Genomic DNA, 144,179 nt, shown 5'->3' on the forward strand with positions numbered 1-144,179 from the left:
GGGACTTGATCTCACAACCCTGAGATCCAGGACTTGAACTGAAATCAAGAGTCGGATGCTTAACCAACTGAGCCACCCGGGCACCCCCCAGTTAGGGTATATTTTAATGGCTCTTTAAATAAGTACCCAGTTCATTCCCTCGTTTTTCTATTTAAGAAACATATTTCGAAAGCATATAATATTCCTATCCTAAAAAATTACTTACTTAAATTTTCTGCCATTTTCTTTCTAGCTAGTTTTCTTTGCTTAACTAATATATGTAATGTCACCATTAAAATATTGTGCTTTTATTTCCTTAATGTCCACTATCTTTAGATGAAGTCACTAAGTGAATTAAACTCCTTTTGTACTTCTTGTTTTCTTTCTTTATAGAAAATAAAATGTAGAAGTAGTTTTATGTGGTTATTAACAAAAGAAGTTAATTTAATCTGTAGTGATACTGATTTTACAGTTTTTCTTCTCTATAAATTGCTGTAGCTTGTTTTAATGAAACAACTTGTGAAATTTCCTGAAGTAATGTTATTTTCTCTTTTCTTCCTTTTTCTCACATACTTTCAAATTTAACTTAGGAGCTCAAAACATCTCTATTTCTGTGTCTAACTGTTAAGTTTCTTATCCTTAAAAAAGCATTCTTCCACAGAAATTAAAAATCCAGAATGAATTTATGACTTTAGTCTTGTGTCGAAGTTAGGAGACAATGACTTGCTGGTGGGTAGAAAGAGGATCTTCATAAGGCAGCTCTCTTTGGTCTTTTCTTGGAAAGTGACCTCTTCCTATTAAATAGCAATTATTAGAGAATCCTAAGAAGAGATGGGAAGACACTGTGTGGGATTTATTAATGATGCTGTCTCCTTGATATGAAGTCTAAGAAATACATCAGCACTCCAGATGTCAATGTCCTATACAAAGTCTTGTTTTGAGAGTATGATCAGAGGTCGACATAATTGCAGTCTGGGACCCTATAGCTCTCTCTCACTGGTGCTGTGAGTTTTTGGCAGTCGAGGTGGGTTCACTTTCTGGACTGTTACACTTTAATTTCGGTGAAGTTGCAAGCTGTTTTGCATAGGTGTATAATAGCACCTATGTATTAAAAGCCATGTCTTATAAACATATGATGTCACACGAGCAAACTGAAAAGTGACAGCCTTGCCAATGTTTTAACCTATATTATAACACTTTTTACTTTAAATATTTTAAAAAATGTTCTTGCTATTTTTGACCTCTGGTTAATCCACAAAGTAAACTATGCAAATATTAATTCAGATAGAACTTCTGTGCATGTTAAATTTCCATTCTTGGGACAGTTAAAATATCCAGTGTTGTTGGTCAGTCTTTTTCTTTTGTTTGGTTTTATAATTCTTTCTTTAAATTCGCTTTGATGACCACAAAATCATAGTTTGGCATTTGAACAATAGTAGCACATTTGCTATTTTAAAGATGGAGGATGGAGGAACAGCGAAATGAAAACCTTGGGAATTTGGATTTTCTGATCAGTCACCAGAGAATGGATTTTTTTTCCATTTGGCATGGTGACAATGAGAACATTTATTTAGAAGACATGGTCAGAGGGGTGCCTGGCTGGCTCAGTCAGTAGAGCATGGGACTCTTGATCTCAGGGTTGTGAGTTCAAGCCCCATGTTGGGTGTAGAGGTAAGTTTAAGAAAAAAAACAAAAACAAAACAAAACTCATGATCAGAGAATCTTGAAATTTCTGAGCTATAGAGAATCTTAAATTCTAATACAATTTTATACAAACAACTCTCTTATTTTTATAGAGATGCAAGCAGAAGAGAAGAGAAGAGAAGTGATTTGTCCAAAGGCACTTAGCTGTTAGTGGTAGAGACAACTAGACCTGAATTCTCCAGTGTCCAAATTCAATACTCTGTTTACTATACAACAAATTATGAAAGTTGAGATATGGAGAATGAATACAGGGAATTGGGGCGGGATTTTGAAAACAATTATCATGGGGTTCCCTTTCCTAAACTAGCTTTGTTTGGAACCTGTGTCTCAACTAGATGCAGCTAACCAAAGTAGTGTCAAGGGGAAAAGGAGTTGAGATTTGCATTGATGTGTTTCACGCCTTTGAAGGCTGCAAGAGATTTGGAATCCAATTCTAATTTTGACACTAACAATTTTAGGCTTAGATGCCTCAATTATAAAATAAGTGGCTTGGACTGAATCTGTGGTTATCAAACTTTAGCCTGGATGAGAATTGCTGGAGCGCTTGGTAAAACTAATTGTCTGGGCTCAATCCTCGTTTCTGGTTCAATAGATCCAGGTGGGGCCTGAGAATTTGCATTTCTAATAAATTTGCAGGTTGTCTGAGGATCACATTTGGAGAGCTCACAGCCTAGAGATCATCTTAAAGGTCTTTTACTGCACAAAAAAATTCTTAACTTTCTTATCTTAACCTTCTCAACAAACGAACGTTAACACTTTGTATTTCAATGGCTCTTGGAAGGGATGGGGCAGGGAGGTGTTGTATTAACAAAACGAAGTTTTGTGAGATCTTCAGATGAAAGATACATTTCCAGAATGATTTTAATATAGTATTATGTTGAAAGTCACAAATGTTGGAACAAGAATGTGAGATACTTTGAGAAAAAGAAACTGTGGAAGAACTCTGCTATACTGAATGCATTATAGACGTCTCAGCAGTGCCTTCCCATGGAAGCCAATCTCAAAACAAACAGTATTTATTTAAATTGGAGTCAGTGGGAGTTCCTAATGAGAAAAAAATAGTAGATCAAAGCAGTAAGTGAAAAACTGTGAAACAAGAATTTTATAAAACTACTATCTAAAGAATTCTTCAGGTAAGAACTTTTCAGTTACATCTTATTCATGTTCTTTCATAGTTAAAATGGCATGAAGCCATGGTTTTACTCCTTTCTTAACCTTTAATACAAATATGCTTGGTTGTTTTAATCGAGGTAAAGGCAGTTCTTTAATCATAACAAAGAAAAATGGGGAAGTCCAAATGTATAGTGGATTCCTTGTTCCTAGGGCAGATCCACAGTTTTGCCTGTAGCAATGTTTAGGAATGGATATTGGCTGAGGTGGCTCTGCTGGGGTTTGTTTACTGCAGTTACATTTTGTACTGTATGTAACCTGATTGCTACATGGATGCACCACTTACTTTTTACACCATTTCTTTGTTTTAGGCCACGTTTTAAAAGAAATATTCCTAAGATTTGGAACATGTCTTTCAAAAAGTAAAAATTGCATTTAAGATGTAAAAATATATCCCCAATATAAAAAAATATTATTTTACATTTGTTTAATTTAAAAATGACCCCCCAATCGATTTAAGTCACTTAAGGAGAAGTAATTTTTGTTTTTCTTTCCTGGTAAAGATCTAATGCTCTGGTGACTTACTTTTGTCTTAATGAGATATGACCCTTGTAAGGTGTAAATTTGGAGAAAAGAAAGAAAATAAACACATACCTCTCAGTTGGCTTTCTGTTGACTGCATAACAGTTAGTGTTTTACCTGTTTTTTCACGGACACAGCAGGGAGGAAGGTATGTGTCTTGCAATGAAAAGTAGCCTGACTGATCATTGAAAGACCATCTGGGAAACTTCCTCCAAATAGCTGGAGGGTGTCCTGGACACTGAGGGCCTGGGCAGCCAGTGTCCCCACAGAGCCACAGAGGAGTTCTGCTGCTGGAGTCAAGATTAATCGGGGCTTTCTTTCTTTTTCTTTCTTTCTTTTTCTTTCTTTCTTTCTTTCTTTCTTTCTTTCTTTCTTTCTTTCTTTCTTTCTTTCTTTCTTTCTTTCTTTTATTTATTTGAGAGAGAGAGAGAGTGCGCACAAGTGTTGGGGAGGGGAGCGTGCAGGGAGCCAGACGTGGGGCTCTAACCCAGAAACCTGGGATCATGACCTGAGTGAGCCAAAGGCAGATGCTTAACCGACTGAGCCACCCAGGCGCCCCCTGTTTTTTCTTCATCTGTTTGATTTGTGACATCATCCAATAGTTGTTTTTTAGAAGTTAATTAGGGCAGAAATAGAAAAAGAGGCTCATCGTGGCTATAATAAAAACAAAAGTCAGATAGTAACAATTGTTGTGGAGGATGCAGAGAAATTGGAGCCCACATACTTTGTTGGTAGATTGCAGAATGGTACAGCTGCTTTGGGAAACAGTGGCACTTCCTTAAACAGTTACACCTAGAGTTACCAAGTGAGCAGGCATTCCACTCGTCTTTTTCTTTCTCCTTCTCTCCCTACCCCTTCTCCACATATACTTTCAGACTTGCCGCAGTGGAATGTAAGCCCTGTGAGAGCCCAGGCCTGGTCTGTCTGGTTGCTGTTGTCTCTCTGACATCTGGAATGGAGTTTGGCACCCAGCAGGTGCTCAACATATTTTTAATTGAACAAACCACTAAGATGCAGGCATATAGTGAAGTCATTAAGAGCACAGGCTCTGGAATTACCCTGCCTCTGTGTGAATTCTGGCTCAGCTCTTACGATGGGATCTTGTATTAGTTAGCCTCTTTGAGCCTGTTTCCTGATCTGTGAAATGGGATAGTGATATGAAATCACAGAAGATTTTTGAATGATTTTTCTTATTAAAAATAAAGAAAATTCATTTAGCAAAGTTTTTTTTTTTAAGAATTGTGTAACACTTTGCACCATGTAATATGGGCATCATCTCTGTAGATGCATAAGATGTGGCCCCTGGCCTCCAGATCATAAGGAAATTTTTCCCCTATCAGGGAAGAGATCTGTCCGGAAGAACACACCAAGGTGAATGTACCACATTAGCTAAACCTAGTAGGAGTCCTGGATTAGCCAAACTTTATTGCCAGTTCTTAGTATTAAGGAGACACAGTAATTTTGAAATGAATTGATTACTCTAAAATATTGTGTTATGTGTGAAAACATTAATTTTTATATATTTCAAGTGAACAACATTTAGTCATCATGAGAAAATTGTATTCCATGTCTGGCCCACAATGAAAATTAGTACATTGAACACAGAATATATTAAAAATACCACTTTATTTTTGTCTCCCACTCTTCTTTTAAAATGTATTTTCAGTGGGAGCGGTTTTCCCCTGCCCCTGGATCTTAGCTTAGGCAGGTCCCGTGACTATGGGGCTCACTCTTAGATCATTGTAGTTCTGTTAGGTTTTGATCACACTAGCAGGTTGTGCTTCTTTTGACCTAAAGTTCATCCTAGACCTAAGTTCCAGAAAATACTGGAGTAAAGAATTCACAGTTAAGAAACTTAATGTCTTATAGGAAAACAAAATAGATTTGGGAGACTGGGACCATGCTTTGATATATTCTGTCGTTAGAACCCTACATCCCATGAATTCTAGCTAGTGACGATCAAATTTGAAGGTTTAATCAGCACAAAAACAGCACAGACTTCTGCAAGTGTTGTAAGGTCACTATAGTTGGATAACTACAGTTGGGACAGTTGGCAAAGTTTCTCAGGAGATTGTGATGTTTTCCAATGTGGTGGCAAATTGAATCATCACACGATCTGCTAGTTTGGGTGCTCCCGAGCTGGCTGACAAACAACACAAGTGTATCACCAACATCCTTAAAAGAGAGGAGATTCCCTTGGGAAGAAAGAGGGGCAGCATGGGAGGTGGTATATTCTACTTCTTACAAGAGTGATATTAGGAGCTTTTGTGAGGAGCCATGACTTCCTCACATATATATTTATATATTTTATATATATATAAAATTTATATATATTATATATTTATTTTATATATATAAATATGTTTGTATATTTATATATAAACATATTTATATATTTTAATGTGTAGTAGGAAAAAGGTAAAACAAAAGTTGGCTTTTGTTAAGAAGATCACTGTAACTATAGAATGTTTAGATAATGGTTTCCTGTATGTGTGTGTATCTTTTTATAATCTTAATACTAGTAAAGAAGCCAAGTATCTTTTTTTTTTAAAGATTTTATTTATTTATTCATGAGAGACAGAGGAGGAGAGAAAGAGAGGGAGAGAGAGAAGCAGAGGGAGAAGCAGGCTCCCAAGGAGCAGGGAGCCTGATGCGGGACTCGATCCCAGGACCCTGGGATCATGACCTGAGCCGAAGGCAGACGCTTAACCATCTGAGCCACCCAGGTGCCCAAGAAGCCAAGTATCAACATTCTGCTTTCAACTTAGGTAGTGGACACATTGTCACCACTGTCTGTTAAAACTGGAATATCTGTGCTTGCCATCTTTATAGGAGAGGCCCGAAGTGGCTTTTCTGGATAAAGCAAGACTAATTCTGTACAAAGTAGGTCCAATTAAGTAACAACCTTTGTGTGACAAAAAAAAAAAAAATGTATTTAGCCTTGACAAAGTCCTTTATGCATATTTTACATTGAATAAATAAAAGAGTTTACTAGATAAAAATGTTTTCGGTGGCATCTTATACATGTTAAACTAATGAGTAATAAACCATTCCTTGGCAAATACTGTAGCCAGAGACTATGTTTCCTCCTTTTCTAGGTTAAATAAATTCATGTTACTTTGTAACAAAAGAGATCCCAAGGGTGTTTTTTTCCCCTCTCTGTTTCTTCATCCACATGTTCAGTGCCTCTCTGGCTCATCAACCAGAGCTGTTGACACTAGGTTCCAGCATGGCCCTACCAGGTGCAGGCCTCAATGCTCACAATGGGCAAGTTCAGAGAAACCTTCATTTAAGATGTTTGATGGAGGGATGCCTGGGTGGCTCATTCGGTTACGAATCTGCCTTTGGTTCAGGACGTGACCCCAGGGACCTGGGATTGAGTCCCACATTGGGCTCCTTGCTCAACAGGAAGCCTACTTCTCTTTCTGCCTACCCTGCTTGTGCTCTGTCTCTCTCTCTCTCTCTGAAAAATAGATAAGATCTTTTAAAAATTTTTTTAAAAGATGTTTTGATAGAATCAAGCACATCTCAGTTTCCCAAACCCCAACCTCACTGCTACCAGGACACAACATTGCATAGTCTCAGCTCTGCCTGGAGTAACTACTTGCCAGTGTATCTGACTCTCCATGGCCCTCCCAACATGCAGCAGTTGTGAGTATCAGTCTGCATTCCCAAATGCTGTCACGTTTCTTTCATGATCAGCACAAAGCTTTATTACAAAAACCTCAGCTGCTGCTTCACCTATTTTTTTTTCTTATTCCTAACTCACAGTATCTACTTTTCTAATTATTTCCAAAAGAATGTTCTATAATTCACGTGTACTGTGCCGATTTATTGCTGTCATCTAAATGTCATTAAAAGTAAATCCATTGTACCAGAAAATGGCATCAGGAAACTTATGGCTGAGAAAAGAATGTAGTATTTAAAAACTAAAACCACATTAGCAAATAAATGCACACAATGAAACAAAAACTCTTGTTTCACAGATTAGCTTTTTTTTAAAATTTTATTATGTTATGTTAATCACCATACATTACATCATTAGTTTTTGATGTAACAGATGAGCTTTTTAATATAGGATTTGCTCCTTAAAAAATGATCATTGGTTATTGCTAACTCTGTTCAGTAAATTTTGATAACATAGTGTAAAATAAGCATGTCTTGCCCTCCTTTTCTGTTTTTTAACCTAAAGCCCTAATGAAAATGCAAAAAGCACTACAACATAGGACAAGGGTCAGGCAGCCGTAGGTACTGTGATGTGACATAAGGAGATGTATGGCCTTTGCCTATGTAACAATGCACTAGGAGAAGCTCCTAGTGCTTTTAAAATCAGGACTGGATTTTATTTATTTTTGTATTTCCCCCTGGCTCTTAACTTGTCACATAAATTATTAGGGGGAAAAATCTTTCTCATCACTGATTTTTTTTTTTTCCTGTTAGATGATTTACAAAAAGCAGTAAGGTCATTGTCAGAATGTACCCTCCAAAAAGAGATAAAGCTAAACTTGTGCCAATTAGTCATTTACTTCAATAGCATGAAAGATTGGGAAAAAAGTAAGATATAGTATCAGGACGGCCTCTCTAGATTCCTTTTTAGCTAAAAATCACACAAGGACCTTTTTGTTTGAATGTTTTAGTTTGCTGCTGCCATTAAAATAACTCTTAAATCACGACTTTAGACGCAGTTACTGTGGGCACGTATTCAAGACTCGCCCGCCTTTGCCCTTCTTTAAAACGAAGCAGGTCAATAAAAGGGAGAGATAGAAGACGCAGAGAAGGTGGACGCACGCACGCACGTACGAACGTACGCGCGCACGCGCACAAGTTAAAAGCGGGGGGGGGGGAATGCGTCTGTGGCCGCTCTGCAGGCTCAGCTGGTGTTTTACGGCTTTTGTGGGTCTTGCTCGGGACAGGGAACTGATGACCTGGCTTCATGGTAACCCTGAACACCCAGGTGCAGCTGTGTGCTGTATTGTCAAAGAGAACAATAAAGGTGAGCTCCCACAGCTAGCAATGTAAACAGTTGTCACAGAGGTGCATGGTCATTAAGCATAAATGTTTAGCAAGTTACATAAATTGCTTTAATTACTATTATATTTTTACAGAAAGGCTTTTGATTTCTTGCTTCAGTGTATTTGTAATCGTCCAGAATGTTCCCTGTAAAGCCTATCATTCCTTTCTATCATCATCATTACCAAATCTAACTGCATTTACTCACAGAGTTTTTGGGATTCCTTTGCCTTCTATGGCATTCCCTTATATCCTCAAGCCAAAGTCTTGCTTATGTGTTTGGACTCACACCCTGTCTCCTCCATCCTTCCCCACGTGCTCCAGCCCTCAGAACCAAGGGAACAAGCATGAGGTTGGAGGGCTGTGGATCCCAACGGAGGGTGGGTAAGAAATAATGTTGTAAAAGGGAAGGGAGGCCAAAGTTCAGGGATGGTCATATAAGAATAAGAGGATCCATTGAAATTCAGGGTTGGTTCCCCTTAATCTTGAGTTATGATCAGGGGTGTTGAAGGAGAGGTAGTAGGAAGAAAGGAGAGCACCGTATTAATCCACCCGCTGACCCGAAGCTATAGACTTCTAATGTGGCTCACTTTCAGGACATGCAGGGTATCAGGGCCATCTCTAACACCCCCATCTAGTCTGTGGAATGCCTACTATGAATATTCTACACTGATGGGAATATTAGGGGTTTAATAATAATATGCCAATTTTGTTTGGAGCTGTATAATTTATGAAGAGGGTTATGACTGAGAACTCTGTGTGCTAGGCATTATCATCATCCCCATTTTTAAACAAATAGTTTTTTAAAAATTTCAGCTTTACTGGGGTGTAATCGACATCTAAGATAGTAAGATAGCTAAAGTGCACATCATGGTAATTTGATATATGTGTACTTTATGAAAGGATGTAGTGAATTCACACATCCATCACTTCATTTATGTATCCTTTTTCTCCTCGATGAGAACATTTAAGTTCTACTCTCTTAGCACATTTTAATTATACTCATTTTTAACCTGGTAAATTGAGGCTCAGAGAGGAGATGCCCCATATCTCCCTGATGGTCGAGCCAGAGCCCTGACTCATGTCAAGAAAGCCGAGAACACTGAGAGATAAAGCAGTGAAGTGAACTCTGGATAGAAATGGAAAGAAAAGGGGGAGGAAGGTTGTGAAGGTGGAGGAAAAGAGAGGGGAAGATGGGAGCCCGAGAAGACAAACTTGCATCCTCCCCATTTTGTGGTGCCGGCCTCAGTTTATCTTTGTTTCGTGCAGTCAGTTAAGATCTGTTCACTAATTGGTTCACCAATCCGGCCTTTTGAGGGTATACTTCATCTCAGCAAGAATTAATAGCTGCAGTTTTGAAAACCTGAAACAAAAATCCATCCTATTTTTGGAAATTGTTTCCTAAAGTTTTCAGTCTAATCATATTATCAAATTCTGTTTATAATGAATTTGAGGAGACTGTAAAAATCCTTCTGCTGTGCTGACATCTGGCATCAAATGTTGCTTTTCTGAGAAATCTTAGGAGGCTTTCTCTCCTTGGGATAGCTGGGTTCTGTGGTTTTACCTCTATGTCACCTATAAAATATTTTACCATAGATTATTAAATATTGAACTGCTTCCCTGCTAATCCTGCTCCTCTCTAATTTTAAAATAAGAAAAAAAAGTTCATTTAGTTTTTAAGTGGCTTTAAAAATCTATTTTTAGATGACAATATATTCTTGGTCCACTCTTAGCAGTTAGGGGACCATTCTTCCTCTTATGACTTCTCTCTTGCTTCTTACTCTTGCCTTGTAACTTCCACCTTCAGATCATTTTTCTATAAGTAGAGTCAGGTTTATATGTTATTTATAAGATAATAAGCAGGTCTCTAAATTACCAAATCAGTGGGTCTTAAACTTAGGGTCTCTTTATATTCTTAAAAATTCTTATGTGGGTTTATGTTTGGTGTATATACCAGTATTTGCCCCAAATAGAAATTAAAACTAAGAAACTTGTGAAATATTTACTTATAATTCATTAAAAGTAGCAATAATGTTAACTGAAATAACGTTCTTTAATAAAAAACAACTACACCAAACAAAAAGAATTTATGCGAAGAATGGCATTGTTTTACGTTTTTGCAAATGTCTTCAGTATCTGGTTTAACAGAGGACAGCTGAGTTCTCATATCTACTTCTGCATTCAGTGTGTTGCAATATCACACATCTTGCAGCCTCCGGAAAACTCCAATGCAGAAAAGACAAATAACATCTAAGTTTTATTATGAACATAATTTTGACCTTGTAGAGTGCCTGAGAAAGTCTTAGGGACCATAATGGGTCCCCCAACCACACTTCGATAATTACTGCACTAAATCATCTTGATAAGGCTTAAAGGAACCAAAGAGATTATTGTTAACTATCATGGTCATACTTAAACCATTCCAAAATGTTGGTTATCTTGTAGATTCCCTTTTCTTGACAATGTTCTTTATATGTGATTTTTTTTGGGGGGGGAGGGGGGTAAATTCATTCATCTACCTATCATCAGAAGAACTTAACATTTGGTAATAAACAATATAGTGTAGTGGTTAAGAAAAATAGCTTTATGAGGTGCAGAATTTCTGGTAGCATTCTGAAATAAAAAGAGTGAGCAAGAGTTGCTTTATGGACTTTCTAGAAGAATATATAAAAAACCGGTAATAGTGGTTCTCTTTGAAGTGAGGACTAGGGAAAAGAACCCATTTATAGCTCATGAGTTGTTTTTTATAGGTATATGTATTAGTTTCTCAAAATATGTAGTTAATGACAAAAGGAGAAAACAACAAACCTTTAGAGTCAGAAAGATTTAGGTTAGAACCTTTGTCTGCTACTTATTACCTACAGAACCTTGGCCTAATTACTTGACCTGTTTAATACCCATTTTTTTTTTACCTGTAAACTGAAGTTATTGATAGTTCCTACCTTATAAGATTAGTGTGAGGGCTAAATGAGAAAATAAAATAATGTCTTCTTCCTGAAGAAGGATATGTTTTACTTATTATTATTACTAGTCATAATTAACATCACTTTATAAATCAAAGTCTTATTTTGAAAGTCAATCTTTCTTTAATTTTTCTGATTCTGAAGCTTCCTTAGATGAATATGGTAATGCAATTACAATCATGATCTGCTTATTAGGTGTCCTTTAAAAGTCTGGATTATTTGATCATTTTTGACTGCATCTTCTTATCTTTCTGCTTAAAATCATTTGTGCTAGACTTCCATGATCACATTTCTCTGCCTCACACCTGTGCTTGGCAACCTTAACAGGAGCCTGGTGCCTAAGTCCATGGTTCCTTACCCCAAGCTGGAATCCCTGGCTCTAGACCAGCCAGTCTGAATTGGCATCTTGCTCTTTTTATTCTTGAATGTGCTTCATTATGCCCTGTCATTTCTATATTGGATTTGGAATCATCTATTTTTAGTACCTTTTAATTTCTTGGTTATTCAGCTCAGCTAGGATAAATTTGTAAGTTCCAACTCCTCTGGTTTTGCTTCTGTGTATGTTCCTGTACCGAATGCATTACTCATTTCCTACTTGACTTAATATCCATATGATTATTTCCTGCATGCTTTTCACCCCATCCTGTTGGGGTCTGATCCTTTTTGGTCACTTTACAAGTGTTTGTCTGAGCTTCAACTGCTAATTCTTGGTGCCTAATAAATCTAAAGACTCCTATATCAATAATGTATAGGTTGATATGAGAAGCAAATTACTTGGCTTGATGAATGGTGGAGAACATAGAAATATCATTCTCTGATACCTATGAAATACATAGTGTACTCTAGCAGAGATGGGGCTGGGTGAGACAGCATTCTATAAGGGGTGCTGTTTATTAGATTTTGCCAGAATCTTGAGAGCAATTGTCATGAATTCACCTAGACCAGATATTGGTACAAAATAATGGTTACAAAATTATCTATTAGGAAGACAGAAGGTTTTATTGAGTATGAAATGAGAAATACATGCATTTTTTTCTATAGGGCTATCATAAATTTTATGGATTTACAGTGGGTTCAGATATCAGTCCTCAGCAGGTCCTTTTTAGCAAAGAATTGGTGATAAATTTAAGGAGCATAGCTAAGAAAATAGCCTCTGTTTTAGTCTAGTTCAGTTTCTCAGCCTGGATGCTGTTGACATTTTGAGTGGGTAATTCTGTGGTCAGGGCTGTCCTGTGCATTGTAGGATGTTTAGCGGCATGCCCGGCTCAGGCTGTTAGGTGCCTGTAGCATCCCCTTAGTCATGACCATCACAAATGTCTCCTGACTTTGCCAAATGCCCTCTGGGGGTGGGGAGGTGGTGGTCGAAATCACCCTCTGTTGGTCTAGTCTTTATAAATTTATACCAGTGTGTCTAACTTTTGATTTATTAGTAAAAACAAGTGGAAGAATATTGGACTTTGCTTCATTTTGGTGAAAATATTTTGTTATTGTAACATTTTGTTTTCATTCTTTATTGTTTTGTTCCCCTTAACCAGAATATTAAATTATTACATTTTCTACATATTCTTGTGAAGTTGTTTTATTATCATTACCACTACTATTATTAGTAGTCATTATCTGTTTTCCCTAGTAGAGTCTAAGCACCCATGAGGGAAAAACACTTTTTCTGGAGCACTGTATTTCCTTGTCTCTATTAATGACTGCCATTTGGTACACGTTTGATAAATATTTGTGGAGTAAGTGATTGAATGAATTCTCATGCTTGAATTGAGAAGCAGTATATTCATGGAGAACTATGAAAAGAATCAAAAGATCTGCCTTTTGGTCTTGGTTGCTCTGAGGTATCTTCGGCAAATCTTTTTATTTCACTAGCTTTTGGTTTCCTCGTAGGGAAAATGATAACCCATGTGAAAGATCTTGTACTACTTTCCAAGGGCTGCCGTCACAAAGTACCAAGCACTGGCTGGCTTAACACAGAAATTTATTGACTTACTTTGATCTTAGCCTGGAAATCTGAAATCAAAATGTCTGCAAAATGTCTGCAGGGCTATGCTGTCTCTGAAACCTGTAGGGTTTCCTGTCCTCTTCTAAATTCTGATGTTTGCTGGCAATCCTTGTGGTTCCTTAGCTTCTGGATGCATCCATCACTCCAGTCTCTGCCTCTGTTGTCACATGGTCTTCTTCTCCATATGCGTCTCTGCCTCTGTGTCTCTTCTTGTCTTATAAGGATACTAGTCATTTTGGATTAGGATCCAACTAATGACCTCATCTTAACTTGATTTCAGCTGTAGAGACCCTATTCCCAAATAAGGTCACATTCACAAGTAGCAGTGGGGAGGGTGGTTAGGACTTCAATGTATCTTTTGGGGGGATACAATTGAACCCAAAATGGATTCCATTTAATACAGATTAAATAATACAACATAAATAAATGTTGCTATTATGATTTCTGACTTTGCCTGTTGCTCTTAAGTTATAGATCACAATCGAGATTGAGAACAGAATTATAATTTGAATCCAATTTAGAATTTAGACCCTTTCAAAAGAAAGGGCTGAAATCTAACAGTGCTAGAGGAATCTCTGGGGATTGATTTTGTTTAACTGTAACCTACACTATAATGCTGAGCCCATCACCCTGCTTTGCCTCTGTGTTTGCTCAACACCAAACCATGACCATCAATAAAACCGCATCTAACAGTGACAATGGCCAATGGTAATTCTATGCTCGTTGCCTGACTGCACTATAGTCTGCAACAAGTTCACCTAAAAATTAATTATAGAAAAGTATATATTTAAAAATCCCCAGAAAAGTATATAATAGAACATGGTTAAGAACTGTAAAGTTAAAGATAGACGTATTTTTGTTAATGAGGAACTATCATGGTGATTAAGAGGTCAAACTTGTAAGCAGATTGCCTGGATATGAATTCCAACTCCATCATTTACCTAGTGGCCCTGGGCAAATTATTTAACTGCACTAAATGCACTTGTAAAATAGGGATAATAAATATTATCTACATCATAGAATTGCTTTGAGGATTAAATGACATGGACATGATGTCAAAAGGACTCACTGAGCCAATTTGAAATTTTCGCTGATCAAAGGTAGAAAAATTTGAGCTTCAATGAGGATAAGCATTGAAATGGATTGAAACTTATCAAATAGATTTAAATCTATGATTTTGAAAATGGATATGATTAAAATAAATAAATCAGTCATCTTCTAAAGTTGACCAAAACAAAACAAAATAGCAACTTAACTATCTTGGAAACTGCTTAGGGAGGAAAAAAATCCAGCATTTATCCTGCCTTACCCATACGAACTATACCACTAGGTAACTGAATAATAAATGAGAGGAAGAATTATCTTATAAATTATTTCATTTAATAAGTAAAAGAAAAATAATAACATAATAAAAAGTAAAACCACTATTTTGTAATTCCAATTATTGAATAGATCTAGGCATTGAGGCATCAGTAGCTGCTAACATAAAAGAGAATGAAAACCAGATAGTCTTCCTGATGAAAAAACACAAGAACACTTACTAGACTTTCCAAAAATGTCACACCTGAATCTGAGTTTAACAAAGTTTCTGGATCCAGTTGCCAATTTGTAGGAAATGCAGAGGACAGAGGAATGTGTTAAACTGTAGCATGAAAATGTAACCACCAACGTTGAGACTAGAATGTTGAACAGATACATTGTGAGGAAAAGGAATAGAAGGGAAAACTAGATTATAGATTAAAAGATTTGTCTGGTTAAAAAAATAGAGTATCTAGCGATGACCGCTTGGGTGATAAAACCAGCAAAGGAAATGATTATTCTACAAGTCAAGATACTGTTTACTTCGGGGGGTGGGCAGGGTTAGGGTAGGGGCTTCTGGGACAGCTGACAAAGTTCTGTTTCTCGGGTAGTTTCAAAGTTTTTGTCTTATAAAAATTCGCTGTCCTCGTTTAGAGTGGTTTCCAGTTGCTGTTTTATTGTAAAAGGTTAAATCCCTCTCCAACGCTGAAATATCATTCTAACAACCTGGGGGACCAGGTTTGGATGTAGAAGTCCTTGGCTCCTCAGATTTCCACTCTGGCACGGAGGGGTCTTGGAGAGTTTGCTCACTTCTGTCCCACTCCCAGTCCCATCTCATACTTGGAGGGATTTCGTGCAAACATGTGTGCACGCAAGCTTCATCTACACCTCCCTACAAATTGCTACACCTTAGAACTAGGGAGGGCACTCTGGTGGCCCATACACACATGGATAGATGGACTCTAGAGAGAGCCCTGCACAGACACTGACCAAGACTTGGGGCTATGTGGGCAGAGTACTCGTTTCCCAAACTAAGGGCTACCATAATAAAGTACCACAACTGGGTGGCTTAAACAACACAAATTTATTGCCTTAGTTCTGGTGGCTAGAAGTCCAACTCAGGATGTCAACGGGGTCGTTCCTTCTGAGGAAACTGAGGCCTCTCCTTTTGGCTTATAGCTATCTCCTTATATCTCTTTACATCATCTTCCTTCCACCTGTGTCTGCCTCTGGGTCCAGATTTTCCTTTTTATAAAGATACTAGTCAGAGTGGAGTAGGGCCCACTCTAATGATCTCATTTCAACTTGGTTATCTATATAAAGACCTACTTCCTAAATAAGGTCACATTCTGAGTTACTGGGGATTAGGACTCCAGTGTATTTTTAGTTGGGGGACACAGTTCTACTCTTATTAGGCAGGAATTCTGGGATTCCATGGAGCGTGGTCTAGAAGGGGTTCCATGGTTTCCAAATGGCCGTGTCCTCTTAGCTCCATGGACACCTTCCTCTGTAGGGAGGTCCATAGCCAGAGAAGAGCTATAGGGACCCAGTTGGAAGAGTGCCTGTTAGGAATGTATCCTGTAATGTAGGATATATAATTATAAACTGTAGCAAACTCAGCTCCACCCTTTTCTCTCAGCCTTACCATTTCAGAGCAAGCTGGACCTATGACCTACTACCAGCATCTACATCCCTTTGCCTGAAGGTTTTCTCTGGCCTGAGGAGCCTGCTCTGTGCCAAGAAATTAACACTCCCCTGGGAGCAGCCCTTAACCCATGACTGAAAAGAGTTGGGATATGATCCAGCTCCCTGGCTCCTTGGGAAGGATAAATCTGAGGAAAGGGTAGATATCAATGTCAAAGATTTTCCCCATCATTAGAAAATTTCATGAAAAAATATTAACATTGAATTGTCATATATATGTATTTTTTTCCCTTGTGTATTTTGTTTGTTGTTTGCTTCCTCCGCATTAAAGAGCAAACTCCAAGAAGATGGGGATTTTTTTCTCTTTGGTTGGCTGCTGTTTGCACAAGCCAACACAGGCCCTGATGCACATGCGTGTGGGCAATGCTGCTGGGGGTGTGGATTCTAGGAGAGTGGAGAATGGCAGCACTCATGGGGTGGGGAAGGGCGATCAGGAGGCAAAGTTTAGAGTACTTACGATGCTGCATTTCATCATCTTGTTTTATTTTTACCGTGATTTTCCTCCCCCTTCCCCAATATTATGATTATTTGAGAGCTATTTGTACTGGGCTCATGATGTTTATCTATATTTAAATTTCCAAAATAATTGATCAAAGGAGAAATGTGGTTGTTGCCTGAGTGGGCCCATCACAGTAAACCAGTCTGCCCACAAATACAGCCCTCAGTCTCCTCCCTGATGTTTCCTCTTCCAAACATTTCTTTCATTTTTTTTTTTTAATGGAGGTACACTTAGCTTCAGGTATACAAAATAATAATTCAGTATTTGTATATATTGCAAAATGATCTCCAAAATGTTTAGTGAACATCTGTCACCATACATAATTACAAAACTTTTTTTCTTGTGATGAGAGCTTTTTAAAATTTACTCTCAGCAACTTTCTAATATGCAATACAGTATTGTTAGCTATGGTCACCATGCTCAGGCTGTATGTTATATCCTCAGTCCTTATTTATTTTCTAACTGGAAATGTATACCTTTTGTGTATCTTCTGATCCCCTTATTCCCTTTTGCCCACCCCTCCCTCCCACCTCTGGCAATCACCAGTCTGTTCTTTGTATCTATGAGCTTTTTTTTTTTTTTTTAATTCCACATATAAGTGAGATCACATAGTATTTGTCTTTCTCTGTTTGACTTACTTAGCTTAGCATAATGCCTTCAGGGTCCATTCGTGTTCCTGCAAATGGCAAGAGTTCATTCTTTTTTTTAAAAGATTTATTTATTTCTTGGTGAGAAAGAGGGGGAGGGGCAGAGGGAGAGGAGAGGGAGGATCCCAAGCAAATTAAATGCTGAGCATGGAGCTCGACACTAGGCTCAGTCCCACAACCTGAGCTGACCTGAGCTGAAATCAAGAGTCAATTGCTTAACTGAGTGAGCCACCCAGGCGCCCTAAGATTTCATTCCTTTTTTTTTCTTTTTAAGATTTTATTTATTTGAGAGAGCGAATGAACAGGAGTGTGGGGAGGAGGTTGGACAGGTAGAGGGAGAGGGAGAAGCAGACTCCCTGCTGAGCAGGGAGCCCTACGCAGGCTGATCTCAGGACCCAGAGATCGCGACCTGAGCTGAAGACCGATGCTTTACTAAGCCATTCAGATGCCCTAAGATTTCATTCTTTTTAATGGCTGAATAATATTCTTCTGTGTGTGTGTGTGTGTGTGAGATTTCCTTTATCCATTCATCCACTGATAGACACTTAGGTTGTGTTTCCATATCTTGGCTATTATAAATGCTACAATGAACACGAGGGTGCATATATCTTTTTGAGTTAGTGTTTAAATTTTTTTGGGTAAATGCCAAGAAGTGGAATTGCTCGATCATATGGTAGTTCTATTTTCAATTTTTTGAGGAACCTCCATCCTGTTTCCCATAGTGGCTGCATCAATTTACATTCCTACCAACAGTGCACAAAGGTTCCCTTTTCTCTATATTCTTGCTCATACTTGTTTTTTTCTTGTCTTTTTGATAATAGCCATTTTAACAGGTGTGAGGAGATACTTCGTTGTGGTTTTGATTTGCATTTCCCTGATGATTAGTGATGTTGAGCATCTTTTCATGTATACATTGGCCATTTGTATGTTTTCTTTGCAAAAATGTCTGTTTAGCTCTTCTGCCCTTTTTAAAATCAGATTGTTTTTTGCTATTGAGTTGTATGAGTTCTTTATGTATTTTGGATATTAACCCCTTATGAGATATATGATTTGCAAATGTTTTTTTTCCTATTCAGTAGGTTGCTCTCGATTTGCTGATGGTTTCCTTTGCTGTGCAGAAGCTTTTTAGTTTGATGTAGTTCTACTTATTTTGCTTTTGTTGCCTTTGCTTTTGGTATCAGATCCAAAAAATCACTGTCAAGACTGATACCAAGGAGCTTACTGCCTATGTTTTCTTCTAGTTCTACCATTTCACATTTTATATTCAAGTCTTTAATCCATTTTGAATTAATTTTTGTGTATGATGTAAAGGTAGTGGCCCGGCTTCATTGTACTGCATGTGGCTGCCCAGTTTTGCAAACATCATTTATTGAAGAGGCTGTTCTTTCCCCACCATGTATTCTTGGCTCCTTGGTCATAATAGACCTATATGCATTGGTTTATTTCTGGCTCTTTATTCTGTTCCATTGATTACTGCATTTGTTTTCATGCCACTACCATACATACTGTTTTGATTACTGTAGCTTTGTAGTATAGTTTGAAATCAGGGAGCCTGATGCCTCCAGCTTTGTTCTTTTCTCTTCTGATTGCTTTGATGATCTTTCAGTAATTCTAATTCTTTCCCAGGGCACCAATAACTCATAAAGAATCAGTTGTTATTTTTCTATGGAAGGCAGAACTCCATTATTAAGTCAGGTTTTATGTCTCTGGTTTATTTAGGCATTATCACTTTTTTCTGTTCATTCTTTTTCTCTGTTTATTTTTAGGGTTGTTTGCTTCAGGACAGATGTAAGCCAATTTGGCTGTAGCTCACACAACCCATACAAGAACTTTTCTCCTTCTGAAATGTTTACCTATTTCTGATTTCACTGACCTTGCATAGCTTCTGTCTCTGTGATGGAACTCAGTTAGGAGGTTGAATTATTATATCATTCCTTCAGTTCACACAAGACTAGTGTGGTGATCTTGTCTACTGCTGTAACATTTTTGGGGGGTGGATTATATTATCTTTTAGAAAACATTATCTAATTTTTAAAAACATTATTTTATTTATAGACCTAGAACAGTAGGAGCTGGTGGTAGATACTCAATTCCTTCTTGACTTGATAACAAGGTAATCATAGACTTTTTAAAGTTGTCTTAGATCTGAATGGTTAAAATGCAGCATAGTTACTCTTTCTCTTATGTCCAGTAAGTACAAAGAAAGTAGAATGACACAATGACTGACAGGGAAGAGCACAGAGGAATTGTATAACTTGAATGAAGGGTCAATTTAGTAGAGAAGGATTTAGTTGGACACAAGGGGAAGATAACCAGAATGAATAGATGGGTCTTTAGATGCAAATAGGAAAGCTGCTGAAAACAAAACCAACAGTCCTATCTGGCTCTGTAGTATACACAGGAAAGCAACAGCTTAGTAAGTGTTGAAAATCAACACTGTATTATTTATTTTGACTCTTGGAAGACTGACCACATTGTACTCATGTTACAGTCTCTCAGCATTTTCAAGTTATCAATAGAGTTCATCACATCCATTCTCGCACACTAGATTCAGGGGTGGGGTGTGTGTGTGTGTGTGTGTGTGTTTGGTTATTGTTTTGATTTTTGTTTTTCTTTCTTTCTTTCTTTCTTTCTTTCTTTCTTTCTTTCTTTCTTTCTTTTTGCTTGTTTTTCTATAGAACTCTTTCTTCTCATACTTGTTCGTTTGTTAGCACTATGTGGAGAGGTTATAGAATTTTATCTCCAGTTCAGTCTTTTCCTTTTGTCAACAAATAGTTTCACAGATACTCTATGTTATAAAATTATCTTAACATTAGAAAAGTTATCCCACCTTTACTATAAATATTATTACCATTTAGCCACTTTGCTGAAGTTTAGTTTACTACTGATGAAATACTTCAAAAAGTTTTTTTTAATCCTCCACTCTTTATCTGATAGAGATTATGACGAATACATCACATGATTCATACATTCAAGAAATATTTATTGAGCACCTACTCTGTGCCATGCATTGTTTTTCACTGTAAGTGCACAGCACTACACAAGAAAAGGGAAATTTTTTGCTTTCAGGCAGTGTACATTCTAAAGAGATGGGACTAACAATGGAGACATCGATAATGTTTGAGATAGTAACATACTATCTGTGTGATAGAAATCTTAAGGTAGAAATGGTTCAGATATTCTATATTAGTTATCCATTGTTGCATAACTTACTGCAAAACTTGGCAGCATAAAGCAATAAATGTTCATTGTCTCACTCACTTTCCATGAATCAGAGATCCCGAGTTGGCTTAGCTAGGGGTTCAGCTTAGGGCTTCTCAGTCAAGATCTTGACCAAGGCTGCAGATATTTGAAGGCTCAACTGGCATTGAAGGATTACTTCCGAAGTAGCTGACTCCCACAGCTGGCAAGTTAATGCTGGTCATTGGCAGGAAGCCTTAGTTTTGTGCCACATGGACCTCTCTGCAGGGCTTCTTAGGGGTCCTCACAGCATGGAAGCTGGCTTCTCTCACAGTGACTGATCCAACAGACTGATAGGCAGAAGCCACATGTTCTTTAAGACATAGTCTCCAAGTCACTGTCTTCACTTCTGCCATATTGTATGGGAAGCAAGTCACTTACCCAAGAGGAAGGGAATTAACCTCTACTTCTTGAAGGGGAGATATCAAATAATTTGCAGATGTGTTTTAAAACCTCCAGAATTACTCTGATACATTTAAGAAGAAATTAAATGGTATTTCAAAATTAATTTTGCCTTATTTTATATACAGTATAAAGTATGTTAGTATATTATACCTTATTTTATAGCTTTTTTTATTATCTATTATTAATTTTGGACAAAGCATCATTGAGCTTGAGCTTTTTTTCTTACTGTTTTGGTTGTTTTGCTACTACATGTCAACACTGTTTAGGGTTCCATTATTGAAAATATTAGAGATTTTTTTTTTCAACTGTGGGATTAGCTGATGGATTTAAGGTCACTTATTATCACTTCACGTTTGTATGGAACGTGATTATATAAATGACTGGAGACTGGACTTTCATGGCCCAGGGTTCAAATAAAATCCCCTCTGGTTCTCAAATAATTTACTTTTGATGGGACTTCCTTTGTCTACAGAAACAAAGCTCCTGTGTAGAACCCTTAGGCTTGTCTACACATAAATGCTGTACCAGGGGATGAATATTTAAAATTGTGGTCAGCTACCCTTTAGTTCAAGAAACCTGGTGAGAGATTGTGTATCCTTATTCAGAGGATATAAATAGCATATAGAGAAATGAAGGCAAAAGAATAAATCTTGGGTCATTTGTCTATAATATCTGCATGTTCGGTTGGAACAGATGAGAGGCTCCCCTTTGTGGCCCGTGTTTGATGACAGTTCCTCTTAAGGACGGAAATGTCAAATTTGGAATTCATCAAGCTCAACTTTTCTCCATGACTGGCCTTCCCCTTTGAGCAGTCTTCCATGGGAAGCCTTTAGGGAGTCTTTAAAAGTATGGCAGCTCTACTGGAGATCGACAGTGATTTAGCCTCTGCACTTTTGAACATAAAGGGCTCTTGTCAACTATATAAGATCCCCTTTTCCCAGAAGGGAATGCTTTTAAGTTTCTTAGTGGATTAATTAGTAACTGCAGATAACACCATTCTTTGAATTCCCCCCCCCCTTTTTTTTTTACAACAAATAATCACAGAGACGAGTGCTATCAGAAGAAGAAATAAGAAAAAAATCATATAAAAGATAATCAGTCAGATTTCAGACCTTGTCAGTTATGTGAAGATTTCATTTCTATTCCTAGATCCTGCTCTAAATAGAAGAAGCTGGTGACGGAGTCAGATGTTAAGGAGGAAAGGGGGAGTAGGAGAGGCACTTTTTCTCTCATCGCATTGGTGGGGGAGTTTAGTGTCTTGAATATCTCAGACATTTCTAGTTGTCCAGAGACACGGCCTGAGGAGGATGGAAGCTCATTGTCTCAGAAAGATATGATATTTTACACAATGAATGTGAAATGAAAAAAAAAATCAAGTGCTGATAAAAGCCATACTTGTATCTGGGAATTCCTTTGGGTAGGAGGGGGAAAAACTCAGATGTATTTATGTGGATTTTTAAGCAGTGGTAGGGAGTGCAGCTATGATTAAATATATGATGATGTATCTATACATACATCTATAAATTTATAAATCTATGGAGCTGAGAGAGACTTTATAGATGGTTTGATTCTCTCTGGTCTCTGACTCCAGAGAGATCAGAGAGATGAAATAATTTGGTGAATCATGACTTGGTGAAAGGATATGGGTACAGCTAGTGTTAGAACATTCCGGTACATGGTTTTGTTTTGTTTTGTTTTGTTTTCCCAGAAAAACAAAACTGCTGAATTTAGGTTTTCATCTTTATAAAATAGTAATTTAATTAGAGATCATTTTGTGGATATGTTTTCATCCGAGGGGGAAAAAAAGGAAAAAGCCACAGAACTAAATAAAATTTAAATTGTTAAAAAATAAATCTAGTGAAATTAAAACCTAAACAGTGTTTGCCCATAAGACCTCCTGAATAGGGGCAATCCAAGGTGAAGGGGACTGGAAATGAGAAAGCGGTTTGGGTCCTAAATGAAATTGGGGCACCTCACTTCACACCAGGTTAACATTTCTTTCCTGGGCAACCAGACTGTGAGGCAGGAGCCAGAGTTGGCATCCGATGCCAAGTAATAGTAATAAGTGCTTCTCTGTGCATTGAGGATTTTTACTTATTTTATTTTAATACTGGCAGAAGCGAAACCCTTGGTTTGACTACCAAAGTATGCTTTGCTCTGATGACATTATTGATAGCTTCTGGCAAACCGTGTAACTTCATTCTGACAAATTGCTCATGTTCATTCTATGGTAAAATCTATAAATAACATACAGAAGCCAGAGCCGCCTCCTTTTTCTCCCCTTATCAGTATTCTATTTCCTATTTTCTTTTTTTTTTAAAGATTTTATTTATTTGACAGAGAGAGACACAGCGAGAGAGGGAACACAAGCAGGGGGAGGGGCAGAGGGAGAAGCCAGGGAGCCCGATGTGGGGCTCGATCCCAGGACCCTGGGACCATGACCTGAGCAGAAGGCAGACGCTTAACGCCTGAGCCACCCAGGCGCCCCTCTATTTCCTATTTTCAAAGCCAGTGTCACCGAGTGATTTTACACAGCCATGGCGAGCCCTGCGGACTCACAGCAGACAGGAAGGAATCGGTCAGGTCTCTTATGCCAAACTGCCGTCCCCTCATCCACCCCCAACAGCTGATACCTCATTATTTAAAAAAGAGAAATTTGAAGCTAGAAGGATTCTTAAAGTCCCTGTAGACCCAAATCCTCCATATATAGGCCCAAAGAGGCTGGCTTGCTCAAGGTTACATGGCTGCTTACAGACTCATTAAGAGACTGAGATAATAAAGTTAGTTGGGACGTCAAAGAGTTTCCCTTCAAAAAGGTTAATTCTCTGAGAAAAGGACATTCTTCTTAGGTCAGTGCTGCAGCGGAGATGAAGTTACTGAATCACAAAACATGGGCACAGAGCAGGAAGGGTTGGCTCTTGGAAGAGGAGGAGATACGGAAGCCAAACCTTGCCTCTTGGGGTTGCCTGGGGCCCAACTAGTGAGGCCAGCATCAGAATTATTCTGAGACCCTGCTGCCCCTGGCCAGCAACTGTGTGGTATCCAGAGGGGACAGTCTATGGAGCAGGACAGAAGTGAGGCCTGCCAGTTACCTCTGTGGGGTTATGCAGGTGCTCCCTTGGTTTGGTTCCACCCAGCAGCAGGGGGTTTCCTGGGACTTGGATACCTGGAGTTTAACCACCAAAGTGCTTTCTGTGGGCCTCTAAATGGAGGTCCACCAGCTCTTGGAGTCTCTTCTACCCCCACCCACGGCTGTTTCCCAGCGAGAAAGCTCAGGAGAAGGAGGAAAAAGTAGAAAAGGAATGAATTTAACCCCATTCCTCTGTAACTAAAAGCAAAACTTCAGGGGAGCTCAGATGGAAAACAGAGATTTGATTGGGGAATTTTTTTCAGAGTGCACTGCATACTCTAAAACAATTACTGTTGCTATCACTTGTGAGCTGGTTGTGGGTTTCAACAATCATTTTGCTGACTTTTTGGCAGCAAGTGTGAGTTTTCCTGTTCAATTAGACCTTGGGGAGTGTTCTTAAAAGCCTATGGAATCATTTGACTCTCTACAGGAAAACACTGATTGGTATTAATTTTCATCCTTTTCTTTTTGATGTTGAAGTAGACCGAAGCACTTCCTGCTTTTCTGCTGTGTTCTTTTTCTTTCCACCTTTCCCCCATCCCAAATGATTATAGTATTTCCAAATATGACGGGCTAGTTGTAGAAAATGAAGGAATAGGGTCCTGTTCCAGGCTCAAATGACTAAGGAACCAAATAGGAGGAATAAAGGTGCTGTTAGTGAAAATCTGGTTGTGTTGTTTAGCAGTGGCTGCAGAATTTACATACCTTTGGTAGGTCAAAACTTAAAGAAATGGCCCTCCTCCAAAAGCAATTGGAACTACATAATAAAAGCAAACATCTTGGAGACTGAACTCCAAGTTGCTTAATTGCAGTCTGGAGGATTTGCATATATATTTCAATTTGATTTGAAATGTCATTATAAATATTTTTGTTAGGCAAAACTCACATTAGAAAAATGGAAAATACAAAATAAACAATCATTTTTATGTTCTTGTTGACACCGTAAAGAATTTTGTAAAATTTTGGGTTAGTGTGTTTATGAAACTCAAACCTGTGTTTTCTTTCTAATGTTAAAAGCTTACTTGGCCCATTTTAATTATAGTTTTATTTTTAGGTTTAGAATGACTTAAAAAAATCAGTCTATTTTTTTTTTTACCCCAAGTTTTTGTCATTATCAACATGGAGTTTATATTTGAAATACAAATCATTGAGTGTGAAACTCTTGGTAGTATATGTACTTGCTTGGAGATTATGAGTCCCACAAAGTTAAAATGAAACTATAAGAACAACTGGTGCAAATGGCATTCTGTTCTTTTTGGACACTCTGCAACTTGATAGCTGGAATGAAAAGGAGCATCAATCTGTGGGGAAAATGCAGGGTTGATGGTTCCTTCTTTGTCTATAGCATACTGCTTTGTTAGATGCCTTAGCATTTGTGGGTCAGGAAGCTCAACTCTTCTGTGGGTATTGCTTCATATAACAACTTCAAAACTACAACTATAAATCCTGGAAAATAAGATTTAATGGTGTCACTGTTCCTCTTTTGTGTTAGAAAAGTCTAATCAGCATCTCCAAGTCTGATTTAAAATAGGTGAGGTTTTTGAACATTTATCTAATTGACATGGATCTCGGAGTTACAGATAGGGCTCAGGAAAGAAAGCCAAATATCGGCTTTCCTACTGTAGGATGACTTAATTAATGTAACTGAATGATCAAAAGAATTTGAATAAGTAGGGCAGCACTTGTGAGACTTAAGGAAAAAAAAAACACAGAAAAAAGTTTGAGGGCTTGACTACCTGAATTTTCTGATGGGGAACCTGGGTATTTAGGAAGATATATTACCATGGTGTGAAGAATTCAGACCAAATGGAATTGAATGAAAGACAAGATCAGCAGCCTGGATAATTTAGTTAACTGATGGTTTTGCAGTGAGGAAATGTCATAGATAAGAATGTGTCGCTCTAACTGCAGGATGTTTCACCGGCAGCATTTTGCAGAATTGTGTGGGATTGCTCAAGATAAAAGATAACTCAAGAGACAAACAAGAGACAATTATATGTGAAGAAAACATTAAATAGTTTGGAATGTTCTGAAAATAGGAAAGGCAATGTGATGGGAAGAAAAGGATAATTAAGAGGACCTCAGATTGTAAGATAAAGCTGAATTTTTGGAGTAGCTTGCATTATTTATTTTTTTCTTTTATTCTAAGAAAAACCAAAACTAAAAACCAAAAACCAGTGCTTTGGATTAGGGAAGGAGACCAGGTCTTTACAGATTAATAATCTGTTTAAAACCTTCCTTATTTTGCTACTCCCGTGTTTCAAATAAATTATAGTAATGGCCTCTTATCCAAAATGATCCATCCATAGTTCTCAGATTAAAAAATTAATAAAATATGGACTGGTTCAAAATGTTAATATCATATCGACCCTTAAAACTTTCTTGTCTGGGTCTACCAGGGTACTTTCCTCTGATAAAGACTGCTGATGAAACTCCCTCCTCAGAAAATCACATGATGCCTTTGACCTATAAATATTACTGGCATTAAGGGCACCTGGGTGGCTCAGTCGGTTAAGTGTCCTACTCTTGAGCTCAGAGTCATGAGTTCAAGCCCTGTTTGGGCTACACACTGGGGGTGTGGAGGCTACTTAAAAAATATATATATATAATATATATATAACTATATATTATATAATTATATATAATATATAACTCTCTCTATATTATATATATATATAAATAACTGGCATTTGTTTCTGAATCTTCCTTGGGCCCAGTTTAATGCCCTACAAGTACTGAATGAATATTTCGTTGGTTGAATAAATGACCTCTATGTGCAAGGAGACCCAAAGTCAGAAAAATGGAGGAGCTGGAAGAGAAATCTAGGAGATGTGGGTTCTAGTATCAGTTCTACAAATTTAGTTCAATTTAGAAGAGGATTTATGCAGCTTCTTGCTATGTATCATGAATTGTGGTAAACATCAAGGTCCAAAGGAGTAATTCCGCCTCTGAAGAAGAGTGTAGCGGCAATTGGGTTCTGCGCATGCGTACATGCACAGTGTAATAAAGCTATAGGTTAACAGCTAGCAGAGAAGAAAACTTAGCAAATTTACAAATGGTCTTTTTGTATACACTTTATTTATTTTTTTAAGATTTTATTTATTTGACAGGGAGACACAGCGAGAGAGGGAACACAAGCAGGGGGAGTGGGAGAGGGAGAAGCAGGCTTCCCGCCTAGCGGGGAGCCCGATGCAGGGCTCGATCCCAGGACCCTGGGATCATGACCTGAGCCGAAGTCAGACGCTTAAGGACTGAGCCACCCAGGCGCCCCTGTATACACTTTAATTTCCAAAGCTATTCACCTAAGATTCTGCCTTTATTATGTGCCATTAGTGACTTTGGATGTCTTCAAGTTTGCATTTCAGACGGGGGAAGGGAGGCCTCCCTAAAACTTTCACATGCTAACAGCTGTAATTAAAGTAGAAGGCCTTATTTAAATAGTAATTAGCCTTCAGGACTTGAAGTGTAAACAGAACGCTAATTCATTTGGATAGTTAATTGGTCTTCTGGGTTAGAGATCTTAGCTTGGCCTTCCTCTTTAGCTGTGATGTATTTCTGTACTGAGTACAGACAGTGTGTTGACTCAGTGGGATGAAATTTTGCAAAATCTTGCTTGACTCTCAGAATTTTAGCTTTTAACTCCCCAGTAAAGGCTAATGCAAATGAATTTGAAAACATTGTGAAAAACGTCAAGTAAAATTCTGTGGCAAAATTATTAACACTTGACTTTTCTTCATAATCACAGGGACCATATGGCCCAATTTATTCAGGTTTTTCCAGGCAGTTGTTATTAGCTCCCCTTTAGCATTAGCTATTCAGGAATATCTTGGTTTGGAGATAAATTATGTGGTCATCCTAATCACAATTAAAGATGACAACATACAGTGATTGCTGTAACAAAAGGTGTGGATCAGATTCGTTATGTTTTCGAGTGAACCCAATGACAAATGTCAAAGTCCTTTCCCTATTTTCTGCCATAAAGACGGTTAACAAGTGATATTACTAAGTATTTTTTTAAAGATTTTATTTATTTTTTTGACAGAGAGACAGCGAGAGAGGGAACACAGGCAGGGGGAGTGGGAGAGGGAGAAGCAGGCTTCCTGCGGAGCAGGGAGCCCGATGCGGGGCTCAATCCCAGGACCCTGGGATCATGACCTGAGCCGAAGGCAGACGCTTAACGACTGAGCCACCCAGGTGCCCCACAAGTGATATTACTAAGCTTAAAAGGTCATCTTTTTTGAAGGTCATTTACTCTACCAGGAAGTTTGTCATTGCCTTTGTCAAGTTTGCTAGTCTGCCAATAACTCTTGCTCAAAAAAAAAAAAAAAAAAATCATTGTATTTGATAACTGCGTATCTGTGTTATTGTGTTTCCTCAGTCCTAGAGGTAAGTTGCATGGAAGGTGGTCTGATGTTTCACTTTTTAAAGTGTTTTTTTCTTCTTACTCCAGCTCATGAGAGTGTACAACAGATGCTTAGGCCTGCTGCTAGCCATCTTTTCAACATAAACATCCCAACAGACTTGTATAAATAGTACCTATCACAGTAATTCAACAAATATTTAGTGAATGCAGTGGCTAGCACATAGGAGGAATTCACAGATATTAATTGAATGAATAAATACTAACCACACCTTTGACTTGGTGTGAGGTGCTACCAGCTAGGTGGTAGGAAGAGGGAGAGGAGAGAAAGCTCTGCATAATATCAGGTATGTTCTGCCTTTAAGTCTCCAAGGGGAAGGTGTGACTAAATAATCATAATTGAAGGTAAGACTTGTTAAGTGCCAAAAGAATCTCTATGAGTGGGTGGTAGAGCTCACTCCAGCTCGGGAGGGTGTTCAGGAGAGGCTTTGAAGGAGGAGAGGTAAATATTCAAATTTAGAACTGTCCCTCTGTTCAGGGTTCATTTTGGCCCCAGATTGAGTCCCATGAAATGTGGAAGGGCCCTTCTGACAGTCTCTGCAATTGTGCACTTGATTTTTGTTGTTTTGTTGATGTTTTTTTGTTTTGGCTGGCTAGCAGCTTTTCCTTCAAGATTGATGACTAATCCAAATGAGCATCAGCTCACTTTGCAAATATGACTATTACAATACAGCCATAAATAATGCTAAAAGCTACCAATTTATTATGATTCACTTTACTACCAAGTTGAAATATCATTGCAGTAGCATGACTAAAACAAGGGAGTTGAGCCTTGCAGGGTAACCATTACCACCACCAACTCCAGCCTGCCAAGCACCTCAGGCTCAGTAACAGGACTGCAGCCTTTCCTATGGCATGTCAGAAAGTGATTGCTTTCCATTAATGCAGGGGTGGAGTGGGAGCTGGTCTTCAACCCCTGGGTGCTAGCTTTGAGTGACAGCCCTGACTGCCACCCAAGACCTAAGTAGGAAAACAGAAGGGGATGGAATGGATACACAGGGGGCCAAAGTTTTTCATTTCAGATGAGAGTGGGATAAAGCTGAGAATAAAGTAACTGGCTCCATTTCCCCTTGCCCCAGAAGTGAGGCCATTTCCTTCCCAACTCCTCTGGCTTTGCCTACCTGCCAACATTCTGGGTTGGGCACCTTCGGATGCTTTGGGCCTTTTGTTGCCAAGGTCCATCTTAAAGGCAAGATTCATGGGACTTTGTGGCCCAACCCATCCCAGAGTCCAGAGAACTTGGCCCATATCCAGAGTTAAAATGAGAGATAATTGCTCTTAGACACTGGCCTTGAAGATCCAACAGGGAAGGCTTAGTTTGAAAATGAGTAAAAAATGAAAATATATACATGGAGGGCAAGTTTTTCACTGCAGATTAGAATGGATGAAGCCGAGAATGAAGTGACTAGCACAATCTCCTGGTAGACTCGCTGTCTTTGGAGAAAATAACATCGGGCTGGTGTTTAGGGCATTAAAAAAAAAAAAAAAGTTACATTGTCACAATGTTACCTAAAATACGAAGCAAAATAATTTTGCCTTGAGATTTTTAAAACGAGGAAGGTTTAATCGCAGAGCAATACTGATGCAAATCATTGAAAATGAACAGAACATGCAGATCCTACTTTTTTTTCTTTTTTAAGTGTATTGTTGCTCACACCGAGACAGACTGTTCTGCTACCAATAGGACCCAGGCCTCACCCAAGCCAAAGGGCTCTCCAGGATGCACGCACGCTCTACAACCCGCTTCTTGAAAAGGAAGGTAGGGCCCGGGACACTCCGACTGTTTGTGCGAAGGTCCTAGAGAGGGAAAGTAACCGGAGTCGGCCTTTTCGGGCGGAACCACCCCCTCCCACGAGTTTCACTGGGTCCTCGGCCCCGCCCCTCTTTTATTCCGCGAGCAGCGACCCGAGCTGAAACTTTGTAACCCGAGCGCGCTCGGCCCGCGCTCCTCCCTGCCCAAGTCCAGCCCCGGAGGGAGGTGCAGGAGGTGGGACCTGCGGCCGGGAAGGCTCGGGGACGCCAGCGCACGCGGAGCGGAGACCCAGGGAGAGCACGCCGCGAAGAGGAGGAGCTGAAGCGGGAGCGGAGCGCGCGGCGGGAGAGCCGGAGGAAGTGGTGCGGGCCATCGGCTCAGTCGAGCGGCGGGGAGCAGCTGGGCCCAAGAGTCCCGAGCCGAGCCGAGGCCAGGGGGCCTGGGTCACGGTCCCGCGTCCCCGCAGCTGCCGTCGCCCAGGAGCGGCAGCTGTGCCCGGGCTCCCCGCGGCGGCGGGAAGGGGGTAGGAGGAGCTGCAGCTGGACGGTGGCAGCTGGAGGAGGAGCCGCGCGGCTGTCCCGTGCGCCCGGGAGGGGGCCGCGCTGGGATGACCCGCTGACCGCGGCCATGCAGCCTTGACGGGACGCTCCGGCGCACGGGGACCAGCTGCGGGGCGCGCCCTCTCGGGAAGGGGCAGCGGGCCCTGGTAGCAAGACTTAAACCGTCGACTTTAGCCTCGCTGGGAGCAAAACCGTTTACCATGGAACCCGTGACCAAGTGGAGCCCCAAGCAAGTGGTGGACTGGACTAGAGGTGAGCGGGTCTGGGGGTGGGGGCGGCGTGTCCAGCCCAGGGATGGGGCGGGCGGGGAGCTGGGGTAGGGGGGTTGCCCAGCCGCTCCTTCAGGCGAGACGCGTTGAGAGCGTTGCGCGGTGACAATGCAAACTTCTTCGGAGCGGCTTGTGCACACCTAATCCTTGTGCCTGCTTTTGGGGGTGCGGGTTGTGGCAAGCCGCGGGGAGCCCCATCATGAAGCCGTGGAGTGGAGATGGCCTCTCTATGGAGAGTGAGGCTTGGGGGTGCCGATCTCGGGACTTGCCGGGGAGGACTCTGCGGGACCGGGAGGACTGGGTGCGGTGCCCGGCTCCTAGGCTGCCCGTCCGGGAGCGGAGAGGCACAAGGCGCCTTTGTGTGGGTGGCTCCCCTCGGACCTCGTAAATGCCGCCTGCCCAGAGTAGTTCTCAAGCATGACGGGGCGGTTGGACAGGTAAAGGGAGACTCCGGCGGCTCGCCGAGCCTCTGTTTTTGTTGGAGGAGGCGAGAGGGCAGCACAAGAGAACATTGAGGCGTTCGCGCCGGCGAGAAGCCTTGAGCCAGACTCCCCGGACTCGGTGACTTGCTCGGGAAGGTGCCAGTACCCCCTGTGGCGCTGCATTTTTAGGCCACGTTTAGACCCTGGGAAGAAGAGATCTGTTTAGAATAACTGTCCTGAGTTGTACAGTATTTGGGGTGAGGGAAAAAAAGCGGGGAGGGGATGGAGCAGGGATAGAAGGTCGTACTCCCGAGTGGTCTGGCTTGCTTTTTATGACTCCCAGGACTTCCAGGGAAGAGTGCTACAGCTTCCTCAGCCTCTTTGTACTCTTCCAAAGAAAAAGCCCAGAAAACCAACCGCTGTTTTCATGGGTTCCTCATCCCCCTCTCAGCTTATCATCTCTTTGTTTCAAGTTACTATTTTTTTTTTCTTTTTTCTATCTGCTCTTGCAGGTGAGGAATGGTGTCCTTTCCCAATAATAATAACTAGAATTGTATAGCGCTTTACAGTTTGCTAAGAACTCTCTCTCTCTTGTTGCCTTTGGTCATCACAGTAAGCCTGTGAGGTAGGTAATACTGGTAAGATCAGGTCATCTTTCCAACTGTCTCACCCATGGCTGGGGCGTAACGGAAACTGGTCATCTCTACATCTCATTTCTCATGCCTGCATAGTACACACGGACCACGTGGAATGGGATGTTCTAGATATATGGGACATTATGGGATGTGTCAGTGGGGAATGCCTGATCATTTCCACCGGGAGCAGGAGAGGGATACACTGCTGAGAAGAACTTTGTCCAGGGACCTAAATTTCCTCGGTTCTTATTTAAAATGAGGATGAAAACAACACAAATGTGTGCGTTGGTGACTAGGTTTGCTCAGGTAAAGAGTCAATAGCATTGCCAGTGCTTGGCGCAAAACATTAACTTAAAAGCTGAAAGTTCCCAGGCCCTATTTTGCAATGGGGTGTGTTTCCCTGTTCAAGATACCACCAGATTCCCCATCGAGTGACTTGGCGAAGACTGAGTTGGTTGATTATTTTACCTGTGTGTCTGTCATAGAAGCAACTCAAGAAACGGATGATTTTCAGCCATTTTTGACCTCCAGAGCTGTTCTGTCCAGTGGGGTAGCTACTAGCATGTGGCTCTTTAGCCCTTGAGGTGGGCTGGTCAGAATTGTAATGTGTTGTAAGATATACACATGTGAAGACTTAGTGCAAAAAAGAAACCTGAATGTATATTATCTCAATTTTTCATATTTACTACATGTTGAGGTGACTTTTTTGGGTATATTGGCTTACATGCAGTTTAAGATTAAAATTAACTTCACCTGTTTATTTTTATATTCTTAATTGTGGCTCCTAAAAAGTGGAAAATTACACACATGAGTCACATTTGTGGCATGCAGTATATTTCTGCTGGAGTCAAGAAAGGGTTACAGTTTATCACTCTTTGGTTTTCCTGAGCCCCTGCCAGCCTACTTGATAATGTACAACTAGAAAAATGGTAACAGGCACACAGGAAGATTATGGAGTGAGATCTTCCCACCCTCAAGATGCATGTCTTTTTTTTTTTTTTTTTTTGGTCCCTTTTGGGATTGGGAGAAGAGAAGTGTAAATTCACATCCTGTTATGTTTGTTTAGCATCTAAAAGGAAGAGCAGATTCAGAGGTTTGACATGAGATTGCTTTCATCTAGGAAAAGTTTCCTACTGACGTAAAAGAGCAATTACAAGTGGGTTCAATATCTTGGTATCAGGAGCACTGGACACTGATTAGGTTACATACCTGTGGTTAGCATGTGGCAACTTGATACAGAATACTTGTGCCCTTTTGGACCCTTAAGTACAGCCTCATAGAATGATCTGGATACTTTCTGTGTTAGAACCTAGAAAAGATAACAGGAGTAAGTGTGGCAGACTCTGAGACGGGAGGTTACATTCTCCCAAATTGCATGACACATTACTTGAATATTTCTCATAGTAATGATGTGAAAATACTGACTTTTCAATCAACTGTTGATTTATGCAAACTTGCTTGCTTATACAGCTATTTTTAGTTATCTTTGCTAAGCTCTCTAGGCAACCCCCACTTTATAAATACATCCTCCTGATAAGAAGTTCTTCATGTAGACTTTGCTACGCTCTGTGTTGCATGAATATGGTATGGTGATTGTGAGCACCATAGAAAGCCTTGGGTTTAAAACTGTCTAAACCTGACCACGGCTTACAGCTTGCCCTTTCTCTCGATCTGATGTTAGGAGGCAGGTGCATGCATTAGGAAAAAGAGTCTGTGTCTACAGAATGAATGAATTCATGTGGATTTTATTATTATTTTATTATTATAATTTTTGTGTGTATGAGTCTTTAGCTGTACTGTCACCAATTTCTTCATAATATTAGGAGATCCTCAGTAAATCTTAGCCGTGTGTCAGGCTCAGGTCTCCTGAGCGAGGAGACCTGAGTATTCACTCAGGTTCACTCTCATTTAACGCGCGTAACCACGTTTTGAGGTAGGAACTGATATTTCCATTCTGTAGTTGCATTCTGAGCACAGAAGGGTGCAGTACCCTAATCAGTGTCACACAGAGGGGGAGGGGCAGCAGCATTTGAGCCCAGGTGCCTCAGCTTTACTCCATCTTCTCAGGAGGTTCTCACTCTTAGAGCAGACCTTCAGGATTCCCATGATGTGTATTATTAATATCCTGTAGGTGGAGGAGAGTTGTCTGGTGTATGTGTGTCTTATCCTACCGATTTGGGAGGATTATTTGTAAGTCAGATTAATTCATAGTTCGTGACACCCTGCCTTTAAGTAATTCTAAAAGCTTTTGCAAAGCAAATGATCTTCAGATGAGAATAGGGTCAGGGGCCCATAAGTGAAAATCCAATTTATAGGAGTTTAACCAAATGGAACTGTTGATTTTCTCTCGTAAAAGAAGTCTGGAGATGGGGAATTCGGAAGTGGCTGGGGGCTCCGTGGTGCCGTCAGGGGCCCAGGCTCCTTCTGCCATCCTGTTGAGCCATTCTTAGCATGCGTTGCAGCAAATGGTGTTCATCTTCATACTTACTGCCACAGTGCAAGATGGCTCTTCCACCTCCAGTATCCCGTCTTTAGGAGGAAGGAGACTGGTGGTAGCCAAGTCTTCTCCTAGAAGCTCCGTCAGGTGACTTGGCTTACGTCTCAGTTGCCAGAACTATCACATAGCCTCATGCTGAAAGGGAGGTTAGTCACTGTAAGGGTTTTTGTGTTTTTGTGTTTTTTTTTTTTTTTTTAATTTGGGTCCATTGTGGCCCTGAAAAAATTGGAGTTTGTTCAGTGAGGAAGGGGGGGTGGAGAATAGATATTGGTAAGCAGCCAAGTAGTGTCTGACACACGGTAATTTATACGTACTGATCTTTATAGGTTAGTTCTCAAAGTAGGATACATGTCGTAATTTCCCACTTAAATCAAGCCCGTAGGCCCGCCCTGTTTTAGAAATGGCGTTCTGTTGTCATTCCTGTTCAGCTTTCTCAGGTCAAAAACCGTAAGTTGTGTGATGTCTTTGTCTCTAAGTTTGATTTAAATATTAGATGTTGCCTTGTAAAATGCAGTCACCCACGTTGTGTTTCTGTTTTCAGACCCCTGGGGGGTGTCTTTGACAAGGAGGAAGGACCACTGATTTGTCCCAGAAGTGCCATTGGTCATTGATTGGCCTGGCGTGGACAGTCTCTCAATAAGTGTGTTGTCAAGTGAGCACATCTCTAATGCCCAGCGTTAGTGCCAGAACAGAAGCCTTTCTGGCCAGCTTCTTGCTCCTAGCATGGGTACCATTTCGCGATCACGAACCAAGAGTGAAGGGGTTTCTTGCTTCAGGTGTGAGCCTGTGGGATTCGGGGCATTTGCTCATTCTCTGTAATCTGGCCACAGGCGCTGTTCTTCCCTGTGATGTCTGTTAGTATGTGGGACATCAGCAGTCTTAAAGTGCCTCGTTGTTTGGTCCTGAGGGGCTGGAATTTCAGTGTTACCTGTAGAGATCTGGTGCACTGTAGGTCGACTCCAGGCTTAGACCCGTAGGTCCCTCTTGCTGCCGTCCACACGGAGGCCAGCTCTTCCTGCAGTCCTGATTCCGGTTAGTTTTTCTGTTCCCTGTAGCCTCTTTGGCCAGTGAAAAAGGAGGTCCTTTGCTTTTGACAGTTGTACATCTCCCTCGTGGGTCAGAAACTCTTTTTATTCCACTCTCTTCATGGTTCTCCTCTATTTCCTGGGCTCTCGCCGTAGAGTTATCATAATCCTAATAATAGAAAAACAGTTATTGAAGCATTTATTGTGTGTCAGCCACTGTGCTAAGTGCTTTATTTTGACTCATATAATTCTCAGAAAACCCATTCAGCTGTACAAACCATTACTAACCCATATTAAAGATGGAGACACTGAAGCGGAGAGAGAGGGAGAGAGAGAGAGAGAGAGAACTTGCTCAGGGTTCCGTATTTATAAGTGGTGGTGCTCGTAAACACCCTCCCCTCCCCCATGACTTCATCAGTTCTGTGGTCTGTGCCAGGATAGTGGAGCTCCGTGGTGAGGGTGGGCTCTGCAGTCAAACTCGGGAGCTGTATCCCCGTTCTACCCCGGATTGTGTGGTCTTACGAAAGTTCTCAATAAATTACCGCTCCTTGTTTTTATTGCTTCCTCTCTTTTATTCTGTAGCTCCAGGTCACACATTTTCCTCTCTGAGCCCTCAGGTCTGTCATAAGGCTGACTCCTCCATTCATCGTCACCAGTCAGTACCCAGGAGACTTCCCTGCCATTTGACAACCACTCAGAGGACCCAGGGCAGGGTTTGCAGCTGATCAGGAAGATTCTTGGTTAGCTGAGTGATAGACATCTTTTGCCAGTATCATGAACCTTCTTTGGGTAAATAAATCCAAACCATATTATCTCAACCTTTTTTTTTTTTTTAATAGTAACTGGACTTCCAGTGGACCCAGCCTTAGGGCTGGCTCATGCAGTCACACGTCGGCTGCTATCTGGCACCCAGTCCATGACCAGCAGTCCACATTACCTGGGAGCTTGTTGGAGATGCAGAAGCCACTGAATCAGAATCCGCATTTTCACAAGATCCCCTGGTGATTTGTGTGCTCATTACAGTCTGAGAAGCACTGCTGTGGCGCATAACTGCAAACCCATTTTTATACTCTGTTGGTATGTTCTGTGGTCTGATCTGACATGGGCTCAATCTGTTTTATTTAAGCCCTTAAATGATGACACTTAATTTGAGGATGCTTGACTAGGCCACTAATTAAAGCAAAAAGGCAATCTTAGTGTGTGTACTTATATTTATAAGCACCACCTAGCAACAGCATCAGGTAATTCTCTGCACGCTAACGAGACATTTCCCTTGAGATTTCTTACCTATGTTTTGGGACTTGAAGAGTTCTCCTAACAGTCTTTTTTTTTTTTTTTTGGTGTGTTGTGTTGTTTTGTTTTTTAAAACAGGTAGTAAGAAGGGAGTTGTGGGGTGGTCCGTGGGCACGGTGGTTGAAGTGTGTTGTCGGGATCATCAGGTGGACATGGGAGGATGAGGTGGGCATTTGTGACTGACTGCACAGAGTTTACCATGATGAGCAGATTTTGCAGAAAGACTTCACTGTTGGTGGAAAATGACACAGAATGTTATTTTGGGAATAAACAGAGTAGTTCTCAAAATTGAAAAGTGTGTGCCGTGCCAAGGCCAGGTGTCTTGGTTCTGTCTCCCTAGAGACTGGGAATGACCTCCTCATGCTCGAGCCTCCCCTGGAAGCCTCCCTTTCTGTGTTCACACCATTGCATGGAGCTGTGGGGGCCTCTCTTCTCTGTCTCACACTCTGTGTCGCCACCTCCAGTTCTGACCCTTCCTAGCCTGTTGGGTTCTAGCTCTGGGACATTCTTGTTCTCACTTTGATTTCCCATTTTGCTCTCCTTTCGTGGTATTCCTAGAGTTTTCACCCCAGGCTTAGCCATTATGTAAGCTTCTGATAAATAAAGGAAGTTTTATTCACATGAACTCTGCAGAGTTCTTCCATGTTTGTTCCTTTCTGAGTCTTCACAAGCCCCAGAGATGTGCAGGGAAGGCATCTCTCTGTGGCCGATGAGGACATTTTGGCTTATGGATGTTAAATGAGTTGGCCAAGGTCAAAGGCCAGGAATTGGGACCGGACTCCCCAGGCTTCTGTTCTCTTGTTCCGTTCACTCCAGACCTGGTTCCTCCTCTGGCCAAGGTGGGTGTTTTCTGTTTTTCCTAATTGGCAAATGTGGGAAGGGGCAGCTGCAAAGAACTTCTGACTTTTGTGTTTCCTGATTATCCCCTTAGGACTTATATTCATGGGACATAGGCCTTTTCTTTCTTGTTTCTTTCTTTTTTCAATTATACAGCCTAAGCAGGACCCTGTGTATTTTAAACCTGGCCCTTTAGCCTTTGAGACACTTAACCTCTAGTTATTTATTTTATTGTAGTTTGTTGATTGTGTTGTATTGTTTCAGAATGCAGCTCAGTGGTGGAATGCATCATTTCTTTTTCTGACACTCCTAATCTAATTTTTATTTTGAGTGTCATGTTGTAGTTTTTTGTCTATAATGCAATTAGTATTTCTCTTTGGTAGAATCATACACAGAGACATACACACACACACATATAAACACATTTCCTGCTTGCCTTTGATTATTCACCGTGGCTTCATTTTAAATGCTTTAAAAAAAAGATTTTATTTATTTATTTGTCAGAGAAAGAGGGAGAGAGAGCGAGCACAAGCGGGGAGTGGCAGGGGCAGAGGCAGAAGCAGGCTCCCCACTGCTCAAGGAGCTGGATGCAGGACTCAATCCCAGGACCCAGGGATCACAATCCGAACTGAAGGCAGATGCTTAACCAACTGAGCCACCCAGGCGTCCCTTATTTTATTTTATTTTTTTATTATTTTTTTAAAGATTTTATTTATTTGACAGAGAGAGACAGCAAGAGACGGAACACAAGCTGGGGGAGTGGGAGAGGGAGAAGCAGGCTCCGCCGTGCAGGCAGCCCGATGCGGGGCTCGATCCCAGGACCCTGGGACCATGACCTGAGCCCAAGGCAGACGCTAAACGACTGAGCCACCCAGGCGCCCCGCATCCCTCATTTTAAATGCTTTGAGAGACAAGGTCAAGCAGCTGCAGTGAACGACATACAGGCTTTGGAATAAAATAAAACTGGATTCACGTTCTGTGTTTAACACTTAACTGGTTTGAAAGGTTGAGTAAATAGCTTCTGGTCTTCAAAACTTCCTTAGTTTTTTCATCTGTAAAATAGGACTGAAAATAACCAATACACAGGTTTTAGTTACAGTTAAAAGAGGCAGTATAAGGAATGTACAGGGAATGTACAGCATATAAATGTTCATACACTTATTAATGATTAATTCATAATAGCTCCAAGTTAATATGTAGTACAGTTGGATTTTATTTTTGTTTGAATATTTAACACTGTTGTGATTGATAGTCACCTTTCACATGTTTACTAATAACATAACAATTCCATCCTCCCTTTTTATTGGTATATCGGTATGTTAAATCAACTCCATTTTCTGTTTTTACCTCGTGTTTCCTGGGACACTTTTCCTTCATTTCCTTTGAGGACCTTAGAGGAATGTGGTATTATAGAACAGTTGTGGAGTAGCTTTCTTGGAAAGAGCTTAGGAGCAGGAGTTTAGGAGGAAGACTCATGTTGATGACAATTCCACCCCGCAGTAAAAAGAGTTTCTTAATTACTTAGGACCTACTAAGTTCCACATAACTGTTCTAGGTGCTAAAAATCCAGCTCTGTTCCAGGTACAGGCATCCAGCTGGGGTCCCTGCTTTAATATGGGGTTGACAAACAACAATAACAACGACCACAGCAAAATAGACCAACAGCCAGTGCTAAGGACCTGAGGTGTAAATGAATTTGGAGTGTTTGAGAAAATTGGAAGTGTGGTGGAGTCCTGAGGAGCAGGGATGGTGGTGGTGGTGGGGAAGGGGGGTGGGGTGGGTAGAGATGGCGTGAGAGAGATGCACAGAGGCCGGATCCTTAGGGTCTTACAAATCAGGTCAGGTGTTGGCAGTTTCTTCTAGTTGTTGTGGAAAGCGGGGGAGTGACAAATTTGATTTGGATTCTGGGGCAGAAGTGAATTTAGGGAGTCCAGCAGGCATGCATTATGCTCTTCTGGAGATGATGGGATTTTGGACTAAGGTTTTGGTGGCTCCAGCATTTGAGAAGCCAAGTTCTAGATAGAGTCGGTTCATTGATAGATCATTTTGAAATTTTATATTTGAAATTGTGATGTATGTATATTCCTGTTTTTTTGTTTTTTCCTTCCTAGAGTTAGGAGGGCTCCCACCCTCCCCTCATTCTGATTACTCTCTTGTCATTTAAATAGAGAGCGGGATCTGTCTTTTTGCCTTCACATGCTTTGTTCCCAGTATTGTTCTTTCCTGGCACATTTTGCTGGGAGCTACAGTTTCTGAAGCTGTTTATTCATCTATGAATAGGGGTTTTGTGAAAGTGGACATAGCCTAGTTTGTTTTCTTTGACATCAGATGGCTGATTGAACAGTTTTTAACCTGGGATCAGAAGGGCAAATGCAGTTGTGTTTATTAGAGCAAAACAGTTCCTTAGAATGCAGATCAGTAGGTTGTAAAAGCTAGAAAGCTTTCTGTAGGAACCCTTAAAGAGTGTTTGAGTCAAAGGAACCCATGGATAGATCTGATTTAAAATATTTTTGCTCCATTGAAAGACTATCCTACTTGTGTTTTAGAAAAGAGAGCCACCATGCTTTTGGTTGAATAGATGTGTATTGAGGAATTTTCAACAGGTTTAGAGTTGAACACATTTTTAAGCACTTAATGCATTACTTATCAACAGGGTAGAGTGGGAGAGAAACGAAGGTAGGTGGGCTTATAGGAGAATAACCTGAAGCTTACTACACACACCTATTCTCCCTTCCCCTCAAGAAGAAAATCTGTCAGCCCTTTTAGAGGACAAACCCCCATGTGTTATCTATCAGAAAAGGCAGTGATTATGATAATCTGAATCATGCTTTCCTGAGGAAAACCTTTTAGTGAAAGGAAACATTCTATTTCCTATTTTCAGAGATTTGCAGCAGAGGGGAAATTCAGTGCTTTTGGATTTAGTAGTAGTAGTAGTGTGTGTGTGTGTGTGTGTGTGTGTGTGTGTGTGTGTGTGTTTCTAACTTGAACCTGTGTTAACTGAATAGTCTTTCATGTTCCCAGAGTAATTTTAAATTACAGTGTTTTAAAGGGAGTCAAGTCAAACTACCTGGAATATGATCTTTGAGATAGGAAAGCTGGCTTCCTATGTAGAGTAGACCAGACTTCATATAATACCTGTTGAAGTTGTGAGCACATTCTTAACATGGATTCCAGCTGGAGTCCCACACGAACCACATACAGGTAACATGGCTGTGAGAAGTGACTCTACGCTAAAACCAAAACTGTTAGTAATAATATGGAAAAATACCACAAATACTCCCTGTTAGAATATGTCTAGAGACCTGTAGTATGAAGTGGTTTGGTTATAAGTACCCCTGAGCCAAGTTGGAGAATCTTACAGAATGCTGATTCGTGAAGAAAAACCCATTTTGGATGTGGGGAGATTCTTCATTCTTACCTGGTATCATCTAATCTGCACACACAATGAGCACCTATAAATATATGAATATTGGGCCTGACTCCTGGCATTTTTAAGCTGGTATTTTCTTGAGACCCTTTCCCAGTCTCATACATGTGGCACCCCCCCGCCCTGAAACATCTCATCATTGTTGTTCTTGAACTTAATTTTTCAGCATCAGCATCAGCTGGGAGCTTAAACATGTAAATTCCAGGGCCCCATCCCAGACCCACAGAATCAGAAGTTCTGGGGGTGCGACCCAGGAAACTGCATTGGATCAAGTCTTTCAGGAGATCCTGCTGCTGGCTAAAATTTGAGGACCTTTGGTTTATACCGCTCATGTAGAACATTCAAAAATCAATGATTTAAGGAAGACTATCCCCCGTAGTTCCTATCTACAGTTGGTTTTTAACTAATACATAATGATCACTTAGAAAGGAGAGCTTTTTCCAGTAGGAACGGTTGTTACGGATTTCAGTGGATGAGTTAATGTACCTCTGTCTGTGAGTGTCCTTTCCACAGAGCGGGCAGGGGAGGGTCAAAGCTGTTACCCTGTGGGCTCCTAACCCGTTGCTCTACCCCAGACCCAGGGGATTCTTTTGCTGTGAGTGCTCAGCCCCCGGAAAACACAGAAGAGGAATGTTTCATGGTCCGAGGGGACCTGTTTAGGTTTCGAGTGGAATTTCCAGACTTTGCTCTAATAGAGGAGCAGAATGTAACACCCCTTCCTCCATTCCATTTTGAGAGAGGGTGGATCCTTGTCTCTCACTTAGCACTCAGGTTTTGCCTTTGAACTGGGCAGGCAGATGCAAAGAGAAGTGAGGGAAGGAAAAAGCAGAGAAGAGAATTCCTCAGAGCAGCTCAAGGTGAAAAGCTCTTTTGTCTGAGTACATGGACACCGAGTCAGTGCAGGTGGAGTTTGGGGAGCCCCTCGCACCCCGGCAGTTGTCCAAGGCCAAGAGAGTCCCAAATAGAAAAGGTACTACAGAAATGAACACGAAGACCAGGATTGGTACTGGGACTTGCAGTGAGAGTTGCAAACTCAGAGGCCTAAGGGGGCCAGGCAGGCAGTGTCAGAAGTGGAAATGTAGGCGTATGTGAGTCAGTAGGAAGTGGCCAAGAGTGTGGCGAACCCAAAGACACATTCGTTGGCTTAGTTTCTGATGACTAGATCTGCAGTTTCCAGATCTTCTGATTTTTGTTGTTTTGTTGTTTTCACAATGAAGCTGGAAATCTGGCATTGCACGTGACATTTCCCAGTTTTTAGAAAACCGTTTACGGTTTTTGTGTGCCATCGGACACACAAAATACATCTGGGGGTCAGCTTGTAATTCCCTCTGTGGGCAGTCATGGTCAGGTGTTAATTGCCCAAGTGAGAAACTTACCTATAAGTTGTGAATACAATGAGCTCTGCAGTAATTCATCAATTACGTAGCAAATCCGTGTGTTACCTATAATTTCATTTTGCAATTTAACTAGTTCCATTATTCCTGACATTGCAATATGTAACTCCATGCAGGTATTGTTAGGTCAAAAATACCAATGCTTTAATGGACGTAGCAGACCATTAGGTAGTTACTCTTCAGTGAGAAAACAGGGACTTGGCTTCTCTTGATTGAGCTTACTTTGCCATTGGCTGTGTGGGATTGGCCCCTGACAGGCACTGTTCCTGTACAGAAAGATTTCATTCATACATAAGTTCATTCCTTTGTACAGAAAGATTTTAAAGTAGGGTATATGTTGCAAATTTTTGTGCTAGTTTGTGGGGTCCTGTTTGATTTAGTAAGTTAACAGTTGACTTAAGATCTATCTTCTTATTCTTTTTCTTTTTTTTTTTTAAGAATTTATTTATTTATTCGACAGCTAGATAGAGAGCACAAGTAGGCAGAGTGGCAGGCAGAGGGAGAGGGAGAAGCAGGCTCTCCCCTGAGCAGGGAGCCGGACATGGGGCTCAATCCCAGGACCCCAGGATCATGACCTGAGCCGAAGGCAGCCGCTTAACCGACTGAGCCACCCAGGCACCCCCTATCTCCTTTTTCATGCTAGGGACAAAAAGATGAGTCAGTTATAAATGAAGCCTGTTGTCAAGAAGCTCATGGCTTAGTAAGGAGGTAGCAGTTAGCAGGTGACACTGAGTTTCTGTATGTGCTAGGCCCTTGCTAGGACTTTTGTGAATTAATCTTGTTTAGTCTTCAAAATGCCCATTTGACAGTGGCACTTTCATTGTCTTCATTCTAGAGTTAAAGAAACCAGGCCCTGAGCTCTCTCAGGTTGTGTAATAAGTAAATGGGGTTCGAATCAAGACACATTTGATTCTAGAACCTGACCTGTCACCCAGCTTCTCTTTGGTAGGTACCGATATAAGTTGGATGGTAATAAGTTTTGAGGGCAAGGGAAAAACATTTATGTTATTAACGGTATGATTTGAATTGACCTGTGTAAATTTAACCTGTAATTTCACAACCCAATTAAAAAAAATTCTGGAGAGAACGATATCTGTTTCTTTTATTACGATTATTATTTTTAGAGACAGAGTGTGTGTGTGCAGGTGTGCAGGGCAGTGGGGGGAGGGGCAGAGGGTGAGGGAGAGAGAATCTTAAGCAGGCTCCACGCCCAGTGTGGATCCTGACGTGGGGCTCGATCTTGCAAGCCTGAGATCATGCCCCGAGCTGAAATCAAGGGTCGGTCGCTTAACTGACTGAGACACCCAGGCCCCCCCTGTTCTGTTTCTTTTTAAAAATACTTGATTTGGGCTGTTGTAAATGGGGAAAGATGGATTTTCAAATATATTTAATAGGGATGAAATAACCTTTGGGTAGTCAATGATTTTAGGTTCTGGTTTTCTCATAAGCTACAATTCTGAGATTGTGTGAATATACATTAAAAAAAAGAGACTGAAAGGAAGTACATTACAGTGCCAGCATGGGTTATCTCTGGATGATAGAATTAAAGGTGGCTTTTATTCTCTTTTACCGATGAAGAGAAATGATTTTTCTCTTGTATTCAGAGCCATGGCTACTCTCTACTTGGCCTCTTGTCTTCAGGATGTTTGGGAATCAGAAAAGGTGCAAAGAGCAACATGCGGAAGAAGGTTAGATGGGTTTTCTTGCCTTTTCAGGATCTTGACACCGCGAGTTTTGGCTGCCTTAGCAGTTCTCTGTTAGCATCAAACAGCTAGCCAGTCTTTTTTAGTTTAGTTTTTTTTTTTTTTTTTGTCTTGTGTAGGCTGGTTTGTCCAGCACAGCCAAGTATGTCCAGCCGTGTTATATGAATGCAAGACTTTAGGAGCACTCAGATTTTAGTGGGCATAAGAGTCACTAGTACGGACCAAATGGTCGGTGGCCCTAACTGCCAGAGTCTGCTAATGTCGTAGGTGGGGGAGCCACATATTTAGAAGGCAGCCCTGTATGTCTTTTGCTGGTGGTCTGTGAACCACAGTTTGAGAGCCGCTGACCTTTAGGAGCTTTGCTCTTAATTCACTGGGGAAATAATAGAAGGGTTTGAACGGAGGCATGGTGCTGCTAGAACTGTGGAAGGTGGGGAGGACTCTGAGGGGGAGTGGTTAGGAGACCTACTCTAAGGGGTGTTTGGGGTCCTCAGTGAGAGCCGAGGAGGCCTGAACTAGACCAGAAGCCTTGAGAACAAAAGCAGAGAAAAGAATGGTGAAAGAGGTACCACCCAAGAGTGGACGGGGAGCCCCAGCAGGGTCTGATGTGTGAGTGGTAGAAGGGACTTTCATGTCCAGGTTTGGTGGCGCAGTGACTTCACATGGCAGTGCCAGTCATCTGTGTTGAATTCTGGGAGGAGCTGTTCTGCAGGTTTAAGGGTGAACACACCTTATAGATACCAACTTCAAAAGCTCTTCCCATTTGTAGAAGATGCATCTTGCATGATGTACCAATGTCTTGCATGATTCAAACCCTTAAGAAAACACAGTGCCCTCTCTTATTACAGCACTATGATTGTCTCATGTTTTAATGAGGTGTAAATATCATGCAGCTTGGCACATGAAACGTGTAAAAATAGGATAGTGTTAGCTAAAATTTAGGTCCTCATACTTGAGTGTGAAATGATGCAATATACATGAATATGATACCTCGAATTATTTCTGTATGGTGCATTAAAGGGTATGTGATGCAAAATAAAATGGGAAAGTTTAAGAGTCCTATAGGACAGCATGTAAATGGAGATTCAAAATCAGTGCTGATAAATGCACAATTCACCCTGGAGTCGTCCCTGAAGTTTTGTCCAGTGCTTAGTGAGATAAGCAGTTTTGGTTAACATGCTTGGTCGAAATTGCTGTGTGGATGGGGGAGCTCATTCCTGAGATTAGTGCCTTTTTTGGGCTGCCAAAGCAAGTGGGTGAGTGGAAGGACCAACCTGGAGACAGCCAAGGGTGTGTAGGGCTCTTTAAGGGCCTGGCACCAAAGGTAAGGGGTGACAGGTCCTCCCGCAGCAGGTATGATACGGCCCGTTTTCTTATTCATCGTTGGCCCATCGAACCCTTAGAAGTAGGCATGATTTCTTCTGTGATTTCCTTCAGGTAAAATTAATGAGTTCTTTACTTAATAGGATCAGCTGTAAAATCATAGGTTATTTTTCTTAGAACATCTTTACCAGTGTTCTGAATGGCTAACATTTCTATTAAAACTTGTTAATTTCCCATCTGTGGTTTTTATATTAGTACTGACTCCATTTACCTGGTATTCTGTAATGAAGCTACTTGTCTTTCACATGCATTTTAGTTCTGGAAGGGAAATTTTTGATGAAGTACTGTGTCACTGGGCCACATCAGGAGAAATAGAACTCTAACTCTTTGCCTTTAACTAACTCTTTGTTAACTAGAGTGCCCTGTTCACTGGTACTTCCACAAAGTCCGGTGAGGGTTCGTAGTCACCATGCATTCATTCAAAAAATATTTATTGAATGCCTACATTGTGCCAGGCAGTGTTCCAAGAGCTGAGGATACAACAGTGAATAAAATATACAATAGTTCCTATCTTCCTGGAGCTGCTATTCTAGTAGGGGTAGATGGAATATAAGTAAAATTTGGCATATACTGTGGGGAGGAGATGCATAGTGGATGCAGGGAGTGAGGATACAATGTGTGGTAACTACGGTGACCAGGGAGGGATTTCAGTGAGCAATGAGCCAACAGGTGGAGGAATGTTTCGGCAGAGGAAACAGCAGTTGCAAATGCCCTGAGACAGGAGAGTGCCTGACGTGTTGGATAAGCAAGGTGCCTAGTGTGGCTGGAACAGAGTGAGCAAAGGGAAGAGCAGCAGGAAGTGAGATCAGAGATTGAGATTGGAGACCAGATGGTGCAGATCTTAGAGATCGTTATACACATATGGCTTTAATTTGATGTTTGGGGAGCCATTGGAGGATTTTGAGCCAAGGAGTGCTATCAGACTTACATTTTAAGGTTACAGTGGTTGCTGCGTTGAGAAGACAGAAGTGAGCAAGAGTAGAATCAGGGAATAGGATGCTAGGACAGCAGTTGTGTGAACGACGACACTTGCACCCAGTGGGAGCTGTGGCCACCACGAGAGGTGTTCATGATCTGGGTGTTCTAAAAGGCCAGTAGCATTTATTGGGATATTGGATATTAGTGTAAGAGGTTACGCATCAAGTGTTTGGTCTGGGGGATGTGGGAGGAGATGGTTAAGGGAATAGTCAGATTTTAAAATTGCGGTGTGTGTTAGTTCCCCAAGTGAGGCAGGTGGTCGGGTGGATGTGTCTGGATTAATGGGGCAGGTGGGGACTGGCTCGAGACCAGACGGGTCACCAGATGAGTGAGCAAAAGACAAGTGAAGAGATAAGGAAACCTGGGGAATCCAATCTTCAGCAGTCTGGAAGATGAGCAACCAGGAAGATTGCTGTGAAGCCCTTGCCTCTAGCAGAAGACAAGCTAGAAGAGTTGCCTATAGCAGAAGGAAAGCTAGAAGAGGGTGGTCCCAGGGGCCAGTGCAGAAAGGATGCCCAGAAGGAAGGAGCAGCCAACTGGGCCGAGTATCACATGCGGGCAGAGAAGGGGACACAGAATTGACCAGTGTATTGAGCCGTGTGGAGGGCTGGACAAGTTAGTTTCAGTGGGTGGATGGCAGCGCGAGTCTGAGTAAATCCAAGAGCAAATGGGAGAAGAGGAGTTGATGTCTGGAGAGACCACCCCGTGTTAAAGCCTCTTCCTGAATGAATACAGCACCCGTTTATTCTCAGTCTGACTGAGAATACTGAATGCACGTTTCTTTTAATTCTTTAAAATCTGTACTCACGCTTTGAAATAGGTAACTGGTTACTATTTGATCAATATCTGTTATGCCAACTGGGTAACAGTACACTGTAGATGATGCAATCTCTTATTTTAATACTAACAAAGCCATTCATTTAGTGAATGACTGTGTACTGTGGCGTCCATAGAGAAGGGTTATTCAGGAGCAATTCTCTCTACCCCATTTCCCCCCATATTTTTCAGAAATGAAAACTTGGAAATTTGAGTAAATAGCTTTCTACCTGACTTCTGTGATATTCCATAGCTAACCCATTTAGGTAGGAAATGTTTGTTATAGGTAGATCTAAAACCTTGGGAGAATTCCTTGTTGCTGATGATTTACCTTCATATATTGTAAGATTTATCTGAAATACTCAGAATGCCATGAAATAATATACAAGTAGTGTCGGTTACAGCCTGTACATGGAGGCCATTTGTTAACAGGAATATTAGTGCAAATAGATAAAACAGTCAACTTTACATATAAGTTACCAAATACTTATTGAGTACCTGTCATAGGTAATGTCTCCTCTAGGTGCAATGAACAAGATGGGGTCTCTCGTATCTTTGGCACTTTCTATTGAGGAGAACACACAGACAGGTCCATAGGCATTTAAGCTACAGGATGTCCTAAGAGTGCAGAGGAGGAGTATTTCACTCAGATTTGAATGGCTGATGCATGAATGGCTTCTCAGAGGAAGCCATTTTCAAATCGAGATCTGTAGTATGAGCAAGAGGTAAGCTGGCCTAGATTAGGGAGGGGAAAGAAAATATTTGGCAGAGAAATGAAAGGCAAGAGAGAGCCAGGCATTTAAGTACTAGCTACTGAAAGAACTTGATTGTGCTAGATCTATCAGGAGGTGGAGTGAAGAGAAATGAGGCTGGAGAGGTGGTGTTTGGGGAGCAGGGCAGATCACCAGGGCCCTGTTTATGCCTTTGACCAGGTGGAATCCAATAAAGGAATTTATATCTTCGAGTGGCTTTCCTTTCTGGAGGAGGAAGTGTGTGCACTTGTATACATATGTAGTACACACATATGTATACTCACACACACATACATAAAACTCTACATATATGTGTTTATATTTTTTAAGGCTCTTATGTGTTACTTGATTCGGGATCCTGCTAGGGAGGCACTTACTTGATTGACTCTTAAGGAACATAGCATGATACTGGGTTTATGACCCAGAATGAACCTGAATCTCAAGAACTATCAGTTAAAGGCTCTGTGTGAAATTTACTTGACTTCCTGGGTATTTATTTCCCTTGATCTGTGAAATGTGAAACTGACTTTTAGCACAAGGAAACAAAAACTCATTAAAACAAGAAGACACTGCTAAAATCTTGATTTGAGTTAAAAATGCTGAAGTCTGGTGGTGGGAAAGAAAAGGGAAGGCAGTGAGGAACGGAGAGGAACAGAGCCTGCGGGTTGGGTGGGGCAGTTGGGAGCACAGAGGAAGTTAAGTGCTTGGGGGGGTATGGCCTGGAGGTCACACCTTGAGCTGTGGGTGTTATCACCTCCAAGCTGCTGCCCATGGCTGATTAATGATTAATGATTGTTTCTAGCTCAGCATATAATGTAGTCTTTATATGGTGAGCCAAAGCATAGCATAGCATTTGTAGGAATTTATTATCCAGAAGGGGTCAGAAATATTAGCCCAACGTTAGGAAAGCTCCTCCTCCCCAACCCCGGAAGGATGTCCCACCATTAAGATACACTGATCAAACGCCCTTTTCACTTTTAGCTTAGTGCAGGTTATTCCTAAATCTTGAAAGTATATGCTCTGAACAGTTCAGACCCAGACCCAGATGAATCACACTTGCTATACCAGATCCAGAAGCCACCACGTGGGTGTTCATCTCTGAGGTCCTGAACTCTGGAAGAACATAAAGATTGTACTTAAAACTAATGGGGCTTGATTATGGTAGGATGAAAAAAACCAAAGTAAGAACCCACCTCTGAAGGGTGTGGTGGCCCTTTCTCTTGCTTTGCATTGTTTCCCAGATTGTTGTGGGTGGTTGACGTTGCCACATCATTCCCATGGTTAAACATATACTCAGTTCTGGGAAAGTTTCCGTCCTCAACAGTCCACAATTATAATTCAGTGGAATGTGGTTTTAAAAATAATTGAACAAGGTAAAATTTTAGTTCTTAATAGTTACCATTTAAAAAACCAGCCAGTCTTTTTGCTTCCATTTCCCTCTTCTCCCCACAATGATTTCTGAGTGTGTGATGCCTTGGAGGACATCTGTATCTATTACTTTAATCAATTTAAGATCCTTCTCTGTATATTTTAGCAACCTGGAATTCTGTTTTGTAACTTCTTTTTTGCATCAGTGGCCTTGTTTTCCATCCTGAGGTTTGTTTTTTTGTTTCTTCTTCATCTGTTTTTTTTTTTTAAAGCCCTAGAATGCATATTACAAAAATATTTTATTAAGGTAGCATGCCTGTCGGTACCTTTTTCCTATTTCCGATTTTAAAATTAAGCTTAACTCGAGCTAATGTAATGTTTCAACTCTGCCACGGACATTCCATCTCCTAAAATCATGTTCTAATGAATGAAGGAGAAAAGGAACATTCCCTAAGACTGATAGCAAAAGAAAAAAAAAGTATAAGTGCTTATAAGCAACCTTAGGAATTCAGGGTGAAGTCTAAGGATCTAAGATAATCTATTTTATTAAGTGCAGTTGTGATAGATTTCCTATAAGTGATCAGTGAGGTGAAATCAATCTTTTATAATAACTTGTCATCAGAAGATTTGAGAACAATTTTGTGGGGTAAGGTAGGTAATTATGCTTGGTTATAACTATATATTATTATAAAAACATTTGAAGACTGTTTTTTCTTATAAAAGCAGACTACATACTGTAGATCTTATTGTAATTGTTTGCTTTTTCTGTAAAAAGTTATAATGAAAGTGACATATTGTTACAATAATCTGTAAAGAATAGAGTTGCTTTTTGTTTGTTTTTTTGTTTTTGTTTTTGTTTTGCTCTGGTTTGGTTTGGTTCCACACAGTTAACATTCTTTTTCTCTTTTAAGAAGATCATTTTCATCTTAAAGCCAAATGACAGATTAACATTTGCACTTGAGATGGTCAGGGATGGTATCTGTTTATTTTCTCAAGTTAGGGTCTGACAGTAATGGTCTTCGGTAAACACTTGATATAAAGAGGAAGGTAGAACTTGAAAGTCTCTCTAACAAAGTTGGAATTAACTTTTAAAAATCTTGGCACTCGATGGAATGTGTCTGCTTTGGGTGAAGGTAGGAGCGCATACTTGCAGTTAATTGCCCTACAAGAGAGGAGCCCTTGTTTTGCTCTTAAAGATTTTGCCTGGAGAGAAAATGCATTCATGCATCCATTCATAGTCTCCTCCTTCCTCTCTCTCTCTCTCTCTTTCCCTCTCTCTCTCTGTTATGGTTGTATAAATTCGTGTGTTTGTGTGTGAGCCATTCCCCATTCTAAAACATTTGTAACTATTTTCAGTATTGCATGGTGAGTGGTTAAGACTGGGGCTGACTGCTTAGGTTTGGACCCATTTTCCCTGGATGTGTGATGTTGGCTAAGTGATACACATTGTTGTAGTCAACTAGCTACTTTTCACATTTAGGTTCATGCTATTACTAAACTTTCACGGTTTATGTTGAGGGAGATCATGCAGGTAAAGCACTTACCACAGTAAGTGGTAAAATGAACTATATGGCATGCAGTAAGCGCTTAATAAAACGCCACCTACAGTTGTGTTGTTGCGTGGGCTACATGCAGGGCTATCCTGGGTCAGAATTTCACATTTCCAACAGAATAGTTTGAGATTAAACCCAGACACCCTGCCTTTTGTAAGGGGTGAATTACAACTCAGTGAGAAGGAAGGCACAGAGAAGATTGGGTCACATATTCTTTGGGGGGAGAGTGTTGCTATAAAATGGCATCGAAAAGAGGAGATGCCGGTTACACCTCTTGACCTTTAAAATGTGGGTGATTTCTTCCGTCTCTCCCCCTGGTTATTCCCCTAGCCGATTGTTCCGAGACTTGACAGGTGTGAACAGTGCAGTCATGGAGAGTCTGAGTGAAGGCTGTCACCAGAAGCCAGCCCCTTAAGTTTCTGTTTCTTCTGGTATCGCAATTAATGTCCACGACTTACTACATTTCCTGTGTTAGGAGGGCTTTTGATAACTGGTGGGGTGACAGCAACCCTAGGGTGTGTCCCTTGGTATAGTATGTATTCTGCTGAGTAATAGTCTTCTGTCATCATCGGGCCCAACAGCCCCAGTGGAAGGCACTCTGTCTCACCAAGCCCAATTAAGAAAACCAGCCAGGTTTCTTCTTGGCAGCCAAGGAGTTATTTCGTAAGATCTGCTCCTGTAAGCACTGTGGGAATAGCTGTGGGGATGGTGATTTACTTCTCTCCTTTAGTTACCAGAGTTGCTTCCCTCCACTTCAAAATCATAGAAAGTCACGTCTCAAAGGACTTTTAGGTGACATGTGCAGAGGGAGAGAGCAGGATCCCCACAGGTCTCAAAGAGGCAGCTGTGCAGGTCGGCACCTGGAGTGATTTGCAACAGGCTGTCAGCGGGCTTATGAGCAGGACTCATACCTGATGTTAGTTTCTGGAGGCTTGGGGTGTGTTTAGTACAAAGCTGAACAGTTGACCTGATATGCTTATCAGTAGAGCGAGTAGACTTTTTGTAAGGCATCTTTGAGGCAAGGGGAGAGCCTTTTTTTTTTGTATTTAGTCTTCGTGTACCTGCTTCTGGAACAGGATTTCAGCAGTGATTAATATAGGAAAGTTGTCTTAAAACTAGAGAAATCTGGGAGCTCTTGGGTGGCCTAGTCAGTTAAGCATCAGGTCACGATCTCAGGGTCCTGGGATCGAGTCCCGCATCGGGCTCCCTGCTCAGCGGGGAGCCTGCTTCTCCCTCTCCCTCTGCCCCTCCCTTCCCTGCTTGTACACTCTCTCTCTCTGCCTCTCAAATAAATAAATAAAATCTTAAAAAAAAAACTAGATAAATTTGTATTAGCCAAAGACATCCTTTTCCCGCTTGAGAAACGGGCACATAATTTCTTCTAGATTAGTTTTCCACTTAATTGTATTTGTTTGATTATGTTTACATATTACTTTTAAAAAATATATTTGTAAGATACCTACACCGCTCCCCATGCTCCCATTGCCGCAGTTTTAGATTCTGTGTAGGGAGATGCAGTCTACTACTCATGGATTAATGCAGAGTGTATTTTAGATGTTATCAATTCTCAAACTTGTACACTGAACTTAAAAGATGAAAAAAAAAATTCTTAGAAAACCCCGTGAAGAGAGATTTAAAATCCATGCTGATCGGCAGCACTGTCTTCAGTGGAACTGCCAGCCTTGCTCTCTAAGAAAGCAGGCGCGGCGAGCCAAGCTGAAAATCTCCTCCAGAGGCCTGGAGCCATCAGTCCAGGTGAGCCAGTGGGCCTGTGTGTCGAATCTCCTGTCTATTTACAAGCCTTGAAGACCCAGGGTTTGCTGTCGTATTTCTTGGCTGCTTCACTTTGCAACAGATGTCTTTGCCTCAAATTCATAGCAATTTACTTTTATTTTCAAATTTTTATTCATTTTATTTGGGGGAAGGGATAAGGGAAAATCCTGTTAGGTTCGAGATCAAGGAGACCAGAAGGCTCCCTTGTAGTGAAGAAATAAGAGCTTAAATTAAGCAGTGCCGAGATGGTAACCCTGTTTTGGTTTGGGAACAGGAAGACGGCCTGTTTATTGGGAAGAGTGGGCTCTTTCTTGACTTCTGCTGGGCATCTAACAAGGCAGGGCGTTTCTCTTTGGACTGTGGCTCCAGCACTCTGATTTCTGTGCATTTTCCCCAGCACTAACTGGAATATTGAGGGACGGTGATAACTTAGATTATGCGGTCCACATACATGGTCTTTGAGCGAATAAATTGTTTCATGTCCCAGTTAAAGAACCAGTGGCCCAGAGAGTTACACAGCTGAGATGCAGTGGCGGGACCCACACCAGAACTGAGTTCTCTGTACTTCCAGCCCAGAATGTTTTTGATCACACTCTTCTCCCAACTTCCCCCTCATCACACCCCGGCTCACTGTCCTGGATGTTTACAGCCTTGTAGGTGCTCCTTCCCACCTCCCCAGTGTGGGGCATTACAGTCCTTCTGTCTGCACTGCAGTCCAGATCAATAAGCCTGTGGTCATCACCTGTGATATGCTAGACTCTGGGTCAGCTTTGGGGATCCAGTGATGCAGAGTTTCCAGTCTGGCAGTGCTAATTAGTGTCAGCACTAATTACTACACAACATGGTCTGGTACTTTCAGTAATGGATATGGGTATAGGTCTTGGAGCCGTTCAGAGGAGGCACAGAATGCATTTGTGTGTGTGTGTGTGTGTGTGTGTGTGTGTGTGTGTGTGTGTGTGTGTGTAGTTTAGGGGCCGGTTGTTTGAAGATGGTTTTACGGGATAAAGGGGAGTTTGCCAGCCAGAGGGGAGTGGGGTGGGGCCTTCTAGGTGAAGAGATTTCGAAAACTAAAAACCGTCCACTGGCAGTGCTGGAGGGTGGAGTTGGTAGTGGGCTCACGGCAGGTTGTGGAAATCAAGAGGTTGTACTCACATTGTTCACCTTCTCCAGGCTGTTTCAGAATGGAGAGAAGTGGTTGAAGGTTTATCGGTAGCCTTCTGTTTTCTTTTAAGCCAGGGAACATTAAATGTCTCTGAATATGGTCGCTGGTGTGAATGCATGTGGGCTGGCAGGTGCCTAGAGGCTCCTGACAATGGCTTAGGTGAATCAGGGCGGAAGGTTCAGGAATAATGCTTCGCCTTTGACTCGGAAATAGAAAGGCAGCAGGTTCTGTGTGGAGCCTTCTTGCCCTTCCTCCAAGTTGCCATTGGGGTGAAGGTGTGGATGCAGATTTCAGCTTCTGGAACCAGACAGAACCGCCTTGCAGTTTTCACGGCCTTGGAGGAAGCAGATAGCGGATGATAGGAAACAGCTGCTGTGAACGACGCTGGCAGAAATGCAGCCTCATGGAGCGGCTTGGTAAGCACGAGAATATTAATGCACAGTCCTCCCCGATAAGACCTTTGGATGCTATGAAATGTGATTTGTTTTCATACATTTACTCCTCCCCCACCTTGTCCTTCTGTTGCCTGCAGATTTTATTTTTGTTTGTCCGATAATATAGAAATACTTTCTTGTAAAAAAAAAATCTAAACAATATAACTCTAGATCATTAGAAAAGACTGTTGCTCTCTCTGCTAAACCCTCCCATTTTCCAGAGTGGAGTGTGAGCACCTCCAGAACCCTTCTGAGGTGTTTGCATATATTTTTATACATAGTCATAGATAATTATTTTCTTTTCTATAAATGGATTCATGTGTAGTTTGAATCTGATTCATATATATATATATTTACATTTAATACGCTCTTAAAGGTTTTTCCATATCACTTTATTTAAATAAACCTCAAACGTTTTAGTAGTAATTTTTATACAGTCAAACTTAATTCAAATCATTAGTAATTTAGGACTGGCTGGATGAAAATCTGGGTGCCTCTTAGGAACAGGAGGGTGTCATGGCCCACCTGCATTGGTGTTGAACAGCGGATTCAGGATGTTTTATGGCAGGCTGGCTGGCACCTGGCAAAATATCTTGGGTCAGCTTGACAAGAGAGAATGGATCTTTTGCTATGAGAGTTTATTACCGTGTCACCAGTTCTGCTTCAAACAAACATTTGGTCCTTTTTTATGTCAGGATATTAAAGTGGAAGGTGGCCTGATGGACAGTCTCGGAGATCTCCAAAGACGTATGCAACATGTGGAACTTGTACCTTCCTCCCAGGCTTGCTTCGTAATTTTGCAAAGCCTGTTTAAGAGAGATTAGTCAGTTTTTGACCCAAAGGGCAAGGTCACTTCTGTGAATTTCAACGCTGGGAAGTAGAACCTAGAATTGATAAGGGGGAACCCTTTGGAAGGGGGATTGGGGTAGGTCATTGTTTTGATACATTCATGGGTTGCTGACATCATGGGAAGCATTTGATGATAAACTCACCAAAATTGTATTATACATTTAAGCTTGCCAAACCCTGACCGACCAGGGGCCTTTGTGTCTGTTCCCTGAAGTACAATAGCACCTGCCCCAGGAGCAGCAGTTCCTGCCCCAGTGCTGTCAGTCTGACCTCAGGACGTGTTGTTTAGACAAAGTGGGTAAGATGCCTTACTGGCCTGACAGTTTGCCAGCCACCTGCTGTCATTCTTTTTCTTTAGTGCCCTGAAAGTGACCAGAACCTGGTAGTCAGGTCTCTTTTTAAAAAACAACACAACAGGGGCGCCTCGGTGGTGCAGTTGGTTGAGTGAACGACTCTTGGTTTCGGCTCAGGTTGTGATCTCAGGGTCATGAGATTGAGCCCTGTGTTGGGCTCCGTGCTCAGCACGGAACCTGCTTGTGTTTTTCTCTCCCTTTTTTGCCCTTCTCCTCTGCCCTTCCCCCCTGCATTCTCTCTCTTCAAAAAAAAAAAAATAAAATAAATCTTAAAACCATAGGCATGCATAAAATCGTAAAATCTAAGAAGGTGATGTAATTATGAAGGACACATGGCAATATGTGCCTCTTTTCCTAATCTTCTCTATTCTTGAATGTACCAGGTCTTTTATATTTTACATTGTCAGTTGCTGCCTTAAAGAGGGAAATTCTTGAGGAGAGATAGACTTTCTTGGTCACTTAGATCTTTTATAGGAACTTGTTATCCCATACGCCGTAGAAGGAAGATGTGAGGCCATGTCATGGCTTTATAAAGAAATCATAAATCTCTAGATAATGATGGCACATACCCAGTTGGCTATTTTAATCTGGCTTTCAAGGAACCTGGTGTTTTGTGGGCCATAGTGAACTTAAGAACGTGGTTTATCTTCTGTTGGATATAGAATTGCTCGTTAGAGCTCAGCAGTGTCACGTCTTTGACAGTGAACAGGGACCTGCTCACACAACAGTTAATATGGGTTCTTCAGGCACTAGGTTTACATTCTGCCTTCATTCATTTATGAAGCATCAGCCCATTTGAGCACAGAAAAGACAAATCAGGGGGGAAAGCTCTGTTTCCCTACTTCTATCCTGTTCATGAGACTTGTCTGGGGAAGTCACTCTAGGATGTTGCCTGCTGTAGGGGGAATTCTCACTCCAGTGCTTACGGGTGGTATGACCCTGAGCACTAAGCCATTCACATCCTGCATCCCCATCTGCAAAATGGGGACACTAGTACATCTTCTGGTTATTATGAGGATTAACTAGGAGTGAATGCCCAGCTCGTGTTACGGAATACAGAAGGGCTCAGGAAACGGTACTTGTGATTGATTTATTTCTTTTTCTTCTGTATTCTTTTATCGTGAAATGAGATGGCCCCAGCACCAGACGTTCTGGTTCTTGGTTCTCCACACCATTCACTAGTCAACACAGAGAAAGTTTACCTCTCCAGAAATTACCCTCCTGGACTTGCAGCCATTCTGTGATTTCTTTATTCTCTGCCTCCCCCACCGTGACCAGTGCTAGGGCAGTAAACCGAAGATGATTTAAAGGCAGAGCTAATCTCAGCCACCGTGTGAAGGAGTCTGGGGGCTGGGAAACGATATACAGTTACAGTAAGTCTAAGTACAAAATCTCAAATTACTTTGGCACAACTTTGACATTTGAACGTCTCTTCCAGGTGCTTCCTCTTGAACAACAACAACAAAAACATTAGAATCCCATGGAAAACGACACTTTCTTTTTAAAAAGGCCGTTTGGAAATACGTAAACACCAACATTTCCCCCTAGGGGTGTCTGCGAACTAAGCTGCACGTTCTTAATATTAATCTTTAGCCGGGGCTCCATTTGTGCGGTGGTCATCCTCAGCCCCCGTTCTGCTCACACATTCCTGGCTGCCGCAGTAAGATCTGTGTTTATGTGAAGTATGGAAACAACCCCCCACCCCCTTTTTTCTTTGGTGCTTGAGTTGGGATGGAGCAGCTGAGGTTTTCCTTTGTTATTTTTTCAAGAGTCTTCAGTTTCAGAACTGTAGTTTGGGCTTGAGAAGGGACAGCTGCAGCGTGGCCCCAGCTGGTCCCCTGGAGATCCGGCTGACGGTTCTGCGGCTAAAACCCCACTCTGAATCCAGCATCCTCACACGGACACGGCCCAGCATTGAAAACAAAATAGAACCTAAAATAATGGTGGAGAAATCTGCACCAAAGGAGGCATTTCTTCCCCTAAATCTGTCTCCTTTATCCGGGGCCGTCTGTATCCTGTTCTGGTTTCTTCCCCTCTCCCCTCCCCCATTTTTTTTCTTCTCCTTCCTCTGCCCTTCTGTTTGCGGACCATGAGGATGGGGAAGGTAGAGGCTGAGTGTTAAAGGTCCAGAGTGTAGCTTTAGAACAAGAAAGGCCAAAAGAGAGTAGGTGTTCCTCAGTGCTTTGAAACAGTTTATCCTCCTAAAAAAGAAGGTTTTATGAAAATGATCCCAGGCTATAAAAGAGTATAAGCTGCTTTCATTGTGTCCAACGTTACGTTTTCATTGTATCTTTAGCAGTCCTTTTGGTGTCTTGGCAGATAGGGTTTCTGTTTTCACAGCAGGATGTTTTTCCAACTGCAGAGTTATAGCTGCTTTGTGTACCATGATACATGGCTAGGTGTCAAGATAATTTTATAGGGGGAGAAACCCAAAAAGACTTTTAAATCATGTAGCTTTCAGGAACAACAACAACAAAAAAGTTAGTTTTACAAAAAGAGTTTTAAATAAAAGGGCATTCGTGGGTTTATGCTTTCTTCATGGGCAGATCTTTTCGAAAATGGCATTATAAAAAGAGTACATGCATTTCATTCATTCGTTAACTGCATTTCTAAAGGTGCAACTGTCTTGAAGGACAAGGTACTGGGGACACAGGGATCAGTGTTGTGCTCTGGCCTTTAAGGAGCTCCATTTTACTGAGGAATCAGAGACATGAATAAAAAGACATGGTCCACGTGGCAGAAAGGAGGGGTGATGACCTTGCTGGGCTGGGCCGTGGTATGTGGCTGGTGTGCATGGGACGGCCTCATAAAGGAGGAGAAGCTTCAGATGAATCTTGGAGGATCAGGAGGAGTTTGGGACGCATTGCAGGCAGAAGAGCAAATGCAAAGCCATGAAAGTGGGAAGCAGCAAGGTGTGTTAGGAGAAGGAATCCTAACTCAGAGAGGCTGGAGTGGCCTCCCCAATGTAGGGGTGGAGCTTGGCCAGGAAGCCTAGGGCCAACTGTGGGAGGCCCTTCCATGTCTGTGGTTATACCATTTCCTTCAGGACTTTGTTCCCTTCACTTTAGAGGCCTTCTTTGACTAGTATCATTCTTTATTTCCTTTCCCTGCTTTAGCCTGCTTCCTAGCACTTACCACCTGACCTGTTATAGGCTAGTGTGTTCATTACCAGTGTCCTGTTAGGATGGAAGGCCCATGAGAGCAGGGACTTTCTTCAGCTTTGGCTGTATTCCCCAGTGCCTTGGACAGTGTCTGGTGTTGAGTTATGTTAGGGAGTTTGGTTTTATCCTGTGAGTGTTGGGGAGCCATCGGAAGGGGCTAAATCAGGGGGTGGGGTTCACAAGAATACATTTGGGTGTGAGGAAGAACAGTGTGAATGATACATAGAGCTGATGGCAAGTGTTTAGGAAGGGAGCTCATTGGTGCATATGGAGAGCAAGGGAACGAGCATGTAAGGTGATCCTGTTCCTCCGGCTACCTTGGATGGACTCAAGCTTTGCTGACCTGGTTAATTATCAATAGCTGGTATCAATCTCATTCTATTAGAGGTGTTTTGAAACCATACTAAAAATTACAGAGAAGCTCAGAGAACTTTTTTCCCCACTCTACAAAGCCAATAGCTGCCTCCGGGGATTCCAATAAAAAGTTGTGGTGTCATAATATTATAATCATTTTCTTCCTTTACTGGTAGTTCAGTGATGGATTTGAGAAATCTTAATGAATTATCTTTCTTTGAAATGCATTACATGCTTTGATATAAATGAGTTCTTTATATAAAAGCAGGTTTTACTAGGCTTCAAACAGCTGACCTCAGCCATTTGTGTCTTGCAGTTAGATTGTTTGCAAAGTGAGAAAAGATAAGAAAGTGTTCATTCTGTAATTCCTGAGAGAATCGTTGTGATATAGCATCCTGGTTTCTGGGCTTGATGAGGGAATGAACTGTTCCACATACGGAAATTTTCCTGATAACTGAACTCCCTCAATTTAACACCTGGATATTTATTATTTTTCCCTTCGATTTTGGATGGAAATCTTTCTGGAGCAAATTATTGACTTTCTTGTGCTGATAAACCAGAGTGCATTCAATATTCCTTTCTTGTGAAAGAATGAATTTTGCATAATCATCGAAGTGAGTGATTACCCTAATGATAATGTATTGATACTATGTCTTGCCAGATGGTCCCAGAATGCCATGTTTTCCAAAGGTACTGCCCTTGGCTCTTTTAGGTAACGGATGCTTCTAGCCACATACCCATTCCACCTCGCATTTCTTAAATTTACACAACTTGTGTCTTCGGAGGCTGGGAAACAAAATAACTTCCTTCTTGAAATGAGAAGGGATAGACTTTGGGTGAGGGTCTGTTGGAGGAGTCCTTTGTGAGTCAAGGGAATGTACTTTATTGTGGAGGCTCTGTCTTGTGGTTAACAACATTTCAAAGAAAGGACTCATTTTTCTGTTTTCCAAGCCTTCCTAACATGAAACCGTTCACATCTGAAAAACAAATTATAGTATCATCACTTCTTTGGGCAATACTGCTAGGTTTGCAGAGTGAAGGAAAGCAGTCCCCAGGCCTCTTACCCTGTTTGTCTAGAAGCCTCTTGGCTTACCTTTGGGTTCCATAATGGGAGGTGAGGTTGCCGGAGGTCACTCTGTAAAGGTGGTTTTTGATTATCTTTGACAATGACGATTTATGGAGCGTCTACGTGGAAGACGCTGTGAACAACACTGGGAAGGACTTCTTTGTAGAAATTTAAGTTCTGACTTGGAAGAAGTAGTGGAGGAGAAAACTGCAGTACTTAGAATTTGTCAGAAGGTACAGCAGAGTGGGTCAGCCCCAGGAACGCCCATGTCTAAACAGAAGTCCTCCTCTTTCCCGAAGGCTGACCTCTGGCTGAGGTTGCAGCTTTCATGATAACTCAGATGGAACTGGGGGCGGGAAGGGGCCCCAGGGAAGGCACAGCAGTGGAATCAGCTTTGACCGTCAGTGGGGTGGCAGGCATGTGGTGGCCAGATCAGCATACCTAGGTTGGAGCTTGTCTGTACACGCCAGGCAGGTAGGGTGGACAGCAAGGCCTACGGGAGTTTGGGGGAGGTGATCGCTTCCCCTTGGGGAGGAGGCTGGCTTGTGACGATGACTCGGAGCTGGGAGGATTACTGGATCCTGACTAATGAGTACAATGGCCACATTAAAGAAGGCAAGGGAGGGCTGGCCAAGCCGAAAATGATGCCCGGGATGGCGGAGAGGGGGAGGAGGGAGATGAGGGCCAGGTGTGTGTTACGGGTCTGAGATCTCTTCTGTTTGGAGAGCCGGCTCCTCCTCCCAGCTTAACTGTCTGAGCCTCCCAGTGGGGAGACAGTGGCTTATGGAGTTGGATGAACTTGCGTCTCAAGACTAATTCTGCCACTTTCTAGTTGTGTTGTCTTCTGCAGTTTTCTTAGCTCCTCCAACATCGGCTTCCTCGTAGAAGGGAAAGAGATTAAGACTGATCTTTGGATTCCTTAGAATAATGGCGACTCCATTTGGCCATGTACTATAATAAACCTAGTATATGCTTGGCAAGTGGTAATTTCCTTGGTTCACCCCTTCCACAGCGCCCGGTCTGGAGCGTCCAGGTGCCCACAGGCTGTGCCCACTCCCTGACTCACTGAGGGCACAGTCAGCTCAGCAGGTGCAGGAGGAAATGCATTACCTCATCTTCTTCCTACACTTCTCCTCTCCCTTTTCAAATCTGTTTGCCCTTTCATGTTGCCGTTTAATGTTCGGTTAGAGTATGAGTTTCTCCAGTTAGCCTGATTCAGCCCTTGATGTTGTTTTTGATGAATTCTTGCCTTTCAGGGACATTTCTACCCCATCATCTGCTCCTCTCCATTTCTTTCTCTTTTGATGCCACAGTCCCCATCTGTGCTGTGCTTACGTCACTTCAAGAATGGATTGCCCTCAAGTTTTTTGGGGGGATTCTCTGACTTTCATCTGTCCCTGTCCACCTTGCGCTTTCTTCAGGTGCTACTGAACTCCTGTCTCCTTCTGTCGTCCTTGGATCTGGCCCTACATTTCCCCTCTAACCTTGATTTTCATTCGTTCCAAACATAATAATAGCTAACATGTATTTGTGCTGACGACTTTATTTATTTTAGCTCATTTTAAGAAATAGCAGCACCACGAAGTAGGTACTGTTATTGCTGCCAGTTTGTAATGGGATAAGCTGAGACACAGGGAAATTAAGCGATTGCCTGAAATTGCCCAACTCATCAGTGTTTGAACCTAGGCCACCTGGCTGTGGCCTCTGCCTTCTTCAGACCAGCTCTGCCTTCATTGGCTTCCGTCCATATATAAGGTGCTAGAGAGCAAGGGCTATGTCATTCCTCTCAGCACACCACGCTCCATGCCTTGTCTCGACATACGGTAGACATTTCCTCAGTGCATGCCTTACCAGGCCTTTCCCATCCCTCCTGTGAGGCCTCGGTCATAGCAGGAGGTGGAGGAAGGGGTAAGTTTCCCGATAGGAGCTCAGACAGCGCGGGGTTCAGACTACAGACACTTAACCAGCCGCCTCACCTTGCTTGGATCCCTTCTCTCAAAGCCATGGTTTTACTGTGCAAAATGGGGACGATAATTATGTTCACCTCATAGGGTTTATATGCAGTACAAGTGAAATAATGTGTGGTAGGTGCTTTAGTTCTGTGCCTAGCCCATGGAAAATTGTCAATACACATTAGCTCTTGTAAGTAGTTGTCTCATAATGCCCTCCCCTGCCTCTTGCAGCGAACCTTTGTCTGTTCCTTCCGGCCTATTTCAACTTGTATGTTCCCTACAGCACTTGTGTAACCTTTTCCCCTCACAAAGAACCAGATCGTGGTTGGGTTTGGACTTCCAGCAAGTTCTGAAATTGACAAGTCTCAGCTGCATCAGGGTGGTAACAAAAGGTTCTTTGTGGATTAAGAAGGACTGTGCCACACACTGTATCCACTCAGTAAACTTCAGCTCTCTTGCCTTTTTCCTTCCCATGTCACTGTGCCTCTTCCACTGCTCAGGCCCTCCACGAAGGCTTATTGATAGACAAAAGTACCTAGCGTAGTTGTTTCAAAGGTATATGGAAGAAAAAGAGAGGCTTCCATTGTGTGGGATAGACTGGATTGAGGTGCAGTAGTAGAAAACTTTAGGGAGTTTAAGAGTCTCTGTTCTGTGTCCTTTTGCCTTTTTGAAACGTACCCTTAGTGGTCATTCTAAACACGGCCAAGACTTATAATGTAGAATACAATTTTGACATCCTTTGAACTCATTCATTCAACAAATAATGCTTGATTACCTCTGATTCCCTCCTCTGTGCCAAGAACTGTCCTAGCTGTTGTTGAGGGTATAATGATGGACAAAACCAACCTGTTCCTTGTTTTCACGGAGCCTGTGTTTGGCAGACAGACACCAAACGTGCAAATATTAAATTATAAAGAAAGGTGCCATGAGATACATAACCAGGGGGTTTTGCGTTGAGGGCAAGGGAAATATTCCCACTCGAAGGGGTGTGTGAGCTGAGATCTGAGGGCTGAGGAGGAGTACCCAAGTAAAGAGGCAATGGGCTACCTTCAGATTTCATGCTCACTCTTTTTCTGTAAATGTAATATGCTATTTAGTGTTTTATTAAGCTTGGATGATGACAGATGATAATTAGTCTTCAAATCTGGAGGTGCCCAAATATGCTGTCACTGACTGTTTTTTATCTGACTTGTGTATAAATAGTACGTGTGTCAGGCTGAGTGAGGAAGGCTGAATGTATCTGAGCACAAACAAGGCATTGTGTTTTTTATTACACTCTCGAGGCCAGTGCTGTCAGTCAGACCCATCGGGCACTTTGTCGCGTTACGGGTCGCGTTGCCTGGGCTTGCCTACCCAAAGGCAGGTGCTCTTACTTTTAATTCATATTACATATATTTGCTCTGAAAGCTGTTTTTGTTGAAACTTGAAGAGCCGGATGCTTGCAGCTAGAGTGTGGACCGACTTACTGGAAATTTGCTGAGCAAAGTTTGTTAATGCGAAGAAGGGACACCCGTCAGCCAAGTGTAACCGGCTACCAAAATATGATGCTGTTTAGGGCATGGGTTTTTTTTAAAGCCCCCCCCGGTATAATCATCACCATGGAACTCATTTTCTGATCCTTTTTCAGGAAAGGTATTTCATGAAACGTTACAGCAGTCTTCCAAAGTGCAGAGTCCGTGATGGTAGTAGAGGTGATTTTAGACAGTCTCACTAAGCTGAGGGAAGGCTGTATTTGAGGCCAGCATGTCTTCAACACCTGTCGCTTGCAGTTTCTGTCTTGCCATGAAGAAGGCGGCCCTGGGAGACGATTATATCCAGCTAACTTTGTTTTTATTATATTTATGTTTCTCATACTTTCTGTTTATGGCAAGTGATGCTCATTTATAACAGTGATTTCAAGGCTCTTTTAAAAATGAATTGGTTTTTAAAAATTAAGTACATAATAGTAGAAATGGCACCCAGTTGTGGCAAAATCATGAAGGTGGTTCTTGAATGACTGAAGTTTGAGAATACAGCCTTGGTGTAATCTGATTTTTTTCCCTGCTATCTGGCATTTGGTTTCAAGGACTTATTGAAGATTTTAATGTTAAGACACAATAAATATTATGATAACAATAAATATTACTTCACACCCATTAGTATGGCTAGAATTAAAAAGGTGGATAGTAGCAAGTGTTGGTGAAGATAATGGAGACATTGGAACCCTCGTCAATTGCTGGCAGGAATGAAGAATGGGGGACACCTGGGTGGCTCAGTTGGTTAAGTGTCTGCCTTCGGCTCAGGTCATGATCCCTGGGTTTGAGATTGAGTCCCATATCAGGCTCCCTGCTCAGCAGGGAGTCTGCTTCTCCCACTCCCTCTGCCTGCCACACCCCCTGCTTGTGCTCGCAGTCTCTCTCTCTCTGACAAATAAATAAATAATATCTTTGAAAAAAAAAAAGGAATGAAAAATGGTGCAATCCCTTTGGGAAACAGTTTGGCAATTCCTCATTTCGAAAGTTAAACATAGAGTTACCATAAGACTCAAAAAATTCTTTTAGAATCGGAGGTATATACCCAAGAGAATTTAAAAAAACATAGGTTTACATAAAAACCTACACACAGATGCTCATAGCAACATTATTCATAATAACCAATAAAAACAGTCCATATATCCATCAGCTGATGAATGGGTTAAGGAATATGGTATCAATGCAATGGGATATTAGTCAACCAGGGAAAGGAATGGAGTGTTGTTACAAGCTACAACATGGATAAGCCTTAAAAATATTTTGCTGAGTGAAATGAGCCAGACACAAAAGGCCACATATCATATGATTCCATTTATAGAAAATGTCCAGAAGAGACAAATCCATAGACAGAGGGAGTAGGGGCTGGGTGTTGGGGACATGGAGACTCACTGCTGATGGGTATGGGGTTTCTTTCTGGGGTGATGGAAGTGTTCTCAAATTAGGTAATGGTCGTAAAACCTTGTGAAAATACTAAAAGCCACCAAATTGTTGTATGCCTAAAAAGGGTGAATTTTGTGGTATATGAATTACATCTTTAAAAAAATCTGGCAGCATAAAAATGTGTGACTGGTCATAGAAGGCTTTGTGTAGAGGTGTTAGTGACTGCCGCTGCTTATGGAATGGGCCTCCTGTCATTGCCCCTCTGTTACTAGGACTGTGCTTTTCCCCACGTGCCCATGTGGCCCCTGGAGCTGGGGTTCTAACACAGACTGCCATGGGTCAGTTGTAACTTGTTATGCGAAGCAAAACGTTGCATTTTTCTATTAACAGCAGTACTCTGAGACTTGTGAGTTATTCATATATATTCTGCAAATGTAAGGGAGGGAGGATGGACTTAAAGACGCTGAATGATAGGTAGAGTAGGGACTGGAACCTTGGTCTTCATACTGTGCTTGCTACTAAAATGTGTACGCAAGTTGTCACATACTTGAGAGGGAGCCGGGCAAAGGCCAGAGATGCCAAATGGGGTTGAGGCTGAGAAACTTCACTCTTGCCAGATTAACACACCTATTTAAGGATTTATTCTAATGAACCTTTTCATTGATGCCACCGTAAATACTGACTCAAAATGTCTTTAATAATACTAATCGTAAGGTACTTCATGATTTACAAAGTACTTACAAACATAGTACTTCCTATTATCTTAGTTTACAGTTAAGAAAAAAACAGACTTCTGAAGGTTAAGTAACTGTCCCTAGACCCATAGGAAATTAAGATGTCAAGCTGGATCTCAAGCCCAGGTTGTCTGATCCCATGGCCACTGTATTTTCATGCTTTCCGCATGCTGTCCTGTTGCTTTGGAGTGTGTGGGCCCATTCATTCTTTATTCAGTCAACAGTTACTTCCTGAGAGCCTCCTGTGAGCAAGAACCTGTTCTCAGAGCTGGAGACAGGCAGGTAATAAGGAAAATGAGAACCCTAACTTTGTGGTGCAGACTGTTCAGAGGGAGGAGACAGATAGGAAGCCATTAGTCTAATAAGCAGGATAATTTCAGAGAGTGATGTCTTAAGAAAATCAAAGGGCAGCGTGATAGACATGACTGTGACACACAGATGGACTTTTTTAGATTGGATGATCAGGGAGTGTCTCCCTAAGAGGTGACATTTGAGTTGAGAATGGAGGACCTGAGAAAGTCAGCTGGGCAAACATCTGGCAGAAGACTTTTTAGGAAGATGAACATCTTGTATAGTCCATACCCTCAACATGTCCTGTGTTCCTTATAGGATCACATTCTGAGACTTGAATTTAAGCCGTTGTTCTGGTTCTCTTCGGTGTTTACATCGGTCATTTTGTACTTTTTAGCAGAGTGCACATGCGCTCACGCGTGTGTGTACTATATTATACTATATTATATATGGTATAAATATGAAATATGACCTATGGTTTTTGCTTGGGTGACCGGAACCCCTAGGGACATTTGTAAGCCCCCTCCCAGGAGTGCTGTAGAACAGCTTCTAGGTAATGCTAAATATATCTGAATCGGCTCAGATGGAACGAACTCCTTATTCTAAGGAACGCGTCATTCTTTTAGAACTCTGAAACAGAAAACTTTTTGTTGGTAGTGCCATGCCTGTCCAAAACAAGAACCAGGCAACCATCTGTGAGTTTCGGGGAGCGGTGGTGATGGGGTAGGAGATTCCACAGACTATGGTGCAGTGAACCTTCTAGTTTTATGGCGTTTCCCAATTTTTGCAACATGGCGGCTCATGCTTGTGTGTGCTTCTGTGGGGCAGGTGCTTCTTTTGTTCTTGTGTGTGTGGTAAGACTCACGTCAGTCCATGAGCCCAGTGAACTGGTCTGTTCTCCACTTCGGGAGTGCACTGCAGGCAGAGTTGTTGTTTTGTTTTGTTTTGTTTTGTTTTCATTTTTCTTTTCTTTTTCTGGAGCCTTCGGGATACACAGGTGGGTTTGACCTGTACTGACGGCTGCATTTTCTCTTCTGTGTGGTATTCTCTCTCTTTCTGCCTTTGTTTCTTCTGGGATGCTAATGCCTACAGAAGATCTCAAGTGGCCTAATGGCCTGTGTTTTTATTTGGTCCTAGAAACAGAAACTTTGCCTTTTTCTATATTAAAGTTTTTGAAAAGTAACTTTGGGAAATATAGGGAGAGAGTCTTGTGACTTCCACAGATATTTAATCCTTGACTTACTTGTTTTTGAGAGAGAGAGAGGGAGAGAGAGTGCGCACACATGCGCGGGAGCGGCGGGGGTGGGGTGAGGGGAGAGGGAGAGGGAGAGAGACTCTCAAACAGGCTCCACGCTGAGCATGCAGCGCGACACGGGGCTTGATCTCACGACCTTGAGATCATGACCTTAGCCAAAACCAAGAGTCGGACGCTTAACTGACTGAGCCACCCAGGTGCCTCGATGTTTAATCCTTTAAAGGCTGTCAGTTTTATTGGTGTATCACTACTCTCTTATGATCACCACTGACCTAAAGAGCCTGTTTCTGGAGCTGCATTCAAAATTGAAAGAGCTAGAAAAGAATTCTATCTCGATTTCTTAGACAACCAATAGAGTCTGTCTCACCTTTCTTTTAAATTGGTACCAGGAAGATTGGGACACGAGCTGATGCTGTCAGGGTATTAGCAACCACCAGTCTGCAGGAGCTGCTCATTTTCTCCTCTGACCGATCTAGGTGGGAGGGACATTTGTATTTACATTGCCGTTACAATGTCCGATGGTCATCACAGACCATAAACCCAGCTGAAAGGACTGGTACACTTTCCTGTTACACAGAACTGTATTTTCCTTAGATCCGTTAAAAGTCTGTGGGTGAACATGCTGCATTGGAGCACGGAGAGGCAGTATATGGGGGTGAAGAGCAGAGACCCTGGTGCCAGCCCCCAGGGTGTGAGCCCTGCCTCTCTGTGGCCTTGGGTAGGTCAGTTCCCTTCTCTGGGCCCTAGCTCTTCATCCCTAAAGTGGGAGCCTATAGGACACACTCATGGGGACAGGGGGAGGATGAAAGTTTTTAGATATTTAAGTCTTGAAAAGGGGCCCGCTGTGTAGTAAGTGACATTTAATCGTTTGCTATTTTATATGTGTAATTTTGTGTATTCATTTTTCCCAATTATATTTTTCTTAATTTTATATCATAGAAAACTTGGTTTCTTGTTATCCGTAGTATTTGGTAAGACGTCAGTCCTATTGTATTTCACATTAAAGACTTGAGAATTTGTTTGAAGCCTTCAATTTTGCAGATCTCCAGAGCAAACACAAACTTCTGAGGTTTCGACCCACATTTGCTCCCATACGAGGATGCTTCTCTTGAGAGGAGGCTGGTAGCTTAGGCTTCACGGCTCATTCGGGCCTTTGACTTTCTTTAGCTTACTTTAAAAAATCTATGATTTGTACCGTAGGTCTGTATGAATGTTTCCATGTAGGGAATTTTTTTTTTTTCTTTTGAATAGCTCCAGGAGCTCTTGAGACCTGCTCTCTCGCCTTGTGCGGGAGGAGGAGTGGGTGGGCCCTGCTGTCCCTCCTTCACCATGGAGAAGGGTTCTGGGGGGCCAGTCAGTCCTAGCTGAGCCAGCACAGGACCTGCTTTTTTGTTTAATTCTGCTCCCTTTTTTGGGCTTGTGTGATCTTATATTAACCCCAGAAGCACTACTTTTTCATGTCAGTAACTATACAAATAGTGCTAATTACGTGTCCTGTTGATGGGAGCTGGCTGTGATATTTGGGCCCTTGACCTCTCTGTCGGGGGGGGTTGGAAGATGCTGGTGTATTACTGATTCGAAGATGGGAAGAGGGAGGCAGTGTCCTGAGATCATAGAATCCTAGAAATACAGTGCTGCTGGGACCATGGGATCAACCTTTCAGCCCCTGCCTTGTACACATTGGTGAAGGGGTGAAGCGATCGGCTCAAGGTCACATAGCTGGTAAGATTGGAGCCACAGGCCTACACCCTCCGCCCCCTGCACAACACAAAGGTGACTTCATAAAATAAAAGGGTCTATGAAACTAACATCGTGCAGGTAGCCTAGGACATGGACATTTTGTGTTGGCCCCTGTGCATAATAAAAACTGTGTTTTCTAGAGAATGAGGAGAAAGGCTTTCCTTTTATCACTTTGGGAACTAGAGCAGACATTCTGTCAAGTCTTAATCGTGGCAAACTTGTGGGAATTTTATGTGGAAGCACCTAAAAGATTCCTCTCCCTCCCCCGCCCCCCCCCCCCCCCCCCCCCGCGTAAGCTGCGAGGGTTGGGACTTCGTTTCTCTTCTCCCGTTGCGACTATCCACAGCTCTTGTCACAGGGGGTTAATGAAAGCCCTGGAGGGGGGGGAGGGTTGGACAGTTTCCCTAAGAAGAACGCAACCTCATCGGTTTACACCCCTAAGCTGTGGTCTCCCTCCTCAACCAGGATTTTCCTTATTTTCATCTCTTCTACGCAACCAGTATTTGAGTGCTTTCTTTGTGCCAGGGAGCGTGCGTGGTGCCATGCCTTTAAGACAGGCCTGGTCCCTGCCCTGTGTTTCAGAGAGGGAGAGAGGCACATGAGGCATAAGGAGTAAAAACTCATACGAATTTGCTGTCTCATGAAACCAGCAGGATCCACAGGGAAGAACAAGGACTGTTGGTCTACTGTATATACTGGATCAGCTGGGGCCTCCCTCGATGTGCTCTTTGAAGCTGAGAGGCTGAGGGACGGGGAGGCAGGATCATTCTAGGGAGAAGGAACATGCTTTGAGTAGAAACGAGCTTGAGGTCTGGATGAAGTAGATAAAACCAGTGTCCGGCATAGTAGTTGGGGGAGCGTGTGACACAAGATGAGGTTGGAGAGGCCGGTAAGGAGGCTCACACACCAGACTGGACTTCACTGGCTTGGATTTTTCCCAGGTGCAGTGGGAAGCCAGTGGGGCTTGGAGCAAGAGCGTGGCATTTAAGCTGTGTTGAGAAGGCTTTAATGAACCTTGACAACATTATATTATGTGTAAGAGGCCAATCACAAAAAACCATATATTGTAGGATTCAATTTAGGGGAAATGTCTAGAATCCATTACGTGAAATAACCAGGCAAATCCACAGACTTAGAAAATAGATCAGTGGTTGCCTAGTGGTGGTGGGGGTGGGGGTGTGAAACGAGTTTTGTGTGTGTGTGTTGGGGGGGTTTGAAAATGTACTAAGATCGGTTGTGGTTACATTGAACAACTCTGAATATACCCAAACTCATTGACTTGTGAATGTAGTAGGTGAATTGTATGGTATGTGCATTATATCTCAGTAAACTGTCATTTAAAAAATCAGAGAAGGGGCACCTGGGTGGCTCAGTAGGTTAAGCATCTGCCTTCAGCTCAGGTCATGATCCTGGGGTCCCTGGATGGAGCGCCAAGTTGGGCTCCCTGCTCAGCAGGGAGTCGGCTGCTTCCTCTCCCCCTGCCCCCTCCCTACTCCTTCTTTCTCTCTCTCGCTCTCTCTCAGTCAAACACTCTCTCTCTCAAAGAAATAAATAAAATCTTAAAAAAAAATCAGAAAAGACGGATGATGCCTCACAACCAGAGCCATTGCCCCAGGCAGCTGTCCCCAAATTGGCAGCTGTTTTTGGCTTTTCTCTACCCTCCCTGTATCAGAGCACCCCCCTACCCCCATCTCCTGCCGCAGCACAAAAAAGTGTCAGCGTCTTGCCATCGGACCTCCAGCTCCCCTGGTCCCACATGGGTTCCTGTGCTCCACTTCACAGTGCTCACCAATGGTTTAAATCCTGACCTGCTTCTTATTGGTTGTGTGACTTAAGGTCAGTTCCTTAAAAGCTCCCTGAGCCCCCGTTTATGGTCTTTAAAAAACCCAAAACCAAACAAACAAAAAACCTTAACATTTTTATTTTCACAAACACTTAAATAGCACTTACTGTGTGCCTATCATTATATTTGTAAGTGCTTTAGGAATATTTAACACGTTTAATCATCCAGATAACCCGACAAGATAGGTACTGCTGTCCTTTCCATTTTGTAAATTAAAAAAACTGAGGCACAGAGAGGTTAAGTAACTTACCCAAGGTCACACAGCTGGGAAGTAGCAGAGCTGAATCCAGGCAGTCTGGCCCCAGAGGCCCTATTTGTTAATGACTCTGCCTTGCTGCTGATCCTGGCCTGTAAAATAGGCTTAATAATAGCTCTTTCCTCGCTTTGCTTACAGTCCTTTAATCTTAAATTACTTGAACATCACTTGTAATGTTACAGCATTTCTGTGGTGCTCAGCATGATACCTGAAACATAGCCTGTGAATTAATGTACTTAATTAAGTCACTTTTCCATCCTTTCATTTCTTCTTTGACCACCTCAGACCCTACAAGGATTTGCGTGCTGGGTTGAGGTCTGGGTTCTGCCTTAGTCTTGCGCTTTTACTGGCCCAGTGTCCTGGGGAACCCACTCTCTCATTTTGGCTTCCTCATCAGTGGAGTGGAGGTAATTATAAGCTGGCCAGCATCCTCCCAAGGGTCATTGCATGGAGCAATGAGATATTGTGCATGCAGGTGCTCTGTAGACCCTGCAGCCTCCTCTTAAGCCAGGGGCTTCATTTAACATGCAGCCCAGCTGTTGGGACTGTGCCCTTGGAAGCGATGAGGGCAGTGTTAGTAGAGGGCTAGACGAGTGGCAGTTTTCCCCCGGAAATCCTGATGGGCCCAAGTGGGACAGAAGTGATGGATGTGTTGCATGCTCTCCTCTGCACCGGGGTGCTTTTCCCTGGGCAGCATGGACACCCAGGCATGGGCAGAGCTGAAGGCTGGCTTCCAGGCTTGCTGGCATGACCACCACCTGGTCCACCTGCTGAGTTGATTCCCCCCCGTGCTATAAACTTAGACTTGCTATGTGGGGGGAACTAGTTCATTCTTCCCTCCGTTCATCATAAACATGCCAGTGACAAGAGTTGTAGCCAATGTTTGGTTTTAGAGCAAATCTAATTTAGAGTTTTGGCAAAATAAGTTGTGTTAGAGGAGGGGGAAAGCATAACTTGACATACTTTTCTCCTGTTGCACAGCTTGCTCCAGTGTCCCCCCTTTGGTCCAGGTATTGCAGAAGTGGATACAATGGTTTGGTTACTGAATTACACCAGCCAACCTTGGAAAGTACATATTTTTTCCCCCCAGAGCATTGTGGAATCTTTTATGTTCCCCTCCACGACTTTGTTTTTGTTCTTAGAATCCAAAAAATTGTTTTGTATTTTGTGTTGAACATCTAGTAGTAAACATTTGTATAAGCACGTATACACACAGACACATGTAGACACCCTCAGACACAGAAGTCAATGTCAAGTTTCTTCCTTGCCTTCAATGTTACCTTTCATGTTCAGGATACTTTTTTGAGGGCGGCATTCAAGGCAGGAGGACTCAGAGCTGAACAGTTAGGCCTGGCATTATATTCTGAATTCTGATCATCTTTTTAGATCATTGGTTCTTTGGTTGATTCTGATTTGCATCAGAATTTGCATTTGTCAGTTCTTTTCTAGTGATTTAGATCCAGATAAGTATCTCCTGAAAAAGATGATTTCCAAACTTGCATCTCCCCTGTCCCCGCTCTGGGCACTTTTCCCTTCATGGCTAGGCTCAGGACGCTCAAGGGACGGCAGGTTGGGTCCCTTTCACAGTGCTGTGCTGGATCTGCTGGAGGGATAGGAGAGGAGAGGGTCAGACTGCAAGCAAGACCTACAGCTTTGACACAGAGTTTCCTGGTGAAAATTGCCAGCCGGAAGGCATTACTTACCAGTGCAGAAACCTCAAATGAGGGCAGGCCATTTGACTGTTTTCTGGGTAACTTGAATCCTTGAACTAAAGTAGTCTTTCTATTTTTACTTCCTTAAATTATCCTGGCAGGGATAGGTTTGCTATTTCCAAGTTTTGTTTCGGTGACGGATCGTCTGCTTTGGTAGTGAAACCCAAAGAGCGGTTGTTTCTTGGTTACATTTTCTGATGTCTTGGGAGTGACAGAAGTCTTACACGACATGAGTTCCTAGCAAGAAAGCGGAGTTTGCTTTAGAAACAAAATACTGACTGCCCTCTGCTCTCCCTGTTGTTGTTGTTTCTTGTGAGAAATTGAAGCCTGAGTTTGTTGCTACATAGTGGGTAGCTCTTTAGTGTTGTGTGGACCAGCTTTTCCAAATGATTAAGAGCACAAGCTTTTACTTTGTCCTCAGCATTACTGTGCTCTTAGCTTGGTGCCCTACAAAAATGTCCAGTAGCCTGTCCCTCCTCCAAAGCAGTTGCTCCATTCCACAGATACAGTGAAAGAACTTGGTTGGTTCCTAATTAGGCTTCCAGGGCTCCCATTGCTGGATCTTTCCAGGTGTTTGGGTTTCATACAGCTTGTGCTTTGAAGGTAACAGAGGCCTTAGGGATGGCTGTGTATGCTCGGACTCTAATCGGGGCAGAAAACCTGACAGAGTTTTCCCCAAGACCAAGTTCGTTCTCTTGCTCATTATTTTTATCTCTGAGGATGTTTGAGATTTAAGTTTCTGGGCAGTTTATTTCCCTTCTTCATACTTGGCTATTATAAATGAAGGTAACTCGTGCTAGCTCAGACATGTTATAGGAACATACACTTAAGACCTGGAAGGAACCAAGAGGTTCTCTAAACTAGTTTTCAAGACATTGTGTTGTGGTCCCCTTTCTTCAAATTACATTTAACCAGAAGTGTGGCAGGATGACTGAAAAAATCAACTGTGAGTAGTGGTGCGCGTGGGGGTCAGTCCTAATCCAAGCCAGCTCATATGTGTGTGAGGAGCCCAAAAGGCTGGACGTCAAAGTGGTTTAACCAGAATATGGTTAAAGGCCATGGAGTAAAGGCCAGAATAAGAAATCGGTTCCTTTTGATAGAAAGCAGATCAGTGACTGCCAGGGGCTGTGGGGAGAGAACTGACCAGCAAAGGGAACTTTTTTGGGGGTGATAGAAATGTTTATATCACAATTGTGGTGTGGCTACATGACTGTATGTATTTGTCAAAAAAACTCATTGTGGAGTTGAAAGTTGGTGAATTTTATCATGCCTCAAAAAAACCAAACCAAAACAAAAACAACAACAAAACTGACCCAAAGGCAATAATAAAGTGGATAAAAAGTTGTAAGGGGTGTCCTAAAACATGGTTAGGATTTTTGTGTGGGGGGGGAGATAACATTTTCTCTGCTTTTTAATTCAATGTAATTATATAAAATGATTCTTTCAAAAATATAAAAAGAAAAAAATCCAGATTCACTTAAATCCCAGTCTCTTCTACTTTTCCACTTGGCAGATTGATAATCACTTTGTTTTCATCACTGCTGTTAGTTATACCAGGGGTTGGTAGAGGGCCAGGTAGTAAATATTTTAGGCCTTGTGGGCCGTTGGGTCTCTGTCACCGAGTTCTGTCGCTGTAGCGTGAAAGCTGCCGGAGGCAGTAGGTATGCCAAAGAATGTGGCTGTGTGCCTATAAAACTTGACTTACAAAACCCGGCAGTGGACCGAATTTGGCCTGTGAGCTGTATTTGCTAACTGGGAGTTACGCTATTGTTCCTTTTGGAAAAACTCAGCACAGTGGGCATTTTCCACCTTCTCACCAGAAGGACGAATGTCTTAGAAAAGTGGGAGTACAGGGGAGGTTGTAAGAGGACAGGCCCTGCAGGGCTGAGCTCATGCACTTGGGTCTGTAAAGGATAGGGTGGTTTCGCTGAGACGGAATTGTGGACAATGACTTAAAGAAAGAGGGGACTGACCCTGGCAACCAGTTTCTAGATTCCCGTGGAAACCTAGGCAAGAAGGTTTAGCTATGACAATAACGTGGGCTGGACGGGACCTAGGGAAGGAATACTGTAAAACCTAACATAAGAAATAGACAATTCCAAAGGAAAAGCTAAAGATAAAAAAATCACAAAGCAAGTATATATTTAGGGTGTGATTCTTCATTAACACGGGGTGTGATGCCACATTTCAAGTGATTCTTGTTAGATCTGATCATCATTGCTCTGAAGCATCAGTTCTTTCATTTTTGATAATTTACTGTACTTGTGTTATCTTCATTGCTTTCCATGCTATTCCCTGTCCTCTTGAGCTCTTGTGAGGGAGGACAGTGCATCCTGAGCCAAAGAAGGGGGTGTGTGCTTGCAGTTTCTTCCCTCTGAACGGATATAGGATAGGCTGACAGGGGACAAAAGAGGATGGGGTTGTGAGGAAATCGGGTCCTTCTTTTTTTTTTTTTTTAATATTTTACTTATTAGAGAGAGAGAGAGAGCATGAGCAGGGGGAGGGGCAGAGAGGAGCAGACTCCCTGCTGAGCAGGGCGCCCAACTTGATCCTAGGACTGTGGGATCATGACCTGAGCCAGAGGCAGACATTTAACCGACTGAGCCACCCAGGCACCCCAAATCGGGTCCCTCTAAACTAGAGGGAAGAACCGCCTCCATCAGATGCCTTAGCAGGTGCAAAGACCAGCAGCACAGCTGGGTGTGTGCCCTACTGTCTCAGGCTGCCCCTGAGAGGTGGCCCTTGGGCCCCACTCTCCCCCTGTTACCTAGAGACACTGGTTGTAGTTTTGACTCTTTAGGAAAGGTCAGTCAAGGGCCTGTCCAACCAGGCAAAAAGAATCCCTCAGTCCTTTAAAATTACACACTTCTGTGTCTCAAACATGGTGTTACTGCCGAAACTCAGATTGGTATATTTAAACCGGTTTTATCAGCTAGTTTTAAAATTAAAGCCTAGAGATGCCAACAAAACAAGGGTGACAAAAGAAAGTCATTCCAAAGGGATATAGTTGGGTGGCTCACTTCATTAAAAGGGCACTTGGAGGTCCTACCAGTACCCCATGCTGTGAACTTAGTTTTGCTCTGTTAATCATATTATGCCCACATAGAAGCCATACCACACTGAGCTTTGGTTTGAAACCTGATTTTTCTTTCTTTCTTTTTTTTTTTAATCCTTAGCAAAAGACCTGGATCAGGAGTGTCAGCCAGTTGGGAAGGCAGAAGAGCTTTGATGTTTAATGTTTTTAAAAGTGTTGGGAATTCCAAGAATATTTTCGTTAGGTATAAATGTATGACCAAGTCTTGTTTCCTTTCCTCCGGTTCAGATCATCAAGAACTGACCTGTTCCTAAGTCCTCATCTCCTTCGTCGTGGAAGGCCTTGCACTTGGTGGTTAGTTGCTCCATAAATTGTGTTGAATTAAATTGAATTTGTGTGATATGTAATTGATCCCCCTGGTTGAAGAACACAGTATCCGTGATCCTGTTTGCACCATTGTCACTTGTGGCCCTTAAAAGTCCTAAATAAGACACGAGTTTATAAGCTTTAGCTAAACCAGTGTCTGAATCAAACAAAACAAAGCCCTCTGGTTAAAACATGCTTCAGTGATCAAAAGTACTAGGTATAAAATGCTGTAAGACCACTCTGGGCTCACTGTATTTGTAGAATTATAGTTTTGGCTGCCTTGAGCATATAGGCCAAAAGCATAGCCATTGGGAGGTCCTTCCAGTGGCCCTCACCTGCAGAACAGAGGGTGATCTAGTCAGTGACCTGATTAGAGAAGAGCTCTATGTTTTCTGTAGGGGAGCATTTACTCTAACTTCTTCATCTTCGTGGACACAAGCCCTCCCACATTTGAGAGAGATTAATTAATTAATAAAGAATAATTTTTAGTATGGGACAAGTATCTTGTCAAAGACTGGAGTTTTACTTGGGGGTTTTGTTTTGTGTATGATCCTTTCCTTAATGTAGAAGTGACCTTCTTTAATCATACAACACTGAGACTTACAGCACATACCTGTAGATGATATCACCGACTGTAGTTTCTTTCTCTCTAGTTACTCACTTGCATGGGGAAGTAAAATCAGGAGGCTTGTACATTGGTGTGACATTAATAATTTTGTGATGTTCCTTGTCTTTCTTTATGCCTTCACTTATTTACTTCACAAATACTATTAAGCGCTGGCTGTCTTCTAGATGCTAGGGGATAAACAATGAACAAAGGGAAGCCTCTGCTTTCTTGGTGCTTCTATTCTGGTCTCAGTCAGGAGACATTTTTGGGTGGAATCGATGATGATGATGATGATGGCAGGCTCCCATGTTTGCGAACATCCCCTGGGGAGGACAGTGATAATCCCTAGTTTACCGTGTTTCCGAGGAGGGGCTACCTAAGCATTTGGGGCTTTCTGTGTCTCCCTAGCAACTTTTATTCTGAACACTGAGGAAATTGAGGAGCTGAATAAATCACATTAGAGTAATTACCGTGTACTTCATAGTGTTCTCAGCGCATTACAAACAACTAACATTTCAGGTTCGTTAACGCGGGTATCCCTGTCTTAACAAACCAGGGAACTACGTCACTTGCTCCTGTAAGCAAGAAGTGGGACTAGTACTGGTGCTCAGGCTCTTCAACTGCTGCCCTGTCTCCTTCTATATCTGGGGAGAGAGGTTGCTTGTTTTCCTTCTCCTACTTGGGATTTCTTTGAAAGTTTGAGAGTATTCACTGCCAGATTTGGGGACAGTGAAGGGAGTCTGGGCCTCCCTCCCTTGTGGTTTGCATTCTTTGGGAGCTCCCTTTTGTTTTCCTTCCTGATTCTTTCACATTGAATTATGTGTTTAATTTGTGCAAATGGAATGTGTTTAACTTTATTTAATGATGTGTGTTTCTCTCTGTTCTGCTAGATGTTCTGTAAATTCCTCGAAACAAGGATCTGGCAAATAGGTACATGTGACAAATAGGTCAAAGTGTGTATTACAAATTCTAAAACGATTAGATCAGTTTACTTGAAATTGGGGATTTCCCCGTCCTTTGTGGGACCACATAATAATTTCATTTAGCTGTTGACAAATGTTTAACTGTATTCTGATCAGTGGGGTGTGAATAATAGGCCATAGCATATTGGAATAATAAGACTGGGGGCATTATTATTTAAAACCGAGCATATTCAACATATGTGTCCCTTGGGAAGAAGTCTTTATGCCACTGCAGATGCTGTTTTTAGGTAGGTAGCAACATGGCATTCCTACTTGATAATTCTCCTACATGTCAGGGATCTTTTTGATTATTTGAGGTTAGGTCATTTATATTCCCTCAGAATCCTCAAGGACGTTCTGGCCCCCCTTTCAGGGAAGTGTTCTTCTGTTTTCTTCAAGTTCTCAATCTCTGATCTTATTTACAACCTTGGTCCTATCAAGATCCCTTATTGCACCTCCCCCGCAACTTTCTCTGTGTCCAGAATATTTCCTCATGCTCTCAAGCTACTTCTGAAATCCTGTTCCCTCAGTGAAACTCTTGAGTTAATTAAAAGAGGAATCTGGCCTCATCTTTATTTCTACTTATTACTCAGGGATGAAGTTCAACGAACATCCATGGTGCATGGTTTCTTCCCTTTAATTTTAATGGACTAATTTATTCTGCACGTAAAAACTAATAGGAATCTCTGTTTTATGCTTTACTTTGCACAATGAACTTGCCTGGCACAGTAAACATGAATTTCAATTCTGCCGGTCCCTGGTCCTTGTTTGTTTTGTTTTAAGAAAGAGTTTATGACATGTGGATGACAAGGAACTGAAACACTGTTACATTTGTGTTGGTTTAACGGAGCTGCCATAAAAAAAGCACCACGAACTGGGTCAAGAGACAACAGAAGTTTATTTCCACCCAGCTCCAGAGGCTGGAAGCCTGAGATTCTGGTGTTGGCAGGGTTGGCTTCTTTTGTGGCCTCTCTCCTTGGCTTGTAAATAGCTTTCTCTCCCCGTGTCTTTACGCGGTCTCGCCTCCGTGTGTGTCTCCTCTTCTTATAAGGACACCAGTCATCTTGGATTAGGGCCCATCCTGATGATCTCATTTTAACTTAATCACATCTTTAAAGCTTTTTCTCCAAATACAGTCACTTTCTGAGCACTGGGGGTTAGGACTTCAACATATAATTTTGGGGAGACACAATTCGGCCATAACAAAATTTAAATGTATAGCACGGTTGTCCCAAACTTTTGTGACAATTAAAACAAAAATTCCTTTTAAAGCTTAAAAGTGGGCAAGGGACGAGGACATCCCAGTGGAGAGGAGATTGCAGGGTACATTGCTCGCGACCTGGCTTAGACCTGGCTAAGGGGTTTAGGGTGAAAATCCATAGTAATGAAGACTCTTGTTTGTACTTTCCCAGTTGTTTGGATTCAGTGACAGTACCTTCTAAGTACCTCTGAGTTTTCGTGATTCTCTCTTAATAAGCGTTTGTAATTAGACCTGACTGCTTATTTGGGAAGATGCTTGGAGAGGAATTTTTATAATCCTACGTTTCCTGGGTAGAATGTGAAAGAGCAGAGCTTGTGTCAAATAGGTCTTGATTTGAATTCAAGGCCTTTTCTGCTTATGGCAAGCTGAAGAAGATGGCTCTGAAAATCCTTCTTTTGACATCTTGCCAGCTGTGTGGCTGTAGACAGGTTATGTAGCCCCCATGCGTCCTAATTTAGGCATCTGTAAATTGGGAAGGGAAGCTGTCAGGAGGCTTTCCTTGGCTCTTGGCGCTTGTCACTATTGCTTATTGCAGATAGATGCCGACCCTCTGTAGACGACCCTGGGTGGCGGGGCTCTGGCACACAGCCCCTGCAGCCCTGGGGTGGGGAGCATCCGTCTCCACACCTGTTGCCTTGGGTAGCCTCCAATGCCTGTCTGACTCACGTGCCCTGATGGACATTTGTGGCTTGTAGCCATCAAAGTGGACCTGTGCTTATGTCAGTGTCTCTACTCTTGCTCGCTGTGTGATGGAGCCTCTCGGCGAGATAGATGTCACTTGAGGGAAGATGGGTGGGTTCCAACGGATCACCTTAAAATGATTTTTTCTTACCTCTTCTTCCTGTATGTGCTGGGGTCCCCAGTAGTTATAAAACATTCTTCTTTTTATATCTTCTCAGGAGGCAAATGGTGGAAGTTTGTGGGGTAGAGGTACCATTTAGCCTAGCACATCAGCTTCTAAATCCACAGACATTAGTATTGCCAAAACCAAGTACTGGACCTTGTGCCTGCTTTTTCTAGTGCAGAGTCCCCACATGGCAGAGGGCTCAATGAAATGAGTTTGTGTGTGTGTGTGTGTGTGTGTGTGTGTGTGCGCGCATGTGGGTGCATGCGTGTGTTTGAGGGTGGCAGAGGACAGCCGCATGCCTTCCACATACTTTATGCTAGCTAAATTGAATTTTCATCCTCTGCGTTGGGATTAAAATTTCATAAGCCTCATTGCTGAAAACACTAAGGTGGCTTTTATTATTAGGCTTGAATAGACCAATTGATTCAGTGTGAAGTTTTATTCCAGTAAAACCATTGAAACAAGTTGACCAGAGAGTTCTCTATAAAAGAGAGAACTTTAACCCCAAGTTACCCCAAGTTCTGTGAGGCTTACCTATTTTACATATTTTAACCATTACAGAAGAGTGTTAAAATACAACACTGTCGGCAGTAGTGTTTGACCTGGAAAAAGTCCCATGAGCGAACCCATTGACCATTGCCTTTCTCTGGTACCGCTGCTGGTATCTTCTCCTTTGGATTCTGTATTTATCAGAACTTTTTCAGTTGCAAGGGACAGAAACCCAACACAAACAAGCTTGAGCTGGAATGGGAATTTATTTCAATTTAAGTGGAAAATCATAGGACTAGAAATATCCTTAAGTGGAATTAGATCCAGGAGCATATAGGATATTATTGGAGCATTTTCTTTCTCTCAAATGGATTTGTTTTCAGAAAATTGATGAGAAAAATGACTGCCAGCATCCCCAAAGTTGTATCCTTATGACTTCCAACTGGAAAGGAAGAGCCTCTGTCTTCCTGTGTCCAAATATCAAATATCAGGGAAGATTTTGATTATCATTCTTGAGCCTATAACTGACCAGCGGGTAGAATATTGTGGCCAGCGACTGTGGCAAAGCATCTTGATTGGCAAGTCCACTGGGATCACATAGGCCGGGACAGGGCCGATGTCCCATCCCTGCCTGGCAAGCGAACATATGTGTAGTACACATGACCAGCATTTCCAAGTTGGCAAAGGTTTAGTGCTTATTCTTTTAGTTGAAAGGGAATGGGAAGGTAACTGTCATAAAACTGCTAAATCCATTTGAAAATTGTAAGCTGCACATTGCGGATCTGTTTGAGATGACAAGATAATGACACACCTGAAAAGTGTCCATCAGGTGGGATGTACATCGTATAGACAATCGAATAGTTGGAGCGTAATGGAGATTCCTGAGGTTAATATAACTGTGGGCAGTGTTTTTTTTTTAATTTTTGATTGTTATGTTAATCACTATACATTACATCATTAGTTTTTGATGTAGGGTTCCATGATTCATCGTTTGTGCATAACACCCAGTGCTCCACGCAGAACGTGCCCTCTTTAATACCCATCACCAGGCTAACCCATCCCCCCACCCCCTTCCCTCTAGAACCCTCAGTTTGTTTTTCAGAGTCCATTCGTCTCTCATGGTTTGTCTCCCCCTCCGACTTACCCCGCTTCATTCTTCCCCTCCTGCTATCTTTTTCTTTTTCTTTTTTCTTAACATATGTTGCATTATTTGTTTCAGAAGTACAGATCTGTGATTCAACAGTCTTGCACAATTCACAGCACTCACCATAGCACATACCCTCCCCAATGTCTATCACCCGGCCACCCCATCCCTCCCACCCCCCACCACTCCAGCAACCCTCAGTTTGTTTCCTGAGATTAAGAATTCCTCATATCAGTGAGGTCATATGATACATGTCTTTCTCTGCTTGACTTATTTCACTCAGCATAACACCCTCCAGTTCCATCCACGTCGTTGCAAATGGCAAGATCTCATTCCTTTTTATGGCTGCATAATATTCCATTGTGTATATATACCACATCTTCTTTACCCATTCATCTGTTTATGGACATCTTGGCTCTTTCCACAGTTTGGCTATTGTGGACATTGCTGCTATAAACAATCGGGTGCATGTACCCCTTCGGATCCCTACATTTGTATCTTTGTGGTAAATACCCAGTAGTGCAATTGCTGGATCGTATGGTAGCTCTATTTTCAACTGTTTGAGAAACCTCCATACTGTTTTCCAGAGTGGTTGCACCAGCCTGCATTCCCACCAATAGTGTAGGAGGGTTCCCCTTTCTCCGCATCCCCGCCAACATCTGTCGTTTCCTGACTTGTTAATTTTAGCCATTCTGACTGGTGTGAGGTGGTATCTCATTGAGGTTTTGATTTGCATTTCCCTGATGCCGAGCGATGGTGAGCACTTTTTCATGTGTCTGTTGGCCATTTGGATGTCTTCTTTGGAAAAATGTCTGTTCATGTCATCTGCCCATTTCTTGATTGGATTATTTGTTCTTTGGGTGTTGAGTTTGATAAGTTCCTTATAGATTTTGGATACTAGCCCTTTATCTGATATGTCATTTGCAAATATTTTCTCCCATTCTGTTGGTTGTCTTTTGGTTTTGTTGACTGTTTCTTTTGCTGTGCAAAAGCTTTTTATCTTCATGAAATCCCAACAGTTCAGTTTTGCCATTGCTTCCCTTGCCTTTGGCGATGTTTCTAGGAAGAAGTTGCTGTGGCTGAGGTCGAAGAGGTTGCTACCTGTGTTCTCCTTTAGGATTTTGATGGACTCCTGTCTCACGTTTAGGTCCTTCAACCATTTGGAGTCTATTTTTGTGTGTGGTGTAAGGAAATGGTCCAGTTTCATTCTTCTGCATGTGGCTGCCCAATTTTCCCAACACCATTTGTTGAAGAGACTATCTTTTTGCCATTGGACATTCTTTCCTGCTTTGTCGAAGATGAGTTGACCATAGAGTTGAGGGTCCATTTCTGGGCTCTCTGTTCTGTTCCATTGATCTATGTGTTTGTTTTTGTGCCAGTACCATACTGTCTTGATGATGACAGCTTTGTAATAGAGCTGCAAGTCCGGAATTGTGATGCTGCCAGCTTTGCTTTTCTTTTTCAATATTCCTCTGGCTATTCGGGGTCTCTTCTGGTTGCATACAAATTTTAGGATTATTTGTTCCATTTCTTTGAAAAAAGTGGATGGTATTTAGATGGGGATTGCATTGAGTGTGTAGATTGCTCTAGGTAGCATTGACATCTTCACAATGTTTGTTCTTCCAATCCATGAACATGCAACGTTTTTCCATTTCTTTGTGTCTTCTTCAATTTCTTTCATGAGTATTTTATAGTTTTCTGAGTACAGATCCTTTGCCTCTTTGGTTAAATTTATTCCTAGGTATCTTATGGTTTTGGGTGCAATTGTAAATGGGATCGACTCCTTGATTTGTCTCTCTTCTGTCTTGTTGTTGGTGTATAGGAATGCCACTGATTTCTGTGCATTGATTTTATATCCTGCCCCTTTACTGAATTCCTGTATGAGTTCTAGCAGTTTTGGGGTGGAATCTTTTGGGTTTTCCACATACAGTATCATATCATCTGCAAAGAGTGAGAGTTTGACTTCCTCTTTGCCATTTTGGGTGCCTTTGATTTCTTTTCGTTGTCTGATTGCTGTGGCTAGGACTTCTAATACTACGTTGAATAGCAGTGGTGAGAGTGGACATCCCTGCCACGTTCCTGACCGTAGGGGAAAAGCACTCAGCTTTTCCCCATTGAGAATGATATTCGCTGTAGGTTTTTCATAGATGGCTTTTATGATATTGAGGTATGTACCCTCTATCCCTATACTCTGAAGAGTTTTGATCAAGAAAGGATGCTGTACTTTGTCAAATGCTTTTTCTGCATCTAGTGAGAGGATCATATGATTCTTGTTCTTTCTTTTGTTAATGTATTGTATCACGTTGATTGATTTGCGGATGTTGAACCAACCTTGCAGCCCAGGGATAAATCCCACTTGGTCGTGGTGAATAATCCTTTTCATGTACTGTTGGATCCTATTGGCTAGTATTTTGGTGAGAATTTTTGCATCCATGTTCATCAAGGATATTGGTCTGTAATTCTCCTTTTTGATGGGGTCTTTGTCTGGTTTTGGGATCAAGGTAATGGTGGCCTCATAAAATGAGTTTGGAAGTTTTCCTTCCATTTCTATTTTTTGGAACAGTTTCAGGAGAATAGGTATTAATTCTTCTTTAAATGTCTGATAGAATTCCCCTGGGAAGCCATCTGGCCCTGGGCTTTTGTTTGTTGGGAGATTTTTGATGACTGCTTCAATTTCCTTAGTGGTTATAGGTCTGTTCAGGATACCTATTTCTTCCTGGTTCAGTTTTGGTAGTTGATACATCTCTAGGAATGCACCCATTTCTTCCAGGTTATCTAATTTGCTGGCATAGAGTTGCTCATAATATGTTCTTATAATTGTTTGTATTTCTTTGGTGTTGGTTGTGATCACTCCTCTTTCATTCATGATTTTGTTGATTTGGGTCATTTCTCTTTTCTTTTTGATAAGTCTGGCCAGGGGTTTATCAATCTTGATAAATTCTTTCAAAGAACCAGCTCCTAGTTTCGTTAATCTGTTCTGTTTTTTGGTTTCTATTTCATTGATTTCTGCTCTTATCTTTATTATTTCTCTTCTCCTGCTGGGTTTAGGCTTTATTTGTTGTTCTTTCTCCGGCTCCTTTAGGTGTAGGGTTAGGTTGTGTATTTGAGACCTTTCTTGTTTCTTGAGAAAGGCTTGTATTGCTATATACTTTCCTCTCAGGACTGCCTTTGCTGTATCTCAAAGATTTTGAACCGTTGTGTTTTCATTTTCATTGGTTTCCATGAATTTTTAAATTCTTCTTTAATTTCCTGGTTGACCCATTCATTCTTTAGTAGGATGCCCTTTAGCCTCCATGTATTTGAGTTCTTTCCGACTTTCCTCTTGTGATTGAGTTCTAGTTTCAAAGCCTTGTGGTCTGAAAATATGCAGGGAATAGTCCCAATCTTTTGGTACCAGTTGAGACCTGATTTGTGACCTAGGATGTGATCAATTCTGGAGAATATTCCATGGGCACTAGAGAAGAATGTGTATTCCGTTGCTTTGGGATGGAATGTTCTGAATATGTCTGTGAAGTCCATTTGGTCCAGTGTGTCGTTTAAAGTCTTTATGTCCTTGTTGATCTTTTGCTTAGATGATCTGTCCATTTCAGTCAGGGGGGTGTTAAAGTCCCCCACTATTATTGTATTGCTGTCAATGTGTTTCTTTCCTTTTGTTATTAATTGCCTTATATAATTGGCTGCTCCCATGTTAGGGGCATAGATATTTACAATTGTTAGATCTTCTTGTTGGGTAGACCCTTTAAGTAGGATATAGTGTCTTTCTTCATCTCTTATTACAGTCTTTGTTTTAAAATCTAATTTGTCTGATATAAGGATTGCCACCCCAGCTTTCTTTTGGTGTCCATTAGCATGGTAAATGGTTTTCCACCCCCTCACTTTCAATCTGGGGGTGTCTTTGGGTCTAAAACGAGTCTCTTGCAGACAACGTATCGATGGGTCTTGTTTTTTAATCCAATCTGACAGCCTGTGTCTTTTGATTGGGGCATTTAGCCCATTTACATTCAGGGTAACTATTGAACGGTATGAATTTAGTGCCATTGTATTGCCTGTAAGGTGACTGTTACTGTATATTGTCTGTGTTCCTTTCTGATCTATGCTGCTTTTAGGCTCTCTCTTTGCTTAGCGGACCCCTTTCAATGTTTCTTGTAGGGCTGGTTTCGTGTTTGCCAATTCCTTTAGTTTTTGTTTGTCCTGGAAGCTTTTTATCTCTCCTTCTATTTTCAGTGACAGCCTAGCTGGATATAGTATTCTTGGCTGCATATTTTTCTCGTTTAGTGCTCTGAAGATATCATGCCAGTCCTTTCTGGCCTGCCAGGTCTCTGTGGATAGGTCTGTTGCCAATCTAATGTTTCTACCATTGTAGGTTACATATCTCTTGTCCCGAGCTGCTTTCAGGATTTTCTCTTTGTCTCTGGGATTCGTAAGTTTTACTATTAGATGTTGGGGTGTTGACCTATTTTAATTGATTTTGAGAGGGGTTCTCTGTGCCTCCTGGATTTTGATGCCTGTTTCCTTCCTCACATTAGGGAAGTTCTCTGCTATTATTTGCTCCAATATACCTTCTGCCCCTCTCTCTCTTTCTTCTTCTTCTGGGATCCTAATTATTCTAATGTTGTTTCATCGTATCATATCGCTTTTCTCTCAAATTCTGCCCTCGTGATCCAGTAGTTGTTTCTCTCTCTTTTTCTCAGCCTCTTTATTGTCCATCATTTGGTCTTCTATATCGCTGATTCTCTCTTCTGCCTCATTTATCCTAGCAGTTAGTGCCCCCATTTTTGATTGCACCTCATTAATAGCCTTTTTGATTTTGATTTGGTTAGATTTTAGTTCTTTTATTTCTCCAGAAAGCGTTTCTCTAATAACTTCCATGCTTTTTTCAAGCCCAGCTAGTATCTTTAAAGTCATGATTCTGAACTCTAGGTCTGACATCATACTAATGTTCGTATTGAGTAGGTCCCTGGCTGAGGGTACTAACTCTTGTTCTTTATGCTGAGGTGATTTTTTTCGTCTTGTCATTTTGTCCAGAGGAGAATAGATGAATGAGAGAACAAAATGCTAACAGGTTAACAACGTCCCTAGCAAATATACTCTATATAAGTCAGAAAAGACCTGAAACCAGGGGAAAAGAAAGGGAAAGAAAGAAAAAAGAAAGAGAAAAAAAAAAAGATAAAAACAAAAACCGAACAATACAAAAAAAAAACAGAATATGATCAAATATGATCAGGCTAGTGCATAGATCAGTGTCACACACTAGATTTTGGGCGTATTTTGGTCTGTCAGAAAAAAGTGCCTCCTAAAATTTTAAAGGAAGAAAGACTTATATATACAAAATAAGGGTTGGTACAATGAAGGGATGGAAGATGACTGTAAACATGAAAATTATAAAAGATTTTATAAAAGGAATTGATAAGAGGTTGTTTGAAAAAAGAAAGAAGATTTAAAAAAAAAAAAAGGAAAGAATGTGATCAGGCAGGAGACTAGAACAAAGCCATACACTAGTGATTTAGGGTATATTTTGATCTGTTAGAAGAAACTGTATCTCAAAATTTTAAAAAGAGAACAACTTTTATATATATGCCAAAAATAAGGGTAACTACTATGAAGGGATAAAATGTGACTCTAAAAATGAAAAATTAAAAATGTTTTTTTAAAAAAGGGATTGATAAGATGGTGGTTGAAAAAGGGAAAAAAATTAAAAAAAGTTAAAAAAATTAACTTTGAAAAACTAATGAATCATGGTAAAAAAGCCATGAATTCTATGTGCAGTATTCCCCTAGCGCTGGAGTTCTCCCGTTCTCCTTGATCGGTAAACTTGGTCTTCGCTTGCTGGCTGTTTGTGCTGATCTTCTGGGGGAGGGGCCTGTTGCCGTGGTTCTCAAATGTCTTTGCGGGGGGGGGGGGGGGGGCTGGAATTGCCCCGCCCTTGTCGGTCTGGCCTAAGCAAGCTGTTCGGGTTTGCTCTCAGGAGCTTTTTTTCCCTGCAAGCTCTCAGTACAGCTTTGGAGGACCAGGGTGAAAATGGTGGCCTCCCAGTCTCCACCTGGAGGAGCTGAGAATTCGGGGCCCCGCTCCTCGGTGCACCCCCAGAGAAAAGCAGTCACTCCCGTCTCCCTGGTCTCCGGCTGCACTCCGTGCTCACCCGGCCTGTGACCGAGTGTTTCTGTCTCTGGCACCTGACCCTGTGTGGAGTCTCCAAACCCAGCAGATCCCTGCGGTGCGCTCCCGCGCCGCTCCTCCTGGGGGAGGAAGGAAGTCTCCCCGGATCTTCCGCTTGTTGGGTCCCTGCTGGAGGAGCAGTGGCCCGAGTGGGCCGCAGATCACTGTTTATGGCAACCCCGAGCCGAGAGCCGGCGCCTCGGCTCCGTCTCTGCAGCCGGCTTCCCCGCTCCGATACCTGGGAGCTCTGCCGCACTCAGGCACCCCCAGTTTTTCTGTGACCCCGAGGGTCCTGAGACCACACTGTCCCGCGAGGGTTCCACCCCCCGCTTAGCCACTGGAGTGACGTCCCTCAGCGGAGCCGACTTCTAAAAGTTCCGATTTTGTGCTCCGTGGCTCTATCACTTGCCAGAAGCCGCCGACAGAGGCCCTGTGGGCAGTGTTTTGAGTAAAGGTAACAAAATGACAATAATGGACTTCTGCTCTTTTTGGTAGGGTTAGATGACTGCCTGCAGCAGTATGTCCACAAGTTTGAACGGGAGAAGATAAATGGAGAGCAGCTGCTGCAGATTTCCCATCAGGATCTTGAGGAGCTGGGGGTCACGCGAATTGGACACCAGGAACTTGTGTTGGAGGCTGTCGACCTTCTCTGTGCGCTGGTGAGTTCAGGAAAAGATGATCTGTGCCATGATGATGTCCTCTAGAACCTTACTTGCTTAAATCCTTAATGTTCGCGATTTGGTGTAGCATCGCTTTCTATTAATGCTCCATTGAAGTGAAGCATGAGCTGAAGACAACATAAAAAAGGAAGAAAAAGAATTGTTTTCTAGGTGAGGAGCAGGCAAACTGGCCTGCAGGTTAAGCCTGGCCCATTATTTTTGTCAATAAAGTTTTATCGGCACACAGCCACGCCCATGCATCTGTTATCTGCAGCTACTCTCCAGCCACAGCGGTCGAGTGGAGTAGTTGGGCCAGGGACCCTGTGAACCCCAGAGTCCAGTGTATTTACTGTCTTGCCCTTTAAGAAGAAGCTTACCTTTTACAGAATAAAGTCAGTGTTAGTTTCATTTTCTTATCTTGTGTGGAGAGTACAAAGAGGGAGATCATCCTGAACGCCAGTGGCATCTTCTAAACTGAAATGAGAAATAGGTTCTGATTTTCATGTCTGTTTTTGTCACTATGAAAAGCTTTTTTATGTTTCCCAGGTATTTGTGATAAACTGATGCTCGTGCTTGCAGTCACCAACCTATGAAGTGGTAGCTAGATGGGAAAAAAGGTGAACATAGCTACACTTTGCAGATGCTTGAGCTTTGGCTTGAACATAAGTGAGTTCAGCCCTGCCAGGTTCTGACTCTTGCATGGCACCCGTGGCTGCACGAGTGACTTTTTTAAGCATGGGCTAAAAGTGCCTGTGAGGGCATTGTGTTTACAAACTGGCTGCTGTGCGGTGGGATTCCACGTCTGTGTGCTACGGTGCCATGTCAAGGATGCAGTTTCCCCAGCTGTCAGGATCTGGACCTGCTCCGCAGCATTCAGGCTGGGTTAAGTAATGCCATGAACCTGAGCCAGGGGTATATACAATTACATCACTGAGAATGGTGGGAAAGAATGTGCTCCCGATTATCTTGCCATTGCTGGTCTGCGTTCCGTTGATTATGTAACACTTGCCGCATTGTGCATATTCTTCTTCTTAAAATGGACAGAGCTTTGTCTCCCGCTCTGAGATGCGCTGCTCTTGTTTACAAGAGTAATGGGGAAATTATTTGTGGTTGATAAATGAGCTGCCACAGGGGAGACGCTGTGGCCAAAGTGGTGTGAGTGTTGGCCTGGGAGGCAGGCTTTCTGCATTCTAATCCTGGCTCTGCTACACACTCCTCACTCTGTGACCTCCAGGGAAACGGGGGTGTCTGTTTTCCCCATCTGTACAGTAACACTCTCTGGATGTGGCAGGACTCTAACGTGTCTGTTGCATTGCCCAGAAGATGTCTTAGAGTCCTGTTTATTATTAAGGCTGTATGGTTTTCTTATATACAGTGAAACATGTTTGAGTTTACTTTTATTGTACTTTCTGGGAAGCTCACTTTTCCATCTTTTCTGCTCATTTGATTTGTCTCTTTCAACTTCAAGGAAGGGCTTTGAGGTAAATGACTTTGCAGTCCACAATATGAGAGGTGAGGAGGAAGGGTCGATTCAAGGCACGCAGTGTATAGCAAGCCAGGTAATAAACATAGCAACCGGCTCTCTGCTCTTGCCCCTTCCCTACCTCTTAAAATATTGGCCTGAAATGAACAAAGCTGGACAAATGCCAGAACCTAAAGCTGCATTTTATCTCCTACAATTTCCTTCTAATTTCCTTTGCAGACAAAGTTTGACCTCAAACTCATTCTGGACATGCTTTGTGCAGCAAAGTGCCAGTGAATGCATTTGACAGGAGGGGCACAGGGGGGCTCTCAAATGAGTGTGCCTTTTCTGGGTTGGGGAGGGTTTTAGAGGGTTTGATTAACATATTTTTTTCTTCTTGATGTAATATCCTCATAAAGTGTTCCTATTGAAATGCATATGTTAATTATTGTACTCTCTATTTCATCTGTTTATACTATGGAGATCTTTGTATATATAAATTGGTGATAATTCTTTGCCTTGAACAACCCAACCCTTGGGCAGTTCATGTATACTTGCAGTTGGCCCTGGGGTTATAAAAGAGGTGGTAATGTAAACTTAGTTTGGTGGATGTTGGTTTTGTGATGGACAGGAAATGAATAGAATGTAGAAGAAAGAGAGGAAAAAACAACCACTGGAAAGTTCTGGAAAGAACAGGGCAGATAGAATGGGTAAAAACCTAACATAGGGAATAACTATTGGTAAAGATTCCAAAACCAGTGAGCAGATGGCCCACAGATAGCTAGTCATGGTTAGAGAAGAGAGCCAGGAGAGAACACTGCCTTTTGCAAATATCGACCATGGACTTGTATCATGAGGCTGAACCAAGACCACTTCTTAGGATTGAGTTCAGCGTCTGAGCCCAATTTTTCTCCACCTATCTGGAGCAGCCTCTTAGAGCTGCTCTTTCCAGTAGGACAACTATTCGCCACGTGCAACTATTGAAATTAAAATAAATTAAAATGAAATAAAATTCACTTCCTTGGTCACACTAAGCTATATTTCAAGTGCTCATAGCTCCTGGTGGCTAGTATCTACCATATTTGGACAGTGCACATAGAGAACATTTTCATACTTGCAACAAGTTCTGTTGACTAGCGCTGGTCTGGAGGGTGCGATTGAGAGTAAGAACAAGTATAATTGTAACCCATTTCCATTGCCAAATCAACCAAACCCTAGTTACCAAGGCAGGCACATATATATAATTATATATAAGTTAATTAAATATTTTACAATTAAATATAAAACATTATATATATGCCTTAAAGATTTTATTTTGGAGAGAGAGCGCCCGTGCGTGTGCAAAGGGGGGAGGGGGAGGGAGAGAGACTCTCAAGCAAGACTACATGCCGAGCACAGAACTGGTTGCAAGGGTTCCCTCTCACAATCCTGATGAGATCAAGACCCGAGGCAGAAGCTTAACCAACTGAGCCCCACAGGTGCCCCATATTTTTAAGGTTGAAGTAGGTTGAGAAAGTGAACAAAGTAGGGATCAGTAACACATGTTAAGTGATGCCACCTAAATGTATGATTAAATGAAATACCTGTAATGTATTTACCTGCCCAGGGCACTTCTGTGCACTTGTATATCCCTGAGATTATTAATTTCCTCCTTTACCTACATCTATGGCAAATCATGAAAAAATGTTATCCTTCTTTATGGGGAAAAATCATGCCGGAAGAGTAATCTTTGCTGACAGTCTGAATTTAACTTGATCTTGCTTATGAGTGTATTAAATGCCTTTTGGAAAAAATGTGGAATATCTCTCTTAGGTTGTGACCAAACTGAGCCAAGTCAGTGAGATGGTTTAGGTTGTGTTTTCTCTGGCACTCCTTAATCACGTATATTAGATCATGGACAGGGTCGGGAGGAATGGGAAAAGAAGGTAGAAGAGAAGGAGAAGATTCATCTTAGCCAAAATGTGTATAATTAAGGCACCAGAAGAGTGAGACTCTCCTGTCTCCCGCGTGATTTCCCTAGCCAGACCAGGAAATAACCCCCCAATGGCTAACCTCTGATGAAGCGAGATCTCAGCGGAAGGGTTTGTGTATGTGTATAGATTTTCAGGGACTCATTTCATTTCTTACTTGGTTTGTATCTTCTTGTTACTTTTATCTTAGCACAATTTCTGAAGGGGACAAGTTTGAGGGAAAAGATTAATGAAGGTAATCAAATCTGGTCTGAGTAATTATTCATTTTCTGTTTTTCATTGTGGGGCACTTAAGTCAATAATCCTTTCCTGATTATGTTTCTACATTAGAGGTTCTCTTGAGCGAATATAATCAGTTTCTTGTTCTCTTCCTGTGTGGAATGGGGGCGGGGGGGAGGGAAGGATTGTCCTTCCTTTGCTCCTTCTTTCTATCTTGTTAAAATTGTACTCCATCAGAGCTGCATCTCTCCCTCCTTCCAGTCCTATGATTTGTTTTGGGTGGGAAACCAGATTCAGAGCACATTGAGTGGAAAGGAAAAGAACCAGTTAACAAGAAGCTACACTCCCCCTTTATTTTAATATGAGAAGTGGTAGGTTTGTAGGAGATTGAGGTTTAACACTTCTTGCAACACTAAAATGCATTTAATCCTCTTTGAGTTCAAGAAGGAAATGTTGTGTGTAGTAATAAGAGTTCCAAGTCATTTCTGGTGACACTGATTCTAGAAAGCTGACTTTCCTGCTTTTAGTTCAGAACTCTTGATAGAAATTGGCAGGCTGAGTAATTGACTGAATGAGGGGACAGTTCCATTTAATCAGTCACAAGTCCTTCAAAACAAGCTTGTCACGTGGCTCTTTATCCATTCACTTGTGAGTCTTTGATTCTCTGGATTTAAAAAGCATGATGAAAATCCATCTTTGTATTTTTGTCTTCTTTGTTGAAGGACAACATCATATTTTAGTCTGTAGAAAATGACAGGAAAAAATGAAGGAATATGAGGTTTGGATAGAACATTACTGTTAATACAGAACACTCATTTTTATTATGAAATTTTATTTCATTAAATTATGAAATTATGAATTTATTATGAAAATTTTAAAGCTTGCAAAAGACAGCCACCAGTTAACGGATCTGAGGAAGTATTCATTTTTATTTTATTTTTTTATTGTACTCCACTCTTTTCAAAATGTCTATCTAAATTTTTTAAAAAGCACTTTTTATTTTATTATAGGCAGCAACATAAATTTAAGCTTCATGAAAATTTCACTGCAGTGAAAACCCAGCTATAGTGTCCGTAGTCAGTGTCACCAAAAATTACTTGGAACTTTTATTACTATGCAAACATTGACTTCTTGAACAGGGGATTCAGCAGGTCAAGATAGAATTTGGGGGGAGGTAAGCAGCTTGTTAGTTTGTGTGGATCCAAGGCCACTGGCCACTTTTCTTTTCCTCGTCTGTTACCCACCCTGTTTTCTGTCTTTTCCCTCTGTCCTCCCTTGGGCAGGGAGCGTGGACGGGGATCATGCAGCATGGTGATCGAAAGCTTGTGTCCTTGCTGCTGATGGCCTTCATTAGAATCCCACCTCTCCACAGAGGAGCTGTGTGACTTTGGGGAATTTATTTAATGGCTCTGTGCTTCAGTTTCCTCACCTCTAAAATAGAGATCCTATCATTTCCACCTTCGTGTGCTCTTTCCCTGAGATAATACTTGTTGGGCACTTGGCCCAGTCTCGAGATGGCAGAGAGTAAGTGTTCAATAATATTGGTCATTCTTTTATTCCCAACGTTTAAAGGGCACCATATTCTTGCTTTGGGGATGCTGTTGCAGCAGTATAACAGACCCCAGAAATATCTTCATTTTTTGTTAAAATAATGAAACACCAACTTGGGATATGTCCATGCAGCTGAATACAGAAATTCATCCTTCCCTCCCACCAAAGTCATCTCAGATGTGGGTGTTGGGATTTGTTCTCTACCTATCACACGAGATTCATTCTTTCAAAGCACCTAAGTAAGTTGAACATTTATCCAGAAAGAACACAGGTGAGAAACTCAAGAGTTGGAAATTACATTTCAGGTGAATTGACGTTTGGTCAGTGTTGCTGTTTCTGGGCAAGTAAGTCTCACCTGATGGAAATTCATCCATTCAGGGGCTGCTTTGTTGTCTTCGGTGCTGCCAGTATGAGTGTGAGCCGGACACAGAACTCGGCCCTCTCGGACCTCACATCTCCATGGAGGAAGGTGGTGCCAAACAGGGTGGTTCAGAGAGGTGGCAGATCGGTGGTGAGCTAGAGAGTGACCTGAGGGGGCATTTGGCAATGTCTGGAGACATCTTTGGTTGTCACAACTAGGGAGAGGGTGCTACTGGCCAGGGGTACTGCTCCGCATCTTGCGATGTACAGGCATCCTCCCTCTCCCCGTCACCCCAACCCAAACAGAGAACACTGGGCTTTAAATGTCAGTAGGGCTCAGGCTAAGGAACTTGCCCTAGAATGTCAAGGAAGCCTCAAAGAGGAGGGAGCCTTTGGGCTAGTAGGTAAATATAAAAAAGAGATGTCCATGCGAATATTTGTGGCAGGAGCATTTGAAAAGAGGAACTAGCAAGGACAAAGTCCCTGGGACAGGAGTATGCTGGAGGAAGGACAGAAGAGGCTGGAGTGGGTAAGATCAGCACTGTGGGTAAATCATGTAGGGTTTTGTGACTGTCGTAGGAGTTATTCAGGTTGCTCAGTGGGCTTTTGAGTTATTACGAGAGTTTGGATGTTGTTGATTGTCTTGAATTTTTCCCTTTGATTTTATTTTCCACAGAATTATGGCCTGGAAACTGATAATATGAAGAACTTAGTTCTGAAACTGCGAGCATCTTCCCACAACTTACAAAATTACATAAGTAGCCGGAGGAAAAGTCCGGCTTATGATGGAAACACTTCCCACAAGCCCCCCAATGAGTTCCTGACTTCTGTGGTGGAGCTAATAGGTGCTGCTAAGGCCTTGTTGGCTTGGCTGGACCGGTAAGTGATGCATGCGCTCGACCGTCCGATCAGGGGAGGGCCCGAGCCACACACAGCCCTGTCCGTTGTCTTAGGGAAATGAGCTGGTGTCTCTTTCCTGTCCCTTCCACTGCACTGCTGCAGGAGTTCTGGCTCAGTGGGGGATTTCTGGGTCCCTTTGGAAGCTACCGAAAGGGTGAATAGCAGGAACAAATTAAGCTCCCCTTGGGGAAGGCCTGGAACCATGTGGAAGCTGTGCATCACTGTGGTTAAACGTTCGTGATTATTTGGTTGGTCTGTAGGCTGTCAGTTGACCTCTGAAGGGACATGAATTCTCTTGGCTCCTTTTCTGAAGTGCTCTTAATCTAGCACTTCTCTGTCTCTTTTCTGTTCAGATTCCTGTTTTTGAGAGGAAACAGTTGCATGACCAGTCTTTGAAACCAGCCTGTGGTGTGGCTGTGCTGCTCAGCATACCGTGCGGGAGCCCAGTACCCCCACCCCTTCTTTAAAAGAACGTCTGTTGCTTTCTAGGGCTCCATTTACAGGGATCACGGATTTCTCAGTAACGAAGAACAAAATCATTCAGCTTTGCCTGGACCTGACAACTACCGTCCAGAAGGTCAGTACGTCACTGTTGCTTTTTAACACCGTTTCCTCCCTCTGCCCTGTTCTCTTCTTCAGAGGACTCGCATGCTTTTTGCTTTTCTGCCCCTCGCCATTTTTTTCCCATCCCAACTGGGGAGAGAGAGGAAAGGCTTTTAATTAGACACTTTGTACAGATGGTTTCTAGAAAGTGACCAGTGGCCTTTACATAGAAGATTACCTTCTTTTGTTTTAAAATAGTTGAGCTAATAGGCCTGTACTTTCTCTAAACTGTTCGAGCACTTAATTTTTTTAAATAGAAACTCTGGAGGAACTATGTGACGTAAAGTTAAGGAATGCTAAGGAGGGAAGGAGCGCGAGAAGGATTGAGGTGGAATTCAGGTTTAGGTGTGGGGCTGGAGTGACCCTCCGTGAGAAGGTGACTCTTGTCTGGAGGGAGTGGGCTTCTTAACGTCGTCTTGGGGTGTTTTTCTGGTAGTCACAGAAGTGTTGATTGTTATGAACTGATGGTAGAAAAAAGTCTCCGCATGGGAGGTACAGATCCTGAGCTGGTCACGTCAGGAGAAGGCTGCCCGCCGAGCATTCTCATCACACTTGCCCCTTCTTCGGGCCTCACACCGCCTGGCACATGAGAAGTGGTGATTTTTAAATGTGTGTTTAAACAAATGAGACAGTGCTTTTGACAAATCAGCTGATGAGACTTTGTCACTTGTTGGAAGAAGTTTAACCCAAACTTAGGGGACAGAAGGGGTATTGTGTTTGTTTTCCCTTTGGTGCTCATTGAACATGTGCTTCAGAGACAGCCACACGTTCAAATCCTACCTCTACCACTAATTAGCCCTGGGACCTTGGACAAGTCACTTAAAACTTAGGAACCTCAATTTTTTTGTCTGTAAAATGGGAATACTAATATTTACCTTACCAGATGATTTGGCAGGATTTCTAGAAGTTATTATTAAATAAGGAAAAAAGTGTAATATAATGACAAATGGTGACCCCCCCCAATATGGAAATGTATGTATATATGTATTTATAATACACATCCAAAAGCTTGTGTACGAAGGAGTAAGTACAGTAGGCAATTTGGAAGAAAAGTTGGGTTTACTTTGGCAGGGAGAGAAGTGGGGATGGAGCATAGGAGCCAAGGCCCCTCCACCCCAGGAAGGAAAAGAAACACTTCTTTCATTTACAAAGAATATTATGTGACCACATGTATGTATTTGTGTAAAATTGGATATAGAGAAATATTGTAAAATATTTTATTTTAAAATAATAATATCTACCTCAAAAGATTGGTATGAAGATTAAATGAGATGTAATACATGTAAAGCACAGTGCCCACAAGAAATAAGAGCATATAGTAGGAAATATAAAAAAATCACACCTTGTACTGGTTTTCTGGAAACAAATTTGATGGTTTAAGGAGAGAAAGTTGACAAGTATGTTGCTCTTTTCTTTCTGTTGTTGGTTTTTTGTTGTTGTTGTTTATTTAAATTTGAACAATTTTTAAGGATGGAGACTGGCAAAATATGAATATACATGGGAATATCATTTTATGGACTTAGATTGAGAAAGATGTTTAGCTCTTGTGAACATATGTTGTCTTTAGCAATTAGAGAACACAGGTGCCTTGGCAAGTGGACTATTTGTGTGCACATGGATTAGAAATAACAAACTTGATGAATGAGCCAAACGCCTTTTTCTATGTGCCATGTGATGGCAGCGACAAGACTGAATGAGCCAGGAGACTTCACACTCTCTTCCAGCAAGGGGACGTACAGTTTTCTTCAAAACTTCTTGGCAGAAGGTCTCTTGACTTTTCTGGAAGAAACCCGTCTTTTCCATTTATTCCTTTTCTCTGGGAAATTGAAGGAAGGAAAGTTGTGTCCTTCTTTTCCGGTGACAAGGAACATGTTCTCCTTGGGTCTTTCTTTCGTCTCCTTCTGCTCCTTTCTCTCGTCCGTATGTTGCCGTCCACCCTCCTCCTTCTTGTCACGTTGTCTGCATCCTTCTGTTGAAGGATAATGTGTCCATCTCCTGATCTGAAGGGTGAAGAGTTGCTGCTTTTTCCCCTGTGAAGAGCCTGCGCCATTCTTGTAAGCGTGCCTCAGCTGCCGTCCCACGCCAAGTCCATGGATAGAGCTCCAGTCCAGTTTTCAGGCTCTACCGTCGGACAGAGGAAACTGGGGTGGGAAGGCGTTGGGCTCTGTACCTTCAGTCTGTCCTCATAAAGTTGCGATGACATGGAAACTGCAGTCACAGTGGTGAGAGACGAAATGGCAGTGGCAGGCACCAGAGTTCCACTGGGGGAAAAATGGGGGGAATGAGCAATAGAAAGCCCAGGAGGACTGAACAGAAAGTGAAGTGGCCACAGAAGCAGAGGAGGAAGAAGCCCCGAGAGCATTTATTGGGTGCTGGTTGTGTCTCAGGTGCGTGCGACATCTTTGACACCTGTTTACCGCGTTGACTTCTCAGCAGATCTTGGAGCTAGGGTTTATCATGCCCGCTTTACAGAGGAAGAGACACAGCATGGAGAGGGTGACAGGTTGCTGAAGAAGGTAGAATGAGGAAGAGCCCTGGAGGGAAGGGGCATCCGATGGTGGCCCCGGTGTGGTCCCTGCCAGGCAGGCTGGTCTGAGTCTGTTGATCCGGGTGACCAAGGAATGTGACAGAGGTCGGTCCCACTGTCTGGATCCTGAGGGGTGACTCGGTTCCAGAACTTCTTTTTCCCATTCCATTGCCTTTATGCCAAACAACATGAAGTCATGCCTGCAGCTGCTTCCTCCCAGTAGGAACGGGTGTGGGAACCCACGTTCATGGTGGCAGAAGGTAAAAAGGGAGCTCTTTCACATGCTGACTGGAACAGTTTTGGGAGGCAGGAGAGCCCCTCTCATGCCTTGGTTCCAGTGCCGCAGGGAGCCCATTTTCTTGGCGGCTTCTTGGATCTGTCAGGAAGTCAAGTGTCAAGAACCACGAGGGCCCACAGCCACCTCGAATCGTGGGCCCTGGTGTATTGAGAGGAGCTCTCTGTCTGCGGGTGATTATCTCATGAGGGTGACAGGGCTCACACCATTTTGGTATTTGTCATGAAAAGTCATAAACACATATTATTAGTTTTATTTCTAGCACAAGACCGCATACGTATTCTGTTTGCTAAAATTGATATTTATTTAATAATTCTGTCTTTCTGATGGTTTTAATAGCAGTTGACTCATTGTGGTAGTTGATGGTTTAGTTCTGTGCACAAGAGGGAGAAGAAGCAGCACATTTTTAAGCTATGATTATTCTATTTTACAGAAGTTGCTCCTGTAGTTTGAGTTTATATCAGATTCATGCATGTAAAAATACATTTCTAAATTGCTCTTTTTAAGTGTGTTCTTACTTGGCTGCTCTTTTCCTGAGAATCAGTGTAAATTTTGGGAGCAGTGGAAAATTATTGTTTTCCCACATTTTTTAATCTAGTAGAGAATTTTTTTAGGAAGACACCGAAAATCTGGTTACAAAATCCTATAGGGTAGAATATCGTACGTTTCTAACCCGACCCCCACCCCCCCAGTGGTAGTAGAAAAATGACTTCAAATGACTTTTGAATGAAGTGAAAATCTGTGACAATTCCAACAGAGTTGATTAATATCTTTCATGTACATGAAATAATTAGGATGTCCTAGTTTTGGATCAGACTTAATGGTGCAAAATAAAGTCTAAAGAATCTAGTCCCCTTTTTTTCTGCATACTCTGCCACGTAGATGGGAAACCTCTGCTGTAGACCAGTTCTAAAGGTTTATTGTGAGAGTTTGACATCGGTGGCTTCACTGTGACCACTTTTAGATAGGACAACGGTGACTCCTGTAATCAGTCAGCTGGGTTCGTACAGTTCTGAGTCTTTTGTTCTTAAGCTGAGTAAATAATGCTTTGCATTCCAGCCCTTTATTTGATGTCATCAATAGCATACCTCAAGACCACTTTTTTGGCAGCGTGTTAATGAATGTTTTGTTGAACGTTTTTCATTTATTAAGGACTGAGATATCTGATTTAATCTCAGTGGTGCTTAAAATAAACTTCTGTGGCTGTGTTTACTGAAGCCCTTATTTGAAAGCTATTCTTATAGGCAGGCCCAGAGCTAAAAGATTCCTGGCTTGTTGACCAAGGGCTGGCTGAGCGCAGGGTCATGTTTGGGAGCCATTGTCAGGTTTCTTGGACTTGACTTCTGGCTTACTACTCTCTGCCCTGTCTAGATGGTCGGTGGATTTCAGTTCATTTTTCATAGGTTTTCTGATTAAATAATTGGTCAAATATGTTCCTTGGATGATAAACTCCTTCGGTCAGGAGAAACCAGAGCCTTAGGAGGAGTTGGAGTTGGCCCCGCTCTGTACCCTCTGTCTTCAGTGCAGGACTCCTTGGGCTGCAGGGTGAGGAAGGACCATCCTGGGCTCCAGGAAGTACCTATAGAGCTAAGCCAACAGTTTTTGGAAGTTTCTAGCTCTTATGGTTTTCTTTTTCTTTTTTCCTTCTTTAGGATTGCCTTGTAGCAGAAATGGAGGATAAAGTTTTAACCGTAGTAAGTATACCTTTTACAAGTTACTGTAAAATTCCTTTCCCCAAACCAGTGGGACTCAACATCAATTCAAGCAAAAACTCTGTGGCTGATTCCTTCAGGATATATTTTGAAATATTGGCTTTTTGGGAGTTGAGTCTATTAATTTAGGTCGAAAGGGAAGACTAAAAGTTATTTAATAACAAGAAAATGACTACTGTGAAAATTCCTGTGCTTGGGTAAATGGGGGTCTCTGTCTCCTCTGAACATTTCATTAGGTACAGTTATACTTAAATTACTAGGCAGCCTGTTAATCAGGGGTACACTGATCTGCAGATTTCTCTTGAGGAACATTTTGATTAAAAAAAAAATCCTTGGCAAAAACCTTATGATGGAGGAGGGGGGAATGTGCTGTGATTGTTTAAAGAGATTTTGTGACTATTCATCATCGCTTCCTCCCTTTGACATAAGCTGGCCTGTGCTCTTTTGATAAGGCCTTCCTCCCACTGATGTTGAGGAATTTAGCAATGAAACAGCTATAAATATATTTTCCATAAATAGGGAGGCTAAACAAATTGGGGGAATATAAGAAGTGTCACTTCTTGGATTCTCCCCCTTGGGAAAAAAAAAATCCCTCTTTGGAATTTCCTGATTTCTTTGGTGGCTTAATTTTGAAAGGTTAGATGAATCTGACTGGAGGAAACCACCACACATAACCACGGTTATTTCTACATGGAGACCACTTACTAAGGATCTTCGTGTCTCAAAAATTTTACCTTGTCAACGTTCAGGGTCAGAGAATGTGAGCCATCACTAAAAAGATCATACACCCTAAATGTAAAGCACAAATCTATGTATCTCCTAGATGATACCAGGAGAAAATCTAGGTTGACCTTGTGTTTGCCAGTGAATTTTTAGATACAACACCAAAGATAGAATCCATGAAAGAAAAATTAATAAGGTAGATCTCCTTGAGATGGAACATTCTGCTCCATGAAATGCAGTGTTAAGAGGATGAAAAGACAAGCCACAAACTCGGAACAAGTATTTTTAAAACACATATCAGATAAAGAACTTGTCTCCAAAATATACAAAGAACTGTTAAAACTCAATAATAAGAAAATAAACCCAGTTAAAAAGTGGGCAAAGTATCTGTACGGACACCTCACCAAAGAAGATAGGCATTTGACAAATGAATATAGGGAACGGTGTTCAACGTCATGTTTCGTTAGGGAATTGCAAATTAAAACAATAGTGAGACAACACTACACACCTATTAGAATAACTGAAATCCAAAACATGACAACACCAAATGCTGGCAAGGATTGGAGAAGTAGGAGCTCTTGTTCATTGCTGGTGGGAATGCAGAATGGTACAGCCCCTTTGGAAGACACTGCAGCAGTTTCTTGCAAAACCACGCGTATTCTTACCCTACAATCTAGCAGTTAGACCCTTGGGTATTTACCTGATCACGGAAACCTGTACAGAATGTTGTGGCAGCTTTATTCATAATTGCCAAAACTTGGAAGCAGCCAAGATGTCCTCCAGTAAGTGACTGTATAATCTGGCACATCCAGACAATAGAATATTGTTCAGAATATTCAGAATATTCAATATTATTCATAAAAAGAAATGATCTATAAAGCTGTGAAAAGATATGGAAGAAACTTAAAGGCACCTTACCAAAGGAAGGAAGCCAATCTGAAAGGACTACATATTGTAGGATTCTAATTATTTGATATTCTGGAAGAAGCCAAACCGCAGAGACAGTAAATCAGTGATTGGCAAGGGTTCATTGTGGGGAGGGTGAGAGAGGTGAAGCAGGGGGTTTTTAGGTAGTGAAACTAGTCTGTGTGGTACGACAGTGGTAGATACATGACATGCGATTGTGGGAACCTGTAGAACTGTACACCACAAAAAGTGAACCCTAATGGAAACTGTGGACTTTCTGTTGATAATAAGGTACCAATTTTGGTTCCTCAGTTGTAACAGATGTGCCATATTAATGCAAAATGTTTTTTTATATCTTGTTCTTATTAGCCGTGTTATAGGTATTATTGGAAATTGTGTTGGGGTGGGGAAGTATAGAGAAACTCTGTACTTTATGCTCAGTTTTTCTGTAAATCCAAAATTACTCTAAAAATAAAATCTATTAAAAAAAAGCAGTTACAGACAAAAAAAATTTTTTTAACCTTGTGAGTATTTGATATGCACCAAATGTGAGTGATCGCTAAGACACTATGCAGACGGCTGGGAAGAAGTGACTTCCGCTGCCAAACGGGGGTTTCTGTACAGCGTCTGCTCTTCAGTGGCCGTAATTCTTGGAAGAGCTGTACTCTTTAAACAAAGCCCATTTCCACCGATTGCAAATACGAAGTCCAAATCCCTTGGCTCCATGGAGTAGCATTATTAAAATGATTGCTGGCCGGAGCTGAAGATTGTAGGGCAAGTGCATTTCTTTAAAATTCAGCTTGAGATAAACTTGGTTAATGATTGAACCTCTCCTATTTGCCTCTGCCAACCTTGAGGTCAAGGTTTTAAATGGCATCTGTGACAAAACAATACAATCTACTACGGATCCTGTTATGAGCCAGTGTGCATGTCTGGAGGAGGTTCACTTGCCGAACGTTAAACCTGGGGAAGGCCTGGTAAGAATTCTAGAAAGACTTGTTTTCTTTCTTTCTCTTTCTTTCTTTCTTTCTTTCTTTCTTTCTTTCTTTCTTTCTTTCTTTCTTTCTTTCTTTTTCTTTCTTTCTTTTTCTTTCCTTCCTTCCTTCCTTCCTTCCTTCCTTCCTTCTTTCTTTCTTTTTTAAATTTTTTTAAAGATTTCATTTATTTATTTGGAAGAGAGAGAGATTGAGAGAACAAGTGGGGGGAGGGGTAAAGGGAGAAGCAGATCCCTTGCAGAGCAGGGAGCCTGATGCTGGACTCAGTCCCAGGCCTGGGGATCATGACCTGAGCCAAAGGCAGATGCTTAACCGACTGAGCCACCCAAGTGCCCGAAACACTTGTTTTCTTTTCAAATGATAACATATCGTCATTTATTAAAGTTTTTTTCCTGATTCCTTATTGCTTTTACTATGATTCTGAATAGAATTAAATTAGATTGTCTTCCATTATGTAGTTAGGAATTTGCCATCTTGAGCTGTTGATATGTTTTATGTCTTCAAAGTGTAAAAATACAGTTTTTGAACTGTATTCTCATATCTTGAAGGAATTGTCTTAACAGTTTTATTTTAAGATTCAGCCATGCAAGGAGATATAAAACATTTACACAAAGGAAAGATGGTCTCTGGGTGCAAAACAGCATCTGCTCTGAAAGTTTATATTAGCACTTAGGATGAATGTGAGAAGAGATGGAGGAACAGCATGGTTTCTTAAAAAAAAGTCCAGAGCTGGATGAGCCCTCCACTGACAGGCCCTGAGCATACAAACAGGTAGATTCCTGGCTCCCTGCATCCGTGCCTCGATACCTAGATCTTCCGGTCCCTCGCCTGCCTCGGGCGTGATTCATTTACTGAGATTGAAGTGGAGAAAGTGTGAGGCCCCTCGACGAGCTTGAGAGAGCTGGGTTTCCTCATCTGACGGAAGTGAACGGTAATCATTACCGCCTCACAGAGTTGTTGAGAGTATTAAAGTAGAGGAGGAGTGCTGGGCCTCAGCTGCTGGGGGCTGTGCAGGTGCCGGTACCGGCACTGAGGAGGAGGAGGAGGAGGAGGAGGAGGAGGAGGCGGAAGGCCTAGTGTGTAGGTAGCCGTGGGGAAATGCGGAGGTAGCCTCTGCTCTCAAGAAAACAAAAGTCCACTGACTATCGATAAGTTCACAGTCTTAGTACGTAGAAATATACATGTTGAGACGTCTTGGCTTCAGAGTAAATGATGGATTATTAAGCGGGGAAGACTTCCTGGCGGTGAGTTTATAGTTATGGCTCGAAGTTATGGCAGAGAATGCCCCAAGTGGGCAGAAGTGGACTTGCTGTTTTAGATGGTGAAGTTCTATGAGCAAATGCTTTGGAAGGAGGAGTCCCATAGGTCGGGACAGGCGGATTCCTGTGTGAATGAAAGAAACAGGAAGGGAGAGGAATGGGGAGATCCTTGAAGGTGTTAGCATTTGATGAGATTCTCATTACAGAGTGGTGTAGGTTGCTGACCAGGGCAAGTTCCGGGTCAAAATGATTTCTGAGGAAGATCTATGTTATTGCAAATTTGATGCCAGAGCGAGCAACTACTCTTTGCCCAGTCAACTTTTCGCTCTTTTCCCCCATCTTATAAAAGTTTAATAAAAATTTTTTATATGTGATACATCAAACAGTGGAAATGTTTCCTCCATGGTATGGTATTCACCTGTGAGTTTGTCTTTATGCTTCCCCTTAAAATGGAGGGGTGCCTGTTTCTGACTTACTCCCTATGTTGTGTTGCTTAATAATCTTTGCTCATATATCCTGGTCTGGGTTGTTAGTGGCTTAAACAAGTCACCCATGATGACTGCTGATCCCCCATTTGTCTGAATGTATTGTATCACCGGGCAAAGAGATGGTCAGGAGAGAACAGTCCTTGTTTGAAATGCCTTATTCATTCCGCAGGTCCGAGAAAGTATCTTCTGAGTCCCCAGAGTTAATGGCAAAATTCTCTGTGCCTGGTACACAAATTATAATACCAGAGAGATCCGGCTCCGGATTTCTTTCATGAGTGTTTCCCTTTGTTAGCTCCCCTTCACTGCTCCTTGGCTCTGGTTTCCCAGTGTTTCAGGAGGCTTAGAAATGAGCGTTATTCTGAAGGGATTGCCTTTAATGTTTTATAAGATGAAGTCTCCCTGGCGGCTATGTTTGTAAATGTTGGAGTAATGAGTTAATATGTTTGTGACTCACTCTAGGGCATGTACATCAAATCAACCTATGATGGATTGCACGTGATTACTGGAACCACAGAGAACGTAAGTGCGCCTATCCGTTAAATGTAAAAGCTACTATGTGTTTAAACAGATGTGACACACAGTCCTTATACTTTTCGTTCAAACGTGTGCATCGTATTTTATTATCTGCAGTGAGAGCGTGGGTGCTGTTTTGTTTATTTCTGTTGCTAGCATGCTGCTTATCACCAGCTGTTGGAAATTTATTATTTAAATTGTCTTTTATTGCTGTTGTTCACATACCTTGCCTAGTTTTTACCCCCCACCCTTCTTAATTATTCCTTTTGCACCCTGGAAGTGTTAACCCATAAGTCTAAAAACAATGATCTCATTGTAGTTGAAAAACTACTTTTACAAGAACTGGAATTAGTAGTCATATGTGTAAAATACAGTTTTTTGTTGTTGTTTAATGGAATTTAGATGTATCACCAAAGCAGCTATTTTGGGATTTTACACAATGTAGATTCTTTTTATAGAGTTGTGTTTTGTAATATTTGGCATGATATTGAAATTTAGTGTGTTTTTTTTTCTCCCCTGATCTTTTAAATAGAAAAAGCAGGGCTGCTTCTACTGTGAGAGTCTTTGTACACTGTTAACTTCCTTTTGGAAATGCTGCTCCATGAAAGGTTTTTCTTGAGCCCCTCAAACATTTTGAATTTGTAAAAAGTAGAGCTAATTGAATGCTTTCTTTTTGCAACCTACAATATGGCTAGTTTTTGATGACATTGATATGAAGCTAAAAATGTTTGAATAGCTTCCTGGATCTGTATGAAAGAAGCATGTGTCTGTGGAGCTAATCTGCTATTTAATCAACTAAGACCAGAGGAAATAATTCCTAAAAATAGAAGAAATTTGGTAACTCCTTCTCTAATCTGGTGGAAATACGTGATGAATTTTGAACTTGAGCTGCTGGGTCTTTTGGTAAAATAAAATGGCATGATCTTTGATGAAGGTTTGTGACACAAGCTTGATTTTTGTAGCAAGAAGGAAATGGCGCTGCTGAAGGCAGTCAGTGAATTTTAAATATGGTGTGCGGTTCTGGCTGAGGAATGAGTGGAAGATGGTGGTGTCTTTAAGACTCCTTCGTCAGGCTACCGTGAAAGTGCACTGAGAAACGATAGGAATTTTTACAGCACATCACCTGATAGGCAATAACTGCATGGGTGGTTCTGCTTTTAGGTCAAGGATGGTGCAGAAGAGAAAACGCATAACTCATTACACGGTTCATCCCTCATTCTTGTCAGATTCTTGAGCATATTTCAGCTCAAGCAGAACGAGGACCACTTAGTGCATTGTTTGGGAGTTGGATGGATTCAGAGGGATGGTGAAGGTCATCTCAGGTTTTAAAGAGTGGAAGTTTTGAGTCCAGCAATTTAGTGATTGCATTGTTTAACCACCAGACCTGTGTGGTTGCAGACTCTCCCTGGTCTTCTTAAAGCAGTTTTCATCTTGGATAAGCGTGTAGTTCACCATCCTATTACTACCAGAAGGCACACAGGTTTCTGCTCCTCAAACCAGCCTTTGGTTTTAAGGATGAGAGTTGAATGAGAGACGAAACAAGCTGCTTTTGAATGAAGTGAAATGTCACATGCAAAGATACATCTCCTAGCATTCCTACCAGACTCAAAAAGACTGGATGAGAGGTTTGGGGTTTACCTGGATGTGGTTGATTCCATACAGGATGATACAGAAGCCATCCTAGAGACAGGGGGTTTCCATCTTGTTAAAGAGTAAAAAAGGGAAAACTTGTCTTACTCCATCTGGCAATCCATTTGAGAATGTCCCTCATTCTTTTCCAGTCACTGAGCTTGTGTTCACCGAGTACCTGGAATGTGCTAAACACTTGCTAAATCTTACAGATGGGGGTGGGAAGTTAGGTAAGAGCGTACTTCTCAAGGGCTTAGTCTGGGTATTTTACACTAAATGCTGGATATTTTAGACTTAAATGGCGGTAGAAAATGCCAGCTGCCAGCTCCGGGACAGCCTTCCAGCTAGCACTTAAGGTTGTTGAGACTTTCGAATCAGAATGTTGGTTAGTTAGTTATGTATGTATGTATGAATGAGAGAATGTAAGCAGGGGGAGGGGCAGAGGGAGAGGGAGAAGGGAGAATCTCAAGCAGACAACCCGCTGAGCTAGGAAGCTAATGTGGGGCGAGATCATGACCTGAGCCGAAATCAAGAGTCCGTCAGCCACCCAGGTGCTCCCAGAATCAGAATGTTTTAATGGAAGCCTGGTGTGGTGGGTGGTAGTGGATGGAAATCACCACTGCATTCCCTATATTTATCTTGGACTCCAGGCTGAAGCAATGTTAGCAGGTCATATTAGGCCTCCAGTCCATTCTGAGGGGAGGTTACCTGAGAAGTCAGGATCATTCCAAGGTCAGCCTAACAGTATCTAGTGATTCTCCATGACTTCTTTTTTTGATGTTGTTCAACACCTTGACAGGATCCCATCCATACTTCTATTCCCCACCTCTGAGATAATGTGGGAATTAGATTAGCCTCTGAAGAATGGATGCATTCTTCTCCAGGTCATCACCCTTCTGCAGAAAACCAGAGCAAGCATCATTTTTTAGTAGTCTGGCTCATGGTGAAGATAGGCAAGAGTCACCACCCCAGGAAGAATTTTGGTATCACGCTGTTTCTTTACCAGTGTTCTGCCAAACACATCTCTTAATCACCTGGTAGGACATTTGAGAAATGAATGCATGAGGATCCCTAAGAAGGAAAGTCAATTCAGGACACTTAGGCTTGGTTTTTAAGATTGCACATCCATAAACAAGAACTTCCTAGCCTCAGGGTCATCTTTTATAAAGTGAAGCTTACCTTAAATGAATCCCCAGCCAGGAAGATTATCTGGGCTGGACTGATTCTGATCGGACTTACCAGAATTGGCCTAAAGCTGTGGGTTAAGCATCTGATGCATAGGGGCAAAAAGGAGCCTAGACACATTCGATTTTTTTAAGTGCCTCAAGAGGAAGAGATTTGAGGTAGACCATTTCCCTGAGGATGAGGTACTCGCGGTGCAGGTCTCTCAGGGAGGACACCGCTGGTTGGTATAGTGGCAGGTTAAATGTTTTGAAAAGTAACTCTCATAGTTAACCTGCACCTTGCACTGGGTCTAGATACATCAAAGGGACTGTTTCTACAGTTTAATGCTGCTTGCTCATTTCTGGTTGAGCCCATCCCAACAGTTGAGTGAGAAGATTCAGCCAAGAATGTCTTGGGTTTGGTTCCTGCCCTCCTGACTGTGTTCAGGGGTGCTGTTTTTTAAGAAAAAAAATTATAAATATGTCTGAAGACTCAGCCAGTTACATAAGTTACATAAGTAATTGGCTGAATAAAATAAAATACTCCAGCCTGGATAACGTTAGATTGTAATTTGAAATCAAGGGTTTATCCTTTGCTTTTGCTCATAGGCAATACCTTAAATATAGAGAGTGCTAGTTTCATTAATTGAACAGAATATTGTGGACAAAATATTTGCCAGATAGATTATGTCTAGATATTTATATGCACACAGGTGGAGAGCGAGCTATATATATATACACACATATAGCTATATAATATATAATTTATATGTGTGCAGATTTGTAGCAAAGTATTATTGGGGGAATTAAAATCTGGACTTCTGATACTGAAAACACATTTCATTTTCAATTCAACCTGAAAATGACAAAAGTTTAAATTCGTTTTCTCTGAAGAAGTGCATTTTCTATTGTCACCGTCTTTCTATGCTAATAGCATTGTGATAATTCGTAAAACAAGGTTGAGTAGACAAGATTTCGCTTTAATAATTGCTTAAAAGGAGATAGGATAACATTGTTACAGTGATGGTCTTTACGTGTTAAGCTGTTGGTCAGCTTTTACAAGATCAATTTTGATAGGGATCTACATAAGGTATTTTTTAGATGAACCAAAGGGCTTTTTTAATCAGTTCGTTGTGTCAACAGAGTGTCCCGCTTTGCCTGATGGGTTAGATGGACCTGGCTATTTTAACTGACAGGTGGTCTGGACCAGCCGACCGTTCATCAAGTAGGGAACGTGAGTGCCCAGCCCATGCCAGGCTCTACAGATGGTGTCGTCCTGGGATCGTCTCATAAGTGCGCCATGTAATAGTTCTTGAGAAAATTATATTTCCATTGCTCGTTGTCTGCAGAAGAAAGAAGGAGGAAGAAATAGAAGCAGAAAGAAATAGAAGATTTAAAAAATAAGACTGGTCTCTGTGTTTGTTCCTAATAGTCTCCTGCAGACAGATCTCAGAAGATTCATGCTGGTGATGAAGTCATTCAGGTTAATCAGCAAACTGTGGTGAGTTTGTTCGTTGAGACTTAAGATGTTTAATATTCCCCTCTAGAACTTTTAACTAAATCCAAAGCCGTTTTGCTTGAATTTTTTAAATTTGCGATTTCTATCCAATTTTCCGTAGTTTTAAGTAATGCTGAGATAAACATGCTGGTGTCTGCTTATTTGCTCACAACTGATTTCCTTGAAATAAATTCATAGATTTGATTTTTGATAATTCACAAGTGAGTCCCTTCTCCTCATTTTCTTTCTCTGAAGGTGGGATGGCAACTAAAAAATCTGGTGAGAAAATTGAGAGAGAATCCTACAGGAGTCGTATTACTGCTTAAGAAGCGCCCCACGGGTTCTTTCAACTTTACCCCTGCTCCCCTGAAAAACCTCCGGTGGAGACCGCCCCTGGTGCAGGTATCCGTTATTGGTTGTAAACCTTTCTCTGCCAGCCACGCATTAACCTTGTCGAGGATGGGATTTGTCTCCAGAAAGAACAGTTACCATCTGAAGGTGATTGGTTTCTCGGGAGTTTGTGTATGCAGAATCATTCTCTAGTTCTACTTCAGTGAAAATACACATTCTAGATTTTGCACTAGCCACATGTGACTATTTAAATAATTAACATGAAAAGTCCGGTGCCTCGGCCTCGTTAGCCACATTCCAGAGGCTTGGTGGCCTTGTGTGGCCAGTGGCTGTCATCATCACTGCAGAAAGTTCATTCTGGTCCTTTCCCCCTTTCCTGTCAAACACATCTGACGGTACCCAGTTTGAGCACTAACCCTGGAAAGACTAACCCCTGCCTTGGCAGGTGAAGTCCTGCCAGGGCAGGAGTAGGGACCGTGGGAATAATCCACACAGTGGGGGGTGTATCACCACATTGTTTAGTTCAGACCTGGCAGCCTTGGGTGATAATCAAAAGCAGACAGACTTACAGTATCGTACTGTATAGTATTGTATAGTTCTATATGAACAGTATACTCCTTTATTGCCTACACCTGGGTGGAGTGTGCTCAGGGACCAAAACCCTCCTGATACCATGGGTCCTTAGTGTTTATTTCTTAAATTGTGAATAAAAAGCAATGACATCTTAATGCCCTTTTTAAAGATTGAGATTGCAATTTATATGGAACTGTCTGCCACTTTACTGTTCATCTTCGAATGGAGGGAATGGTAGCCACCTCAGGCAATCAGTTTGGACCCTTGGTGATGCATAGAGCATTGGAAATACACCTGCATGTGTACCTTAATGGGGGGGGGGGTTAAAATAAATAACAGGATATGGAGTAAGGAGGGGCACATGATTAAAATCACTTCTTAAATAATAAGTGATTAATACATGATTTAGAAGTCAACTCCTATAAAAAATCATCTCTTAAATAATAACAATATCAATCACACTCCAACTGTGATGGGGCAAGTCCAGTGAAAGACTCATGTTAAGAGGTCATTTGGAGGAAGCATGAAAAAGACTCGTGGAGCAGCACAGCATAGTGGTTGGGCGGGGGGTTTGGAATTAAACTTCTCCAGTTCAAATTCCAGCTCTGCCACCTGGAGGTCTCCCCCTAAAACAGGGCTGTGACTATGAGTACATTCCAGTCCTTATGGGGCCTCTGATAAGGTATTTAATCTTTCTAAACCTCACTCCTAATTATTAGTATTTACTGTGAGAGAAGGCTGGGGCTCCTGGGTGGCTCGGTTGGTTAAGCGTCTGCCTTCAGCTCAGGTCATGATCCCAGGGTCCTGGGATCGAACCCCGCATCGGGCTCCCTGCTCAGTGGGGAGTCTGCTTCTCTCTCTCCTCCTGCTTCTTCCCCTGCTTGGGCTTTCTCTCTCTCACATGCGCACTCTCTCTCTCTCTCTCTCAAATAGTAAAGGCTTTGGGCTAAGGGATGAGGAAGGCAAGCAAGGCAGGAGTGAAATGTGACCATGAACCTGGCTGGTGATACCAGTGACAGAAATCAGAGAGTCAGGGACGGCAGAGACGGTGGGTCTTTTGAGCATCTTTGAGTTTGAAGCGAGGGAGGAAGTTTCAAGTGGCTGTGGTGGTAAGTGAAAGTTATTTTGAAGTACAGGCTAGAGTTAGTTCTTTCACCTCTGGACATTCACTTAAGAAGGACATGCTTCCTTCCTCTCTGGCTTTGTCCACCTTCCTGCCAAGTCCCCAACAACTGTGCAGTTTGGGGGAGCAGATGATGGTGAGGGAGGAGACACCTCGTTTTGCTTCTGACCGAGGGAGAGAACCACCATCACAACTGAGAGGCCGTTTTTACAGCTTAGCTACCAAATGGTCTCATGATGCATCCAGGATATTTTCAGAATATAAATTCTGGAATGCCAGCACTCCCTGGGCATTGCTGTGTGTCATTCTCCAGGCTTCATGCCCAGGCACCCACCTCTTGTGGGAGGGAGCTTCTTTCCTTCTTGTCAGCATCATTAAGGTGGCCTGTCCCTGAGAAGGTGTCCTTGTTCTGTTTCTAGGCCACCATCCTGGTGAACGAAAGATCTTTTACAGCCGCCATCATCAATGCTGGAGTCTTTGGAGAGCGCTTACTCTGTGCCAGTGTCATTCTTTACTTTTGTTAGCACTTGTGGAGGGCCTCCCTCCTGGCCCCGTGTTTTCAGACATTGTTCAAGGTTCACGGATTGAGGTGTTAATCAGTTCCATATTGAGTAGAGTTGACTGCGTTAGTGGCCAACATCCAGGCTGTAGGGATGATGTCACAGGAGACTAAAGACTAAGCCCCCATTTCTCTTGAGCCTGGAGGTCTCCCCCTAAAACAGGGCTGTGACTATGAGTACATTCCAGTCCTTAAGATCTAGCTCATGGTCTCATTTTGGGGGGCCTTTGGGGTCTTCGATCACCATCCGGGCTGGATAGGGTTTGAGGTGCCAGGGGCCAGGCACAGTTCTCATGTGCCCCCCCCGCCTCCCACTGGCCATCACCAAGCGTCTTCATGCCTCAACTCTGGGATTTCCTCATGGTTCCTTTACCCACCAGAAAGTGTGTCATCATTGTTAGTCTATAGAAGAGAGAGGATTTGAAGGTCTCACACAAGATTTTTAAAAATAGGTCCTTTGAACCCAGTAACATAATTAAAATTAAGCTGTAAGGACTTTAAAGTTTTAAAATTAACTTGTATGGATGTGTGTATATATAATACTAAATTAAACAGCATAAGGTTGTGTACTTACTATGTGACAGGCAGTGTGCTAAACCTGTGACATGTATCACTTAATTCACCCTGTGTGGGTGCTATTCTTGTCCCCATTTATGCCCATCTTATAGATGAGGCACAGAGAAGTTAAGTGCTTTGCTCAGAGATGCACAGCCAATGAGAGCTGTAGCCACGATAGCACCCGGACAGAGTCCCAAGCCCATGTTCCTAGTCCATGATAGCATCGTTAGTGATTTGCGTGAACTAGCTCATTCAATCTGCACTGTAGCCCTTTGCAAGAGGTACTATCAGGATGGCTGTTTTTTGAGGAGGAAACTGAGCAATGGGTATTTAAGTGATTTGCTCAGAGCTAGAATTCTAACCTGGCTCCCAAACCTCTACCTTTTTTTTTTAAAGATTTATTTACTTGAGAGAGCACGCAGGCATGAACAAGTGCGGGGAAGAGGGGCAGAGGGAGAGAATCTTTCAAGCAGATTCCATGCTGAGCACAGAGCCTGATGAGGGGCTTGATCCCACAACCCATGCGATCATGATCTGAGCCGAAACTGGGAGTCAGATGCCCAACTGACTGAGCCAGCCAGGCGCCTTCCACCCCCTACCCCCAAGCCTCTACCTCTTCCTATGCATCTAGTTTTCTAAAACTCCCAGTTAATTCTGAATGTCTCAAAGACTACAAATTGAATTGTTGCTAATAGTTGTAAACACACAAAGGACCTCGGCCCTCAGTGTTGGCTTTGGGGAAGGAGAGTTGCCCAAGAATAATCTCCCCTCCCACCCTTTGCTCTGGCTTCCATCTCAGACCTCACCTCCACCCACGACGGCCCAGCCCCCTGAAAGCGCTATGGATACCTCGCCGAAGAAGGAGAAGCCAGCCATCCTGGATCTCCATATTCCTCCTCCACCAGCTGTTCCCTACTCCCCCCGGTATGTCGGTGCCCGTTCAGTGTGCACGCCTGTTTCTTGTGCATGAAGATTCTGAGTGGGGGTGTGAGAGCCGGGAGGATTTTGAGGGCAGGAGTTGGTGAACTCCAGGGTGACAGGGCTGAGTCTTGACATCGCAGTTGTTTGAAGAAGTGACATCCCAGGAGTAGTGGGGGGTGGGAGGAGTGGGTGGAGGGGGTCACAAGGTCCAGACTTCCAGGTACAAGATAAAGAAGTTGTGGGATGTCATGTACAGCGCGGTGATGTAGCGAACAATACTGTATTTTACAGTTGCAAGTTGCAGAGAGAGATTTTTAAAAGTTCTCATCACAAGAATAAAAGAATTTGTAACTGTGTGAGGTGATGGATGTTTTAGACTTTTTGCAGGATCATTTCACAATATATACACGTATCAAGCCACTATGCTGTATGCCTAAAACAAATACAATGTTATATGCCAGTTGTATCTCACTAAAACTGGGGCGGAGGGGACGTGTGTGATCCTTTAGGGGGAAGTGTAGGGATGGATCCAGGTTTCATGGGTCTTGAAACTATGCAGTTTGGTGGGGAGGGGACTCGAGGTAAAGAAAGCACGTGCTCTTGGGAATGCATTGTTTTAGTTCCTCCCAGAACGTCAGAAGGGGGTGTTTGGGGGTCCCTGAAGCTGAAGTTTCATTCCATATAAGGTAAAAATCACCTCTGGGGAGGAAGATAATATATTTTTTTATGCGGCAGGTTGAAGTTACGGCTTTATTTTACGGAGAGAGTTGTGTTCTTCATAGGACTTCAGAAATGTCAGTGGAGGTGTGATACTCTGTATTTGTGCATGCACGTGTTTGTGTGTGTCTATTAGAAATTCTAATGGAAAAAATTCTTAATTGGTACATGGTATAACGAGGCTAGTCACATTAGCTATTCCACAGGGGATTATTTAGGTGTGAAATACAGGCTTATTTATATCAATTTACCCATTTACAGAGAATTTGGCTCATTTAGTCAACATACATTTAGTGAGTGTGGGGCCCGAATCACCATCTTACACAAAACAGATGCAGTTCTTACCCCCAGAGAACTGCCAATGTCTTAGTCAGCTGTCCAAGAATAAATTGAGAAATACATAATTATGCTATAATATTTCATAAGAAAAAGTTCGGGCTGAACTTAACCATGGTATTTTACTTCATACTGGGAGTTTTTTGTTGGTTGGTTTTTGTTTTAAGCTGAGTATTTGATTCTATCGTGTTTCTTCCATGGGCACAAGGAAGAATGAACACCATTTTCCTCCCCCGGCTTTGGGCTGCCCAGAACTTAGTACAGCACATAGAGAACTTACCTTAGCTGATCAGAGGCATCCTGGTTGGTAGATGGGGACCCTTCCCTGTCTTCACAGACCAGAGTCATGTGGTCACAGGATCTTAAATGTGTTTAAAGTGACAAGTAGTTGCCTTTGCACACGGAGAACACAGTTTCACTGATGACCAGTGTGTGGGTTGTTCTATAAGAAACCAGGAGGCCACTCCCAAACTCCCAACTCTGAATGTTCTTGTCTGGGTCTCAGTGAAGGGTCACAGAGCAGTGGCAGGAAGAAGGGTATCTACATAGTGTAAAGGGGAAGGGGAACTGGAGCTTTTAATCTACTCAGGGGAAACACATGGTGCACATAAGACATATGCACACGTGCATACACACATACACTTACACACCATTAATGAAGGATATCTTCTGAGGAATGAAACACGCAAATGGCTATGGAGAACGAGAGGTGAGTCTTGAGAGCTTTGTGAATGGGGAAGTTATATGCCAGGTTTAAAAGTATAGGCGGAGATGGATTCGTAGAAGGAAAAGGGGGCACGCAGGCAGGGGGTTCACTGGGAATACCAAGCAGGCAAAGCTGATCTTCAGATTGTTTTTGGACTCAGGTGATGCTGTGGTTTGTCTAGTAGTTTTTACAATGATCACCTAAGAGAGTTTTCTAAATGCAAAAAAATTTAACTAGCTGGTAACTTGGACTCAATTCAAATTAATTTTAAGTTTTATGAAAGCTGACATTTAGAAAGAATTAAGTTGGAGTCCTTAATCCAACACTTGCCAGTTTCTGTACGGGGTTCAGAAAACAGACACTCTCCATTGGGTATGATAAAGGCGCCTTTGTATTTTTTGACATAATTTTCAAACCTAACAACTCCATTACACATCCAGTGTGGTCTTTGCTGGATCTTGGCAAAGATACTACTTGGGGCATCAGAAAGATGGCTCAGTCATCCCTTAACTTGTGATTTCTGTAATAAATAGGAGATTCAGATGTAGGATAGAAGTACAGGGAACCAGAGCTGTCTTTTCAAAGCCATATTTATACTCTTTAAACATATCTGAAAAAAAATGTCATTTTCTTTTATTTAGTAGGATCATGCTATTTACTCTTACCTATTAGGATTTCTGTGTATTGGAGGGGTAACAGAGATCGAAAAACGAATGCTTTTTCCTCCAGTGGAAAGGAGGATTCAAATTTTCTTACGTGTGTTTGCTGGAGGAAGTCGGCCTGTAATTCTTCTGTACCAGAGGATCTTTGTAAGCAACTTAATTATTGCCCACTGTCTTCCAGGGATGAGAATGGGAGTTTTCCTTATGGAGGCCTCAGTAAATGTAAACAGCCATTGCCTGGTCCTAAGGGTTCTGAGTCACCAAACTCCTTCCTGGACCAGGAGAGCCGAAGACGGAGATTTACCATTGCTGATTCCGATCAGTTGCCTGGGTATTCGGTGGAAACCAATATTCAGCCCACAAAAATGAGAGAGAAAACACCATCTTATGGTACATTTCTGAGTGTTTGTTTTGTTCTGCCATTTGTTTTTCCTTCCCTCCCCCACACACCCTTCCTTATTTGGAACTGTTGGATGAATTTGGCAGACTTCAAGGGTAATCTGAGGAAAACATAAACCTCAATGAAATTCTAAGTATGAGACCTTTATTCATCTCTCTAAAGCGAAGTCTTGTTGAATCATTACTCTCTGCCTGGCATCAAAGCCCAGCGGAGTGAGATCATGTTACGGTTTTAACTTGCAGCGCCTGGGTTTTAGCTTGGAGTGGCTTTGCTCTGTAGATACACATACTTCAGGTCAGCCGGCCTCTGTCCTCATTGCTTGCCATGGAAATGGGATGCTTTAAAATACTTTTCTTAGTTTACAGTAATGTTATTACTTATGGTTAAGTGAGTGTGATATGGGGGGAGTCTTAAGTTATAAACAAAAGGAAAGATTCTCTAAGGTCCAGAAACTCTTGTCAACTTAGCGCGTTCCTTCTCCTCCCTTTGAAGGCAAGCCCCGGCCTTTGTCCATGCCTGCAGATGGGAGCTGGATGGGGATAGTGGACCCTTTTGCCAGACCTCGAGGTCATGGGAGAAAGGGTAAGTTTAAGCAAACTAAAAACACACCAAACTGGAGTCAGAAGAGCCATGGCCCTCGTTTCAACCCTATTCCTAGTTGTGCTGTAATAACCAGATAGAGGACCCCAGCCTGAGTCCTGTCTTCTCATCTATAAAATCAGAGTTGCTGAATCTCTGAGGCCCTCCCTGTTTCTGGAATGGCAGAATTATATTATCCTAGTTAGTGACTGAATCTCCTCATTAGCATCGTGTGCTTTAAAAAGGTTGTGGGGGCACCTGGGTGGCTCAGTTTGGTTAAGCCTTTGACTCTTGATTTCAGCTCAGGTCATGATCTCAGGGTTCTGGGATCGAGCCCCGCATCGGGCTCCCTGTTCAGCGGGGAGTGGGCTTCTCCCTCTCACTCTCCCTCTGTGCTCTCTCTCTCTCTCTCTCTCAAATAAATAAAAGGAATTTTATTTTATTAAAAAAATAAATTTTTAAGGAATTTTTTCCTTAAAAAAATAAAAGGAAGAAGAGAAAAGTTCTGGAGGCTCAACTTCCAAAGTGATCAACCCCTCACATCTCCCTGGGCCTTGGTAAAGTTCCTCTCTTAGGAACCCAAATCACCTGGATTATAATAAAGTGGAAAAGGGAGAAGATGTCTGTGTAAGGTCCAGGATACCTTTAATTGGCATGTGAAAATCTGTGGAGCAGTCAGCAGGTGGCAGGGCTGTCCTTTGTTTAGATTTAGAAGCATCAACATCTTCATTGCTATTCTCTTAGGCTTTTAATCTCCGATTTAGCCTTTTTATTTCCTTTCAGTATTGAGAGGTCGCGGTGGGAGGTGGGGAGTGTTAAGTCTGGAAGTGGAGACATACTTGACCTCCTATCTCACCATATTTCCGTTGTAGGATCATTTTAGAATGAAAAGGTGTCTGTCTACACGATGGGCACTTTAACAAAAAAAAGCAGCTTTCTTGAGAGAGGACTCACATACCATAAATCTGCTCACCCCATCAAAGTGTACAACTCAGAGGTTTTTAATACATTCATAGAGTTGTGTGTCCATCAGCACTGTCTAATTCCAGCGTATTTTATCACTTCAGAAAAGAAACCCCTGCAGGCAGTCATTCCTCATTGCCTCATCCCTCAGCTCCTGGCAACCGCTAATCTACTTTCTGTCTCTCTGGATTTTTGTACTCTCAATGTTTCCTATAAGTAGACTCTTATAATATGTGGTTCCTTGACGATGGGCACTTCTTAAAAGTAACTACCCCTTTGATTACAAAAGCAAAACAAGTACACTGAAAAACATCTAGAAGACTGAAGAAAATAAAACTCACCTGTAATCTGCTTTCCCAACCTAGAAATAATCACCCTGAATGTTTTGTTTTTTTCCAACTTAGAAAAAAATGTGCAAAATGGAAGAACTAGATGTTTGACAATACTGTGCAAAGTGACTTATTCAGCACATGTATGTTTTCTGTAATAACTGCATTAGGAATCTGTCTTAGGGCTGTAGCATGTACTTATTCAGGCTGCTGCTGAACACTTAGTTTGTGCACTCTCCCCTATCCCCCATCATAAGTAGTGCTGCGCTGAGCATCTTGTACCTAGATCTTCATACACTTTTCGGAGTGGAATTTCTGGGTCGAAAGAATGCTACACGTTGCCAAAGTGCCCTGCATTTTAGGTTTCCATTCACTTTCTTAACTCCCCCCGCCCCCACTCCCATCCCAGGAGCTGTCTACTGGCATTTAGGCTGGGACCATTCTTCCTTGTTTAGAAATGTCTTAAGCGTGGCAGAGCATGAAAATCTTTCAACCCTGTCCATTAAAGGTGAATAATAGTGCCTGCCCTTCATTTTGGGTGACAACCCAAGGCACCCCCACCTTTCCAAATGCTCTTCAGGAGATGCTTCAGGATAAGAACCACTGTTCTAGAAGCATGTGCGACATGCTACAGGCATTGAACAAGAACAGATGGGGAAGGAGTGATAGAATGAGACAGGCTTTTCGCTTTTTTTTTTTAAATTTCGAGTGAAATTATGAAAATTCTTACACTGGTAAAGAAGTGTGGGCTCTCTGATTCTGCTCTGCCCTTGTGTTGCCTCTCGGGTGTAAAATCGGACTAACTCTGATGGACTCCTTCCATTTCTACTTTCTAAACATCCTGTGGGGTGGGCCTGGCTGTCTTGGAGGCTTTGCAGCCCACCCCTGGGAGGAGGGCAGGGTCTGGTGCCCACCTCGAGGGCGTCAGAAGCCTCAGCAGGCTGCTGGCCCAGCTGGACAGGGCTGCGCCGTGGATGGTTATTGTAACGGACTTGTGGGCTTTGTCTGAAAACAGGTGAGGACGCCCTCTGCCGGTATTTCAGTAATGAGCGGATCCCTCCCATCGTCGAAGAAAGCTCCTCTCCCCCGTACCGGTTCTCACGGCCCCCAGCGGAGAGGCAGCTGGTCCGCGGCGCAGACTACGTCCGGGGGAGCAGGTGCTACATCAGTTCGGATCTCCACAGCAGCGCCACGATTCCGTTCCAGGAGGAAGGGGCCCGAAAGAAGCCGGTCTCCTCGGCGGCCAAGTCCTCCTCTACAGAACCGTCCCTGCTGGTCAGCTGGTTTACTCGCCTCAAACTGTTGACTCACTGAGCCCCGCCCTCCAGGGCCTCTTCCCCGTCTCCCGCTCGCAAGTGCCTTGCTTCTTCAGTTGACAACCTGTTCTGGTTTTCATCCACAGTATTATGTAGTGACCTTATGCAATTTCATCGTTAGTTTTCATTTGGAAGTCATAGACTGCCCTTCTCGGAATTTTGAAGTAATTGGATGGGAACAAATCCGGAGGATCTTAGGTGTTGCCTTGTGGAGGCAGAAGGAGAGAAATGAGTGGAGTCCGCTTTTCTTGCTTCCTTAGGGTCGGAACACGGAGACACACTGTAAACTGGGGCCTGGGCCAGGAATGTTATGGTCATGAGGACGAACTGGGCCGTCGTTGGTGCTGGGGGTGGGGCTGAAGTTGGTGTCCCTTGTCACAGAGATGTGTTGGTTTGGGGTCCAACTTCTTCACCTGAAAAAGCCAGTGGAGAAAACATTTTTGTTTTGATTTTTCAAGCTACATACCATATTTGTAAGTGTAGCAGCTTTGACTTTGAAATAACATGTGGCATGCATTTCATGCTGTTTCAAAGAAGTGGTTTAAGTAATTGTAGGCCTGTTACACTTGGCTATTCCCTTTTTGTAACATTCTCAGTATGTAGGTCAGTTAATACAGAAACACATGAACGCATTGATAGGGCTTATTACACACAGAGAAGTTTATGGTTATTTGTGAGGGGTGTCGTTGTTGTTATATATTATTGTCTTTAAGGGAAAAGAAGCTATAAGATTTGCTGACAGCCAAAGTATCATTCAGAACAATGAAGCAACAATATTTAGGTTTACGAGAGATACATCCGTTTCCATTTTGACTGTGTAACGTCTGCCTTCCAGAAACAAAACAAAACAAAACAGGCAGTTCTTCAAACTTGTATATATTTTGCTAAACAGAAATCTCTTGGAAAGTCTCATGGTCACTAATTTTCAACTAGCATCAGGTATTTTGGAAAAGTGTGTCAGGATATTAACTCTTGTTTAAACTGAATGTATGATATTTTGTTAGAACAGAAAAGTACTATCTTGTTAATTTAAGTGTTTTAAATATAGTTGTATATTTTTCTTACTCTTAGTCACATGTAATTGAAATACTTCTGTTTTGCGTCCTGCGTGAAGCTAATGAAAATGAGTGTTCAAGGTGTTTTCCAATTTATAAGTGACTACCATGGCCGCTGCCCCTGTGGGCCCTACTGTTAAAAAACAAAATAAACCCTCCCAAGCATTTTGGGATGTTATGGATTAGAAGTGGGGGTGTTCAGGAAGCACGGTACAGTAACATTACATCTGGGGACTTTTCCGAGGTATTTTCCTAGGCAGAGCTGGTATCCCCTACTCAACGCCCCCCCACACACACACCCCTGAAATTGTTTACTTTGCTCAAGTGCCTGAAATTCAACGAATTAGAGCTTCCCTGGATTTAGTAAACATCTTCCTTTTTAAGTGAGGGGATTGAATTCAGTCAGGCTTTTCCCAGCCCCTCTCTGAGGGAGCTGCAGCTGAAGGATAGAAGAGGCGTGGAATGCGTGATTCATTGGGTGCTTCAAACACAATGTAAGGGCAGAGCACGGGGTGGGGAGGTCTGGTAACAGGGCTCTGGAGACTAGCCTGGAAGCTCTGGAAAAGGAGGGGCATCAGCCTTGGCCTGTTTTACTGTTAGCTTGAGCTGGCTTTATGCCCAGAAAAGGGGATGCCAACACTTCCTCTCAGTCCCTGGATTTGGGAGGATTCTTAGTGCTGTGGTTCAGCTGAGTAATGAGTTAAGTAGTGTTGGAGGTCTTAGCTGGAGGTTGGCCCCTTTTCTGTGGAGAAAATGCAACTTGTGATCAGATGACCATTTCCTCAAAAGGCATTTTTGGGGGTCAGTCTTAACTACAGGCAGTACCCAACTTAAATTACTGCACCAGATCGGTGTTTTGCGACTTTGTTCCCTCAAGCCGTAATAGAAGACTAGAGAAATTTCTGGGTCCTCTACCTTCATTCAGTCAGATGCCACAGCTTCATCTGTATTTTTATTTGGGGCTTTCTCCTGAATTGTGTTTGAGAAATAGATCCCTGCTAAGAAAAAGAATTTTTTTTGTATGTAGCTGTACCGTTGAGATACATAAACAATAGCTTAATACTAATTTCTTAGCCATAAATGGAAGCCACTTGCCTCCATAGTAATCCAGGTTTAATGGTGGGCGTGTGGAATGATATTTTTTGACATGAAACTTTAAAATAGTGATTTTTCCTTTAACCCTACCAGACGCAGCTCAACACCCACCCCCTTTTATCATATGTATTTTACAACATAGCTACAATCATCAGCTAAAAGTCACGGATGATAAAACCTATCCTCACACATAAAAGTATCACCCGCATTTCCTTTTACGATTCCAAAATGAAATTAATAGGTAATATAGCCAGCCTCTATACACATGCATCAATTTGATGACCTAAATGACATATAAACAAATATATAAATATAGTGAAATAATTATTTTCCTATGTAATACTCTAGCATGGTTATGTTATAAAATGTATTGAAATAATGAAAGAAGGCACATACTTGCCCCTGTAGATAAAATCGCCACAAATGTGGCAGCCACAAATGGAGACCAGTACAGGTGTGTTCTGTTGGCAACTCAATGCCAGGAACAGACTGATGTCAGTGACACGATTTTCTAAAATGTGGCCAATTGTTGATAAAGTTGTAGACAAAACAAAAGTCTATGAGAGCTACACCCACCTAGTGCTTACTGGGTGCCTGCCATTGTTCTAAATACTTACCCAACAACTTTATGAGGTGAGTGTCCCTGTTCTTCCCATTTTACAAGTGAGGGAGTTACCCGAGGGTAGAGAGCTGATAACAGCAGAGCTGGGATTAAAATCGAAGCAATTTAGCTCTGCCCTCCTTGTTCATAATCACTTTACAGGCTTCTCTCAATTTGGGGAGTGATTACTTTCCTGAAAATTCCAACACATCTTAAAACTGGACTGAAAATTCCCTGTGTGTATACAGATAAAATGAGATTATAGACTCAGATAATGCTGAACCGGGTTTCCATCCACATGAGTACTTGGCGGTGCAGTTGAATGCTGTACTGATGGGGAACAGTTTTTGGTTGTAAGGGATCTAACCTGCGGGGCTCATGTAGCACCCAGGCCCCACCTGGTGACCAGCAGTGGCCCTCCCCATCACTGGCACCTCATATTTCCAAAACTGCCTCTAGGATGATACACCATCCTTTTGAGAACAAGTGATTTAAAAGAAATCCTGTCGTCGTCGTCATCGAGTGTGACTCAGTCTTCATGCTATGTTCTTGCCCATCGTCTATCTCTGCTTCTTTCTCCTTGCTTCTCTACCCACCAAACCTGAAGTTCTAGAATCAGTTTTATGGGGTTTTTTGTTTTTCTTTTCCTCCCCTCAAAGCCAAGCAGTTGTTGCTGCCTCTGTCCCAAAGACCATGAATGTTACCGAGTTTCAGTTTGTTGGCCCTCAGAAAACCCTGAGGTATTTACACATAATTTTATCCCTTGAAGAGCTTAAGTAAATTTCTGTTTGACATCTGAATATTATCAGCAAAGAATAAAAGGCATGGAGCCTTTTTTGCCACCACAGGCATAAATGGGATGGCCTCATTTGCAGGTGTCCATGTGTCTGTGATTAGTCTTTATGGACAAGGGGTTCACATTTTGCTCCCACCCTTGTGATAGAGACCCTGCATCATTTCTTTTGGGTTGAGACTACCTTGGAGATTATATGGAAGGTGGATTTTTTTTTTAATACATTCATGCTAATCACCTGAAGGTGAGTATTTAAAAATCTGTTGATTAAAAACTGGCTTATATAGTACACAAAAACTGCCCTTTCTGATGTTTCTTCAAATGGATGGAAGGTCTTGGCATGATGAATCCAACCTAGTGGGATCATAGTATGTGGTAGGGGATACCTTGAGAGACTTAAAAAAAAAAAAAGATTTTATAACCTGTAGGATACGGGATCAGAAAAAAATAGTAATCTTCTTCTTATAAAATTTACCTTATAATATGCTGGAAATTTCTTAACTGCTAAGTTTTGCCCTACGGGTTTTATTTTTGGCCACTAAAATTACTGCTAGAAATGTGCTGGTCTGACAAAGTTTTGACAAATGTAAGGTTTAATGTAAGTAAAGGAAAAAGATTATATTAAATTCAGATTTGCTAGATGGCCATGTTTTTCTCCAGTTTTAGGGATATGAGGTCTGTCTGTCCCAAACCCTGTGTGTGTATGTGGAAGAGAATTTTGTCCTCTTACAAAAGTCCTTCTACAATAATGGCCTATGGCTTACTGATTTGGAAAGAGGAGAGAGAAAATTTTGTCCACAATCAACAAAATAACATCACTCGGCCGGGAGCCTGTCACACACAGTCTTTGAGAACCTTTGGGGCACCTCCTCCACTCCCCTCACATAGAAAGGCACATGGTGTGGGGTTATTGAAGACAAGATTGTGGGCATATGCTGACCGTCCTTAGGGATACTCAAAAATTCCATGGCAGCATTCGTGAGGTTCATCTTCTGATTGATCAACTGTTCATGGGCTGCCAATTTATAACAGACCTCAGGGACCAAAACACTTTAGGCTGCAGCCTAGATCATGGGGTTTAATCCTACACCCTCTTCCGGATCCTACCTACTGCTCTATGGTTACTACTCCTGGGAGGATGGGTCAAGTCTGAGCGTCCGTGCCATGCTTGCAACCGAGTGTTACACACGCTCTTCTTTACGGAGTTTCTTGTCTCTCTCAGAAGTTGTGAAACTGAAGCCGTGGGAGAAAGTTAAAAAGTAACCCTCCAGGGCATTTCAAAAAGAAGAGCTATCTCACTCCTGAAATCCAGGAATCCGGGGATGGGGATATTTTCATCATTTTCTCTCCCCATGTTCAGATAGCACTGTAAGCACTCAAATGTTTGTGAAGGAATGATTAAAAGGAGAGGAAAAAATCTGGAAACAAATTATTTTTTTTTCTTGTTCTTCCATAGACCAGACCCATTTTAAGGGATTTACCCTGTGACAAAGACCAGATTTTAAGACCTTCCTTCAACATTTTGATATATCTTGGTCTGAACGTTTTATTTTAGAGAAATGTGAAGGAATTTTAAAAATGAAGCTTGATATAAAGTAATACTGTCTCTGAAGTTAAGAAATTGTCTTTCAATTTTGTCGGTGTCGAGTTCTGTTTTTCCACTTGTAAATACCTCTCTGTCATTCCAACTGAGGCTGTGCCAGGGTAAGAGTGGAGAGATTTCGGGAATTAGTACTAATTTAGGGGTCTTTGACTTTTGGAAATTGGCAGTAGTTAGAAGCAGTTGGGGGCTCAGCTTTTGAAGTCAGATAATCCAGCTGACCCACTTTACCACTTAGAGGCTTTGTGACTTGCCCGTTATTTATCTCTCTGCTCCCCAGTTATCTACAAAATGAGGGTAATAATAGAATTGACTTCATAGGCTTATGGGGATTAAAGGAGATAATGTTTGTAAGGCCCCTTAGTATCGTCTACCACACAGCACTTAAAAGATACTGACTTTTGTTGGAATACTCTAGTAGTAGTGTTTACACCATCTTAACCTCTAGTAAATAAGACATTCAGAACTGGTCTACAGAAAATCGCTCATTCTTTTGTCCATAGGCAGCAAAATAATGCCTCTGTCACACAGTCAGAGGGCTGCTGTGCCGTGTGTGACCCGGAAGTGTGATTTTTGCTGGGACAAGTCAGTTGCTCAGCAGTGTTAGCTCAGTCAGAACTCTTAAGCGGTAACAGCCTGTCTGACTGGACACATCCAGAATCACAGTATCGTGACACCGGCTTGACTTATTGCCAACATGTCTTCTCTCTTACTCCCCCCGCTCCAGCTTTCTTCAGCAAAATGATGTAAGAAAACAAAATCTGAGCATTTGCCCATCTCCTGTTTGGCTGAATGACTTTTGCCCCTCATCCCCAGTTTGGAGTTGTACCCCCAAACTTATTTCTGTGTTTCATATGGTTAGAAGAATAGGAGTCATGTAGAATGGTACCCATTTTGAAAATGTTCATGAGAATGAATGTGACGTGAAAAGATTGGGTATTGCCTTTGCAGAAGCTGAAAAGGCCCGTCCGTGGATGCCTTTTCCAACTAATGCTGTGGTGGGCTGGGGGTAATTAGGGAAAGAGAACCCATGGGAGGGACAGGCGGGCTGGACGGTGATGTCTAGGCTTGGCTTTCATTTGCTTTATTGGAGCCGTGCCTGATTTTCAACCATCTGGGCATGAGCAGCGTACCCACCAGACTGTGAGCACTCAGACCAACAGATGCTTAGCTAATACAGACATGAATATTGGTCATGAATATTGTTTCTGGAAGAACTTTCGTGAACGGAGTCCATATCTGATTGCCCACGAGTCTCAGTTGATCTGTCCGTGACCTGGGACTGGGGTGGGACTGTGGTTACACTTTTTACGGTGAATTTCCCAGCCCCTTCAGGGCTCAGACTCATGCATTTGTGTCCCTCCTCTGTGAGGGGAACCATGTGAATGTGTGAATTTGGCCATATGAAATAAAAACCTACATAATCAGCAGTCCACACAATTCAACTTAATCATACTTTCTTGCTTCTTTCTCTTTCTAGCAAAACTCCATTCTGTTCTGCACCCTGTGTCACAGTTGCATTTTGTACGAATTGTCTGCCTCTGTGGATCTCTCACTACCCTGAACACCTAATGATGACCCCCAAATGTGATTTTACTCATCTGGTTTATTTCCTAAGAAATAATCTGTTTAAATACTAGAAAAAATGGAAGACAACCATCATGGATTGATGAAATTGGCATATTATTTGTGCTCAGGGCAATGTCAAGGATAGATAAGGGTTGGCCATGGTCATTCAGATCAGAGAAGCAGTAAAAATCAAAACAAAACAAAACAAAGCAAACAACAGCAAAGCAAAACAAACCAACTAGAACCTGGTATTTGGAGAAGAGAAGAAGCAAACTAAGACCCTTTCAAGATTTTTTATTTATTTATTTATTTTTAAAGATTTTATCTATTTATTTGACAGCGAGAGCAGGAACATAAGCAGGGGGAGTGGGAGAGGGAGAAGCAGGCTTCCCCTTGAGGAGGGAGCCCGATGCGGGTCTCAATCCCAGGACACTGGGATTATGACCTGAGCCGAAGGCAGACACTTGACGACGGAACCACCCAGGCGCCCCAAGACCTTTCAAGATTTGCTTCTCCTTTTGCTCTTAGGGCATTTAAATAAATGGAAGAACATTTAAACTAATATTGTTTAGAGTAGTATGTTTTACTTGGAAGTGCCTTTTTCAGAGTTTTCCTCATGAAGGGATGCCTCTGAAGTGCCCCCTTAGAGGGTATTCGATGATGTTAATTGAATTATACCCTTTAGACAACATAAAGTGACAAATGCCGGGGTGTAAGATTTGATTTGTATGTTAGTTTTAACTAACAACTATTTAATTTTAGCTAAGGCTCTTCTCACACCCCTTACTTAGCACTTAGTTCTGGATTCTTAAATCCTGAGGATGGATTCATCCTTCCAGATCCAGTCACTGGGGTGAGTCCCAAGGTCATCCCTATAAGGCTCTCTTTGATCCTACTCTGGACATAATTAACTGGTCTCTCCTGTTTTTCTATAACATTGACTCATCCTGTTAGATGTTTGGCTCTCCAGCTTGGATTATGAGCCTTTCTAAATCAGAATCTGTGTAACTCCCATGGTAGGCAGTAGAGCAAATATTATTGAAGTAACTAGATGGAAAAATTAATGACAGTACAGTCAGAAAAAAAACTACAGAAAATTATTAAAGTTTTCTGTAAAAAAGATCCTATATTAAGGTTTTTTTGCAGACTACTGCATATAGAATTTCATTACATTGGCTCTCATTCTAAAGAAAAACATGGTATCATGTGTCAGAACTCACTTGTATTTATAGGAAGAATACACCGGGCCGTCAACAACAGCTTCTTTGGTTACAGGGTTACAGGAACTGCTGAGAATGTAAGCTCGTTCAGAAGTCTACAGAGGACTCATTTAAGACTCAAGACAGGTAGTTTCAAATTAGGCAGAGAAAAATGAACAGTTGGAGAGTAAGGGGCAAAAGAACACTCCCATAAATTTAGGCCAGACGGAGGACCATTCCAGTTTTCTGATGTTGCATTGAAGGAGAGTAATTTGGGCCTGAGAAAGCCAAGTGTGTCAACATGAAGGCTGTTGAGTAGACAGTCTATGTTCCTAAGAACCTTCAACCCGAGGGGTGAGTGATCGCACTATGGAGACTCTTATTGCTGTGGTTTAGAGACAACAAACAACACCTACCATCTGAGATTGTGGACCTCTGGTTTTACAATAACGTTGTCCTTTGCTCACTGGGATGCTGGGCTCGCCTGAGTCTGTGGGGTTTTACACTGCTAACGGACGGAAACAAGCAGTGTCCCCCAGGAACCTACACTCTGAAAAGATGACAAGTAGCAGGAGATGTTCAACTATGATGCCCTTCAAAGATTAAAAGGAAGAAATATCAGGTGATTAAATAAATTAAAAAAAAAACAAAAACCTCCTTTGCAAATCAGAGTTAATGATGAGGATTACCGGACGTCCTTCTGGTTGCTTTTCCCCGTTGGATCCAGCTGGGCACTTTTATCAAAAGCATTCTTGTAGAATTAACTGAACATGTGGACTACACTTATTACATGGGAAATGGGACTGAATTCTATTCTTGGCAATGGAAAATACTTGGGGTGCACAAATGACAATATCTGCTTTTGTCTTTTTTCCCCTTGCACAGGGAGCACTTGTCCTGAGTGCCCCCAGGAAACCCTGCCCCTCTGCTCCGCCCGCCTTTCGTCCGCGTGCCCTTTTTACCATTACTCTGACTTCTGGTCTCTTGCTCTGCTCGCTCGCCTTGGTGTTTTCCTGATACCGCTGCGATGGGGGAAAATACAGCCCATTGATTTGACACTTGGAGAAAAAAGCAACAAACAGTCCAGCCCATGCGGCTTCGAATACGTGGGGGCTCAACGCGTGCTTCTTCTGAGCAGTGTGGGGAGAGGAAAACCCTTTCGGCGAGGAGAGGCAGGGCAGAGCGGAGCAGCCATCCGATGGCTTTGCCTGAGTTCCGGCAAGAACAGCTGTCCCGTTGTTGAGACTTTCTGCTGCGTCTTTGTTTCCATTTCAGCGAGTTCTGCTCTTTTACCTTCTCCTTTATTCTATGTCCTTTGGGTTTATTCTGGTTTGTGTTGTGTTTTAGCTTCTTATTTCAGGTTCATGATGCAAGAACTTGCATGTCTCAGTGCCTCAACACACGAAGAGTTTACATGTTCTTCATGCACAGTCCTCTGTGGACGAGCCGGTGGGCAACTCTCCAGGCCAGCGACTCGGGGATGCGGGCGACTCCTGTTTTATGGTTTCTCCAACTTGGGGCTCACCCTGGCATTGTCTGTCTGGTAGATGGGGTGTGGGACATGCGGAAGTGAAGCTGCATAAACCATTTAGCCTTGAAATGATGACCACGCCCCCCTCACTGCAAGGGCTGATGGGAAAGGGACCTTGGGGAGGACGAGTGGTTTCTGCCATGTTTCTTAAGTTGGATACTTAGCTCCTTCATATACAACTTCTAAACTATGAACACTTAAGACTGTAGGTTTCCCTTGAAACATTACTTTTGTTGTATTTCACAAGGTTTTGTATGTGGTATTTCATTATCATTCAATTCCAACTAATTTTTAATTTCCATTACGATTTATTTTTTGGTCCATGCATCACTTTGAAGTTTATATATTTTTATGTCATTGGGATGGGGAAGTAGCTCTTATACACGACAACAAAAGGGCAAACTATAAAAGAAAATGTTGGTAGCTTCAACTACCTTAAAGTTAAGAACTTCTCTGTTTTTGGTTTTGTTTCGTTTTTAGAGAGAACGCATGGCATATCACTAAGCGGTGAGGGTGGGGAGGGGCAGAGGGAGAGAGAGAGAGAATCTTAAGCAGGCTCCATGCCCAGCAGGGAGCCTGATGGGGGGCTCAAGCTCACTACCCTGAGATCATGATCTGAGCCAAAGTCAAGAGTCAGAGGCTTAACTGACTGAGCCACCCAGGCACCCCGAGAACTTTTGCTTGTCAAAAGACACTAACGGGGGCGCCTGGGTGGCTCAGTTGGTTGGGCGACTGCCTTCGGGTCAGGTCATGATCCTGGAGTCCCGGGATCGAGTCCCGAATCGGGTTCCCTACTCAGCAGGGAGTCTGCTTCTCCCTCTGACCCTCCCCCCTCTCATGTGCTCTCTCTCTCTCTCTCTCTCTCAAATAAATAAAAATCTTTACAAAAAAAAAAAGACACTGTAACGAAATAAAAGGAAGCCTCCAAATTGGGAGAGGATAAATTCTGAGGATTAGCTTTAAGAATATGTAAGCGACTGCCTTCGGCTCAGGTCATGAATCCGGAGTCCCGGGATCGAGTTCTGCATTGGGCTCCCTGCTCAGCAGTGAGTCTGCTTCTCCCTCGGACCCTCCGCCCTCTCATGCTCTCGCTCTCTCTCTATCTCATTCTCTCTCTCAAATAAATAAATAAACTCTTAAAAAAAAAGAATATGTAAATACTTTTCACAAGTTGGTTAGAGAAAGACAAATCGGTATAAAAATGAGCAAAAAGCATTTCACAAAAGGGAATGCAGATGGCCCATATGCACATGAAAATATACTCAGTAGTCATCAGGGAAATCTAAGTCAAAACTACAGGGAGCTACTCTTCTATACCTAATTGATTGGCAAAAATGAAGTAACTAGAAAATACCAGGAGAATATACCAGGAGGATCAGTGGAACTTCATGCGAATTGCTGGTGAGAAGTTAAGTTAGCATATTTAATCTTCATATGTCCTATGCCCCAGCAATTTCAAGCCAGGATATGTATTCTGGAGAACAAAATGGTAACTACCTGCATGGTAAATGCTAACATGTCAAAGATTGATCCCCTACAAGCTGGTATCCCAAAAAAGGAGTTGGACTCCTGAAGAGCTTCATGGAAATTGGCTATGACCCGTTATTTAGGGCAATCAAATCTGATCCAATGCAAGGCTTAAATCCTATTTTCCTGGTGCTACCAGGGGAAGGAAGAGCTTGTTGTTCTTCACCATGAGTGCTAATGAGGCTGATCCTGCTGCTAGTTGGCATTATGTCAGTTGCAAACACAGCCCCCGATCACGCCAGGGGAGGGCCTAGGGCATCTTTCACCAGGCAGCTTAAAAACCGCATGAGGTTTAGGGACTCTCTCCCTAGGCTCTGAGGTTGGGGTCTGTTAGACTTGAGTCTATTGAACAAGTCTAGATGAAATCGACAATAGGGGACTCACTCCTTTGCTTTTCTGCGCGTCCCTGACAAATGGTCTCAAGAGGCCTATTGGTGCTGCTTGGCATTTGCTTTTGTTTGCACAACACAACCTGATGTCCATCAACACAGTACTGTTTACATTGTGGTTTATTCTTAAAATGGGATAATCTGCAGCAAGTGAACACGAATGAATTATAGCTCTTCACATCCAAGATGAATTCTATTAACATAATGTTGAGTGGAACAAGGAAGTGCCAGAATGCAACACAGAACACTCTTTAAACATTCTAAAAGAGGTAAAACTGAAGAAAATATTATTGAGACGTAACATCTAAATGAAAAGTGAAAAGAAAGTGAATGAGAAACACCAAGCTCAGGGTGTTACCTCTGCTGGGGTGGAGCACGAGAAAGGAAAACACCCACAGTTGGGGGTATGCAATGATTGTTGTATTAGTCCAAGTCTCGCTGGGGTCAAAGATTAAAGCGTTGATGCTTTATATGCAAAGTGAAGACCCAGGGCAACTACAGTGAGAAAAAAGGGAAGTGAAGCCATACAAAGTGTAATGGATTGAATGGCATCCCCTACCCCTCACCATCCACACCTCCCCACCCCCAACGCCCTCCCCTCCGCCACCCCCACTCCCTTTCATATGTTGAAGTCCTAAATCCCTGGCCCTCAGAATGCAACCATATTTGGAGATGAGGCCTTTAAAGAATTAATGAGGTCTTTAGGATGGACTCTAATTCAGTATGACAAGTGTCCTTATAAGAGGACATTTGGACACAATTTGGACATGCACGGGTGCACAGAGGAGGGGCTATGGGTAGGCACAGGGAGAAGAAGACCCTCTACGAGCCAAGGAGAGACGCCTGCGACAAAACCAACCCTGTTAACACCTTGATAGCAGCCTTCGGGGTCCAGGGATGTGAGACAGTGAGTTTCTGCTGTGTAAACCCAGTCTGTGGTCCTTTCTTCTGGCCGCCTGAGCAGACTACACCCAAAGTGGTGCTCGGCGTCATGGGCTACCACTTCGGGATGAGTCATGGAGAGGCACAGTGGGTCACTCGGGATTGTGTCCTGCTCAGTGGGGCTTCTTGGAAAGCTGTAAGGAGGCAGGATGAAGAAGGAATTTATCTTCCGGTGCCTCCCGGCTCTGGGCTCCTATTGGTCAGGGTCTGGCCCTGGAAGTTAAAGTCCCTATACTTTCGCCTCGTGTCATCCAGCCCTTTTGATGTCTGCTCAAGAACCCGGAGCCCATGCCATGCAGTGTGGCCTTCATCGTAAAAGAAAAACTAGAAACCTGGATGTGCTACGTGGTGACGGTCAAGGGGATGCCCCGCCCTGATCAGCCCTAGGCGGGGAACCGGGTGCCCAGGTGAGCTGGTCAGCTGTGGGTGGGACCTGAGACCAGGTAGTCCTGAGAGGGTTGGGGAGGTGCACGGGGTTTGTGGCTGGTCAGTAATAGTCTAGTTCTTGGTTAGCATAGTGGGTACCTAAGTATTCATTTTATTATTTTTAAAATGAAATTAAAGACAGTAAAAGAAGGACAAGTATGGGCCGAGGATGATGATGTACTATAAAGAATCTAAGATCAAATTATGAATAATTCAATTCTGTGTTCCCAAGTTTGTTTTCTATACAAAAGAGAAAAGCAGGTTGCTTTTCAATTCTGAGAACCTCACTCTTCTTTGCATCCAGGAAATTAGCTGACTCTTTTGAAAAGCTAATTTAAACCTACTTTGGGAAGAAAAAGAATCAAATCTACTGTAAAAATTCAACTATTAAGTCTGATTAGTTTTATTAATAAGCTGTTGTTTCAGATGTTGAAAAACAATGCACAATACATTTGCTTATAGAAAATTTTTCTCTTTAAATAAGGCCTAATAAAATAATTGAATATGTATGTTTCTAATTTCCAAGGCTGGCCAGTTTCTAATGTTTCATTAAAAGTAGAAGAATCATTACATATGCATGTTCATATCCACTGTGAATTACTCATGTGGCCGCAACATGCAGCAATCTGCGGTTATCATGGACCCTGAACTTGACAAACGTTCCTGCTTTTCTTAACATTCCTTTCCTATTGCCTCAATTAAATAATGTACACAATAAAACATCTTTCTTTAATCTTCTTTGCGGCAATGCCTAAATTATTTTATTAGTTATGCAAAGTTGGGCACCCTGTGGTTGGCTTATTCTTTTCTTTTGTAACTTACTTTTCATTTGAAAAAGAGTGAAATGCTTGATGCATTGATATGAAGGTTAAAAAAAATCAGTCATGCCCAATGCTGGTCATGGTCACTGCAGGAACCAGATGGCACCCTCCAAAGGGGTCATTGATGAAAGTCTCGTGAATGGGTTATTTATAGAAGTGTTGTCAGATGCAGAGATCTCCTGAGGGACAGTGAAGCATCCCAGGATCAGAAGGAAGGACCACAAGTTAGGGGAGGGAGAGGTCCCCGGAAGCCAGTGAGAATGAGGCAGGAGGAGAGGGGAAGGGGTGCCCACTGGAAGGCTTGGTCTTTGGTAGAAGATCATTGTCAATGCAGAGGAGCGAGGGAGGATGAGAGAGAGAGAGAGAGAGAGAGAGAGGAGAACGTGTCCTGACCTCTCTCCTTCTGTTACTACCTTCCGCCGTTGGCAGGACACAACCAGACGACAGAGGGCGGGAGAGCCTGGCTGATGGAGGGGTCCACGCAGCGCAGCTTCCTGTAGCCCAAAGCAGGGGTCAGGGTGCCGAGGAGGCTTGAGGGAGTGAGGAGTAGATCTGAAGTGAAAATCAGAAAACATCCGGCACACTTCCAGGGCGGTTGCTACAGTGGTAAACGTATTTTTATTAATTCTTTTCAAATGGAACAAAGTACCCTCATGTTTTGATAATTGCCATATTCAAAGATTTTTTTTCATTTTTCTCTTTAAAATTGTAGGTTTTGATAACTTAGTCCCCTTTCAAAAATGAGGAGCTACACAGGGGAAACTTGTCTTTGGATTTCAGGGGACCATTGTCATTTTTTATTTTAGAGACTGACAGGTGGAAGGGTGCTGGAGGACTTGGGCACTCCTTGTCACGAGGGCAGAAAGCTACTAATTTTGTATGAATCTGGGTATTATGTAATCCATAAGTGCTTTAAAATTGCTTTTTAATGGAAGGTTTTAGGATGGTTAATCTGTAATGTAGAAAGATATCTTTAGCAAATACCACATGATCTCACTTATGCGTGGAATCTTAAGGAAAAGAAATCAAAGCAAAATACTAGCTCACAGACACAGAGAACAGGTGAGTGGTTGCCAGGGGCAGGAGATGGGGGTGGGCGAGATGGGTGAAGGGGGTCAGAAGGTGCACTCTTCCAGTTATAAAATAAATCAGTCCTGGGGATGGAGTCCACAGCACGGTGACTATAGGTAATAATACTGTATTTGCACATTTGCAAATTGCTGAGAGAGTAGATCTTCAAAGTTTTTACTACAAGGAAAAAAATGTGTACCTGGGGGTGGTGATGAACGTTAACTAGACTTACTATGGTGACGATTTTATAATATGTACAAACGCATCATTATGTCGCAAACCTGAAATGAATATAATGTTATCCATTGATTATTCCCAATTAAAAAAAGAATGCTGTCTTTAGGAAGTTTAGATGTTTCAAGGTGGAATAGACTAAGAGCTCCACTTCATAAACCTAGCTGCTTTTGCATGGTGCCTTTTCAAAGAATTCTCGGTGATTTGAGGGACAGATGAGAGAGGGAAAAGGGAAGGTGATACTTATAAATAGGATAAAACAAATCTGAGCAAGTCTTCAGTTTGGATGGAGTAGGATTACTTTTTTCTTCCTCAGGGAAAAAGAAGAAAGTTCCTAGGCTGGATTCAACTCAGAGAGCCCATTTGAAAAAGCCGTTGCTTCTCCCACTCCTAGGCATCTTTCCTGGAAAGGGTGCCATCCTCCATCACCAGGACAGACCTTCCTAGCTCTCGAGGCTGCTGTGGAGCCCCGGACACACTCCTTCCGTGTAAATCCCTGGGGGCTGAGATATACCGAATGAGACTCCGGACGAACGTATCAGATTGGGAGGGAGCAACATTCCCAGAGCCAGGTGCTTGCCCCTTCCCCCCTCCAGGTGTGCTGTTCCCAGGAAAGCAGGGGGTGCGGGTGGGGGAGAAGAGAAAGTGTTAAGGAAGAGGTCTCCAAACTGAATCTCTGTGTCACTGGATTTTATGTCTTATTACAAGTTGATAAAAAGGGGGATGTCATGAAAATCCACACCGGGTATAAGAGGTTTCCCACACTGAGCAGAGACCTGCTAGCTCTGGGAGGGCAGGGTCTTAGCTTTCTTGATAGCTCCTGGAGGTCTAGAAAAATATCTGGCATATTCTGGTGATAGATTCTTTCATAAGTATCTTTTGAATTTGATTACTCAGGAGGAGGAGAGAGCTTCAATAATATTACTTTGTGATATTGATGCACCTTGAAGAACCCTCCTTCTTCAGGGGGTGGGCAACTAAACACAGTTTTATGTAAAGATTTTTAAGCCACTGCTTTTTTGAACTTTTCAGATTTCTGGCTTGCTAACTTAGCAATGACAAGGCTAACCTTGTTTTATAATTAGACTTATGGCTTTCCACTGACTTGGAAGATTTTGAGGAAATTCCAGAAGCTCTGTGGGTGCTGTCATATCAAGCATTCTAGAGAGCAAAGCAAAACAAAATAAAGTGTAGTCTACCATTATTCTATGATGACAGTTACTGTCAGAAGGAGAAAGGCAAGGACATTTTTACTGAATGGAGCTTATTATTTGGTGGAAAATTACTAAACCAAAAGACTCTCAGGAGGAATACTTAGGAACATTTGAGTAACAACTTTCTGCCACGATCTCATTGTTTCTCTCTGCTCTGCTGCTCCTCACTCTTTAATCCATAAAAATGCAATTTCATTTTTGGAATCTCAAAAAAGATGTAAGGCGATAAGCCCCAAAGCTATGAGATTTCTTGCAAAAATGTGAAATCATCTTCTTCCGCACAGGAACCGTAAAAGCTTACTTTCTGCTCTTTACTCAGCACACTGGAGTAGTTCACAAACTAACAAGGGTCAGGCTTTGGGGACCTTTGGCTTGATACCTCTTTCAAAGGAAAAATATTTGCCGGGTATCGTACTCAGCTTGCAGGAAGACCTCCGGTGATCTCCAACACCAAGTGTGCAGTTTCTCCATCATCCCACGGGGTGATTCCCTAGCACACTGGATAGAGAGGACCTGGGATGCCAATGGCAATTCTGTGGGAACGACAGTGAGTGACTGGTGGTCATAGAGGTAGGTCATAGAAGAGACAACTCAGTGTGGGGGAATCCAGTTGCTATGTTGTAAGGACACGCACCACTGATTTGCCGGCCATGTGAGTGAGCCAACTGGTAAGTGGATCCTGTACCTTGTCATCTTCAGATGACCATAGTCCCAGCTGCCATCAGATCCCTAGCCACCCAATTGACCATCCCCAAATTTCTTTTTTTATAAAGATTTTATTTTATTATTATTTTTTAAAGATTTTACTTATTTATTTTACAGATAGAGAGTGCAAACAGGGGGAGGAGCAGAGGGAGACACCACATTCAGAGCAGAGCCTGATCAGACACTGGGCTCGATCTCATGACCTTGACAACCTTATTAACGAAGGGCTCCAAAGGTAGATCTGGGTAATCAAGGACTAATCCTTGAAGAGTGAAAATATACATTCATCTGAAAAATGCAGATTTTGGACCTTAGGCTGTCGAGGCTGAATTCTTGTGAGACTGTTGCTCACATGCCTTCTCGCAGTGGAGATTGACCTTGCATTCCTGAAGTGCTTGGGAAAAAAATCCCAACTTCTTCAAGGCTCAATTTCAGGTAACCACTACCAACTATTTGTAACTGTCATAGGTAATCCAAGTCTTAAGGGGCAGTGGCACCTAAAATAGGATTTGCTGTAATCCTTCCTTAGAGTATAGCAAAGAAGAGATACCATCTCAAGATCAGAGGCAAGGACTATGCCCTACAGACTTCCACTCACAGCAGTCCGGGCTACTAGGTACCACAGAGCGCCCTCCTGCTGCAGCACAACTAAATCTTGCACTAATCACGGTGAAGGTGATTTTGTATAACACACTGCGGGATTTGTGAGAATGGGCAGGACCTCCACCAGTGAGCTGAGAATGATGAGTGGAAAGGACAGGCAAGTGTGCCCGAAGGCAAATTCTTACCTCAGCCCTGGATGTGGAGCCTAAGCCTTGTGGGTACAACGCATTAGGACTAAAGGAGGCAAAAGCGGCCCTAGGAATCACCTAACTCTCCGCAAATGCAAACACACATCTTCTTCGGACCAGATCAAGTAGCAACACCCAGGGAGCTTTAAGGCTATTGTCATGTTCTGGTTGCAGGGGTGGGTTGTGCTTGTATTTACGTGTATATGTAGCTCTTTTATTTAAACCAAATATAGATATGCAGATAAATAAAACAACACCATCTGCCCCCTTTACCTGTCCCCCACAAACAAAAAACAGATTTAGGGGTTCGGGCAGGTGCGATCAGGTGTGGCAGTTGAGTTACCTGGTTCACATTGCTAAGCTTTCAAGCTGTCCTGACCAATTCCGCTTCAGAGAAACTTAGGACCCAAGGGTCTGGAGAGGAGCAGGAATGAGTATGGCAGGTCTCTCTAACTGAGGGTAAAGATCTTGAAAACTTTGGGGGCGGAAAAAGTTTGTAGTTGTGAGATTCACTTGAATGGAAAAATCAAGCTGGGGAACGGAGGAACCCTGAATTGGTAATAAGGGGTAATGTGCTGTTAATTCCTTCCACTGCCCCCACCTGATGGATAAGACACCCCCCCTCCTCCCCAGTTTTCAGGAGAGGTGGTGTATTTGGTTTGTTCTGTTGCATGACAAAAGATAGTAAGAAGCCTGTTTATTCCTCTGCACCTCATTATCCATTGAAATAAATGTTCTGATTTTATGATTCAGCCTCTACAGCTCTGAGTTCCTAATGCTTTACATTTTTGAACTTGTCCTTTCTCATGGATGCCGCTGGAGTATGCTTCTGAGGCCAGGATTTTTCCATCACCTTTTTCTTCATCTTTCTATAAATTGCCTTTTGGTCTCATACATTGTTAATGACAATGCAAGTGGCACAACCCCTACAAATTAGCGATATTTAGCACAATTATATCTCCGTTTACCCTTTGGTCCAACAATCACACTTCTAGGAACTTTTTCCCCATGTTTTAAAAATTTTAATTCCAGTATAGTTAACATATATACACTTCTAGGAATTTATCCCAAAGTGACAACTGGTAAAAATACAAAACGCAACAAAGATGCACGATGTCATTCGTTGCAGCGTGACTTATTATAGCAGATAATGGAACGAGAAATATTAATGTCCATCAACAGGAGACTGGTTGAACAAACTAGCTGCATCCACATAATGGGATGCTACCAAGCAATCAGGAGTGATGAAGCTCTCTCTGTACTGCTGGGGCATCATCTCTGAATACATTATGCCTCCGGATACATCAAGTATATGTAAACAAAGTATGCCCGCCCCCTTTCCCCTTCACCTTTCTTTGGTGGGCGGATTCTTACTCATCCTTAAAACAGTCCAGCAATGCCTTGTCAGGGAAAAGTTTTCCTTTCTATTCATTCTCCAGATGGATTAGATGCCCCTCCCCTCCGCTATCAAAATACACCGTGTACACCCTTGTCCCTGAGCTCCCTGAATTGTCCCTCAATTATCTGTGCATCTGTCGGGCGGCCAGTCCATGCAGGTAACTCTTCGAGAATAGGGCTCTCAACTTGTTCATCACACATCCAGTGATTGATAAATCCTAGCTGAGTGAAGGAATGAATAATATAAATGGAGAATGTCAACCAAGGAGTCTGAACTTTAAGTGAGGTAGTGAGGACCCAGGAAAGCATTTTTTTTTTTTTTAAAGGACACTGATTTCAACTTACTTTTGAAAGATAGCAGAGCATTGATCAGGACAAAGATACGAAGGTGCAAGTGCAGGGGAGAGAGTTGCCCAGTCTGTGGTCCATTTGGTGGAGGAGGGGGAGGCTTCTCAGAGGAGGTGCTGCTGGAGGTGAGACTCGAGCATTCATTCATTCATTCATTCATTCATTCATTCATTCATTCAAAACAGAATTTACCCGGCACATACTATTTGATAGGCGCTGTGGTAGAGACCAAGGTATAAAGATAAACAGTCTCTGAGTTAGGCAATCAGATAGTGGGGGTGGGGAAGGCATTCTAAGAGAGGAAATGGCTCTGTGAATGCCCTGGGCTGTGAGAGAGTAAGGCTTTCGAGTGAATAGCTGGTTATTCAACCTAAAAGGATGATATGTGCAACATGTCCTACGTGAGCCTAGACAATGGGGACAAATGCCCGCATATCCCTTATTTTGAGGCCGAAAACTGGCAGGAAAATGACAGCTGTACTCCAGGTATATTCAGCTTGCCATGGGAAAAGTGCTTGTTATGGGGAACACCCAGGGTTTTAGAACTCTGTCTTTGAATTGCTGATAATCACCATGGGGCAGTTTCTGAAATAGTCTTTTTTATATGTGAAATAATGAGGGGGCATTTGCCCTGGGGCTAAAAAGGCATTTTGCCTTCAATAGTATATATGTTAATTTGGCTAAAGGCATGATGATGCTAAGACCATTCATTTTTTTTTCTTTTTGGGGGACATGTGGCTATGGAAGGTAGACACAAGGTGAGGTAGCCTTGGGAATTTGCATCAAGAGCCTATGTATCAGTGATTTCATCAGAAAGAGGTCAAAACCCTGGAATTCATGTTCCCATTTAAAACAGAGTGGACAGGGGCGCCTGGGTGACTCAGTCGGTTAAGCATCTGCCTGTGGCTCAGGTCATGATCCTGGGGTCCCCGGATCAAGCCCCATGTGGGGCTCCCTGCTCAGCTGAGAGTCTGCTTTTCCCTCTGCCCCTCCCCCCGCTCGTGCTCTCTCTCTCTCTCTCTGTCTCTCAAATAAATAAATAAAATCTTTTAAAAAAATAAAATAGAGTAGACAGTCCTTGCTTTGCGTAGTAGTACAGGACCATTAGTACGACTGTGCAAGCGGACACTTCCCATAACCAAGGGGCAAAATTACAGTTCTTCTGTGAACTTTGAAAGTTTTTGTCAAAACATCACTCTCTTCCTGGCAGTTATAAATGTATAAGGAAATAAAAAAAATAGTAAAACTGATATGTATTTAGTATCATCCACTTTAGAACGTTAAAAACATTGAGAATTAAAGTATTTTTATTTCTTTGTAAAAAACTTATCAAAAATACTTTGTCCAGTGCTTGCCTTCTTCGAATCACTCCTAGACCTTGAAACTGCTCATACTCCGTTCCTAAGTTTTAATCAGCCTCCGACATTTTATCCTTTGTGCTTTAATGGGAAATATCTCTCAGAGTTCTTTAACACAATTTTATTTATCTATTTACTTATTATTTATTTAGCCCACATCACTTCTTTTAGGACATCTCATGTTTTGTGTCACAACTACCGTCCTCAGTTATGTGGCTAACCTCACCTTCACTAATCCTCTGGCTGCCTATCCATAGTCTTCAGGGTGAGGGCAGTGTCCACGGTCCTGTGGTTGGCTGTTTCTTTCTAACTCCACTTATAATTTATTTTATTTTTTAAGATCTATTTATTTTTTTGAGAGAGCGGAAGAGAGAGAGAGAGATCGGGAGGTGGAGGGGCTGAGGAAGAGAGAGAATCCTTAAGCAGACTGACGCCCTGCTGAGCCCAGAGCCCGACACAGGGCTTGATTCCAGGAGATCATGACCTGAGCTGAAATCAAGAGTCGGAGCTTAACCGACTGAGCCATCTGGGCGCCCCTCACTTACATTTATTTGATTGGAAATTTACTTCCAGCCTTATTAGTTTTTGTTTCTTTGCTGCCCTTTCATTTTGATGCCTTTGATTATTCCTTTTTGTGCACACCTTGCTGGCTGTATGTGAACGGAATAACGGATGCACGGTGGCCCATCACTGACAGATGGGGAAGAAGTGATCTCGCTGATCATGAGCTGCATCTGTTACTATGTAGTGAGTAGGGGCTGAGAGGCCAGCAGCAGTTTGTACTGAATCAGTTTCTCACAGTTAATGTACTTCAGTCACTGCAGTTTGTACCATGTTGCTGCATGACTCGTGTCATTTAACTAAGCCAAAATAACAAAGTCATGCATAATGGAACCTCGCAAAGTGTGGGCTACCTGTATATAGGGACAACATCTGGATGGGTTTTATTTCTTACTTTCTAATAATGAAACAACCATACAATAAAGCCACCTACATATTATCATCCTAATATAAACTTTTAAGTTTATGCACAAAAAGCTACTCTTACCGATTAATACCTGACACAACTTCTCCCCAAACTTTTTCCTTCTTTGGGTCAAAAACGATCCCAATAGTGTTTGCCTTGCTGTAGCCTTAATTTCAAAAACAGAGGTGAAATTTACAGATGTGATTTTGAATTCCACCCTCAGCTTTATGTTAATTTATCCCCCCAACGTATTTGCTGCCAGTCAAGGCCTTTTAGTTAAAAATCTTAGTTGGAACTCAATCTTTCAAACAGAGCTAGGGTTCTCAGCCTTTGTGTTCCTTCCGCCGGGGCCTGGGAGAGTCTCTTGGTGAACTCCCGTCCGCAGCAGGATGCGCAGACTCCAGAGAGAGAGATGCTTGGACCGCCCCGCAGGAGGGCGTCTGATGTTGGTCACCCAGACGCCGGGGAGCTACACTCCTTTGGTGGGAACCGAAGTTCTGCCTCACGCTCACTGGAGATGCTTAGGGGGTGTGTTGTGAATTCAGCATGTGTCTGGTTCCTTCCTTGCCGTGTGGAAGGATATTAAAGTAGTGCAGCCCAGGGGTCCTGCAAGGCTGAGAGCAGTGAGCCTTCAGGCAGATGCTCTGGTGTTGTTTTCCCCTTGAAACAGAGCAGTAGTCACATCTTAAACAAACACACAAGCAAAACCAAGGAGGGGGGAACAACAGCAACAATAACAACAACAACAACAAAAACAGGGCGGGGGGGGCGGGGGGGGGCGGGGGAACCAAACCAAACCAAAACAAACAAAAAAAACCAACCCAGGGTTAGATTGTCTTATCGCAAGAATGTTGATGATAAAAGGAGACATTTTTCCCCTAAGGGAAATTTCATTACAGAACTTGCTACAACTGTGAGCTGCATGACTTCGTTCTGGGTGTTTCTGCCCACGTTGCAGAGAAGAACCGTCTTTTGGAGGTCCATGTTTCTCTTGCTTCTCTGCCCTCTGACTGGTGCAGCCTGGGGTCTAAAACTGGGTTGTTTGGCTCTGATTCCCCAATTTTTTTCCTGATGATTATCAACATGTAAAAATCTTCTCCCTTCACTTGGGTCTGCAAAAATTTAAATTTAAAATGTCATGGCCAAACAAATAAAAAAAACCCCTCAGCTACATTTTAGCTCATTTCGATTTTGGCTGCTAGGTGCATTTCTTGGCTTCTTGGCAACCCAGTTAGGACATTTTTGAGGCAGAAATAGCATAATCTGTTCGAGGTCATAGGTGACTATTTGGGTCTTCAGAAATTGCCTGAAATTTCCAGAAATTTCCTGAGTTACTAGCTACGTGTGAACAAAATTGAGAGCTGGCATTTTAGCAAGAATTATAATCCAAATATACCACAATATTATTAAAATATTTTAAAAATCTCTAAATAGGCTCAAGCAGGAGAAAGGCAAAAGGTAACGGACAGTGCTTGTGCAAAAGGGAAAATGAACCAGGCTGTTCTCCTGACAGGATCGTCCTCCTATTACAGTGAGTAGGATGCAAGGTTCACAGTACACTCTTTATATCAGACACTGGCAAGAAGCTTCGAGAAGCTGTTCCATGACTCCTTTTTTCAAGAGGCACATTTTCCATCTTGATGAAGAGAACAAAGGCAAAAGACATGGAGCTACAATTAAGGGTCCTTACAACTTGCAGCCCATTGACAAATGCTTGACTCAGGCAGAGAACGATATCCTCAAGGAACTCACAATGGCCTTTTAGCGTGACAATAGCCAGACCTCCAGGATCCTGTAAATCTTTTGTAACATATGAAAATCCCTTTAGAAGTTTCCTTTATATCTCCCCCCACCCCAACTTAAAAGTATATAATCAATCTCTTCTCAAACCCAGGCAGCTTTCTGCCCAAGGTCTTGTTCCCATGCTTTAAATAAAAACACCTTTTTGCACTGAGAATGTCTCAAGAATTCTTTCCTGACCATTTGCTCCTGGCCCACCTCACATCTTATAATTTTAAATGCCAGAATAAATATTCAATGTAAACTAGGAATTAAAATACAGAGTCAGAATTATTTAACGTTTTCTAAACAGGGCCCTGTCTTAAGTATATCTTAAGAAACAATTGGTACATTAGTTTTGTGTTGTTTTTAAGAAAGGCAGAATTTGGGGCGCCTGGGTGGTGCAGTCAGTTAAGGGTCAGACTCTTGATTTTGGCTCAAGTCATGATCTCAGGGTCCCGGAATTGGGACCAGCATTGGGCTCTGTGCTCCGCAGGGAGTCTGCTGGAGATTCTCTCTCTCCTCGCCCTCTGCCCCCCCCCCCCGTTCATGCACGCACTCTCTTTCTTAAATAAATAAATAAATCTTAAAAAAAAAAAAAGGAAAGGCAGAATGCCACATGCAGTGCTTTATGGATGTGTCTGGAGGCTTGGAAGCTAGACTACCCCGCCTTCTCCTACAAATGGACTTGAAGGCTTGTTTCAAGTTTCTAGCAGGTATATTCAGCTACTCATATACCCTTGACCAAAGATCTTCCTCTATCGGGAAAGGATGTCTTCTTGGACAGGGCACCCAGCTTCGGGAGGGACACACATGGCCCCATGAGGGAGGAAGGGAATCCCCACCTGACCAGCCAGATCAGCTGAGTGAACACTAGCAATCAATGGGGTGACAAGTGTTGCAGTCAGATCACCCTCACATCTGGTCCATCAAGTTTTACAGATAGAAACATAGTAAGAACAGTTTCTTTATACTTGGTATAATTAGAGATAACTTAGCTCTAAAGACTTATATTTGATGCCAGTGAACATAAGCAATACAAACCTGAAAAGAAATGGTCAGAAATCCACACATCAAATATAGACCTTATTTTTTAGTTCCTCATTACTGCCTTGTTAACTCGCTGCTACAAATCTCAGCTCATACATTCACAGTATAGGAGTAGATTCTAGGAGATCTGGTTACAG

General features: G+C 42.3%; 1 protein-coding gene across 2 annotated transcripts; it reads left to right on the plus strand.

The window, feature by feature from the left end:
* The first annotated feature begins 30,990 nt into the window (after positions 1–30,990).
* Positions 30,991–120,592, plus strand: CNKSR3 (CNKSR family member 3). 2 transcript variants are annotated; one of them, XM_028103394.2, is made up of 14 exons: positions 30,991–31,262; positions 88,550–88,713; positions 94,952–95,154; positions 95,665–95,752; positions 100,253–100,294; positions 102,799–102,918; positions 105,143–105,202; positions 109,421–109,489; positions 109,742–109,888; positions 113,450–113,574; positions 116,174–116,382; positions 116,885–116,974; positions 117,019–117,031; positions 119,380–120,592. In XM_028103394.2, the coding sequence occupies exons 1-14, from the start codon at positions 31,211–31,213 to the stop codon at positions 119,567–119,569; spliced, it is 1,572 nt and encodes a 523-aa protein (XP_027959195.2). In that variant the 5' UTR covers positions 30,991–31,210; the 3' UTR covers positions 119,570–120,592. The 2 variants fall into 2 exon arrangements, with proteins under 2 accessions (XP_027959195.2, XP_027959194.2); XM_028103393.2 differs by lacking the exon at positions 117,019–117,031 and having other exon boundaries at positions 119,279–120,592.
* Positions 120,593–144,179: the final 23,587 nt, after the last annotated feature.

Source organism: Eumetopias jubatus, unplaced genomic scaffold, assembly GCF_037043125.1.
Source record: "Eumetopias jubatus isolate StellerSeaLion01/CBP00866 unplaced genomic scaffold, mEumJub1_p1.0 scaffold_6, whole genome shotgun sequence".
NCBI lineage: Eukaryota > Metazoa > Chordata > Mammalia > Carnivora > Otariidae > Eumetopias > Eumetopias jubatus.

Excerpts from the sequence above, each read along its gene's own strand:
- CNKSR3 (XM_028103393.2), top strand. The coding sequence starts at position 31,211 with ATGGAACCCGTGACCAAGTGGAGCCCCAAGCAAGTGGTGGACTGGACT. Across the intron at positions 109,889-113,449 it reads GGAGACCGCCCCTGGTGCAG|ACCTCACCTCCACCCACGAC; the intron begins GTATCCGTTATT and ends CTTCCATCTCAG. Across the intron at positions 116,383-116,884 it reads AGAGAAAACACCATCTTATG|GCAAGCCCCGGCCTTTGTCC; the intron begins GTACATTTCTGA and ends CTCCCTTTGAAG.